Below are 121,896 nucleotides of genomic sequence, written 5' to 3' on the forward strand. Positions count from 1 at the left end.
AAAATGGATTTTTAATAGCTATTCCTCGAAGTGCTAAGGAGCAGCTTAAAATATTGAAGCTGATGCTATGTACTAACAGGGAAAATTCCTCAAGACATATTACCAAGTGAAGAAGCAAGCTGTGGAATGGCACAGCCATTTCATAGCAGTTACATTAAACATACTTTAACATGCTCTCTATTTTCTGAAGGAAATATATATGCAAACAGCAGTTATCTGGAAGGATATACACTAAGCAGACAGCAGTGCTCATACCACCTGGGAAGGAGACCTAAATTCTAGATGCTAATAAAGGACTTGATCCATATCATTAGAGTTTTAATTTTTACCAAGAGAATGTATCCATTTATTGCTTGTATAATTAAATTTTAAATATTTTAAAAACAATTTTAAAATTAAAAGGACTAAAGGAACATATTTATGAGTCTAGATATTCATTCTAAATTTAAATATTCTTTTAATAGATTGAACTTAACTTTAAATATGTTAACACCTTTAAAGTAAATTATGAAGGACACTGACATGCCAGTTGGATTTTTAAATCTATAATGAATAAACAAAAGTATTTAATAAATAAGAATAGCAATGAAAAGGGATGTGTTTAATATTATTAAATTATCTTGAAATACTGTTTCATAAAGTTATTCTCCTAGGTCTCATTTTCATATTTCTTAATATTTCCTAAAAGAATATTTACAACCTAAAAGGTCTTTGATCACAAAGTATCAACTACTGTGGACTAAATTCTTGTTGCAGCATGAAATAAGTAGGACATTGAATACTAGTCCCCTTTTAGCTTTAAGAAAAAGCAATGAACAGAAGAAGATGCCATAATATGCAATTCAGTGCGGGTTAAGAATTGTACTTAGTTTATATAAGGCCTATGGCTTGACAAGACTATATTAAAATACAATTTTAATGGGATTTTTAAAGCTATTTTATTTCCTTCCTCTTGATAATCAAGAATACGACTGCAAATGTCTTCTTCCTAATAAAAATATTTGACTCAAAAATCCTGTGAGAGTTTCTGCTCACTTCAGCACCATTTCTCAAAGTATGAGTTTTACCTACAGTCTTATCTGCGTGAGATCATCTTAACTCTAGCCTTAAGAATGTTGCATTTACAATTCTGAGACAGTAATCTCCATAAATTACCTGTCACTGAGGAACCTGGTGATGCGAGACCAGGTCAAGCCTGTTGAGACTCGCACTTGTTTTTCCAGGAAAATCAGATCTGAACTTAACAGTGATCCACATGAGGAAATGGGAGCAGCCAAAAGTCATTTCTATTTTAATGCAGGAGGCATTAGATAATTTCTGAAGTAAGTTTGCCTCCTTAATTATATTTGTTTACACTGACTGTAAAATGAGTGTGGTTTGCATTCCCAGGCATATGGGTCGATTCTCAGAGAAGGCACTCAGAAGTGAGACAGGAATACACGTGGTTTTAATACCAACTTTGGATACCCTACAAAGTATATAATCCATGTAAGGATAATAAAAGACCTTTTAGTTCATCAATTATCTAGTTAGATAAATATAAACTCTAGCCCGTTTCCCTTGTCCACTTAGCACACTTCTGGGGGGCCTCTTCCAGGTCAGTGGGTATGGGCTCCAGAAACACATACTCATTGTGATTCTAGGTAAAACATGTTTTGCAACCGGTGAATCGTTAAACCCAGTGAAGGTCACTCATGCTGTTAACATCTTATGGCAGAATGTTCTTACACAAGACGCTGGTAGCTAGGCAGGCAAGAACTTTGTCTATGTGAGTTATGGAAAATTACAAATACTCAGAACCAAAGCTTCTCTACCCCCATGCCTTTGCTGAGGTCCCTTCTTCCTTCTTTTATCCAGGCCTCAAGTATTTCCCACAAGGAGCCCTGTCAGATCCCTGCTCTCCTAGCACATGACAGGGTTTCCCAAGGAAAGACCCTCTGAAGTTCTTTTAAAGCCAAAAAAACGAGAGAGGGGTAGGGAGGGAGAGGTAGAATGAGAATAAAATCAAAAACATTGAGAGACTACCTTCTCCTTCCCACATTAAATCAAATTCAATTATTCACAGAGACTCAAAGCCAAATAAAGTCACATAGCGCTAGAAGTAGAAGAGAATCGGCAGCCATCCAGTTTAGCACTAATTTATAGATGGCAAGTGGCGTCCCAGAGGGAAGGAGTGATTTGCCTAAATGCACATTATGAGTTGATGGCCAAGTTTAGACTAGAACCCTGGTCATCTGGAGTAGAGGCCTTATGACTTCCATGGAAACCTTGACAAAAAAAGTAAAATTAAGAAGTTAAATCTCCTTTAGGAAATATTACATATTTCAATATAAACCCCAAGACATTAGCTTGAGAACTGTGTCTGATTTGGATTTTTCTGTAATGCAACTCTCTTCCATAGTAAAACAAAAAGACAATTTGGGGTCTACAGTATTTCAAATTTTCTTTTCTACTCATGAGCGTCTACTTATTTGGGTGACCTCATTTCTTCTTTTTCCAGTATATTTAAACTGAGTGTGTGAATCTTTGCAGAAGTATTCTTTCTTGAACTATTTTTCTGGGCCCTGTGAGAGGTCCCACTGTGAGAACTATATGAGCTAGATAGAATATGATAATAAGGAATGGAACTCTCTCCACTGGTAATATGGTTTCCATTAGAACACAGTCTATATTTATAGTTGAAAACCTTATTAGTTGAGTAACTATTGTATGATCAAAACTTCTTCACATTTACAAAAATAAAAACATCGCGTAAGGTCAGTTTGACAAAAGTGTGATATTTGCAGGGAGAGCCAAGGATTATCCATTCAAAAGGCCAAGTTAAATAAGACACAATTAGATCTCATTTGGCCTCCCACCTCTCAGGATTTATAAACTCACTTTTTCAGCGATCTTGGAGGAATGAATTTCGCCTTAATTGTATCTTGTTTCCCTTGGCCCATCTACATCACCCAGACTCTTCTGACAGGCGCTTTCAGCAAATATCACACATCCTTGTGTCTTGCTGACCTTTTTTTCAAACTGGCTTTTCCTTTTCCTTATTCAGTGCTTTTGAACAGATATCATATTTTATTTTGTTTAGAAATATAAAGGCTGAGATTTATTCATCTGCATGGCTATGCGAAGAAAATCGATACCAACCACAGAATTTTTAGAAAAACATACTCTCAACCAATTCTGAAGAGGCAGACTTTTCTACCAAGATGTACCAAACCCATGGTACACAATGTGATCTCAGAGAAAGAAGAAAAAATTCAGAGGAAGATATCTAAAGAGCCACAACACTCCCTGAACAATGTAAAAATTTAGACCTAAGGTGTACATTTTAAAGGCACTAAGTGTAAACTGACTGAAGTGGCATAGGACATTTCTACACTTCAAGAGGACTCCAAGCTGCCAGGACTCTCCTCAGCATTTCTCACCCACCTAGTCCTTACCTCATATCAGTCCCCAACTCTGGGGGCCTCTCATCACCCATTTTTCCTACTCGCAAGTTGCTGAGACTCATGTAGGAAAGGCAGAAAGGGTGCCAATGGGGCTTACTACAGGCTCATTCTACTCTACCGTTGAGTAGTAGAAACTCATGGGCTTTGGTGAGAGACAGTCTCTCATCTCCACCCTCTCCACAGTCTCCCCATTCTCACACCTCAAATATCATCTCTTGATGCCCTTGTCACAGCTACCTGTGCTGGGCTGGAAAGTCCTCCAAAGTTTGTAACACCCGAATTTGAGTGTAAGTTCCACCACTTACTAGCTGAGTAACCCTGAGCAAAATACGCACATTCTCTGCTTCTCATGTTTCTACTCAGTTAAATCAAGGTAATAATCTTTACCATGCAAGGCTACTGTGAAGACAGGTATATAATGTGCATAGTATACTGTCTGGGATAGAACTGGGCCATAATTGGGCCATAATAATAATATTTTAATGTGACCCGGCAATATTTTCCTTTCTTTCGGTTTGACTCCTTGTTGCATTCCTCACAGATGCTCCTCCAGACAGCTTCCACAGCTCTAAGAACCCTGTCTCCCTTCTCACTCAGCTGTATGATCTCTGAGCAACAAGAAATCAAAGTCATTCTGCCAGTGGTTCCCAGCCTCACGATTATGAATGGTTCAGTGTCTCAGAATTTCCCAGAGCTTCACTCAGACCTTTCCCTCCCTCACCCAGGCTGACATCCTTCCTGTGGTCTTGTCTCCTGCCTGCTTTTTCTATCACCTCCTGTTCCCCTTTTCGGGTGCACTAGTGATTGAGTAAATGTTTATTAAAGATTGGTTTTCTTCTCGTTCCACCAGTTCCTTCTCTTCCTTTACAGTTGTTCAGATATCCTTAATCTGAAATGAAATCCCTGGTCCTGCTCTCCTCTGATCTTTCACCAGGTCCTCACCCACCACAGCAGCACGCGGGGTTTTAGGAGCCATGCTGCCTCTTGCACTTACTAGCTGTTTGTTGTGCTTGGACAAATAACTTAACCAGTCTGAACTTCACTTTTTGATTCTGCAAGTGGCGGGGGGGGATAAATGGAGTCATTTTGAGGATTAAATGAGTCAATTCATCTAAAGCACTTACAACAGTACTTGGTACATAGTAAGTATTCAATAAATGTGAGGTGCTAAACTTCCTCACCCACCATGCACACCCCTTGCCCTCTTCTTTCATCCCCAGACTACCGAATGCTTGAAATGTATTTCTTAAAGATCATAATGGCCTCCTAATTTCCAAATGAAAGCCTGTTTCTCATTTTTCCCTTCATTCTTCTTAAACTTTGTGCTGCTTTATAAGGCTAACACCCACCTATTGGGATATCCCTTGTCTTGGGACAAAGGAGGAATTAACTATTTTTTCTGTGACTCTCTCCTACCCACACCATAAGACTTGACACTGCTCCAAAGGGACAGGATGAAGTATCTGGAAGAAACTAGGGATAGCCACTTTAGTTTTGGGTCTTCAGTCAAAAGTCTTGGCAGAGAGGCTTGTGATTCCCCACCCCTTGCCTGGATTAAGTTCTCAGAGTTGGGGAGAGGGGGAGATCTAGAGGGATGATTGGGTGCAGCAGCCCTTTGAGAGGAGATGTGGATCACATGCCCCTCCTATAGCCATCAAAGCTGAATCTACAGCCAGCAGCGAGATGGAAATGAACCATGGGAGACTGACACAGGCCCCTGGCAAAGTATCCTTTGAGCCCCACAGTGGCACAATAAAGCAACAGGAAGTTTCCCATGCTCACTACTCGCTTGCCCCCAGAGAGATGAGGAAGTACTGAGAGAAGACCCTAAGATTCAAAGGGGTCTCATGGCTGTGTTGAAAGGACTCAACTGTGGAGGGCAGCATGGACCATGCAACTGGAAACCCAATGGGATCACAAACATCTCTGAGGATGCGAGTGAGGATGGGAGCCAGCACCTAAAACCATGATGAGGATAACACAGCCCCCATAGACTGTCAGCTCCGTGGGGACAGGTTGTCCTGTAGTTCTTTAAGTTAATTATGTACACACCCTGATTAACAAATTTCTGTTGAATTGAGTTGATGGGTTACCTTATTTTCTTTTGTGCTAAATTGAAATGGCACAAAAAATAACCCTCCATCTCTTTTGTCACCCTCTTAAATGATGTATTAGAAAGCAATAATGCTTCTGGATAGACAAAGAAAGGCTGTGGTACAAAAAATTTAAGCATTGGTTCAGTACAGCTAGAAACTAAGTTGGTCTGGAATGTTCAACAAATACTTTACATAGCTTAAACCACTAGAGGGAGTGTGTCCAGGTAGTATTGAAATAGGATAAAAATTACATTATGATGTTTAATTGGCAACCATGAATCTTATGAGCAAGCATAAGCCTCTCTCTATTAAAAAAAAAGTAAATATTTTTAAAAGATAAAGGCTACATAGAATATTTTCGTATTTGCTACTTATCACAAAAAAGTAAAGTTTAAATGCTAATTTATACAGACACTGTGAATTTTTTAAAAAAGAAATGTAGGAATTTGCAGCAATTCTGTGCTATTCAGTCTTAAATATGAGTTAACTCAACAGTCCAATCCTGTATATGTTAGAATTATCCAATCAAAAAGTATATATTAAATATATCTTATTTCTCATTTTAAAATTACAGTGGTCTTCGTTTCACAGTTGAAGAAAAACAGTACAGAGTAATTCATCAATTATCCAAGGTCACATATCAAGCCAACAGATAAACCCCTGCTACAAACTTTGTTTCTAAGTGAATAGGAAAACCTTTTAACAATCTGAAAGGAGAGCTACTCAGCAGATTTCCTATGAAGGATTCCAACTAACAAGATTTTTTTAAAATTCAGTGCATCCAAAGAAAGGCAAAATAAAATAATAATTCCATTCCTTGCCACTCAAGCTAAAAAAAGATTTGGAATTTTGTAAATGCTAATATCTAGTATTGGCAAAGATACAGGGAAATGGTCTTTCTTATTTATTTTGGTAGAAGTATACACTGGCATAATATTTTTGGAATACAATTTAACCAATAGAATTTTTAAATTTTAAATATGCAGATTCACATAAAGATTTATGTTCAATCGTCTTCATTGCTATCTTATATATAATAATGAAGTAATAGAAATAAGTCTGAACATCCAACAGTCCAACAGTCAGGGAATATTTAAAATATAGTGTCTGTCCAAATGATGTCATGAAAAGTAATCATTCTGAAACTATTTAATAACATAATGATATACCTTCAGTAAAAAAATATATTACTTATATAGAAATACAAAAGAGAGAGAGAGAGAGAGAGAGAGAGAGTGTGTGTGTGTGTGTGTGTGTGTGTGTGTGTGTGTGTGTGTAAAATGTGTGTGTGTGTAAAATGAGAGTTATTTTTAGCAATGGATCTTTGAGTAATTTTCTCTTTGTAATTCTTAGTGTTCTGGGGACTGAGCAAACTACTTAAAAATCTTTGATTCTTAGTTACCAAAGGTGACGGGAGTGACTGCCACCTGACTACTTCCTACTAATCTCACTGAAACCTTTAACAACCTCCCTTAAGCTTTATTACCATTTTCTTCCTTTTTAAAAGTTTTTATCTATAATAATAAAAGCATAATATGCTAATTAGACCGGACAGCTGAACAACCTTCCGGATGACCTTCTGGACAAAGCTGGGGCTGTGAGAGCCGAGGCAAGCTGCCACGACTGCAAAGGCCAAGCCCCTTGCATGAATTTCATGCATTGGGCCTCTAGTTTTGAAATAATTTCAGACTTCGAAAAAAATTTTAAAAGAGTACAAAGACTTCATGTATACTCCCGCCCAACTGTTAATATACTACATAATCATAGTATAATTATCAAAATATGGAAATTAATACTGGTTTTATGCTATTAACTAATCTATAGTATTTATTCAAATTTCACCAATTCTCCCACTAATATTTTTTCTGGATCCAAGCCAATATCTCACATTGCATTAGTTGCCATATTTCCTTTATCTCCTCTAATCTGGACAATTCCATACCTTATCTTTTTTGAGCTTGACATTTTTTGAACTGTATTGGCTAGTTATATGTACAATGTCTCTTAATTTTGGTTTGCCTGATGTTTTCTCATGATGAAATTCAGTTTATGAAGTTTTGGCAAGAATACTACAGAAGTTATGTTGTGACCTTCCAATGCAGCTTATCTGGAGAAACATGATGTAATATGGCTCATTACTGATGAGTTTCACTTTGATCTCTTTGTTGAGATCAGGTCTACCAAGTTCTGCCAATGTATTAATTCCTCACTATAATTAATAAGTATTCCATGGAGAGATACTTTGAGCCTCTATAAATATCCTGTTTCTCATCAACATTTTACCCACTAATTTTAGCATCCATTAATGACTCTTGCCCATAATAGCTATTACTGAGGCGTTTGTCAAATGGTGATTCCCCATTTACCCCATCACTTCTACACTTATTAATTACAATTGTACTATAAGGAAGAATTGCCCACTCTCTCCAATTTATTTATTTTATTATTTATGCTATATGGACTAATGAATATTCATTTTATCTTATGGGTTATAATTAATTATGTTATAATATTTGGTTCAGTTGTACCAGATTTGGCCATTAGGTACTCCTTCCAGTTGGTCCCTATGCCCTTTGACATGGCTGCACATCACCTTTTGACCACTTTTACTTTCTGTCACCACAAGGTGCTTCAAGTTGATCTTGTACATCCCTTGCCCTGGGCCTGGAAGCAGTCACTTCTCTAAATAACCATCCTCTGTGCAAAAAGGGAAAGAGTTAAACAAAATATTTCTAACTCATGTGAGTCCTGGACTTTTTCTTATATTTAAGTCTTTCTGAATATAATACTTAGAGATTGTAATGATTAATTTTATGAGTCAACTTGAAAGAGCTAAGGGATGACCAGATGGCTGAAAAATATATTCTTTTTGGATGTGTCTTTGAGGGCCAGACTAAAGAAGATCATACACACCATTGTGAGTAGGCATCATGCAATCTGTTGAGAGCCCGAATAAAACCAAAAGGCAGAGGAAGGGTGAATTTGCTCTCTCTCCTTGAACTGAGACATCCCTCTTTTCCTGCCCTTGGATATCAGCACTGCTAATTTTCAGGCCTTTGGACTTGGGCCAAATTATACCATTGGCCTTCCTGGTTCTCCAACTCGCAGATGGCAGTGTGTAGGACTTCTCCATCTCCATAATTATGTGAGCCAATTCCTTATTTTATATTTTATGCATATGGTTGGTTCTGTTTCTCTGGAGAACTCTGACTAATACAGAAATACTTGCCAGAGAGTAAATTATTTGGGGGAAAATTTTAAGTCTTGCAAGACCATTTTAAAATTTGGCTGAGGCAAACTTGGTTGTAATTTCCCCAGCTCACTTCTGGACTCCTTGTTATTATGGTTCCTCATACATCAAGAAATAAAATTCCCTTGGATGTTGGAGGATTCCATCTACCATGTCAACAAAATATTGAGTTATGTGATTCTTGGTAGAGAGTAACAGAAGCCCTCTATGTAAGGAATTATTTTCAACATTCAGAGAGTTCTACAGGGCTATTAGATCTCTGGTCTGAGTATTTTTGGAGATAAAATATTTGAGGCCCACTGAAGAAAACTGAGGAACCAACATAACTCGTTATTATAGGGTTTCAGACATCATATTTTTAAAAGGAACATGATTTAGATTTAAGTAATGTGGGGAAAATTTCTAGCTCTTTCCAACATTTATTCTCCTTTCTTAATTGGTGGGGCCTCACAAGTTTAGGCAGGCACATAGCCACCCAAGGTAAAGCGATACTTTCTAAGCTCCTTTAAAGCTCTGTGATACAGTGATCAAGTTCTGGCCAATGGGTTCTGAGTAAAAGTAACATTTACAACTCCCTGGCAATATTAAAAAAAGAAATGGGGCCCTGTCCAGGTAGCTCAGTTGGTAGAAAGCATTATTCCAATATGCCAAGGTTGTGGGCTTGGTCTCTGGTCAGGGCAGATATAAGAATCAACCAATGAATGCATAAATAAGTGAAACCAACAAATCTCTCTCCACTCCCTCCATCCCCTTTCCTTTCTTTTTCTAAAATCAAATTTTAAAAATTGGTCATGCTCTTCACTTCCCTTTTTCTTCTTAATGTCTTGATGGCTGGGGCATGGATATTCAAGTTAGAGCTGGAGAAGCCGTCTTGGGCAAAAACATGGAAGCCACATGTTAAAGAAGTCACATCTTAAAGGCAACAAGATAGAAGTCACCTAGGCCTTTTTTTTCTTTAGATTGTCAATATTTTGCATTATAATAATTAATGTTTAAATGTTGACTTGCCTTGCATTCTTGAGATAAATCCCTGTTGCTTCTGGGGTTTTTATATATTGCTAAGTTCAATTTATATTATTTGGTTGAAGATTTTTGTTGTTGTTGAGGACTTTTGTATCTGTGTTCATGAGGTATATTGTTTGTTTTTGTACTGTCTTTGTCTAGTTTCGGTATCAGGAGCTTAATGGCCTTGTAAAATGAGTTGAAAGGTATTCTTTTGTATTTTCTGGTACAGATTTGTAGAATTATGTTATTCTAACATCTTTTCTATCTAACATCTTTTCTATTGCTGTTCCTTCATGTGTAATGTTTCAGGTTTCCCACTGGAATCATTTCCCTTCTTTTTGAATAACTTTCTTTAGCAATTCTTTTAAAACATATATGCTAGCTATAGATTTCTCTTAGCTTTCTTTGATTTCTGAAAAATATATATTTTCAATATAGAATTCTGGGCTTACAGTTTCTTCTTTCTTCAGATAAGACTTTAAAAATGTTATTCCACTGTTTTCTTGCCTTTATAGCTTCTGATGAGAAATCCATAGTAACTCCATAGTAAATCCATGTCATTGTTCCCTCTAGCAGGAGCTGGCAAACTATGGCATGTGGGCTGTGTTTCTTTTTTAAAAGAAATTTTAACAATGCCACACCTATTTGTCTACATATTGTCTGCATGCCCTTTTATGCTACAATGGCAATGTTGAGTAGTTGTTTCAGATATCATATGGCCTGCAAACTGAAAATCTTTACTATTTATGCCTTTAAGAGAAAATTTGCTGATCCCTGCCCTATGGCTTCTTTTAAGATGAATGGATATTATATACAATGTAATGTTACTCAGCTCTTCTTTCTCTTTGAGCCAGAACTAGAGGGCTCTGAGGTATTCTCTGTGTGTATACCTAAGTGCTAGGTTTGGGGGTTCACACTCAGTGCAGGTTTGATTCCCAGTCAGGGCACAAGGGCACATACAAGAATCAGCCAATGGATGCATAAATGGGTGAAACAGCAAATCTATGTTTCTCTCTTTCTTTCCTTCTTTCTCTCTTCTTTTCTCTTCTCTCTTCTTCTTCTCTCTTCTCTTTCTCTCTCTCTCTTTCTCTCTCTCTCTTTCTCTCTCTCTCTCTCTCTCTCTCTCTCTCTCTCTCTCTCTCTCTCTCTCTCTCTCTCTCCAGTTAACAAATACTTAAACAAGAACATAACCAGAGAGAAGAACAGGAAATGCAGTCATGCTAGAGAGAGCCAAGAAAAAAGAACCTACTCATAAGTTTAGAGACCACTATGCTGTCTCTCATACCCACACCCAGAATAATCTCTGAGTTCATACCCCTTTGAAGGAAAATTGAAAATATATATGGATTGCAGAATCCTAGGCATTTCCTCATTGTGACTGTACATGGAAAGTACCCATCTGATACTAAGTCCAGATACTTAGCATTCTTTCATGTGCTTCCAAGCTGAGGTGGCTCTGTGTACTAAAAGGATCCAACACGGCCCTAAAATCAAGAATTATGTGGGCCAAGGTTGCAGGTTCGATCCCCAGTCAGGGCACAAGGGCACATACAAGAATCAACCAGTGAATGCATAAGTAGGTGAAACAGTAAATCTATGTTTCTCTCTTTTTCTTTTTCTCTTTTTCTCTCCTTCCTTCCCTCTCCTCTCTCTCTCTCTCTCTCTCTCTCTCTCTCTCTCTCTCTCTCTCTCTCTCTCTCATCAATCCACAAATAAATTTTAAAAAGAATTACTTAGGCCAGGGGTCCTCAAACTTTTTAAACAGGGGGCCAGTTCACTGTCCCTCAGAACATTGGAGGGCCGGACTATAGTTTAAAAAAAAAAACTATGAACAAAGTCCTATGCACACTGCACATATCTTATTTTGAAGTAAAAAAACAAAACGGGAACAAATACAATATTTGTATTTGCATGTGGCCCACGGGCCGTAGTTTGAGGACCCCTGACTTAGGCAATGGGGTGATACCAACAAGATGACAAAGTAGGAGACTGCAGGCTCCATCTCTGCACAAAGAGCAACAATATGACAGCTATCCACCAACAGAAACTACTTTGAGAGAGTTCAGGAGTCCACTTTAGAATTCCAGCAACACAGTGTGTGTGTGTGGGGGGGGGGGGGGGCGGTAATATAAGTATAATCTCTCAGAAAGGGAAGGAAGAACAGCTTCATTTTGCCTGCATCACCCCATGCCCCAGGCCAGCACTACTCTGTGCCAGGAGGGAACTCAACTAGAAAGAGTTCCCCTCACCAGAAAAGGAATGAGCTACCAGCTTTCTCTGCCTTTCGAAACACTGCACAAAGTACCCTGACTCAGCTTCACCTCACCCAGAGACCTACAAAGCTTGGAACAGGAAGAAGAGCCGGAGATAACAAAATCAGCCATGCAGTGGAAGCCACCACAGTCCCAGTGAAATACTCTACAGACAAACCCAGCACTTTTCACCACTGAAGAAACCAACAACCTGCACAACCACCTCGGACCCCTGCAGATTGCACTGCTTTTCAAACTATAGGAATTCTGTTTACTTTATGAGGCCAGCAGTACCCTGATACCAAAGCCAGATAAGTATACTACAGGGAAAGAAAACTACAGGCCAATCACCCTAATGAATGTAAATGCAAAAATTCTCAGCAAAATACTAGCAAAATGAATTTAACAGCATATTAAAAAGATTATACACCACGGTCAAGTAGGATTTATCCCTGGGATACAAGGAATATGCAAATCGGTCAATGTGATACACCACATTAATAGAATGAAAGACAAAAATCATATGTACCATCTCAATAGATGTAATAAAAGCATTTGACAAAATTCAACATCTTTTTATGATAAAAATCTGTCAACAAATTGGTTACAGAAGGAATATACCTTACCAAAGCTTACATCATACTCAATGACAAAAGCTTTTCCTCTAAAATCAGGAATAAGACATGGGTGCCCACTTTTACCACTTCTGTTCAATGCAGTGTTAGATGTCCTAGCCAATGCAATTATGCAAAAATGAATAAATAGCATCCAAATCTGAAAAAAAGAAGTAAAATTGTCTTTGTTTGCTGATGACATGATCTTTTAGAGTCATGCACCACTTAAGATGGGGTACTTTCTGAGAAATGCATCTTTAGACAATCTATTCATTGTGTGAACATGATAGTGTGTACTTACCCAAACCAAAATGCTATAGGCCACTACTGTAACTATATATGCCATACTTTATATGACTGGCAGTGCAATATATTTGTTTACACCAGCATCACCACAAACTCATGAGAAATATGTTGTGCTTTGACATTATAATGGATATGATGTAACTTGGTAATAGGAATTTTTCAGCTCCATTATAATCTTATTAGAGGCCCAATGCACAAAATTCGTGCAAGAGTAGGCCTTCGCAGCCACGGCGGCGGCCTGGATCCCTCCCTCGCAGCCGAAGGCGGTGGCCAGGGTCCCTCCTTTGCGGCCGTGGTGGCTTCCTCAATACCACAGCTCCAGCCCCAGCTTCATCCAGATTGACGTCCAATCTAATTAGCATATTATGCTTTTATTATTATAGATGTGACCAGCATAGTCTATGCAGTCTGTCATTATGCAGCACATGACTGTATATATAAAATCCTAAAGACTCAGCCATAAGAAAAGATGAAATATTGCCATTTGCAATAACTTGGATAGACCTTGAGAATATCATGCTAAGTGAAATAAGTCAGACAGAAAAAATTAAGGACCACAGACAAAAACTCAGACATAGACAATAGTATGGTGATTATCAGAGGGAAAGGAGGGTGGGTGGTAGTAAAGGGTAAAGGGGGCCAAATATATGGTGATGGGAGATGATTTGACTTTGGATGGTCAGCACACAATGCAATATACACTAGATCAGCCCTGGGCAAACTACGGCCCACGGGCCGGATCCGGCCCATTTGAAATGAATAAAACTATTGAAAAAAAAAGACCGTACCCTTTTATGTAATGATGTTTACTTTGAATTTATATTAGTTCACACAAACACTCCATCCATGCTTTTGTTCCGGCCCTCCAGTCCAGTTTAAGAACCCATTGTGGCCCTTGAGTCAAAAAGTTTGCCCACCCCTGCACTAGATCATGTATCATAGAAATTTATACTTGATACCTATATAATCTTATAAACCAATGTCTCCCCAATAAATTTAACTTTAAAAGTTAAAAAAAATACTTCACCCAAAACGGTTGAACTAATAACTGAATTCAGTAGAGTTCTAGTATACAACATCAACATACAAAAATCAGTTGTTTCTAAACACTAACAATGAACTATCTGAAAAAAGTTTTTATAATATAATTTACAATAGCATCACAACAATAAAACACTTAGGAATAAATTTAACAGAGGAGGTTAAAAATCTGTACACTAAAAATTGTAAGACTTTGATGAAAGAAATGAAAAATAAATGGAGAGATATTCCATGTTCATGGGTTGGAATAATTAATATTGTTAAAAGGTCCAAAGTACCCAAAGCCATCTATAGATTCAATGCAAATCCCTGTCAAAATCCTAATGGCATTTTTCACAGAAATAGAAAAAGCAACATATAAATAATAGAAATAGAATAATAAATAAATGAAACAAATAATAAATAAAATGATAACATAGAATAATAATAGAAAAATTTGTATGAAACCACAAAAGACTAAATAGTCAAAATAGTCTTAAGGCCAAACAAACCTAGAAGCCTCACACTTCTTGATTTCAAACTGTATCACAAAATTATAATAAAGCAATGTGGTACTGGCATAAAAACAGACACATAGATGAATACAACAGAATCAAGAGCCCAGAAATAAATCCACAAATATGTTCAATTAATATTTCACAAGGGGAGGACATGGTGTTAGGAAATCTGGATATGCACATAGAAAAGAATTAAATTAGACCCCAAACCTACATGACTCACAAAATTAACTCTAAATGGATTAAGTACTTAAACATAAGACCTGAAATCGTTAACTCCTAGAAGAATGATAGGAGAGAAGCCTTGACATCAGTCTTAGCAATTATATTTTGAACATGACATCAAAAGCACAATCAACAAAAGCAAACATCAACAAGTGAGACTACATCAAGTTAAAAAGCTTCTGCACAGCCAAAGAAACAATCAACAGAATGAAGGGGAACCTATGGAGTGGGAGGAAATAGTTATGTAATAAGTAGTTAATATTAAATATATATGAGGAACCCATACAACTCAATAGCAAAAAAAAATCCAATAAAAAAAAAATGGGCAGATGACTTGAACAGACATTTTTTCAAATGGCCAACAAGTAAATGAGAAGGTGCTCAGCATCACCACTCATCAGGGTGATGAGGTTGAGCAAATTAAAACCACAAGAAAATGTTTCCCTCACCTGTTAGCATGATTATTATCAAAAAGATAAGAGATAACAAATGTTGGGGAGGATATGAAGAAAAGGGAATGCTGGTACACTATTGGTGGGGATGTAAATTGAGGCAACAACAATGGAAAACTGTGTGGAATTTCCTCAAAAAATAGAACTACCATATGATCTAGCATCCCACTTCTGGGTATATATCCAAAGGAAAGGAAATCACTACCCTGAAGAGATATCTGCACTCACATGTTTATCGCACTATATTCCACAAGAGCCAAGACAGAAACAACCTGAGTATCCCTCAATGGATGAATGGGTATTATATACAATGTAATGTTACTCAGCCATAAACAAAGGACATCCTGCATTGGCAACAACGTGGATGGACCTTGGCATCGTTCTAAGTCAGATAAAGGAAGACAAATAGTATTGCATTGAACTCACTTATGTGTGAAATCTCAAATCATTACACTCATAGAAACATAGAATAGAAGGTGGTTGCCAGGGGTTAGGGGGTGGGAAAAATAGGTAGATATTTATCCAAAAGCACATTTCATTCATTCAGAGAATCTGATGTACAGCATGGTGACTATACTTTAAAGTTGCTAGGAGACTAGTGCTTTCATGTTCTCACCATAACAACAACTAAATGGTAACTAGGTAAGGTGAAGGGTGTGTTAACTAATCGTATTGTGGTAAACATTTTGCAATACATACCAGCATCTAATCATTACACTGTATACCTTAAACATATATGTGTCATATGTCAGTAAAGCTGGAGTAAAAAAAAAAAAAAAAATGATTAGTTGAGACAAAAGGTACAAACCAAAACTTCTTTATGGTATAAGAAGAGCACAGAGGTAGGAAAACATTTACATGGAAATAAGAAAGAATACTTGATAAGATTAGAGAAAATATTGTACAACCTGGTTCAAGGAAACAATCTGTAAAATGACTGCTGCTGAGGAGAAGGGGGAATGGAGGAAAAAGAGTGAGACTGTTATTGAGAGAGAATCGTGGTGAGAGCTGATTGAGAGAGCTGAGCCAAATACATAATTGAAAGCAGAAGTGGTTGGGACAAAAGTAGAAGTTTAAAAAGTGAGATCATAAAGCCAATTCTGAATAGGCACAGTATTTATACATAGAGATGGAATAGGTCCTGAGAGACTTCGAGATCTATCTCTTGCCTGTTTTCTAAGCAAGCCTCAGTTGTAATACCCAGAAGGGTGTGGACCCTGAGAAAGAACATACCTACTAAGAAGGGTTTCTGGTGGCTAACTGGGCTCAAATTCTTAAAAAAAAAAAAAAAAGCACAGCCTAATAGCCATTTTGACACAGGCCTCTCACGCAAACTGCACTTCAGGGAGAAGTCTGCACTGAGCTGCCTTCCTGCCTTATGTTTCTGCCATCTGAGTCAGGCCTTGTAAAGGAGTTCTTGAATCCCATTTCAAACAGTATGACTGAGGCTATCCATCAACATCATTTCTGACCAATCAGGACAGTGCCTTTTGGACCAATCAAAATGTGAGGAGTTGGAGTTCTCATTTGCATAAAGATAGACCAATCAGGAAGGGGCAGGGACTTCTGTCTATATAAGCCAGTTCCCCTCTGACTCAGAGAGCACACTTTCCCTTTCCAAGGAAGGCTCTGTTTCCTTGGCTAAGCTGAAACACAGAGAGGTCTCACCAGAGCAGTGTGGAGCAGGCCAGCTTGGAGCAGAGCTGAGCTGTGTAGCTGGAGAGGAACCTGCCTCATAGCTGTGCTGTATCACATTTGAGCTTCTTTGCACTGAATAATGCTTCCTTTTTTCACTGCACCCCAAATTGGGGATTCCTGTTGGTGTTGAAGTGACACCAAGGACCATGTGTTGACACGGGACACATTCCCGTTTGATAGTTCTATTCAATGGGAAATTCCTGTGGCTTTATACATGTTGAAGCTTTCTTTTGAACTGCAACAATGGACCTGAAATTAAGGTGAGAGAAAACTATTAAAAGTCTTGCAATAGAAACATTAAGTTCTACTTGACTAGGGACTTTGTTTAGATAATGTGATTTGTATTTAACTTAAATACTCATAAAGGTGGTCTCCTCATGGATTAAAGGCCTATCAACTCTTCACAAACTGAACTAAAACTAAATATTCATTGTATTAGCAAATATTCCTTTCCTCTTGTTCCTTTGACAACTCTTTGCGTGCTTAACTGAGTCCATTACTCATTTTAAAGGATACTTTTATTGTTGGTCTCCTTAATATAATATTATTTAAAAATGAAGAATCCTATGTAATAAACCCTAATATGTAAATCAACTGAGTGGCAGAACAACACACACTGATCACCAGGGGGCAGACACTCAACACAGGAGCTGCCCCCTGGTGGTCAGGGCCCTCCCACAGGGGGAGCACTGCTCAGCCAGAAGCCGGGCTCACAGCTGTTGAGCACAGTGGCAGTGGCAGTGGCAGGAGCCTCTCCCGTCTCCGCAGCAGCGCTAAGGACCCCTGGGGGCTGTCTGACTGCCACAGGGAGCGGGCCTAAGCCAGCAGACAGACATCCCCCAAGAGGTCCCTGACTGTGAGAGGGCACAGGCTGAGCTGAGGGACCCCACCCCCACCCCCACCCCCACCCTAGTGAACGAATGTCGTGCACTGGGCCTCTAGTCAATAAATAAAAAGAATGGTTAGAAAATAACATTTTAATTGAATTTTAAGAATGTAACATGGAATAGTCTATGCAAATATTGTATATTGATTTCTAAAAAATATCTTCCAAATTTGTGCTTCTCAATTAAGAGTTTCAGGGTCCTTTTCTCTATTTATATTAACTGGAAAATTAATACAGTGGATTTAAGTAATCCAATATGAATTATGAAATGACCACCATAATTAGGTCAGAAGGCCTGGTTTTGCTAATTGCTAACCAAGAAATTAATTCTCTCTAACACTCTTCCTATCTGTATGACCTCTACAAGTCACTCAACCTCTTTCTTTTATCACCTTTAAAATGAAAATAAAAGTATGTTTTTTATTTACACAAGGAATTGGGGAAGCACAAGTGAAAGAGCATTTGTGAACTGTACCATAAACTATCAAGTGTGACTGGACTCCAGGCTTTCAGGTCAGGCACAGCTGCTTCCAGAGCTCAGCTCTCTAACTCTTCTTCTTGCTCAGTCCAGTCCTAATAATGCCAGGCTCCCTTCTTGCCTTTTGTTAAAGAACAAAATTCAGGTGTTAAATTTGAAGATCTCATTGGCTTTATTAAGCAAATCATGAATCGAGCTGTATCCCATCGAGCAACTAGAAGGGTGCACTGAGGGGTTTACAAAATGGAAGGTTTTTATAGGAAGAAGGATGGGGCAAGGGAACTATTAACAAAAGAAACAAAAGGATTATTTTTAGACCAGGACATTATCTTTTTTTAATTTTATGTTTCAATTACAGTTTACACTAAATATTATTTGTTTTAGTTTCTGATGTATAGCATAGTGGTTAGATAAGCACATACTTTACAAAGTGGTCCCCTGATATTTCCAGTACCCACCTGGCACCATACATAGTTATTACAATACTAGTGCCCCAATGCACAGATTCATGCACGTTGAAAGGAAATTAATTACAAGGTGGCCAGAGGGGCAGGACTTGGCAAGAAGGGCCGGATATGCCCTGGAGCCAACCTACTATGGTCCCTCCCCCGGCCGGCTGCACCTGGGGCAGCACTGCTGCTCAAAGGGTGTCTGCAGAGTGAGCGGGGTCCCTCTGGCAGGTGGGGTCCCTCGGCCTGGCCTGTGGGGATCAGGCCAAAATCGGCTCTCTGACATCCCCCAAGGGGTCCTGGATTGCAAGAGGGTGGTTCTCAGGTGATACACCCTGGAATTGGGCTTCTTCCTTTCTGGTTTCGGGGTGTGTCACCCAAGAACTGCTGCTGCCAAGTCACCTCAGCTCGATAGCTCCTGCGTTGAGCATCTGACCCTTGATGGTCAGTGCGTGTCATGGCTACAGGTTGGTTTGAATATTAGCCCTTTATTATATAGATAGATTATTGACTATATTCCCTATGCTGTACTTTACATCCCCGTGTCTATTTTGTAACTACCAATTGTTACTTCTTATTTCCTTTACCTTCACCCAGACCGCCCCCCCCACACACACACACACACTACCCCCCGCAATCATCAGTCTGTTCTCTATATCTATGAGTCTATTTCTGTTATGTTTGTTCATTTATATTGTTCTTTAGACTCCACATACCCTCTCCAATCTGGGACCCCTTGAGGGATGTCTGACTGCCCATTTAGGCCCGATCCCACCAGGACTACTGGCTCCCAACAATCCAGGACTGCTGGCTCCCAACTGCTCACCTGCCTGCCAGCCTGACCACCCCTAACCACTCCCCTGCCAGCCTGATCAATTCCTAACTGCTCCCCTGCTGGCCCAATTGCCCCTAACTGCCCTTCCCTGCTGGCCTGATCGCTCACAACTGCCCTCCCCTGCCGGCCATCTTGTGGTGGCCTTCTTGTGTCCACTTTGGGGTGGCCATCTTATGTGTTGGAGTGATGGTCAATTTGCATATTACCTCTTTATTATATAGTATTGCCTCCTTTTTCTATGGAGGGATGGAGAGGGCCCATGTAACAGGTTACCTCTGTTAATTGGTGTTGACAAGAAAATTCCAGCCCAGTTACTTAAGATTATATTTCTGGGAAAGGTTGAAACAGTAATTAGGTCAGGTATTAAATATAGGTTTGGTATCCTGGGCTTTAGTACAAGTGACACCATTTGGGGGCCTGTGGTTTTCTTTTTAACACTTCTGAGTTATTACATTCTCCCACTCCCATTCTCTCTGTGTGAAAAAATGGGGATTATATTATCTACCTTTTAGAATTGGTATAAAGCAGCGGTTCTCAACCTGTGGGTCGCCAACCTGTGGGTCGCAACCCCTTTGGGGGTAAAACGACCCTTTCATAGGGATCTCCTAAGACCATCGGAAAACACATATATAATTACATATTGTTTTTGTGATTAATCACTATGCTTTAATTATGTTCAATTTGTAACAATGAAAATACATCCTGCATATCAGATATTTACATTACGATTCATAACAGTAGCAAAATTACAGTTATGAAGTAGCAACAAAAATAATTTTATGGTTGCGGGTCACCACAACATGAGGAACTGTATTAAAGGGTCGCGGCATTAGAAAGGTTGAGAACCACTGGTATAAAGACAACCTGGAAAGCCCCTGGTGTGATGCTTAGCTCATTATAGATTCAGGAAACCCGAGTAGAGATGGCCAAGAGCCTCAGATGCCATCTAACTCACTTATCTCTTTTGCACATAAGGAAACTGGAATCCAGAGAAGTAAGGAAATTTCCCAGAATTACTGTTAACCACTGCCCCACTCCCTCCGCCCCCCCCCCCCCCCCGCAAAGTTTAGGCTGTAATAAAGAATAAAAAGAGCCCTAGCCGGTGTGGCTCGGTGGATAGATTGGCATCCTGTGGACTAAAGGGTTCCAGGTTTGATTCCAGTCAAGGGCATGTACCTTGGTTGCAGGTTCCTCCCCTGCCCAGGGCCTGGTTCAGGGCTCGTGTAGGAGTCAATCAATTGATGTGTTTCTCTCACATCGATGTTTCTCTCTGTCTTCCCTCTCTTTTCCACTCCCTAAAAATCAATGGAAAATGCCCTTGGAAAATCCTTTAGTTAAGGATTAACAAAAATAAAATAAAAATAAAAAGAATTTATGTGAGCAAAGGAGGGAATGCAATCCAGGGCACATTCTGGTAGCAACCTAAATTGTGTTCCAAAGGGACCCAAAAAGCAGGGTTTATAAAAGGCAAACCCATAGGAGTTGTCCCCTGTAGGTTCTCCATGTAAATGAAGGATGTTGGCTAGATCAGTTGGAATTTGGTTAGGTCTATTATGTAAATAGAGGATTCTGGTATTCAAGATGAAGAATGCAGATAATCTGGTCACTACTATGAGGAGGAAGTAAAGTCCACATATATCCATGTAGCAATCATGCATCCAGAATGTTTGTTCTTTGGCCTTGAACTGCATTTAGCAACAGGTCAGCAACTTAACAACAGTTCCAAGAAGTGGGATAGGAGATATGCATTGTCCTCACTTCTGGTTTGTTTTAAGTGACTCTCTTAGCCATGCTTTTTCCAATGTATCTTATTACCATTACACTGAGCTTGGGATTTAGATTCAATCCCAGGTCTCTAGACTCTCAGAGCTCTTTCTATAGCAGCAAGCCCCTGTGGGCTGTGGCAGAATGAAAAAAAAAAAAAAAAATGACAAGGGAGCAATACTCAAGACAGATTTCTTAGGATGTTACAGAAGACCAAAGAAATACCAAGCACGCTTCCTAGAGAAAGGGAGGGACCCCGTTTATTAACACTAATGGACTCCGGGAATAATTTCCAAATCAGAGTGAAGTAACACACAGAGGCTTGATTTTTATAACCTTCTGGGGTCTTTGTCTTGCAGATATGGTTCTGCCCCCTTTCGTGGGCTTACAGGAACGCCCCCAGGTATTGATGATCTGTCCTGGGGCCAGCGATAACGACCCCACCCCCCACCCCCCTCACTCCAGAGCAGTGCATTGTTCACTGTTTTTATGGCCTGACACTTGCAAGACCAGTTTCCTCCTCAAGGAGAGTCTTCTTGTAAAACTAGTATAAGGATAAATTGGGGGGGGGCGGGGAGGGGGGGGGAGAAGGACATAATATAATCTCCTTTTCCAGTGTGTTCAGTGAATTATTAAAAATCTTCTAATTAAGGTGTGTTGTGTTTTTTGGGTTTTTTTTGGTAACATATATTCTAATACATCCACACAATGGAATATTATCCAGCCATTAAAAAGAGTGATGTCTGTATTGTTTAAATTCTCATGATCTATCTATGACTTTAATGATCTATCTATTACTTTATCAGGAAAAATAAACCTATTTTAAATTTTAAAAAAAATACTATTGAAGCAATTAATGATTAAGTAGCATAAAAGTGCAATTATCCATGTATACAGGAAGCCAGAGTAGAAATATATTAGTAAAAAAGATAAAAGAAATATAAAAAAGATAAATGTAAAAAACAGTGAAAGATTAAGAGCTCTGACAAGAATAATGGAAATATTCAGCCCCTTTCTTTCTTAAAGATGATTACTATCTAGTAGCATTTCCTTTATATGAGCAAGAAAAAAAACATTTTTTTCAGAACATTTTTTCCTTACATCTCTTATTTAACAAGAAGAAAACAAAGCAGACATCTTGGAAACTCTCCCTGGCCCCAGTCTAAAAAGGAAATAAATCCAAATCATGCCCCACAGCACATGCACAAACTCCCTGCAGTGTTTTCATTTACTGTCACTCTATGTCTTAGTGCTAAGAATGCACAGGGGTTCAGAACAGGCTCCCCAAAATGTGCCATTTGGGCCTGTGAATTGTTTTGAAGTGAAAGCAATGAAAACCCTGCAGGCTCATGAGGAACTTTTACCTCTCCTTTAAAGAATTTAAATTAGGGGCTTTGCCCATAATGGTAGTTATCACCAGAAACAACTTTTTTAATATTTTTTATTGATTTTTTACAGAGAGGAAGGAAGAGGGATAGAGAGTTAGAAACATCGATGAGAGAAACATCGACCAGCTGCCTCCTGCACACCCCCCACTGGGGATGTGCCCGCAACCAAGGTACATGCCCCCGACCGACCGGAATCAAACCTGGGACCCTTCAGTCCGCAGGCCGACGCTCTATCCACTGAGCCAAACCGGTTTGGCCAGAAACAACTTTTTAAATCTATTTGTAGTCAGGGAAAACTACTAATTAATAAATATCTTCTCTTCTTAGTGTCCTGCAAATGACCTTCCTACCTTCTGAAGCCCCCAGACACTTTACCTTATCTATAGCTCAGAATGTCATATATCCCTCATCTTACCTTTCTGTATTTGAACCTCTCATCTATGTGGGGTCTCTGACTCTCTCACATATGTGGGGTTCTCATTCATATATTTATAATTAAATTTGGTTATTTTCTCTTATTAATCTGTCTCATGTCAACTTAATTATTAGACCAGCCAAAAGAAAACCTGGGAGGATAGCAGACAGTTTCTTCTTCCCACACAGATCTTTAGGTACAGCAGCTAGTATTACCTAGAGCTGTGGTTGGCAAACCGCGGCTCGCGAGCCACTTGCGGCTCTTTGGCCCCTTGAGTGTGGCTCTTCCACAAAATACCACGTGCGGGCGTGCGTGTATAGTGCAATTGAAACTTCGTGGCCCATGCACAGAAGTTGGTATTTTGTGGAAGAGCCACACTCAAGGGGCCAAAGAGCTGCATGTGGCTCGCGAGCCGCGGTTTGCCGAGCCACACTTTGCCGACCACTGAAGTGGTACCCAAAGAGACACTGCAGGATTTTTAGCTGAGTGGGATGATGAGGGTGGGTCTGTAGTTACAGTCCTACACTTCTGTGACCTGTGGTCTGTGGCAGGAGGGGAGATGGACTGGGATTCACGGGAAAGTTAGGGGAGGCAAGGAACTCAATTTGGAGTCAATGTGAAAGCCTGCACTTACTGGTGCTAATGGTTTCTTCTAGGAAAGTGACAGTAAGACCGGAAAGAAAGGAAAAATCTTGTACTGGTGGGTGGCCACATCCTCTGATAATCTGCAGCTGCTTCCTGTCCAATAGCCACTATTTCCTGTGTAACTTCTCTCCCTGGGGAAACCCTTTATTTTTGCCTAAAGTAAATCTCTTATCACTTAAACTCAAATTTCCCTAACCTTTGTGAAAGTTTTTGTTTTGTTTGCAGTTTAAGACTTGTTTTCAAGTTGAGAAGATAATATTTGCTTTTACTCTTCTTTCAACCGATATCTCTCATAGGAATAGTGTGACAATATTTTGTAAGTGTGTGATCCATATAGAGAAACTTGGAAAAAAACACTATGTAAATATCAAGTGCTAATTATCATGAGGATAAATTGGGTGTCACAAAAGAAAACTATGGAAGACTTTAATTTCTTAAAAGTATTTTTAATCCTCACATTGTAAAAAAAATTGTATTTGACTTGAATGAAAGGTCTCAGTTAGGGCCAGTTTTAGAAAATTGTTTATATCTTTTGCAGTCTTCCATGGATGAAAACATAAGCAGTTAGAAAATTTCTAATTCATGAGAAAGAAAAAAGCCTGGTCCAAGGGAGTGGAAAGCCTTAGACTCAAATCATCAGAAATGGTTTTATCAAAACCTTGCTACTGAAAGATTGTATTTTATTCCAAAGCTAGAGGCCCAGTGCACGAATTCATGCACGGGTGGGGTCCCTTGGCCTGGCCGGCAATTGGGGCCAATCAGGACTGTCTTGCCTAGTCCTGATCAGGGGCGATCAGGGCCAGCTGGCCAGGGAGAGGGACTGGCCAGGGGAGGGACCGTGGGAGGTTGGCCAGCTGTGGAAGGTTGGCTGTGGGTACCCACAGACCACCAGGGGGAAGCTCCTGCGTTGAGCGTCTGCCCCCTGGTGTTTAGTGCATTGTCATAGCTACCAGTTGACTGGTCGTAATGGTCACTTAGGCTTTTATATATATAAATAGAATCGAGTTCCCTAGCTATTTGTGGCTCAGAAAAAAAAAAAAAATCTTGTTGGTCAGCCTCAGATATGATTTGTCATTGAAAGTGGTGATTAATAAAGAGGAAGGGTAGTCAATTATATCTCAATAAATCTGGGGTGAAGGGGGCAGGGAGAGGAAAGGTAGCAAGGTTCAGTTTTCAAAACTGAAATAAAATTAATTTCATGACCGACTCTTCAGAACTTCTAAAAACACTTCATTGTGTATAGAATGCTTTTGTTTAGGGAATTTGTTTAATTACTTTCTATACCCTCTACATAGGACTGTCACAGTGATTTCAAATAAAGGAGTCAAAACCTGAACCTCTAATGAAAAACAAACACATTAGTTGTGAATTTTAAAATTCTGTCACACTGATCACTTGGGGTTATATAGAGCCATAAAACCCGATTTAATTAAAATATGGTGTTCAATAAAAAATAACTCAGTGAAGGAACACATTTCCTTACCAAAGGGGCCCTGTTTCCTAAGCCATTAGTGAGCTTGAAAGTGTGTTCATATAAGACCACTGTCTTTATCTGAGTTTTCTCTGGCCTGGAGGGTGGAGCCACCACATGAAAGAAATATTGCATCTGCTCTTCAGCCTCTTGCTATTTCCAGTGTGGTCCCTGGACCAGCACCAACTGAGCAGCTTGTTAGACATGCAGACTTTTAGGCCCCATTCCATATCTACTGAATCAGAAACTATTTTAACAGGATCCCCAGGTGATTTATATGCATGGTATGAATTTTTTTAATCTTTATTGTTGAAAGTATTACATGTGTCCCCCTTTTCCTCCCATTGACCTCCTCTAGCCCTCCCCCTCCCCGCCCCCAGGCCTTCACCACCCTATTGTCTGTGTCCATGGGTTTTGCATATATGCATACAAATTCTTTGGTTGATTTCTTCCCACCCACCCACCTGCCCCCACCTTCCCTTTGAAGTTCAACAGTCTGTTCCATGATTTTGTATCTCTGGATCTATTTTGTTCATTAGAAGACAAAGAGACTTATGAAAAAATGCTCAAAGTCACTAATCATCCAAGAGATGCAAATCAAAACAACAATGAGGTATCACCTCACACCTGTCAGAATGGCTATCATCAACAAATCAACAAAATACAAATGTTGGTGAGGATGTGGGAAAAGGGAACCCTCGTTCACTGCTGGTAGGAATGCACACTGGTGCACAGTATATTTTGAGAAGTACTGCTCTAGAGCACATAAGAATGTTTCAGATTTTTATTTTTACCTTTCACTCCACATCTTACCATTGTGTTTCCATCTCAGTCTCTGGGATGTTTCCTTCCCATATCTGGTTCCAGACTCTAGCACCTCAAGTTGTAAGCCCCTTGGAGGCAGGGAGCAAGTAAAAACGTATGTCTACATCCATTTTATTTCCTGCCTTTTTGTAGAAACTCAAGTACCATTAGAAGAATGAATAAAATGGATAGCTGACATGGCTTTTGGTATCAGACAGAAATCAGTATGAAGCCTGACTCCTCCACTTACTGGCTGCGTAATCTTTAATAGGTTACTTAATTTCTCCAAGCCTCACTAAAACAAGAAGGAAGTTCCTGACTCAGAGAATTCTTCTGATGAGTAAATGAAACAAAATGTATCCGGCATAGTGTACACATTCCAATCTAATGGTTCTGGGTTGTTGTTGTTTTTCATGTATTAATAAAATTTTACTATGTTTTTTAAAACTTTTAACTGTTTTGCCCTTAGTCAGCTCAGGCTACCATAACAAAATACCTTAGACTGGATGGCTTAAACAACAGACATTTATTTTCTCAGAGTTCTGGAGTCTGAAAAGTTCAAGATCAAGGTTCCAGCAGGGTTTGGTTTCTAGTAAGGATGCTCTTCCTGGCTTGCAGACAGCTGCCTTCTCCCTGTGTCCTCACGAGGTGCAGAGAGAGAGTGCTCGGGTGTCTTTTCCTCCTTTTATAAGAATACCAATCCCATCAGATAAGGCGCCCACCCATAGGACCTCATTTAACCTTAATTACCTCTTAACGGCCCCTATCTCCAAACGTAGTCACTTTAGGGTGTGGGGATTCAACATATGAATTTGAGGAAGGGGACAGAGTTCAGTCCATGGCATCCCCAATACATGGTACGCAGTTCACACAGTTATAACAAATATTTTCTGCTAAACACATCTACATTGATTATAGCAAAACTATTTCTATTTGTTTGGCCCTGTGATGTCTTAATGTTCCCTCATTCTAATTTCTGTGTTTCCTTGGTGTTCTCTATCTACTTTATGTATAGAGTCTCATTTGGATCACATCTCTAATAATTACAATTTTTCTAGATTTCTCAGACTTCTAATACCATAGTTCAGCTATTTTATGCTTTTTAAATTTTGAAAACTTGGCTAAATAAATAACCTACCATAAATGCAAGTAATGTTTGTAAGTATTTGCCTAAACTACATTAAGATAAAAATAAGTTTAAATATATAATTTTAAAAATCTAAAAGTTTACTTTCAAAAAATTATACAAACTGACAACCCTCCTTACTTTCTGAATCCAACTCTGAATATTCTTCTGCTCCTTTATTTCAATCTCCAAAAAGCATATAATTCTTTTTAAAAGAGCCATTGCCTACTTTCCACATGTGACCTATAACATTTATATTTAAAATGGACAGGATTTCCATCTAATCCCTCGATGCTGATGTGTTCTTTGGCTGCTGTGATGATAAGAAAACCATGCCAGCTGAACCCTTCAATACCCCCAAGAACTGCATAGAAATAGACAAAGCATTTAACTCAGAGAAACACTTCATAAAAGATGTTCAGAATGATGAGAAAAACAAATTCTTTACTCTGGGAGCTGGTTGGCTAGCTGGAAAGACACACTGGTGGACAAAATTTAAATAAAATTCATCATTGATTCTCTAATGGGGGTGTCTATAAGATACAAATGATTGGTGGTGTTTTAAGTATACTTTGACTATGGTTGCAAATCAATGTTGATGACAGAAAAACTCCTCCAGAGCATTGCCTAGATTTGCTGTCTTCAATTCCTCTTCTCCCAATATTTCTTGAATATGTACCAGCTAGGCTTAGATCCCATGACTCCACTGAAACAGCCCTTGTACGGTCACCAGCTCCCTAAGTAATCTCAGTCTTGTCCATGGTTTAACTCCATTGTACATCTCACAGATTTATTTCTCCAGCCTGGATCTTTCTTCATCTGAACTCTGAACCATCCACTTGAATGCAAAATAGGTGTTTCAAAATGATCATATCTATAGTTGAATCCTCAATTTTCTTGCACACACTCTCCTCCATGACCATTCCCTCATCTTACTGTTCATGTAGTTCTGAGGCCCCAAACACTAAATTATCCTTAAGTCTTCTCTTTACCTTACATTCTTCATAAAACTAACCTGCAAATCCTGCTGACTGTACCTTAAAATACTATCCAAACTCCAACACTTCTAGCACTGCCAATGTTTGCACTGCTATAAACCATCAGTGTTGTGTGCCTGAGTCATTCAAGGGCCTCTTAACTGGTCTCCGGGCTTCCATCCTTCCTCCCTTACAGCTGATGTTCGCACAGCAGCCAGAGGTGTCCTGCTAAAATTCAGCCAAATCATCTCACTCCTCTGCTCCAAAACCCTCCAATAGTTCTCTATCTCACTCAATGCACTCAATGGCCTACAAGACCCTACAGTCTAGCATTGCATCCCACTTTCACCTTAACCTCTGAGCTCCTTTCCAACTCCTCTCCCCAACCCTTACTGTGCTCCCACTCACTGGCTTCCTTGCTGTTCCTCAATCACACCAGCATGCTCCTGCTTCAGGGCCTTTGCCGTTGCTGTTCTCTCTGCCTGAAGTACTCTTGCTCCAGATGTCTGTCTGCATAGCTTGCTTTCTCACCTCCTGTAGGTCTTTGCTCAGATATCACCTTTTCAGTTAGACCTTCTGTTTTGGACAGGGTTCAATCAAAGGGGCAAAAACACTTGGATAGATGATAGATGACACACATATTGCACCAAGTCAAATCCTGTAAGAAATCAATTTATATAGAGATATATCTATCTACCTATAGATAGATATAATTGATCTATATATAATATATAATTTATATATAAATTTATTCTTTCTCAATATCTCTGATTTCTTACAGAGCTTTGACTCCATATAATTGTGGGAGCTTGGTAAGCAGTCTCTGTGAGGCTGTTTTCTTTACATCTGAAGCTGGAGCTTGAAGTCCACAGATCAGAAGGTGGGAAGGAAAGATGGATATAAAATTGGGGAGGACGTGCTGGACTCCAGCAGGACACATTAAAACCCACGTCAGTTCTCACTGCCCCCACCCTGTCGATGTGGGTGTCCTACAGGAGAAGCTGGCCTTCTCTGTCACAGAGCTGAGCACACACCTGGCCCAGGCGTCAGAGAAGCTGAAGCAGAACGCAGGGGAAGGGAAAGTGGCTGCAGGCCTGGCCTCTGCCCCGCATGAATGAACTGAGCCAGCAGGCAAGCTACCACGTACATGAGTTACAGTAACACCTGTCCCAACCTTTCAAGCTCAGAAAAACAAAATGATGGCTGCTTTACTTCTTCCCTCCAAACACTACACAAGAAACATACTGGGAAGGCAAACATAATTTAGCCTCATCAAGTTACACTTGACAAAGCCACCCCCCTTTCATGATCACTCACTCCGAAATCATGATCCTGCCTCCAAAAAAAAAAAATCACTCTCCTTCTCCCCTGAATTATTTTCCTCTATGACACTAACATTCTATGTATTTTATGTATTTGCTTATTTACTGTCAGTCTTGCCCCACTTAAATATGAGATTCACGGACCAAATGTTTTTTTATTATTCGCTGTTCCATGTCTAGGGACCCAGAGAAGTGCTTGGTGCATAGTAGGTCCTATGTAAATTTTCATTGAACAAATGAATTATGTAAGCATTCTGATAAACATTTTAATAGATGTGTACTTGTTTGTTTCTACGACAATCACTTACAGATTTTCTAACTGAAGCAAAAAGAATTAGAGGTACAGGTGATGAATTCACAACCTGCAAAATAGAGACCTAAAGAACTAATGAGTTATAACTTATTCATATTCCTCATCCCTTAGGACCAGGGGACAATTTTAGAGGAAATAGTTAAGAAGCAAGAAGATGGTTTATAGCATCTTTCATGTAACATATGGAAAAGGGAAGAGAAGAGTTTGTTAATGTAAAGAGGAGTGCTTATCATCAGATTTTGTACTTGATATATAAACTTGGCTGCTACTGATGACTATCTTTAAACTTTTGTCTTATCTTGTACTCTTTTTTCAAAATGTGCACAGTGGACAGAAACCTGTGCCCAAACCTGGTATGAGAACTTGAGATCAGTACTTCATTTTCCCTGCACCTTGTTCAAACCCTCCTCCTCAAAGAAAGCTCCTCCATCACCCAAGGATAGCATGAACTGCTCCGTTTCGTGGAATCCTTTCATACTGGTTTATTGTGATATAATTTATCTCTTTGTGAGTACCTGTATGCATTTCTTACATGCCCAATATAACAGTCAGGGTCCCAACACTAAACAGATGGCACACACACATTGGAAAAATTCACAGTGAACTTGTTACATGGGTCTGAGCAAGATGTACAGAAACCACAAGAGAGAGTCTAGAAATCCAGGCCATGTAAGGCATGCCATCACCACCTTAGGCACAAAAGGAGGAAGGTTCCAGAAGGAGAGAAAGTTGTGGACAGTGGGCCTCCCTGAGAGGAGCTGAGACTTTCTATAACAGCCAACTGAGAGTGACTTCACTGGGGGTAATCCAACCATAAAACCCTGACCTCATTCTCCTCCTTTCCTCTAACTTCTTGTCAAGACAAGCCAGTGGCTGACCCCAACCAGAAGCCAGGAACCACAGGAACTCACTGATGACTACCAGTCAACTTCCTGGGGCAGACAGCGGGTTGGAAGGAAATGTGGAAGCTACCCAGCTTCCCAGTGAAAGCAGGGACTGGGTCCCTCCTTTTGTTTTTATTCCCCAGAGCACCTTTCACAAATTACTTGGTGTGTGCATTCTATACTCGTCCTGTGCCTGTGAATACCTGTGGGGATTACTAAACTATCTCAAAACAGCGGAGCAGGGCATACGGTAGATCTCAGTCACATCTATAGAAGAAATCATAGTTTTATAGTCATGCACCATTTAATGGCGGGGGTTTGTTCTGAGAAATGCGTTGCTAGGTGATTCTGTCATCATGTGAACATCATAGGGTGCACTTACACAAACCTGGGTAGGATGGCCTACTGCACACCTAGTCCATATGGTAGAGGCTGTTGCTCCTAGACTACAAGCCTACACACCATGTTACTGTACTGAACACTGTAAGCAATTGTAACACCACGGTAAATATTTGTGTACATAAACACATCTAAACATAGAAAAGGCACAGTAACAATAGGGTCTAAAATATAAAAAATGCTACACCATGAATGGAGCTTGCAGGACTGGGAGTGGCTGTGGGCGAGTCGGGAAGTGAGTGGTGAGTGACTGGGAAGACCCAGGACATTTCTGTGCACTACTGTAGACTTTATAGACACTGTACACTTGGGCTACTAAAATTATAAAACATCATGAGATCAGATCAAGTGCAAGAGAAAATGATGCAATCAAGAGATGCAGCGAACAAGAGATACATGAGGCGGCTGCTGCTGGTAAAACGCGGCATCCTGTTTACAGCAAACATTTTTATAAGTAGAAAGAGTATACTCTAAAATAATGATAAGCATTATCCTATATAATAAAAGGGTAATATGCAAATATACTGAATGGCAGAACAACCGAACAACCAAAGAGTAATATGCTAATGATATGCTAAGGCTGCTCAACTGCTTGCTATGACGTGCACTGACCACCAGGGGGCAGATGCTCCAACCAGTAGGTTAGCTTGCTGCTGGCATCTGGGAGGTTGGGATTGAGCAAGATGGGCCATACACACCCTGGAGCCCTCCTGCGGTCCCTCCCTGTCCCAATCGTGCACCGGTGGGGTCTCTCAGCCTGGCCTGTGCCCTCTTGCAATCAAGGACCCCTCAGCGGATGTTGGAGAGCTGATTTCAGCCCGATCCCACAAGCCACTCCCCTTGGGAGTCACCAGACGAAGGGCTCATGGCTGGCAAGCACTTCCATGGCAGCATGAGCCTCTCCTGATTGGGACTTATTGGGCGTGAGCCCGCAGCAGGCACAGTGGGGCCAGAATGAGTGGAACAGCAGGTAGGAGCTGCAGGCGGTGTTGGACTGTGGGTTTCGGTCCGATCCCTGCAGGCCACCCAGAGGGACCCCACCCATGCACGAATTCGTGCACCAGGCCTCTAATAGAATAATAAGTCCATAAACAGGTAACATAGTCATTTATTATTATCAAGTGCGATGTGCTATATTTTAATATGACTAACAGCACAGTAGGTCTGTTTACACCAGCATCACCACAAACATGTGAGTGATGCATTGCAGTAAGATGTTACAATGGCTGCAGTGTTACTAGGTAATAGGAATTTTTCAGCTCCTTTATAATCTCATGGGACAACTGTCGTACTTGTGGTCCATTGTTGACTGCAGCATCATTACGTGGCACATGACTACTATAATGACTGCAGTGAATCCTGAGGGTATCTCTGAAGGAGCAGGAATCAGCTTAAAAGGCAAGAATATTCCATTGAGAGTTACTTGTGACATCATCAGAGGCAAGACTGAAGCCTAGGGCCCTGAAAGACCTGCTAAAATATTTTTGGTCAGTTGGTAAGGTGCCCTGAAGGTACCAACAGGGTCCCCTGAGCAAGAGATACAGGAATTGCACAATGAACTCTAAGAGAAATAAGCCACTCAGTTGCTACAATAGCATGCATTGTGGAACAATGCTAGAGGGCATGAATTCCAGGACTGGGCCTCACAGCATGGCACTGGTCATTGGAAAACAACTCCCTCCTATAAAAAAGGGTTTTAACTGGGTCTCACACGTTTATCTTATTACTTGATATATTACTCTTTTAGCCTTATAACTTTATATGCCTGATTTATGGGTTGTGTTTAAGTGTCGGTCAATGACAGATATAAAGAAAGATCAATAAAGGAAAGAGAAAGGTGCCTGAGAACTTTGGGACTTAATTTTTTAGATGTCAAGTTAAGGAACTCAGAGAGGGCAACTAGGAACATGGCATATATCTTAAAAACCAATTAGCATTCTACATGCTTTTTATTAAATAGATAGGTTCTTTAACTAGCTATATTGCTTTCACTCAACATCCTAATAACCTAGAAAGTAGTAAAACTAAATGAATACCTTATTGATTAGCTATCAAAAATATTATAATATTTCATCTTTCTCATAAAATATGTGCTAAAAATTTATTAGGACATTAATTTACAAATTCACCTTTCTAGTGGGATGAGCTATAAATCCAAAATAACATGCTTTCTTTGGTCTTTTCAAAGGTAGCATTCTTGTACAGAACTACACATTATATATAGCAATTTTCATAAATAAGGGTTTGTCCTTGCGCCTTTCACTTATGTTCTTAGTTCTCTTTCCAGTGTTTTAAAATAGCATAATTTCATACAAGTCCAGAAAAAAATATATGTAGCATAATTTCTTTAGGCCCACTTATAAAATCTTAAAGAAAAAATAAACTGCATAAACAAATATTGTTAAAAAAGCTCATTTTTTTCATTCCTGGAAACATGATAAAAATTATTTGGGAACATCATGTTTTTCTACCAAATAGAAAGGACCCTGTTTTATGTTCCTTTGGGTTCCCATTTATAAAACTCTTATAACTTAAAATTCAAAGTTATAAGAGTTTATAAATGTTGTAACCAACTACATAGCATATATACTAAATATATAGGTGTGTACATGTATTGTCATTAAAACCCATGCTCTAAGAATTATCAAATGAATGTAAGTGTACGACACACATGGCTTACTCCAAAGTATTTGGAATGATGCCTGCAGTAAACTTTATTTATTAGAACGCTTTCAGCTTCTGGGAATAGAAACAATAGGAAAACTGAGCCTCACGGGATAAGAAGTCATGAGGTAGTGTGGGTTCCTGCGTGGTCAAGTTGGCAGCTTGGTGACATTTCCAAGGACCCTGGTTCTTTCCATCTTTCTCTTTTGCCTCTTCAGTGCATCAGCCTCATCCTCAGACTAATTTCCCCCATGGATAATTCCAGAAATGAATACAATGTTCAGAGAGACAGGAGGGAAAAAGACCTTTTTCTTCCCTGAGTCTCTTTTTAAAATCAAGGAAAAGATTCCCAGAATCCACTCCTTTCACATATAGCAGGCTTCTCCTGAAGTCTCATGGGCCAGAATTGTGTGTGTGTGTGTGTGTGTGTTTTAAGGAGACTAAATTTTAATTATTTCACAAATACTTGTCCTCCTACATTCTAATAACTGCCATTTGACCCAGAGGTCCCATGTCTAGGAATATATCCTAAGAAGCCTGAAACACCAACCAGAAAGAATATATGTACCTCTATGTTCATAGCAGCATTATTTACAATAGCTTAGATCTGGAAACAGCCCAAGTGCCCATCAGTAGATTAGTGGATAAAAATGGATACCTTTACACAATGGAATACTATGCAACTGTACAAAAAAAAAAAAGGAAAAAAAAAGAATCTATTACCCTTTTTGAGACAGCATGGTGGGACCTGGATATTATTATGCTGAGTGAAATAAGCCAATTAGAGAAAGACAAATATCACATGATCTCACTTATATTTGGAATCTAATGAACAAAATAAACTAACAAAATAGATCCAGAGACATAGAAACATGCAACAGACTGAAGAATCTCAAAGGGAAGGGGAGGAGGAGGCAAAAAGAGATTAACCAAAGAATTTATATGCATATATGCATAACCCATGGACACAGACAATAGTGCAGTAAAGGCCTGGGGAGGGGGTGAAAGCCAGAAGGATGGGATCAGTGGAGGTGGGGGGAAGTGACATCTGTAATACTTTCAACACTAAAGTTAATTTAAAAAAATTTTTTTTAAGAATATTGCTACAAATTCCTGTAAGTAACCTGTTGATTATAATTCAAAATTTAGGAAAGCTGTGTTTTTACTTGTGTAGCAGACAGCATTGACTACTTACCCAAGAGCAAGAAACTATCTCCTTCTCTAAAAGAATACCCTGAAAAAGGACAAAATTATGTACACAGGAAATAATATATCTTTAAGAAAACTGGAAGACAAGATTAATTGCTAGCAGTAAAATATTTAGAATTCTTCATAAGAAAGAGAGCAGACAGTGTAAAATTCAACGTATGTCCCTCCAGAAATACATGCCAAAGTGGACTACTCAGAAAAATGGGTTTGGCCAACGGCGGCATTGGCAGGAGATCAGTGGGAAGGAGCAAAAGAAAAGTGGACAGTTCTTCCTTAACTCCTGCCTGGCTTCAGTGGAAGGTCCTGGGGAAGGCTCTGTCCCTGTACAGCTACAGCTCCTATGCGGCAACCCTTCTTGCTTGACTCCAAAACCTACCAGGCCATTTCCTCCTCTGGCCAGAATACCAAGTGCTCAAGTGTAGGGCCCTGGACACCGACGGGAAGTAATAGTTTTCAACTGTGGCTGGTCCTGGTGCCTCCACGTTCTTTGTTGGTTCCCTTAGCCCTGCCTACACCTCTGTGTATTTCCCTTCCTTTCAATTCTCTTCAAACTCCTAGCTGAGCTTGCCTTCTGTTTTCTGCCAGAACCCTTCTGACATAATTACATTTACTGAGATTCTTATCTAAGAGCTAAGAAGCTGCCTCTTGTGTAAGAACAGTAGAGGCAAAAAGAACACAGGTAGTAAAATGGCATAGTTCAATGAATAATGAGGTCTATGACAGAAATGTGAAAAAAAAAATAAATTAGGTTGAAGAAAACATATCAAGAAAAAGGTCTTGAGCTAACAAATATAAATCAAAAGTTTGATAGGAAAATGAGAAAAAGATAATATTCTACTTATTTTTCAAACTCAAGATTCAATTACAAGACTGGTGACAATACATCTAAGGCATACCCAGCTTTATTTGTTGCTTTTTATATTTAACAATTAACAGGTACTTTATCCATTTAAACAGTTTCCAAATATAGTCATAGAAAGAGATACAGTGGGCCAGCCATGTTATTTACTTTAACAAAATGTGTGTCAGCAATTTGCATGTTTAATAAAATGGTCGTGAACAATGACTTCAAGTCTGAATACTGTTAGCTCAGGGCACTTGATTTAGGAGAGCCATGTTAGATAAATGAGCTTCTAGGAAACACTAACTATGGGCCAGGCCCAGTACTGGCGTGTTCACGGATGTCATCTCCATTTATGTTCTTAAAAACTGTGCTGGAGCCAAAATCGGTTTGGCTCAGTGGATAGAGTGTCGGCCTGCGGACTGAAAGTTCCCAGGTTTGATTCCAGTCAAGGGCATGTACCTTGGTTGCAGGCACATCCCCAGTGGGATGTGTGCAGGAGGCAGCTGATTGATGTTTCTCTCTCATCGATGTTTCTATCTCTCTCTCTTCCTCTCTGTAAAAACTTAATAAAAATATATTAAAAAAAAAACTGTGCTGAAATGTGTGATTGTCAACTTGACTTATTTGATTGAGAGTTCCCTTCCTCAGAATCACCTTCTCGCTATTGTTCCAACTTAGAGTTGAGCAAAGAAGAACCTCTTGGTGTTGTGGACCAACGCTCGCGAGAGTAAGACCACTGACTCCAATTAGGTCTAAAACAGCAAGCGAGGATTTATTGAAACTGGCCAGTGACTGCCTCGGACTTCTCCACGTAGGGAGCAAGCCCAAACAGCAGCAGCAGCCTTGGGGTCAAGCAAGCTTTTATTTGCACAAACCAAAAATATCCATCATAACTGTTACAATGCTCTACAAGCCACAAACATCCTTTTACAATATTCTATTCAGGGTTCTCAGGCACAGGTGTGCTGACCAGGAACTTCCAGGGCCATGCATGGCCACCCATCCTTAGCCATATCCTGGGTCTTGTCAATTCTCAGAACTCGGAACAGGTCACCCAACCTCTGCTAAGTCTAAAATTTTCCCACTGCTACTTTAAGTTTGCTTTAAGCCTAATGCACAACATTGGGAGCTGGCCAGATACAGGAAGAGACGGAGGCAGAGGAGCTGGGCCAGTCTCAGCTCGTCCTCACTGTTCTCCCTGCTGAGTCCAATGATCATTCTGACTGTTGACCAGCTGTGGTGCCGGGATCACCGCATGATGCTTGGCTATGGACTGACACTACCCATATTTTGTGTGAGAAAACATTTTTCCTTCTTCCATCTGCTCACTCAAGAATCACATTCCCGCCAAAACTGGTTTGGCTCAGTGGATAGAGCGTCGGCCTGAGGACTGAAGGGTCCCGGGTTCGATTCCGGTCAAGGGCATGTACCTGGGTTGCGGGCAAATCCCCAGTAGAGATGTGCAGGAAGCAGCTGGTCGATGTTTCTCTCTCATCGATGTTTCTAACTCTCTATTCCTCTCCCTTCCTCTCTGTAAAAAATCAATAAAATATATTTAAAAAAAAAAAGAATCACATTCCCGAGAGAACCAAGATGGCGGCATAGGTTAACGCCGGAGATTGCTGCCTTGAACAACCAAATCAAAACACACCTAAAAGACGGAAGGGACATCATCCAGAACCACAGGAATGCTGGCTGAGTGGAAATTCTACAACTAGGAGGAAAGAGAATATCATACCCAGACTCAGAGGAGGCGCAGTGCTGAAGTGAAATACTCGGGTACAGAGTGCACGCGGAGCGGGCTGGCGGCGGAGGGCACAGTTGGTGCTTTCAATCGGGAGGGAGTCTCAGATTCTGAGCTCCAGATCCGGGCGAGTCTCTAGGGACCCAGACTCAAACGGGAGAAGCGAGACTGTCTGGCTTCAGTCGGAACTCGAAGGCAGCTTTCTCTCCGAGGTTTGCAGTGGTTGCTGGGACTCTGTGAGGCAGAGCCCCTAGGGACGGAACTGAGAGCCGCCATAACTGCTCCCTCTGGCCCACCCTGTTGATCCCAAGCCCAAGCGACCCACCCGCCCCGCCCAAGCCCTGCTCAGAGCCATTTGCCAGATAGCCTCAGGCAAAGGCTAGATTAGCACCTCCCTAGAGGACAGAAGTTTTCCCACTGCAGACACAGCTGATTCTCACAGCCAGCTGGCCTGGAGGTCAAATCCCCCTAGTATTAACTACAACAATCAAGGCTTAACTACAGGAGGACTGCAAACAAAGACCACTAGAGGGTGCACTAAGAAAGCATAAAAAATGCGGAGACAAAGAAACAGGACAAAACTGTCAATGGAGGATATTGAGTTCAGAACCACACTTTTAAGGTCTCTTAAGAACTGTCTAGAAGTCGTCGATAAATGTAGTGAGATCTTCAAGAAATCTAATGAGACCCTCGATGTTATGATAAAGAACCAACTAGAAATTAAGCATACACGGACTGAAATAACGAATACTATACAGACTCCCAACAGCAGACCAGAGGAGCGCAAGAATCAAGGCAAAGATTTGAAATGCGAAGAAGCCAAAAACACCCAACCAGAAAAGCAAAATGAAAAAAGAATCCGAAAATACGAAGATAGTGTAAGGAGCCTCTGGGACAGCTTCAAGCATACCAACATCAGAATTATAGGGGTGCCAGAAGATGAGAGAGAGCAAGATATTGAAAACCTATTTGAAGAAATAATGACAGAAAACTTCCCCCACCTGGTGAAAGAAATAGACTTATAGGTCCAGGAAGCGCAGAGAACCCCAAACAAAAGGAACCCAAAGAGGACCACACCAAGCCACATAATTAATCATAATCATAATTAAAATGCCAAGAGCAAAAGACAAAGAGAGAATCTTAAAAGCAGCAAGAGAAAGAAACTCAGTTACCTACAAGGGAATACCCATACGACTGTCAGCTGATTTCTCAACAGAAACTTTGCAGGCCAGAAGGGAATGGCAAGAAATATTCAAAGTGATGAATACCAAGAACCTACAACCAAGATTACTTTATCCAGCAAAGCTATCATTCAGAACTGAAGGTCAGATAAAGAGCTTCACAGATAAGGAAAAGCTAAAGGAGTTCATCACCACCAAACCAGTATTATATGAAATGCTGAAAGGTATCCTTTAAGAAGAGGAAGAAGAAGAAAAAGGTAAAGATACAAATTATGAACAACAAACATGCATCTATCAACAAGTGAATCTAAGAATCAAGTGAATAATTAATCTGGTGATCATAATAGAATCAGGACATAGAAAGGGAATGGACTGACTATTCTTGGGGGGGGAAAGGGTGTGGGAGATGCGGGAAGAGACTGGATAAATATTGTGCACCTATGGATGAGAGCGGAGGGTGGGGCGGGAACTGGGAGGAGGAGAGTTATGGGGGGAAAAAAGAGGAACAAATGTAATAATCTGAACAATAAAGATTTAATTAAAAAAAATAAAAAAAAATAAAAACACCCAACCGGAAAAGCAAAATGAAAAAAGAATCCAAAAATACGAAGATAGTGTAAGGAGCCTCTGGGACAGCTTCAAGCATACCAGCATCAGAATTATAGGGGTGCCAGAAGATGAGAGAGAGCAAGATATTGAAAACCTATTTGAAGAAATAATGACAGAAAACTTCCCCTACCTGGTGAAAGAAATAGACTTACAAGTCCAGGAAGCACGGAGAACCCCAAACAAAAGGAATCCAAAGAGGACCACACCAAGACACATCATAATTAAAATGCCAAGAGCAAAAGACAAAGAGAGACTCTTAAGAGCAGCAAGAGAAAGAAACTCAGTTACCTACAAAGGAGTACCCATACGACTGTCAGCTGATTTCTCAACAGAAACTTTGCAGGCCAGAAGGGAATGGCAAGAAATATTCAAAGTGATGAATACCAAGAACCTACAACCAAGATTACTTTATCCAGCAAAGCTATCATTCAGAACTGAAGGTCAGATAAAGAGCTTCACAGATAAGGAAAAGCTAAAGGAGTTCATCACCACCAAACCAGTATTATATGAAATGCTGAAAGGTATCCTTTAAGAAGAGGAAGAAGAAGAAAAAGGTAAAGATACAAATTATGAACAACAAACGTGCATCTATCAACAAGTGAATCTAAGAATCAAGTGAATAAATAATCTGGTGATCATAATATAATCAGGGACATAGAAAGGGAATGGACTGACTATTCTTGGGGGGGAAAGGGGTGTGGGAGATTCGGGAAGAGACTGGACAAAAATCGTGCACCTATGGATGAGGACAGTGGGTGGGGAATGAGGGCGGATGGTGGGGCGGGAACTGGGAGGAGGGGAGTTATGGGGGGAAAAAAGAGGAACAAATGTAATAATCTGAACAATAAAGATTTAATTAAGAAAAGAAAAAGAAAAAAGAATCACATTCCCCAGAGGTAGAGGTCAGGGATCCTGTCAGTTTGGCTTGGACAAGCACCTAAATAGTTCCACCAGCACTACTACTGCACATTGGGAAGTAGGTAGCTTCTTGAGAAGGAAATCAATGATTGGGAAGGGAGCATGGACATTAAGTGACCAAAAATACCAACAAGGACATCAGATGTCCACTCCATGCATTTACCCAAGATGTTCTATCATTGACCAGCCAGTAATAATAGATAACATTTATTCAGCACTTTCTCTGTGCCAATAACTCAGCCATTTACATGTACTATCTTTTTTAAACCTCACTGCAGTCTAGGAGGAAGACACTTTTCTTTATTTTACATTGAAGAAAACAGATAAAGTTGACATTTTGCTATCTTTCATCCTGTAAAATGTAACTGGCCCGAGCTGGAGTTGATTAAAGATGTCAACTCTAGCTTCAGAACTACTAGATTTTCAACACCAATATTGCTGGACCTTTTGTTGATCCATTGTACAGTGATCTCAGTGCTGCTAATTTATATTTTAATGGCTATGTCATATAAATCTCACCCTCATCATTCTACACATGCACGAGGTCTATTTTTTTATTATTCAGTTTATTAAGATTAAGTTTTAAAAACCTACTTTTGCCTTAAGCTTCAACTATAATTTACAAATGCTATTATTCTACTTAGCAAATTTTAATAATCACTTTTAAGGAAGCTTTTATAATTCCATTACTCTAATGCCTTTAAATATTCTTACACTGGACTTATGTGTACTATATTTAATTTTTCAATATTACAGTGGACTCACAAACAAACCTTCTCAAGAACTCGAATGACATTTTAGCAGTTTTATTGAAATATGATTCATATGCCATTAACTCACCCATTTAAAGCAAACAATTTAAAGTTTGTACAGATGATTCCTGACTTAGGATTTTTTATTTTTATTTTATGATGGTGCAAAAGCAATATGCATTCAGTAGAAACTGTACATCAAATTTTGAATGTTGATCTTTTCCAGGGCTAGCGAAAGAAATGTGGTACAGTACTCTCTTGTGGTGCTGGGCAGTGGCATCGAGATCATTTTGCCCAACTGAAGGCTCATGTAAGTGTTCTGAGCACACGTAAGGTAGGCTAGGCTATGCTATGATGTCTGGTAAGTCATGAGTATTAGATGTCTTTTTGACTTACGATAATTTTCAACTTATAAAGGGTTTGTGGGGATGTAATCCCACTGTAAGTTGAGAAACATCTGTAATTCAGTATATCACACAGCTGCAATTAGTATATCACACAGCTGTGCAGCTGTCATCACAATCATTTTAGAACAGTTGTGTCACCCTTAAAAATTCTTACAAATCAAGTAAGTTAAATTGTATAGACAAGATCAATTTTGTTTTTTAATTGTTCTAATTGTACTGTTTTTGTTTGTTTTTATCTTTTTTTTCTAATTGTACTCTTTATTAACTTAGCAAGAGTTTAAAATCACAAATATAAGACAGTTATCCAATTACTCACTTTAAATTGGAATCAGGAGGTCCTTCTAACAGGTCAAATTATCTAAACAGACTGGCCGATGTGGCTCAATGGTTGAGCATCAACCTATAAACCAGGAGATCATAGTTTGATTCCCAGTCAGGGCACATGCCTGGGTTGGGGGCTCGATCCCCAGTGGGGGGCTTGCAAGAGGCAAATGATCAATGTTTCTCATCATTGATGTTTCTATCTCTCTCTCCTTCTCCCTTCCCCTCTAAAATCAATAAAAATATATTTTAAAAAGAAAAGAAAAAATATCTGAACATTACATATCTAAATCCAGATTGTTCAATAATAAAGGTATATTAGTAGCATCTACTGTTTACTTCATTATTTCTATATTTAATTGCAAATCTTCCCAGAGCTAAAGAAAAATTGTCATACAAACATAATTTGGTGTTTGCTTTCTAGAACAAGCTTGGGAAAATACTTTTTCAGCTAGATGAAGTTGCATATCAAGAGATTAGAGTGAGGGTTTGAGATCTAGAATCAGAGACTCCCAAACCACTTTTCCCATAACTATGAGTGACAAGCTAAGCCTACTTTTATAGACACTACTAGAGGCCTGGCGCACAAAATTCATGCATGGGCACCATCCCTAGGCCTGGCCTGTGATCAGGACCATCTTCCCCAGCTGCCCACAGCCAGCCCTGCCCCCCGCCGCCATCCACCTCTGGTTCCCTGTTCACCATCGAGTGGTTGAAGCCTGCTGGCTGGGAAAAGGGACCGAGAGGTGGTCAGTGTGCCTCATAGTAACTGGTTGAGTGGTTGTTCTGGTCATTCCACCGTTAGGGTCAATTTTCCTATTACCCTTTTATTATATAGGATATCAAAAGGATTGACTGTTGGCACCTTAGTGGCAGCTGAAGGAGGGGAGTGCAGGGTAGTCTAGGAGAGAGAAGGGCCTGGTGGCATGCAGAGGCCTGAGATAAACTGGTATGAGAAGAGAGTTTAGTCCTGACTGGTGTGGTTCAGTTGGTTGAGCAGTTCAATTCCCAGTCAGGGTACAATAGTTCTTTCTCATCAATGCTTCTCTCTCTGTCCCCCTCCCTTTTTCTTTCTCTAAAAATCTCTAGAAAGGTTTTGTTTTGTCTTTAAAGAAGAGATTTTATGCAGTGAAGGTAGCTGGGGAATTTTAGGAGAGGAATGTTTACTATCCTGAGCTGTAATTACCCTCTGCTTCTCCCAGCCTTCAGCAGAAGTCTGATAGTCTTTTTTTTTTAATAATTTTTCTTTCTTGAAGTATTACAAAGAGTATTACATATGTCTCCTCCCCCCCCCCACCCCCACCCCTTGACATTCCCCCGGCCTCCCCTACCCCCTAGTGCAGGGGTGGGCAAACTTTTTGACTCGAGGGCCACAATGGGTTCTTAAACTGGACCAGAGGGCCGGAACAAAAGCATGGATGGAGTGTTTGTGTGAACTAATATAAATTCAAAGTAAACATCATTACATAAAAGGGTACGGTCTTTTTTTTTTTTTTAGTTTTATTCATTTCAAACAGGCCGGATCCGGCCCACGGGCCGTAGTTTGCCCACAGCTGCCCTAGTGTCTTGTGTCCATTGGTTATTCTTATATGCATGCATATTGTTATGCCCAGATTTAAAAATCCCCCAAGACAGACCACTAGGAAGCCAAGTCCAATGCAAAAGCATAGAGTCTTTTATTCAAGCCCAGGACTTGGTCCCTCTGCCTCCCCTACCGATGCAGCGATAGGGTGCGAGAGGGCCCCGAGTTCCAAGAGAACAAAGAATTTATAGGGCTTGGGGTCGGGGGGTGGGGGCACACTCTGACCACTGATTTGGCCGATTCCAGTTGGTTGAGTGAGGGCCAGGGGCTAGTGACGCAAGGGCAGGGTGCAGCTAGGGTCTGGTTACACAAAGACAGGGGGGTGGCTAGCATACTCTTGGCCCTGGGCTAGTTTCCCCCACTTTCCCATTGGCCGAGATAAGGGCAGGCTGAGTAACTGATACATTCTGCGGTTTTTTCTTGGAAGAGGGGTTAAGGACACAGCTATCAGTCCTGTTCTGTCCTTTCACATATAAGTCCTTCGGTTGATCTCTTAACCTCCCCCCAAACCCTCCCCAGGCTTCCCACTGTAGTTTGACAGTCTGTTCAATGCTGCTCTGCCTCTGTATCTACCCCTGTTCATCAGTCTATACTGGTCCCCATTATCTCTCCCAACCTCACTGGAGCCGTCCCAACCTCACCGGGGCCGTCTTGACCTCACCGGGGCTGTCCCGACCTCACTGGGGTCATCCCCACCTCACCGGGGCTATCCCTACCTCACCGGGGCTGTTTCAACCTCACCAGGGCCATCTCAATCTCACCGGGGCCGTCTCGACCTCACCAGGGCCGCTGATAGTCTTATATTTGAAATATTGAAGTAGGGCAACTTGGAATACCAAGAGTGATGTAGGGGACAGACAACCAGGAGGCACTATAGAAGCAGAGAATAGTGGGGGTAGAAGCAGAAGCAGCCAGGAGGGTTTACTAGGGGGGCTCTGGACTGTGCCAATTGTGATGGGCTTGGGCCACAGTGCTTGGATCTTAAAGGAAAAGGTGATCCCAGAAGGACAGAAAGACCGGGAAGCCCCAGGCAGCCAGGGCTTCATTAAAGGAGGATGTAGCCACATGCTTTTCAAGGAAAACTCCACTCAGGAAAAGAGATGATGGATTATTTCCTGTCCTTGTTCCTAAGAAGACAAAGTCATGAAGTATCTCATCTGTGCTGATTTGCAGAATTCTACAGTTATATTCAGCTGCTCAGCACCTCAGCAGCCAGCGAAGGCGTCCAGACTCTTTCTCAAGCAGTGCTCACGAAAGAAGGTGTCAGCTCCTTGCGCCATCAGGGAGGAAATGAGTCATTTCCCTGCCCTGGCAGCGAGTGCTGTTGAATTGTCTCAGTAACTCCAAACATTTTCAATTTTGGTCTTTCTAAGCAAGCAGAATGTTTTGCCAATTTTTTCATCAGGGTTGTTTATCTTCATAACCCTCTGATTTGACTTTATGTAAAATTTAAAAATAGTGTTTTATGTGGGTCTGTGTTTATGTGTCTCTAAACAACTGATCGGGTTGGTGAAGTTAGTCAAATCACCAGCATATAGAAAAAAAGGAAGTAAACTGGCTACTGCCATCATGAAGGCTCAAAAACGGGGCCTTATTTCCCACTTTTAATAACAAGTCGTTAGCCCTTTGTATCTAAATCAGGCCATCTGGTTTTGGTGCTTTGAACCCCCAAGTGTACATACACAGAGTCTTGAGAATTGGTGTTTCTGAACTGCCTTTTCCCCTTGCCCAGGAATATAATTAGTAAAGGGGTGCGAGAGAGAAAGGGTGTGTCTTGCTTCATGCCCTTGTGCCCTGGCTGCTGGGAGCTCTTTCATTCAAAACACCAGGGCCTGTCCTGGCTGTCCTTGGCAAGTGTCCCCACCAGAAAGGTCCCCACGACCCCTCAGAGATGTCAGCAAAGTCTTTGGTGAGAGAAGTTGAAAAGAAAAATGTGAATGACAGCTAGAACACTTCCATTTAAACCTCAGTAAAGAGTTAAATTTAGCACAACGTGAACTCAGACGTTTTCTAGCTTGCTCTGGGGCGATACCCGTTTCTGGCAGACTGGGTGGCTCCATTGTTGTAATGTACCCCGCGAATTACAAAAGGATGCCTCAAGAAGTCGAATTAAAGAGTCACATTTATTGCAATCTGGGACTATGGGGGGCCATTTTGCTTTCCCAAATCTCATAGTGATAAGATGGTGGCAAAACCAGACTTATATAGGCAAAGATCACAAAGGTATTGATTACATCTCAATGTTTGGAATGAGGAACCTAGTTTGCAAAAAAGCCAGTTGACAGAAGCAGAAGCAGCATGTTAATTATTTTTTTGGGTCTCTGGCTCACAGAGTTGCCAGGAACACATTATCTAGAGCCCTCGGGTCTGGAATGAGGAACCTGGTCAGACTTAAACATGTTATCTCAATTACAGTTTTTGTTTTGGGTCTCCGGAACACTGAGTCAACAGGGACATGTTAACTGGAGCCCTCTGACCTTGGGATAATTGTGCTGTCCTTCCCAGGTAAGGGAAAATGTGCTTTCTAAGACTAGTATAACCACAACCCATGCGATATTCACATAATCAATAGGGTATTTAATCGAATGGGATGATTTATATAATTCAGAAAATCAAAATAACCTGTCTATTGTTAAACAAAGCAAATAGGTACAGAAGCCAAACAGCAGGGTTAAAGGTAAACTATAGTTTCTACCTGAGATGATTGCTACTATTCTTCACCATGAATATGTGCGTAGCTTCACAACTGCTTTGGGGACAGAGAATGTGGGTGGACGAGTCCATGAAAGGAAGCTTATTGTTCTGCCTGCGAGAGAAGAAAAGTTCATGCAAGATTGAGCAGAACTCTAGTGCTAAGTGCTCCTTTCGTTTGTCAAGGAACCCACCATCCTCTGCATTGCCCCTTCTCATATGAAAAAGCCATTCCCCACAGGATGGAGAACTCCCTCTGGGCCTCAGTACAGACCATGTCAACTGCACAGTGAAAACCAAGAACATGTTAATCTTTGCAAAGAAAGCAAATTCATTTGAATATTGCATCTCAACTCTCCTGTAAGCTATGCCCAGGTTTCTTTCCAAAACAATGTCAAGTTTTCTACTTGAACAACATTTGATTATTTTCCTATCTTTATTTAATTGTGAAATGCATGTGAAACCAAGTAAATATGGGTTAAATCTTGTGTGCCCTCAAAATTCATATGTTGAAATCCAATTTCTCTGAATCTGATTTTATTTGGACATCAGGTCTTTACAGAGGTAATCAAGTTAAAGTCAGCTTATCAAGAGAGGCCCTAACTCAATGACTGATGTCCTTATAAAAGGGGACAGTTTGGGCACAGAGACACACACACAGAGAATGCCATGGGACATGAAGATGGCCATCTACCCTCAGGAGAGACCAGCCCTGCCAATACCCGAATTTGAGACTTCTAGCTCTTCTAACTTACCTAGTTTGTGGTACTTTGTTACAGAGCAACAATACGTGTGGCAAAACAATAAGCTTTCCTTCACCCCAGCCAAGACAGGCCATAATTTGGGTTTCTGCTCCAGAGTCACAAACTCAAATGCCCACGGAGCCCACGCAGGTATTCCAAAGCAGTGAGCCTGGCTGAGGGACTAATTGGGATTGTTAAAGGGGGGCGAGGTGAACTGGAAAGCAGGCAGAATCCAGCTCCTGCCAGCTCTTACCATCAGATATATAGGCCTAGCATTGACAGACAATCTGACTTTTTAAAGGTAAAAATCTCCCAACTTTTAAATATTGATAACTGAGAAAGATTTAAGTGCTGTCCTGGCCAGTACTACATGAAATCTGTGTGAGGACAAATTCAGCCCCCAATCTACCGGCATTTTGAGAGATTACACAGGACAATCACAAAACATGAGAGAAAGAAGCCGGGCACTTCACTTTAGCCAAGGACATCATTCCCAAGCCTCCTTGCACATAGGTGGGGTTGCATAACCAGTTCTGACCAATAGAATGTGATCAGTGGAGTTGAGGAATGCCATTGCTATGCTGAGATTAGCAACTATCTAAATTTCCTTCCTTTTGTTGTCATCCCCTCCCAGAACCTTGGAGATACATACTTATCTTGCCAATTTAAGAGGTCAGATTTAATCTGATAAGCACAAGGAGTGTGAAGAAAATGACAAGGTATACATATACGGGCGACTCCTCCCTAGCGCTGACACTAAAAGAAAGAGAAAAGAGACAGGAAGAAAGTTGCCTTGTATTAAAATAGAATCAGGGTGCACAGTTTTAACCTCCTCTCCTCAATCTTGAGGAACAGGACAAAAATGAGTTAAGGTCAAATTCCCAGCTCCATCTGGGAATGTGCACACAGTAAGCAAGGAGTGGGAGATAGCAATTATTCCTCACCCAAGAACATCTAAGCAGATTTTGCTACCCTTCCCGTATTCATTCCCCACAAGAGATCCACTCAGAAACACAGAGCACATATACTGATGGCTAACATGTGCCTTTGCCTTTTCTGTTGTTGTTCATTTCTTATTCCCACTAAAGATGGTACAGACAATGGCTAAGTAAAATTTGCACTTGTTTTTTTACTCCAAAATGACAGCATCAATATAATCATTGTAAAATTCTGATGGAATATTTCTTATCAGACATAGTTGACTTCTAGCACCTAGTTGGTTATAGAACTTAATGAAGTGGTGACATTATTAGAAATGTAACCTTTTTCTGGATAGTAGAGAATGCCACAGAAAGGCTGGGCCCTTTCTTTGGGTCTTGCAACTTGATCTTTGAGCTCTTTCAAAATTCCTATTCTTGCCTCAATAGAAACCCCTGGGTCTTGTGACTCTTAGATGAATACATACTAATCTGCCTTTGCCTGCTTATCTACCATCATTTACTGCTCACATGGGATTATGTCCATCACTCACCTCTCTGTCAACCTAAAGGCTTTTGCTGACTACTCCCTCCCATGCCCCACCATCATTTCTTCTCCCCTAACTACCCTGGATGAGCCCTCATCTTGGTAAGTTGACTTCCCAGCATTTCCAACATTTTTGTTCTTCAGTTTAAGTCTTCTTATACTGTAAATTTCTCATTGTAAATTCCTTGAGGGCAAGAACCATATATTTTACTTATTGATTTATCCCAAGTACCTACTACACACTATATCATTTTAAATTAATTATATGTTAATATAATGATTTATCATGTTACTTTCTACAGTTCTGCATGTCAAAAATAAACCTTTTGTTAGGTAATACACAAGTTCATTTAGTTAAGGACTAACATATATAGAGAGACTAGCATGTATATATAAACTGGTTCTATCTTTTGTGTCAATATCTGTTGGTTGATTTTGATTTTTTTTTTTAAATATATTTTATTGATTTTTTACAGAGAGGAAGGGAGAGAGATAGAGAGTTAGAAACATCGATGAGAGAGAAACATTGATCAGCTGCCTCCTGCACACCTCCCACTGGGGATGTGCCCGCAACCCAGGTACATGCCCTTGACCGGAATCGAACCTGGGACCCCCCAGTCCGCAGGCCGACACTCCATCCACTGAGCCAAACCGGTTTCGGCTGATTTTGATTTTTTATTATAACATTTGACAAACCTAATGGCATTAGGGGATTATATTGTTCAGATCTTTAACCACGTGAATGCTTATCCCCTGTTTACACTTGAGAACTAATCTCTGTTTTAAAGTTAAATAAACAAGTAATGCAGATATTATCTATAGAAAGCCTCCACCTAGAATACAGGCTGTTATAGAAACTGAAGGTGAGTACATATTATAGTTGTAGATTTTCCTCACTCAGCTGGAAATTTTTCTTTGTCATTTAAACATTAACTTGAATAGAACTGAATTTTACATAAATGTAAACATGTTAATCTTCCTCTCTGATGCAACTCAGGAACATGTGTTCCACAGGTCACTGCACTGTTCCCAGTAATTCTGAATGGGGTCCCTGGTTAAAAACTGAAGGTAGTGACATAGTAACCCCGTGGCTTCCACTTGTTGGGGGACAGTGGCTTCCACTTGTTGGGGGATGCTTCACTGATCTGTCTCCTGTTTTTGCTCTTCTTTGTACTTTTGTTTCTAAATAATCCCATTAGGGGATGTTTTCTAATGGGTATTTGTCAGCAGTTTAGGCACAGTCTCTTGATGCATTTAGCAAAATGTCCGGGAGCGTTTGGGGAGTGGCAGAAGAGATCTGAAGACAGGGCAGTAATGGGGCAGCTAATGGAAGGGTAGGGAGCAGAGTGTCTGATCTAGTATCAGATAAGAGGAACACCTTCAGGGGTTTGCAGTGGGGATGCTGGAAGGTCAGACAGAATCAGGAAAGTTGGTGAAAAAGTTTACTAAGTGGAAGAGATAGATCAAGGGTCAATCGCCAGGAAATGGCTGCTTGCAAGAATGACACCGAAAGCTGGCTGGCGGGTGTTCAGGTGAGTTTCCCCTCTGGGGAAGGGGGAAGGGGAAACATGAGCCCTATAGTCCTGGGCAAAAGGAGGCCAAGCAATCTTCCTACCAACTTCCCAGAAGTCATTAAGGGGCCTGACAGCAGGGCTGACAGCCAGGAACAGCACAGCCGAAGTGTTCAGGATTTCAAAACTCCATTAAGTAGCAACTGGAGCAACTTTTCAAATTCCTTATTAACAGGGAAGGTTCTACCGCCTAAGCACCAACATTTACTAGTAATGGACAAAGCAATCCACAAATGACGGTGTACTTAGAGCACAGAGCTAGGATGGAGTAAGAAGCAGGAAAGAGAACTGGTATTTCTCATACAAGTACTTATCTGGGTATAAATGTGTAGCATGCTTTCCTACTCAGTAAGACTTCTTTTTAAATCTTTTAATTGATTTATTTTAGAAAGGAAGAGAGAGAGAAGGGGGAAAGAGAGAAAAGGAGAAACATCAATTTGTTGTTCCGCTCACGTATGCATTCAGTAGAGGCCTGGTGCGTGACATTTGTGCACTGGGGAGGGAGGGGATCCCTCAGCCTGGCCTGTGCCTTCTCACAGTCTGGGACCCCTCGGGGGATGTTCGCCTAAGCCAGCAGGCAAACATCCCCCAAGGGGTCCTTAACGCTGCCACGGAGGTGGCGGGAGAGGTTCCTGCCACTGACACTGCACTCACAAGCCATGAGCCCAGCTTCTGGTGGTCAGTGCCCTGTGAGAACAGACTGACCACCAGGGGGCAGCTCCCACCACCGCTGCTGCATCTGCCCCCTGGTGGTCAGTGAGCATCATAGCGACCAGTCATTCCGCCGTGCGGTCGATTTGCATATTAGCTTTTTATTATATAGGATCGGTTGACTCCTATATATGCCCTGACCAGGGATTGAACCTGCAACCTTGGGGTCTGGGGATGATGCTCTCACCAAGTGAGCTACCTGGTCAGGGCTCCCACTCAGTAAGACTTTAACACAAATTCATTAAAATTAGAAAACATTATTTTAAAATAGGAATTTATTAAAATGCTATACATGATGAAATTCCTAGATACCATTAGATGTTTCACTCACTATAACCGACCTAAGTAAGTGCTTTCTTTAAATCCAGTTTAATTTCCAGGTTTCAGTAGGACACACTTTTAAAAAAATAGATGACTCCCAAACTCTGGGTTAGGTTTATTCACTAAATTCCATTCAAGCTGTTGCCATTTGTCCTTTGAACTTAACCTCAAAGGAGATTTGACTACTTTCTGCTTTTTTAAATCATTATTAAAATATACTTGACATATAAATTTAAGGTGTATAACATGTTAGTTTGATACATTTATATATTGCAATATGCTTGCCATTGTAACAATAATTAGTACTATCAAGTTACATAATCATCGTTTCTTTATAGCAGTTGGAATAATTAATGTCTAGTCTCTTAGCAACTTTGATGATTATAATGCAATATTGTTGTCTATATTCACTATACTGTACATTAGATCTTGAGGGCTTTTTTTATTCATTGTAAATGTGTACCCTTAAACAACATCTGTCCTATCCCCACACCCCAGAACCACCTCTTTTTGTTTTTCTAAGTTTGGCTTTTTGAGATTTCACATATAAGTGATATATACAGTGCTTGTCTTTGTCTGACTTATTTTACTTAGCTTAATGTGCTCAAGGTCCATTCATGTTATTAAAAATGGCTGAATAATATTGCATTGTATATGTATACCATATCTTCTTTATCCATTCATCCGCTGGTGGGCACTTAGGTTGTTCCCATATCTTGGCTGTTGTGAATAATGCTGCAATAAACATGGGAGGGCAGATATCTCTTGATATCATATTTCATTTCCTTTGCATATATACTCAGAGGTGGGATTGCTAGATCATATGTTAGGTATATCTTTAATTTTTTGAGGAACCTCCATATTGTTTTCCATAGTGGCTATACCAAACTACTTTCTTCCTTCAAGTCACCAAAGGAAGATCTGTTTGCCAGTGGTACATACTTCTTGCCTCATGAAAAACACAATCATATTTATATAAAACATCTGCACATATCCTTTCTTCCTGCCAAAGTGGAAGGAATGTTTTTCCTCCTACATTACTTCAGTTCCTCCCCTGTATGTTCCATCCCCTTACATTTGCTCAAAATTTTTTTTTGACAGTACATCTATTTACAACATGTTCACTTGCTCAAATTTATGTAATTGTGGTAGAGCCTTAGGATAGAAAACTAGAGATACAGGAAATGTTTACAATATATTTTAAGTGAAAAAAGGCTTTACAACTCTATGTATATTTGAATATCTATTTGAATACCACTTAAAGTTGATAAATAGATAATACATAGATGACGAATAGAGAGACAGACAGATAAAAATTAAGAAATTGTAGTGAGGTCAGGACAGCCCCGGTGAGGTCGGGACGGCCCCGGTGAGGTTGAAACGGCCCCGGTGAGGTTGCGACAGCCCCGGTGAGGTTGAAACAGCCCTGGTGAGGTCGGGATGGCCCCGGTGAGGCTGGGACGGCCCCTGTGAGGCTGAAATGGCCCCAGTGAAGTCGGAATGGCCCTGGTGAGGTTGAAACAGCCCCGGTGAGGCCCAGACGGCCCCGGTGAGGTCGGGACAGCCCCGGTGAGGTTGAAACAGCCCTGGTGAGGTTGGGACAGCCCCGGTGAGGCCGAAACGACCCTGGCGATGTACAGCACCAGCAAGGTCGAGATGGCCCCGGTGAGGTCGGGACGGCCCCGGTGAGGTTGAAACAGCCCAGTGAGGTAGGGATGGCCCCAGTGAGGTCAGGACGGCCCCGGTGAGGTCAAGACGGCCCTGGTGAGGACGAAACGGCCCCAGTGAGGTTGGGATGGCCCCGGTGAGGTTGAAACAGATAATGGGGACCAGTATAGACTGATGAACAGGGGTAGATGCAGAGGCAGAGCAGCATTGAACAGACTGTCAAACTACAACGGGAAGCCTGCGGAGGGTTTGGGGGGTGGGGGTTAAGAGATCAACCGAAGGACTTATATGCATGCATATAAGAATAACCAATGGACACAAGACACTAGGGGGTAGGGGCCGGGGGAATGTCAAGGGGGGGGGGGGAGGAGACATATGTAATACTCTTTGTAATACTTCAAGAAATAAAAATTATTTTTTTAAAAAAATGTATAAGCCTGGCTGGAATGGTTCAGTGGTTGGGCATCAACCTATGAACCAGGAGGTCACAATTCAAATCCCAGTCAAGGCACATGCCCCGGTTGGCACTTGATCCCCAGTGCAGAAGGCAGCTGATCAATGATTCTCTCTTGTCATTGATGTTTCTATCTCTCTCTCCTCTCTCCCTCTCTGAAATCAATAAAAATATTTTTTTTTTTAAAAAGAAACTGTATACAGTTGACCCTTAAACAACATGGGCTTGAACTGAACTGGTCCACTTATAAATGAATTCTTTTCTCTCTTTTTTTAAATTTTAAAATCATTATTATTTTTCAATTACAGTTGACATATATTATTATATTAGTTTCAGGTGTACTTTCCAGTGATTAGGCATTACATAACTAAGTGATCACCCCAATAAATCTTGCACCTATCTGCCACCATACATAGTTACTAGAATAGTATCAACTATATTCCCTATACTGTACTTTACATCCCCATGACTATTCTATAACAACCAATTTTTACTTCTTAATTCCTTCACCTTTTTCACTCATTCCTCAAACCCTTTCTCACCTTAAAAGCAGCAAGAGAAAGGCAGTTAGCAACCATCAAAATGTTCTCTGTTTCTATGAGTCTGTTTCTGTTCTGGTTGTTCGTTTATTTTGGGTTTTTTTTTTTACATTCAATTATTGGTAGATATGTATTTATTGTCATTTTATTGTTCTTATTTTTTATCTTTTTTCTTCTTCTTAAAGAAGACCCTCTAATATTTCATATAATACTGGTTTGGTGGTGAGGACTCCTGTAGCTTTTTCTTGAGTAGGAAGCTCTTTATTGGTCCTTCAATTCTAAATGATAGCTTTTCAGGGTAGAATAATCTTGGTTGTAGCCCCTTGCCTTTCACCACTTTGAATGTTTTGTGCTAATCTCTTCTGTCTTACAAAGTCTTTGCTGAGAAATCAGCGGACTTTTTTTGGGAGCTCCCTTGTAAGTAACTAACTGCCTCTCTCTTGCTGCTTTTAAGATTCTCTATTTGTCTTGAATCTTTTGCATTTTAATTATGATGTGTTTTGGTGTGTGGGCCTCTTTGGGACTCCATACTTCCTGAATTTATGTCTATTTTTTCAGCAGGTTGGGGAAGTTTTCTGTCATTATTTTTTTCAAATAGGTTTTCAATGTCTTGCTCTCTTTCTTCTCCTGGCATCCCATGATACAAATGTTGGTACCCTTGAAGTTGTCCCAGAGGCTTCTTACACTATCCTCAAGTTTTTGGATTCTTTTTTCTTTTTCCTGTTCTAATTGGGTGTTTTTTGTTTCCTTATATTCCAAATCACTGATGTGATACTCAGCTTAATCTACTCTGTTGATTCCCTGATTTTTTTGTGCTGTCGAAGTTCTCACTAAGTTCAGTGAGCATCCTTCTATCCAGTGTTTTGAACTCTGCATCTAGTAGATTGCTTGTCTCCATTTTGTTTAGTTCTGTTTCTGAAGTTTTGTTCTGTTCCTTCATGTGGAACATGTTTCTTTGCCTCCTCATTTTGGTAGTAGCCTCCCTGTGTTTCTTTCTACAATTAGGTGGAGCTGCTACATCTCCCAGGCTTGGTAGAGTGGCCTAATGCTGCAGGTGTTCTGCTGAGCCCAGTGGCACAGCCTCTCCAGTCACCCAAACTGGGCAGTTGAGGTGCACTCCTCCACTCCCTGAACCCCACCTCCATGTGGGTGTGGGCTGGGTATACCCTCCTCTTGTAATTGAGCCTTGATTGCTATTGACATGTCAGTGGGAAGCATTTACCCCCGGGCCAATCAGCTGCAAGGACTGGCTGCCACCTCCTTTGATCACTGTGGAGGATCAGCTGTGCAGGGGCCCACCCTCCAGAGCAGCACTTACTTCAGCAATGTCCTGGTGCCTGCTGACTCCAACCCTTGAGTTTGTTGCATGTGGAGATGTTAGGGTGGTGGTGCTTTGATGTGGTTTGAATCATTCCACTGGATGTGCTGGCTCTGGAGCCTCCCAGGAGATGCAGGCCAAGGTCAGCTGCCATCTGTTTTCTGCCTGGGGCCACCCAGTATGAACTATAAGTGATCTGCAGATGATACTAGTTGTGCTGGGCTTGGAAGTACCCAGGCAAGGCCAAGCTGTGAACCAAGGCCTGTTGCTGCTAGTGTCAGGGCTGAGGCCACTTAGCAAGAGGTACAGGGCTTGCTGAAGCCAGATGCTGACTATTTGAGAGACTTTAGAAAAATCTGAAGCATGAGCCAAGGCAGGCCATTCATACGGAAAAGCCACTAGAAGCAACTTTGGTTGGCCTGAAAGTTGGATGGGATGGGGCCTCAGGGAATCACCAGGGTGGGGTGAACAGTGGTAGCCAAGTTGATGGGAACTCAGATATGACTTCTGCCTTCTGGCTCTGTGGGAAAAACTCAGAAAAGGAACAGAGGCCTCTGCCATTCACTTCTGTCTGAAAGAAAGCTGTCCCTCCAGCTCTCACCCTGAGGCCAGACACTTCAGTTCCTCCCTGTGTGTTCCTGGTGCCTTTCGAGCTGCTGCCCTACCTCTGGAACACAGGGAGTGAGGCTGAGTAAGTCTTTGCATGGGCACTTTAAGAGGAACTGCCAGGGACTCCAGCAGCCCTCTGTCACCCTCAGCCTCAATCTTAGCTGGTTTTTACATCCAGTTATGGAGACTTCTCTTCTTGGCACTGGAACCCTGGGATGGGAGGCCTGGTCCGGGGACCCCTTGCTTCTCATGAGGGACCTCTGCAGTCAAGATATCCCTCCCAATTTTTGTCCACCACCCATGGGTGTGGGACCAGCTTGTTCCACTTATCCTACTGGTCTTAATGTGGCTTCATCTTTAATTCCCTAGTTGTAGGAGTTCCATTCAGTCAGATTTCAGGTGGTTCTGAATGATGGTTGTTCTGTAGTTTAGTTGTCATTTTAATGTGGTTGTGGGAGGATGTGAGTACCACATTTACCTACACAGTCATCTTGCCTGGAAGTTCAGTTCTTTCATTTAACACCTTAGTAAATGTATTTTATCTTCCTTATGATTTTCTTAATAACATTTTTTTCTCTAGCTTACTTTGTTGTAAGGATACAGTATATAATACGTATAAGATACAAAATATGTGTTAATTGACTGTTTTTGTTGTAGGTAAATCTTCTGGTCAACAATAGGTTATTAGTATTTATGTTTTGAGGAAGTCAAAAGTTTCATGCAGATGTTCAACTGCACAGAGGGAGAGGGGGGGTGGAGAGTTCGGCACCCCTAATCCCTGTGTTGCTCCAAGGTCAAGGGTATATCATATGATTATTCTTCAGTGGATGAGTGAGGGCAATATGTATTTTCTAATTTGTATGCACAGCATTGAATTATATTTGTAAATTAATTTTTAAGTTATTTTCAGTTAAGTCTATGGAAAAATGCTGCAAAGAAAAATTGAGTAGTACAGAGAAGATATGCCATAAGATCCAGTACATTTTGTAAAGAGGGCTACCAATTAACCTCTGAGCTTTCTACAAACCAGCACAGAGGAAACTCAATTAATTACTGAGTCATAAGTTCCATAAGATAAAAACAACTCAATGTACTTGTGTATTATTAATCCCATTTTTCAAGTAGAGAAACAGAGGCATTAATTTGCTCAAAGTTGGCTTGTGTGTGGCAAAAATGAGAATGATACCCTATCCAAACACATTCATCTCTTCATTTTTGTGACTGTTCAAAAGACAATGAGGTGAGAACAGAAAATATGGAGGAGGTGTTACTGAGTTTGACCAGAAGAAAGGCCAGAATTTCAGCTACGCAAGAAAGGAACAGAAAAGCAGAAACAAAACCACAGCAGTAGAAAAGCAAGATCAGGGAACAGAAAAAACAGGGTACCAGCTTATATGAAATGTAAACACTGCTTACCCTTTGGTATAATATATTGAAATTTTTACATTAAAATTTCAGTAAGATCTGGTTCTAATTATGACTCATTATCACAAAAAACATTTTCAATAGGGATAATAGTAGTAAGTACTTCATAGGAATTTTGTAAAGATTAAATGGTATTAGCATATAAGACATTTAGCAGTTACTTGGTATAAGTAAGCAGTCAATAAAAATTAGTTGCTATTAGCATTTTAATTACAATTAAGTCAATACAATTCCTTCCAGGCGGTCTCTAAATGCATATTTTAAAAACATCTTTTTAGAAATCACTAAAGCTTTCTTCCTTTCCTCCCTCCTTTCTCCCTTCCTTCCTTCTCTCCTTTCATCCTTCTTTCCTTCATTCATTCCTTTTCTTTCTTCCTTTCTTTTTAAACTTATGCTTCAGAAGACAATGCTCCTGGCTTTGTTATTTAAACTAGAAAGTGGCTGAAGAAATTTCAGGTCACATTGCTGGTCAGGCAACCAAAGGAGAAGCCAATGAAGACAGAAGGTAAGTCATGAGGATGGGGTTAGCTCCCACCACCCGTAAACTAGCTGCAGGTTTTGAACTTGATCAAAGAACACTTATTTGAATAACACAAAGGAATCCATTTGATGTGTCTTTTGACAACAAACAATATGATATTTAAACACCCCCAAATCTGGAAGATTACACATCAGCTGATTAAAGAACTTTCCAGTTCCAGAGACAGAGTCAAATAATGGGCTCTTTTTTTCCTCTGGATCAGTGATTCTCAAAGTGTAATACTCCAACCAATAGCATCAACTTTACGAACTTTTTGGAAAAGCAAATTAGTAACCCTACCTCAGGCCCTTTAAATCAGAAGTTCTGGGGGGGAGCGCAGAAATCTGTGATAGGTTAAGGCTTCCAGGGGATTCTGGTGCATGCTAAAGTTTGAGAATCACTGTTTCCCATAAGTCGACTTTTACACAAAGACACAGTCCCACAGAATGTGGGGAAAGCATAAACAAATTGATTGTCATCACCCCCATGCTCTCATGACCAAATGGGGGAAAGAGGAAGGAACTTTAGCCAAGATGTAGCTAAGGGTTAGTTTCTCTAGCTATTGCAGGCAAGTGAAAGAGATGGGTGGGTGGAGGCATACATATAGTCAACAAGTCTTCAGGGAAATTGAGTCTGACTTTGCTTCAAGGCTGTGACATTGGCAGCATGAACTGGGTGTGTGCTTTATGCATGCTACTGTCCAGAGAGATGGCCCTGGGGCCCTCCCTCCCCTTGGGCTGGCTGGATTTAGTGCTCATTAACAATGGCAGGGCTGCCCGTTTATATCAAGGGAAGCCAGGCACTCAAGGAAGTAGCTGAAAGGCAAAAGAAACTCTCTAAGTCTTTTAAAACATATATCCAAAAGTCAATCACACTCTAACATTTCAAATGGAACATTGGTATCCACACTTAAACTGCTATATTTAATCAAGTTCCGTCAGCCTGTTTCATATTGAAAGGTCTCAAATACTTTGCAAATTTGGCATCAAAGATAGAAAGCCTATTTGTAATTGATATTTATCTGGAGGGCGTTGGCCCTATACAAAGTGATTATCCTAGAGAATTCTCACAAAAACAAACTGAGGACTATAATTTTAAAGTGTCCCCACAATCACATCTTCATAGAGTCTAAAAATTTGTTGGAAAAATATTACTAGCATAATCTCTATCAATTACAATACGAATTCTCAGATCATTGTTAGGGCCATTTTGTATAATTTATTCCTGAAGCATCATGTCATAATTAAATATAAGGAAGACTTAAATTTTTTTATTTAATTAAAATATTCCTGTAAATCTGGACACGTCGTGTAAGTCATACAAGTGAATGATATATAAAGGCTGCTTCTTCATTCATAAATGACTAATACATAAAAACACACTGAAGAATAAGATGTTCTCAGTACAGACACTGAGTATGACCAAAAATGTCACAATCAAATTCTATGTAAATAACATACTGAGTTTATGTCTAACTAGAGGCCCGATACACAAAATTCATGCAAGGGGCTCGGCCCTCACAGCCCCGGCTTCCTCTGGAAGGTTGTCCGGAAGGACGCCCAGTCTAATTAGGATATTACACTTTTATTATTATAGATGTTCTTTTTCCATCTATGCCAATATTTTCCACTTATGTTCTATTTGCCTAGTAAAAAACCATTTTTAAATAACTTCCTTAAAATGATGCCATCTTCTTTATTTCTTCTAACCCCACATTTACTTTCAACCAAAGATATTTTTAAAGTTTTAGGCTTCTCTGGAGATAATTTTAGGAAAGGGTTAGATAATGGCTTAAGGAAAAACATTTTAATTTTATAAAAATGACCAAATAGATGGAATTTCTTCTGATTCTAATTTTCTGGCACAATTGGTTTCCCCAAAAAAAGCAAACATATGGAAGTTGTTCTATTTACAGAAGGAGAAATGTCTACGTTTTGCATTGTTCTTATTTTATGGAAACTATTCTGATTCACTCCAACAGCAAGAATTAAGTTTCTTAATAAACTCAGGGCTCTTTTGAGAATCTGCTAGTGTAATAATGGTACTTTGAAAGAAAATGTAATTCTCATTCAACTGTCATCAGATTCACTGCTTTTAAGAGATGATTTAAATGAGATAGAAAAACATTAAGATTTGAGATTCCCTCATTAGTCTTAACTGCAAATATGATGGCTTGAAGTAATAACATACTGGGCTCTTTCATCTTCTGGTGCAAACTTTTTCACTATTACTCCCACACTTTTTAATACTTCTTAATGTGGGAAGAACAGAGTAAGCACAAAATGAAATGTGCCTCTCTTTAATTCCACATGCCTTCCCACCTCCAGGCCACCATTCTGTCTCATCTGCCTAGAATTTAAGGAATGAGACTTTTCTGTTTAGGTATGTGCATTGTGCATTATTTAATCTAAACTTATTGTGGGCAGTGGGAACAGCACCAGGTGTTAGACTGATGGGGTTGGACCGGACCTGGATTCAGCAACCTCAGTACCTGAGTTCTGATAAGGAAAGAATTCAGGACCAAGATTCAAACTATGAGAATATCTATATATATAAAAGCCTAAGCGACCGGCTGACCTGCTAACCGTTTGACCACCGACTGGTAGCTATGACACGCATTGACCACCAGGGGGCAGATGCTCAACACAGGAGCTGCTGAGCTGCAGTGACTTGGCAGCTGTGGTTCTTGGGTGACCCACCTGGGACCAGAGAGGAGGGAGCCCAATTCTGGGGTGTGTCACCCAAGAACCGCCCTCTTGCAATCTGGGATCCCTCAGGGGATGTCAGAGAGCTGGTTTTGGCCCAATCCCCGTAGGCCAGGCCGAGGGAGCCACTGGTGCACGAATCTGTGCACCAGGCCTCTAGTCTATATAGGCTAATATGCAAAATGTCCCCTTGGGAGTTAGACCAGGAGACCAGGAGTTCAATTGCTCGCTATGATGTGCACTGACCACCAGGGGGCGATGCAGAACGAAGGAAGGTCCTAGCTGGCAGCCGGAAGGAAGGCCCCAGCCAGCAGTTGGAAGGCCCTGATTGGCCCTGATAGCTAGCCAGGCCTAGGGACCCTACCCATGCAAAAATTTCGTGCACCAGGCCTCTAGTTTATTTATAAAATCACAGAGGTGGAAGAATGCCGGGAGCTGGTCCATCCTTGCTGTTTCAAGGGACCTGGCATATATGGCATATTGTTCTTAATATGTTTGCTCACCTTCTTGGCACTATGTGTTTTAACCAAGGTCACCTCTCTGAGAAAGGTTGTTTCCCCAGGTAGGGATTTTCCCCTGAAGTTAGGGAGGGAATAAAACCCCTTAACTAAGTGCCAGGCGGGTAATTAATCACTTTAACTACGAACAATCATGCTTAAGCTACATAATCTTTACTCCCTGGAATGGAGATAAGAAACGCCCTAACCTTTGGAATAGAGATTGATAGGATTGGAATCAACTGGTATAAATACAGATGTAACAAGACAACAGGACACAGAACCTAGACACAGAACCTACACAGAACCTAGAGACAGAAGAACTTCGCTGGAGAGAACATGGCAAAAGATCCTGGACAGAAACTGGCCACAGAACCTAGCGACAGAACCTAGTGAGAGAACCTGGCTGAAGAACCTAGAGACAGAACCTGGCTACAAAACCTGGATAGAACATGGCAAGAGAACCTGACTAGAACCTGGTGACTGAACCTGGCTGGAGAACCTGGACAGAACCTGGCTGGAGAACCTAGCAAGAGAACATGGACACAGAACCTGGCTGGAGATCCTAACCAGAACTTCACTGGAGATCCTGACCAGAACTTGGCTAGAGATCCTGGCTAGGCTGCTGATCAACTGAACGCTGTCTCCGTGTCATTCCTTCTTCGCCGACTCCATCCACACCTTTGGGGACCCCTGGACCTGCTGGGGTTGGGCCCCAGCAGAAGAAGTAATTCATAAAAGAGATGAGCATAGGAAACAATATATAGAGGCAAAGGAAGTATCCTAAGAGCTTGGAGTGAGGAAGGTAATGGTAAAGCACCTGGGGAAGGGGAAGAGAGCACTGCTAGGCCCTCCTCCTAAGGTTTTTAAGGGTAGAGAGGTTTTAGGGGAAGTCCCAGGAGGAGATCTCAATAGAATGTTGAGCAGCTTCCAGGTGTGTCCTTTCAGGCTGCTCTAGTTTTGCTGCTTTTCTGGGCCTGGACATGAAGTACAACTGAGGCCTAAATGTTATCTCCAGGGAGGAAAGGTTGGAGGTGCAAACCATATGACCAGTAATACGCTAGGGGTGGAAAGATCACCTTGAGGGCCAGGCCCCACCCTACATTTGTCCTTTGCTAGGCACCCAGGGCTTTCCACCCTGGTGACCTTACTGTACCTGACCCATTATCCTTGCTCTGTTCATGTCTGTCTAACTGCCTACCACAAACTTTCTAAGAAGCCATTAAGGATATTACTATTTTTCTTATCTCATCTTACAGATGAGGAAATTGAAGCATAGGGATATCCAGAAACTCCAAAGCCTGCATGCTTTACCACCGCACAATATAACCAAAGATAGAGGAGGCTTAACCAGTTTATATTCATGGAGCACAGCTAGCACTCCCAAACTATGGCATCTCCTGCATATATCCTACTTCCCAAAGACCAGGATTTCTCATAGTATTTACCATTTAACGATAATAGTCATGTTAAAGAAGAAAAATCTTGCTTATCAGAGATGATTTGTAGTTGTATTTTTTAGGATTAGGTTTGGCTGTATGTGACAGAAATTCCAAAAACGATGGAGGCTTAAACAAGATAGAAACTGTTTAAGCCTGGAGGTAGGCATCCCTGGGCTGATGTGGCAGATTCTCAGTGCCAGAGACGCAGGCCCTCTCTACTTGCTTGCTGTACCAGCCCCAAGTTTACCTCATGGTCCAAAAAGGCTGTTGAAGCACCTGCAATTACTTCTGAACTCCAGCCTGTGGAAGGAGAAAGTGGAGAAAGGGCACGTCTTCTCCTTTTAAAGTCATTCCCTAGAAGTTGTCCATAAAACTTGGTTTACATTTAATAGGCTGGCCAGCATCCGACCGAGAGTCACCACTGGCTATAAGGGAGGAGGAAAGTTCTCTTTATTCTGGTTGCCAAGATGTCTGCTGAAGCCTGATACTTACTGTTAAGGAAGAATAGAACAGGGGTGGATTTGGAGGACTAGTTCACAGGGGATGGTAATGCATTTGTGTTGGGAGGACAGTACTGTAAACTGGGGACTACGGAGAGCTGGAGAGCATATGCCCCTATGTAGCCAGATCTTTTAATTTTTTTAAAAAGGAGCCAGAAATCTGGATTTTTGTGTGGCATTTACTGATTTTTAAATATTTCCAGTTAATCAGAATATTAAAAAAAAAAAAAAGTGTGGGTCAAATAAAACCCATCTGTGTCAGCCTGCAGGCTGATAGCTTGCTTCCTTTGATCTACAACATTTTCTTTTTTAGATTTATTTTCCATCAAACAGCAAATATCGATTGAGTAGTAAAAGGTGTAAGCTATCATGTAAAGGGCAATGAAGGACAAAAAGATATAATTTCATTGGAACAAGAAAGTCTCTGATGTAAGACACAGGGATCATGACTAGAATTGGAAAAAATAAAAAGGTTGCTGGGTTGCTGTAACTTTTTTAGGGTTTTTTTTGTGTTGTGTGTTTGTTTTTAAATTTTTGTGTCCGTTTGGCTCCAGTGTCTTTACCTGACCCCCAACACTCTATCTTATTTCCCTAGGTCTTTCCTCAATGTTTAATAGTTTCCACTCCTCTTTTAGCTCACTCAAGTGAATAACTCTGTTCCTAGAATTCTATTTCATAAAGTTATCTTTTGGAAATATCAAATATTCTCTTACTTATTTGGTTGCCAATGTTCTATTTTACTAAAATAAATGTCTTTAAGCCTTTCTTTGCATGTGCTAATTCTTGTAAAGTTAATCATACACACATACACATTATAGTTTATGTCTGAACTTGACCTTTTGTCCTCAAAAGCAGGTGACAGGACAAAAGTTATTAATATGTAAGTGTTGACAACATTCATGCCTGCTCCTCTCAGAAGTAGAGAGCTGGGAGTCAAGGTGAAGCCACCAGCACCACTCAGTCCACGCTCACGGGAGAAGCCGTGAGAGTGGAGCACGGGCTGGTCCTACACACAACTTCCCACTGCCCCCTGGAACCGTCCTAACTGGCAGACTGGAGGCAGGACCAGCTACAGAGTTTGCAGGGCCCTTACTCAAAATTGTTAAGCATTTGAAGACAATGACAGCAGAGCATTAAATTAAGCACAGGTGCTTCTGTTGCTGCAGGGTCTCATGGCCATGACGCTGGCTGTGGTAACGGACCCACGGACACTGTGACCAGGGAAGTGGGCAGCAGGAAAACATGGTCCAGAGACCTGGGCTGAGGGATTTTGCAGGGGCATTTTGAAGCGAGACAGGCACAGGGACAGTTTGCAAGTATGAGAGGGGAAGAAAAATAGGAGGGGGGAGAATAAAGGTTTTTGTTTATTTGTCTGTTTAAGTCTCACCATGATCTGCATGTCTCCCCTTATGGTGTTCAAGAAATACAAGTGAAGAAACAGTGATCTTGAAAGGATGGCCAGTCTGTGGGACCTGGCTGCCACTGAGGGGCTGAAACCTGGGGGTCACAACTGTAAACCATTTCACAGCTTTATGTCATGGCACTGACTTGACTGACACTTTTGGAGGAATGGTGGTTTGTTTGCATTTATGACCTGTGAGAAAGAGGACCCCATTCTTGACTGACTTCCTTCCTTCCTGTAACAAATGTGAAGTCCTTCCTTATCTTTCAGAAACAAGCTTAAATATTTTTTACTTAACTACTGTTAAAATTAAGCAAACAAATGATTATTTGGTTAAGCAACCAAATATGTATTTTCCAATATAATTGCAAAGAAGATCATAATGAATCTTGTTTGATCATGGCTCCTACCTTGTATGCCACTTCACTCAGCAGAAGCTACATTCAGGAAAAGGTCTGTCTCTTCAGGGTCTTTTTGACCTGTTCCCTTCATCTCTTACATGCCCTTTAATCCACAGCTGAGTTTCCTCTTCACTTTTTTTTTCACTAGGCCTCCTAGAGCCCCAATGCCCATGCAAACGAATGTTCCTATAGCATACATTTTCTCCCAGAACGTTCCTTTGGCCTCCTTGCCTTGAGTAGTATGTCACTTTTCACCAAAAATTTGGCTCATATTGGGTTCTAAATATTACTTTCATACTATCACTTTTTAATACCCTTGGGAAAAATGTCTCCTTCTTTGAGATACATGCCACCTGTTATCCCTCCTTGTTATTGAAAACCACCTATTTCTGGTCACTCCTCCCTGTTGATCAAAATCCTCAGCCCCCTTGTTCCTCCACCAAGCTTATCCTCAAAATGCCTAAGCTTGAATCAGTCTAACCGTCCACCTCCTCTCCTACACCTCCAAAGCTAGGCTATCGGAGAAAATCACACACATGTTCCAGTTATTGCCACCAGAAACATATGGTCTCCACCTCATTTAGGCTTCCAGTACTATTTGCCAGCTCCTTGTATGTCCTTGGTGAATGTTTTCTCTAAATCTTCACAAGATCTACTGAAAATACTGTACTCTTCAATTTCCTCATGCCTCCTGTGCTGCTATGACCTATTTTGTTTTTTTTTAGAAATTAACCTTTCTTACCCCATAGGAAAAATATATGTATTGCTATTAGGAGTGGACTTTTTCCATTTCCTGCCCCATATTTACAAATAAGACTATAAATGCATCCACCCTTTGGTAAACTGATTACATTAAAGGCCCACATTAATGGCCTCCCTTTTCCATACTGTTTGCCCTGCAATTTTTTAATGCCTTCCCATTCCGACCCAGGGCTTTGCTATAAGACTTTCTTTTGTGAAGGCTTGAAAAAGCACTTGTGTGTCTCCACCTTTTTTTTTTTTTTGGAACCCTTTTATAGCCTTGAAAAGAAGCCCAGTCTAGCAGGATGAGGGCACGTGGAACAAGCTGCATTGTCCTAGACAAGACCAGCCTTGTCCAGCCAGCCCCCAGTCAATTCCTCAGCTGACCACAGACAAGCCCTGAGACAGGATTTGCCAACTCTCATCCAGTAGAACTGCCTTGCTGACCTGCAGACTCATGAGAAATAATAAATGATTGTTGTTTTCAACAATGAAGTTTTTGGATGGTTTGTTATGAAAAGTAGTAATGCAAACTTTAACCTCCCTCTCTCTATTCTCAGAGGAAAAAGTATACCTTTTCTTTTTAAAGGCCCATTTTCCCCTTGTTCTTTTTTTAAAAAAATATATATATATTATTGATTTTTTACAGAGAGGAAGGGACAGGGATAGAGAGTTAGAAACATTGATGAGAGAGAAACATCAATCAGCTGCCTCCTGCACACCCCCTACTGGGAATGTGCCCGAAACCAAGGTACATGCCCTTGACTGAAATCGAACCTGGGACCCTTCAGTCCACAGGCCGACGCTCTATCCACTGAGCCAAACCAGTTAGGGCTCCCCTTGCTCTTTATCCCATTCCTGCTGGTATGCTTTTAGCTCTCATCCCTTGTGATTATATATCTCTACTAGAGGCCCAATGCATGAAATTCATGCAAGAGTAGGCCTTCCTTACCCAGCTGCCAGCACCAGCTTCCCTCTGTTGTCCTTTCTTGGTGCTGTCTCATTCTGTCTTTCTTGGACTCGCTGTCATGTTACGGGCAAAGCCTTAGGGGAGGCTCATGTGGCAAGGAGCTCAGTCTCGAATCAAGTCAGCAAGGACGTGAGGCTTGCCACAGTCACAGGAGTGAGCTCGGAAGCAGATCTCCCAGTAGAGTCTTGAATGGACTGTAGCTCTGGCAGATACTTTGATTGCAGCCTTGTAAAGTCCCTGCGTGAGATGCATTCCATTAACTTGCACCTGGATTTCTGACAGACAGAAATCATGAGAAAATCTATATTTGTGTTTTTAAGGTGCTAAATTTGGGGTAATTTGTTTTACAGCAATAGATAACTAATATAGGGTTACCCAGGATCCAAAGCCAAATAAGAACTAGCCCCTGAACTCCATAATCCTCCAGATTATTATGGGTGATAGAAAAGTAGCCATGATTGCAGTGCAATATGACAGATGTTACAGAAACATACATAGCAAGGGAAGGAAGCACAGTCATGGTTGAAGGATGAAGGATTCACTGAGCAGATTTTATTTTGTCATTGAAAATGAGAAGAAAAGATGATGGAATCCTTGAGGGGCAAATGAATTTTTAGAACCTCTACTGGAAAGAATAGTTGAAGGATTTGGAAAAGAAACAAAAAAATGGTACCTAGGCAGTGTAGATTTGGGTTTGGAGATAATGGACTTACAGGATCTTCAGCTATAGTTGACATTGATTTTTCAAATGCTCTTAGCAATATGGATATAATAGAAAAGTTGATGGTTGAGTTTTGGAGTCAGAGAAGATAAAATAAAGCAAAGGACCAAGGAAGGGAAGAAAGGCTGAGAAAAATAACAAGATAATTCTTACAATTCTGGTTTATGGAATTTAGGTTAAGTAGGAAAAAAAAACAAAGCTGCGAGAGTTTGGGGAAAATGCAGTTGTTTCTGACCTCCCTCCAATCACTAGGGTAACTGAGTCAGTGCTATGTTTGGTTTAAATCTAGGTCATGTGCTCCATTCCTGAGTTGGAAGAGACTTCCAATCAAGGGTGAGAAAGAAATGGTTACCCAGAAGGAAATCCAGGTATGCTATCATGACGTGAATGGATGTTTTAAAACAGAGGCTGCTGATTCCTTTCAATAGTCTCCATTCCTTCCAGAGTAAAGAACCCCTGATTTTTAAGGGGTGGAATAATAGCTGCATTTCCTAGTCTCCCATAGCTAAGCTGATCAAAGAGATGTGGACAGAAGTGTGTGCAACTTCTGGTCTGTGCCCTTCAAGTGAAGGAGATATTCCATGTTCCTTTTACTCCTTTTCTGACAGCTGGAATGTAGTTGTGGTTGTGAGTCAACTTAGGCCATGAGGAAGAGATTACATCCTATGGGTGGCAGAACAACAGAAGGAAGGTGTAATTCCTGAATGATCTCATAGAGCCTTTATGATACTACATGAGGGATAATTAAACTATATCTTTAAGCCACTTTTAATGTGGTTCTCTGTTTTAAGCAGCTGGACCTATATTTCAATTAATTCATATATCCAGTAAAAAAAAGATAAGCTAAGAATAGTAGCAAGTGATAAATAAAGGTATGCATAAAAATTGAGGATACAGAGAAGAATCACCTCAAGCCAGGCTGTGAGCTTTCTAAAGAGGTTGAAGTTTCTGCTCAGTAATAGACTATAGACTGTCCATATAGACTGTCCACAGGTGGTGGAGTTTGAGTCAGGCAATGTGCCTTCACAGTTCATTCTTCCAGCAGTGACACTAGACAGCACTGGTGATGGCAGCATGGCAGTGACAATTGGCCCATGCATCAAACACATCCAAGGAACATTGAGACTTTGGTGTACTTTCTTAAATGAGTCAGGGTATGGGTTCATGGTTCTTGAAAAGAATCATAGAAATTTTAAATTTTAGGGGTAGAAGAAATCTTAATGATTAGCAAAACCTTCTGCTCCAATGCACCCACAAAAATAGAAGTTCCAGAGATGCTAAGTTTTGCACATAGCCAGTGGAACCCAGGGGTCCCAGCCCAGTGAGGGCTCGGGGTTTGTACTTTATTTGTAAAGAATCGCTTTTTTTCCCCTCTAGCAAAATTATAACCTCAAGTTGCTATTTGCAATGTTCCCTTTTATTTTTCCACAAACGTACCTTGCATTGGCATAGCATTCTAGCTTTCAGAATATTTTCACTTATTTTCTCATTCCATCCTGACAGTAATCTTGTGCAATGTGGTGAGTGGAGGCTTAAGTAACATTCCCATTTACTGATAAGGAAACTGAAGTCTTCAAGTGACTTTCCCACGATGAGGAACAGCTAGTAATTGATTGAGGGAATTGAGTATGAAGCTCTTTACCAATCATCCACTTATTTCCCTAATTGTCATTTTTTTTCCAGCTTTCTATTTATTGAGGGAAAATACAGCGTTGGCAAAAGTAGGTGTACAGTCATGAGTACAAAAAGCACTGAGTTAATTCTTGTATTATTATTTATTAATTATTGTACTGTTTTCCACATGAACAACTGTTAACCTACTTTTTGCCAACCCCGGTAATGTGTGGCTCATGAGGACATTGGCATAACCTTCTGACGACAAATTATTCGGGATCTTTTTATTTTATTTTATGTTTTAATGGACTTTTTAAGAGAGAGAGAAACGTCTCACGGCTGCCTCCTGCATGCCTCCCATGCAGGCTCGAGCCCTGCAACCAGGAATCAGACCAGCAACCCATTTAGGGTCTTTTTGTTACCTTGAACTGCAATATCCAGTAGGCAGCCTCTAACCACCTGTGGCTATTTATATTTAAACTAGAGGCCTGATGCCTGGATTCATCCACCGGTGGGATCCTTTCAAGGGATCCCAGGTTGTGAGAGGGCACAGGCCAGGCCAAGGGACTCCACCAATGCACAATTGGGGCCAGGGAGGGACCACGGGAGGGCTCCAGAGTGTGTCCGGCCCATCTAGCCAAGTCCCGATTGGCTGGACCCCAGCAGCAAGCTAACCTACCGGTCAGAGTGTCTACCCCCTGGTGGTCAGTGCGCGTTATAGTTACCCGTCAAATGGTCACTTAGGCTTTTATATATATAGATTAATTAAAATTCAATAAGATCACATACTCAGTCCCTCAATCACACTAGTCACATTTCAAGTGATCAGTGGTCACACACAGCCAGTGGCTATTCGGTTGGACTGAGCTGATACGGAACGTTTCCTTAGCATCAGACAGTTCGCTCGGACACCCTGGGACAGTTATTGGCAAACCGTGGCTTGCGAGCCACATGCGGCTCTGTGGCCCCTTGAGTGTGGCTCTTCCACAAAATACCATGAGCGGGCGCGCACGTACAGGGAACGTTGTGGAGTGAAAGAAGATGTAGTGTCGAGGATTGAGAAAGGTATGCTGCGATGGTTTGGACATATAGAGAGGTTGAACGAAAGGAGAGAGACGAAACAAGTATACAAGACGAGTGTGGATGGGAGAGTTGGAAGGGGTCGACCTCAGCGAACGTACCTCAATCAGATTGAGGATGTTTTTAGCAAAGGCCAGCTTAGGAGTACCCTAATTAAGTTAATAACAATGTACCTACCTATATAGTTTAAGTTTAAAAAATGTGGCTCTCAAAAGAAATTTCAATCGTTTGTATTGCTATTTGGCTCTGTTGACTAATGAGTTTGCCGACCACTGCCCTGGAAGATTTGTGAGCCATGTCTCCCTTCCATCAGTCCCCAATCTTGCCCTCCGTCTGGGTCTAATCCCAGCGGCACCCAAGCACCGCCACTTCCTAAAGGAGACTTTGAAGCTGGGGACGCCAACAGCAGTCCTTGGGCCTCCTCCTGCTAAGAAGATGGGGTAACCCAAGTCCCCGCTTCTTCCACAAAAGTCAGCACAGCCAGTGGGCGGCGAAGGACAGCGAAGCTCAGCGCCAAAGCGGGAAAGAGGCGAGTGGGCGGGGCTGAGCGCGGGCGCCGCGGGGAGGCCGGGAGCGGGGCGCGCGCGGCTGGGCGGGGCCAGGAGGGGCGGGCCCGGGAGCCGGCCGCGCCAGCCCCGCCGTGCGTGCTCACGTGACCGGCCCGCGCGGCCCCTCGCGCAGTCCTGGGGCGAGCGAAGATGGCGGCGGAGAGGGAGCCTCCTCCGCTGGGGGACGGGAAGCCCGCCGACTTTGAGGAGCAGGAGGATGGAGAGGACCTTTTCACCAGCACTGTCACCACCCTCGAGGTGAGACCGCGTCACCGGCGGCGCTGCGCCGCGTCGCTCATCTCACCTTCAGGAGCCTTTTCCCTGCATGAACTTGTCCCTGCCCGCCCCCGCCCCCCCACCCTCCTCCGGAGCTTGCCAGGACCTGGTCGGGAGGACGCCGGTGCCGGGGGCCCCACATCAGGCACCTGTCAGTGCGCTGGAGTTGGCGGGGCCGGTTAGGCCTTCTCGGACCCGCCGACCGGCTGGGGGTCCGACCTGATCCCCGGAGGGGCAGGGACTGCGCGGAGCATCACGGCGCCCTTTTCCTGTTCTGCTGGTCTTCCCAGGTGTTCCGTGCACCTCGTCCTCCGGAGCGGAGAAGGTCTTCCCCTGGGTCCCAGTGCACCCCGCCGCTCTCCTCTCCGGGGCGACCTCCGCAGCCCCTTCGGGGAGGTGCTTGCTTTCCCCTCCCGGGGGACGGGGCGCCCCCGAAAGGGGAGAGCAGTGAGGGGAGCGCCGAGCCACCCAGCCGCCCCGGGGAGCGAGTGTGTGGGTGCACTTTCCCCGGTCACGGCCCGACAGGAGCCCTGAAGGTGGTGCCTTTTTTTTTTTTTTTTTTTCAAACTACCTGGTAGGTTAAATGCATTTGACCGGTTTTGTCTTCTTTAGTTCCAGTATTTTTTTAAGGATCATAGTGTTGGTGAAATATAAAGTTGAAGGGAGGGAGTAGTCCAGGAAACTTTGTCTGTGTGTGTTCTAAGTTGCCGAGGAAGAAATAAAAACAGATCCTCACTCCCTTTTCCTCTTTTCTCGCACGGTCAGCGATCTGTGAAACCAAGTGTTCCTGTTTTCTGTCAGAGGAAACACCCTCTATGAACTGAACTGTATTGGGTCCCTTTTGTTAAGTTCACGTTTGAATTTGCTTTGCGTTTGATGAGAGCACACACACCTCCGAGCCCAGTGTTAAGTGTGCATATGTGTATTCAAATGTAAGCACATTTCCAGAGCATTGTTACCTCAGGCTGTACTTTCTGATAAACTGGGTTTTGGCTTTTTTTAGTAAGCTTTCTTGTCTTGTTCAGTTCTGCACCAAAGCAATTGGAAATGACTGTCAAATAGTCTGTTATCTGAAATTCAGTTCACCGGGAACTTCCGGGAACAGTGTCAGCATTGACCACGCTCTGCTCATTGTATTTGTAGGAACCAGCCAAAACTTACCTCCCCTCAGATTATATGCTTCTTGGGGCCAAAGGCAGTGAGTGCCTTGATCATCTAAGTGTTCCGCACAACATCTTGAACATCTGCATTTAGTAAATGTTTGCTGGATTGCCAAAATCGGCATCTCCGAAGAATTAGTAAAAAATGATCTTACGAAACCGGTTTGGCTCAGTGGATAGAGCGTCGGCCTGCGGACTGAAGGGTCCCAGGTTCGATTCCGGTCAAGGGCATGTACCTGGGTTGCAGGCACATCCCCAGTAGGAGATGTGCAGGAGGCAGCTGATCGATGTTTCTCTCTCATCGATGTTTCTAACTCTCTCTCTCTCTCCCTTCCTCTCTGTAAAAAATCAATAAAATATATTTTAAAAAAAATGATCTTGCCAAACAACCTTTTGTGGTTAGTATCCTTTTAGACCTTTATGCATAACTGTACAGCTAGCTACCTTATATGTATGTTAATGTCTCGGCTGGAGGATCCTGTCTTTCCTTTGAGGGCAACAAAGGATCCACTAGAAAGGATCAGGAGAAAGTTCACTGAAGTAAACTAGGATACTGTGAGCACTATTCATTCTGTTTAATTGACATCTTTAGACTTGAGTAAAGAATTGTAAGCTGTGTTTCCTTTGGGGGACTTAAAGCGCTCTAATTTTTTGCAAATAAAAAAAGGAGAGAAGGAAATTGATGCAACAGCAGATTAAAAGGTAGACATTTTAGGATTTTAATCCTTCTCATCAGGTGACTTTTAGAAGATATTATGAGTTTATTTCACTTGGCGATAAGATACACCAATGAAGATAACATTAGATAGCCAGAAATGGTTTATGGGCTAGAGATGTAGATTTGGGAGTCTCATAAACTTATTGAATGAGAACACTAACCCAGACTCTGTGTTGAAATATAGTCCCTGCCCTCATGGAGTGTTTGAGCCAACAGGAGTAAATATTAATAAACATAGCTGTGTGACCAAAACCCTGCAGTACCGGGTGATACATGTGTAAATGAAACATGCATATAGTATGGAGATACTGTAGAAGACGAGTGACTTAATTGCATAGAAATTATCTTTGGAACCCGGAAAGTGGGTGACATTAAGAGTAAGTAGAGACTTTTTTTTTTTAATCCTCCCCCAAGGATATTCTTATTGATTTTTTTAGAGAGAGGGGAAGCGAGAGAGAAACATTGGTCAGTTGCCTTCTGTACACGCCCCAACCAGGAATGGAACCACAACCTAGGGTATGTGCCCTGACCGGTATTGAACCCGCAAACTTTTTGATGTAGGGGATGGGACAATGCTTCAACCAACTGAGCCACACAAGCCGGGGCATTAGAGACTCTTGATAAAGAGGAACTAAAGTTTATATCTCTTGTCCCAGCGCAACAGGGTGGTAACAGTGTGTAATTTATTTTTTCCTCTTTTGTAATCTTAGATAGGTCTTCAACCTTTTTTTTTTTTTTTTTAAAATATATTTTATTGATTTTTTACAGAGAGGAAGGGAGAGAGATAGAGAGTTAGAAACATCGATGAGAGAGAATCATCGATCAGCTGCCTCCTGCACATCTCCCACTGGGGATATGCCCACAACCCAGGCACATGCCCCTGACCGGAATTGAACCCAGGACCTCTCAGTCCGCAGGCCAACGCTCTATCCACTGAGCCAAACCGGTTTTGGCAGGTCTTCAACTTTAAATGTATTATTTTTTGAAAACTTTATTATGAATTATGTGTGTTTCAGAGAAAAAACATTTTATTACCACGTATTTAAAGGCAACAGCATGGAAAATTATGAAGAGGTACAACTAGTTGACCACTTTCCCTTGAAGCCATTAAATTTAAGGATTTTAGAATGAACTAGAGGCCCAGCACATGAAATCATGCACGGGCAGGGTCCCTAGGCCTACCCTGCGATCAGGGCCATTTCCTGCCACCACCCACCCCGGGTCCCCATGGTTCCCCGTTCGCCATTCGGTGATTGGAGCCTGCAGGCCTGGGGTGGGCAGGGACTGAGAGGTGGTCAATGCACCTCATAGCAATTGGTCGAGCAGTCGTTCTGGTTATGGTTGCTGGGCTTTTATTATATAGGATTGTTTTTAGTACCTATAAATATGTTATTCTCTGAAGTTGCTTGAGGCAAAGATGCTCAGTTTGTTGTTTTTTTTTGCAGACTTTTCTTAAAAAGATAAAATTATTCTTTAATGTTAATTTTACAAATGCACACTTTCCTATGAAATTGAATTCTTGTGTTTTTTCTCCCATGATGATAGTTTTTAGTTGAGATGACATTTATCTCAATTTAATAAAGTTCACTATCACCTCAGTCAAGATATAGAACACTTCCATCACCTCCCAAAAATTCACCCATGTAGTTAACCCTTTCCACTGGCAACCACTAATCTGTTCTCTGCTTTCTTCTATAGTTTTGTCTTTTCCAGAATGCTATATAAATGGAATCATACAGCCATGCAACTTCTTTTTTTCAATCCTCACTGAAGGATATTTTTTTCCCATTGATTTTCAGAGACGGTGGAAGGGGGTAAGGGGAGAGAGAGAAACATCTATATGAGAGAGACACATCAATTGGTTGCCTCCCGCAATGCGCCAAACTGGCCGAGAATAAAATCTTCAGCCCTCTAGGAATATATCCCAAGAACTCAGAAATACCAATCAGAAAGGACATATGCACCCCTATATTTATAGCAGCACAATTTACAATAGCTAAGATTTGGAAACAGCCTAAGTGCCCATCAGCAGATGAGTGGATTAAAAAAATATGGTACCTCTACACAGTGGAATACTACACTGCTGTAAAAAAGAAGGAACTCTTACCATTTGCAACAGCATGAATGGACCTGGAAAGCATTAAGCTAAGAGAAATAAGCCAGTCAGAGAAGGATAAGTTATCACATGATCTCACTCATTTGTGGAATATAATTAACAATGTAAACTGATGAACAAAAATAGATCCAGAGACATAGAAATTGAACAGACCATCAAACCTCAGAGGGAAGGCAGGAGGTGGGGGGGAGGGGGGCAGTAAGAGATCAACCAAAGGACTTGTATGCATGCATGTACGTATAACCAATGTACACAGATGGTAGGGCATTGAGGGCATGTGTTGGGGGGAGGGAGCAGCCGGGGAGAGGTCAATGGGGGGAAAAAAGGAGACATGTAATACTTTTAACAATAAAGAATTTAAGTTAAAAAAAAAAGTTGGTGCTTAGTAAAAAATAAAAATAAAAAAACCTGCGACCCTTCCATGTGAGGGCCAACACTAATCACTGCTCAGTGGGGCCAGTATGAAACTTTTTTAGTCTAGCTTCTTTAACTTAGCGTAAAGCATCTGAGATTTATCAGTGTTGTTGCATGTACCAATAATTCATTCTTTCTTATTGCTGAATTTATTGTATAAAACACAGTTTGCTGTTGAAGGACATTTCTGTTGTTTCCAGTTTTTGGCATTAAAGAGTAAAGCCAATATACACATTTATGTACGTGTTTTTCTATGAACACAGTTTTCATTTCTTTTGTATAAATACTGAGAGTAGGATTGCTGAGTTGTGTGGTTAATATATGACTAACTTTGTAAGAAACTGCCAAACTTTCTCCCAAAAAGGTTCAATGGAGATAAGGTACAGGGAGGTGAAGTTATTTGCTTTTTAGTCTCATGAGTTAATGGCTGTAGTATAATATAACTCGAGACCAAATTCAATAGGACATTATTTTGAAAATCAATTATCTGTGTGGGTTCATTAAAACAAATGCATGATGCTTCAAGAAAAAAGCATATTGCTGTATTTCCTGGTATCATAAAAGTTATTTTCATATTAAATTTTACCCCTAATCAGAGAGTCATGCTTTGAATATATTTTTGAGTATTTGAATCCTGAAGACTAGCCCCATGGAACCTTTGATGAAGTTGGATATATCAATTTCATTCTCTGGTCAGGTTTCTTTCATTTGATCTCTGAAATCTTATAAAATTGTAAGAGATTCTAAGAGAGAAAGCTGCCAAACTGTTTTCCGGTACAAACAGCTATATCATTTTGCTTTCCCATCAACAGTGAATAAGAATTCCAGTTGTTCACATCCTTGTCAGCACTTGGTAGTGTAAGTTTTTATTTTAGGCAGTGGCGAGCTTGAGGCTAGTTTATACTGGCTCGAAAGATGATTGTTCAATTTTCAGTAATTTTGTAGGCTGGTTAATTCATACTGCTGTTGTTAAAAATTAAATTATATAAATGAATGCTTAAATTGAAAACAAAGGTAAATATTTTAAACTTAATTACTTCCTAATTCCTTTACTACATTTTACTTTTTTCTGTGTTCTTGAGGTTGTATGTCTATTCTATCTGTCTGTATGGTGAAAGTACATATTTTCCCAACTTTACAGTTTTGTGAGGGGTAATCAGACACAGTGGGGGGCATATTTATACCACAGAAATCCACAAAAGCTAAAAATCAGGGTCTTCTCTCCCTAAGACTCGTTTGCCAAACGTTTACCAGCATACCACTGATTTTTTTTTAGCCATTCTAATAGGTGTGGTGTTATCTCATTGTGGTTTCAATATACATTCTCTGATTATTAATGATGCTGAGTATCTTTTCACCATCTGAAAATTATCTTTGGTGAAGTGTTTTTTCACATACTTGGCATATTTTAAAAATTGGGTTTCCTTATTGAGTTTTAAGAGTTCTTCATATTTTAAATATAAATCCGTTGGCAGATATATTCTTTCTAATCTGTGGCTTGTCTTTTTTTTTTTTTTTTTAATTCTTACAGGAGGAATTGTTTTTCTTCACTAATTTCTAGAGAGAACGGGAGGGATGGTGCGTGGGAAACATTGACTTGAGAGAGATACATTGATTGGTTGCCACCCACATGCATCCCTGTTGGGGCTGAGAAACCTGCAACTGAGATATGTGCCCTTGACTGGGAATTGAACCTTCAACCCTTGGTTCCCCGGGCCGAAACGCTAACCACTGAGCAAAACCAGCCAGGGCTGTGGCTTGTCTTTTTATGGTATTAATAATATCTTTCACAGAACAAAAGTTTGTTATTTTGATGAAGTTCAAGTTTATCCTTTCTTTTTTATTGATAGATCCTTATATGTCACCTATGAAATTCTTTGCTAATGTTAACTCAAGGTCACAAAGGTTTTGCTTATATTTTTTTCTAGAAATTTTATAGTTTTACATTTAGGCCTGGCATTCATTTTGAGTTAATTTTTGTATTAGTTGAGGTTCATTGTTTTTGCTTATAGATATCCAGTTTTTCCACCACCATTTATTGAGAAGTAATAATGTTATTAAGGTTTGTTTTATGACTCAGAATATGTTCTGTCATGGTAAATATTATGTGTGCACTAGAAAAAAATACATAGTCTGACGTTGGGTAGAATGTTCTATAAATGTTAGGTCAAGTTGGTTGATAGTATTTTTCAGTAAACACAACATTTTTGAATCTCAGGTGCTTTATGCTAAGTTAAAGAAGCTCTTAGACTCAGAAAGTTTCTCCATTGGGTTGTCTTTGCATCTTTGTCCAAAATCAGTTGAGCATATATGTGTGGGTCTATTTCTGGACTCTGTTCTGTTCATTGATCTGTTGACTATCCTTTTGCCAGTTTTATGCTACCTTGATTACTGTAACTCGAGTCTTGAAATCAGGTAATATGAATCCACTTTGATTTTTCTTAAATTGTTTTGATTATTATAGTTCTTTTCTCATTCCACATAATTTTATAATCAGTTTATTGATTTCTACAATAGAGAATTAACATTAAAAATATTGAGCCTTTAAGCCATAAGTATACTGTTTCTCTCCATTTATTTAGGTCTTATTTGATTTTTCTCATCAGTGTTTATAGTTTTCTGCATACAGATCTAGCACATATTTTGTTAGTTTATACCTAAGTATTTAATGCACATATGGTATTTTTATTTCTTTTTTAAAAAAGATATTTTCATTGATCTCAGAGAGGAAGGGAGAGGGAGAGAGAGACTAAAACATCAATGATGAGAGAGAATCATGGGTCAGCTGTCTCCTGCACACCCCACACTGGGGATCCAGCCTGCAACCCGAGCATGTGCCCTTGACCGGAATTGAACCTGAGACCTTTTGGTCCGCAGGCTGACGCTCTGTCCACTGAGCCAAACCAGCTTGGTACTTTTATTTCTTTTTATATTTATTAATTGGTGGCATATTGACCCTGTATCTTACAACACTGCTGAACATTATTTTTTATTTTTTGTGGAGTCCTTGAAATTTCCTATGTAGGTCAGGGGTGGGGAACGTCCAGCCCATGGGCTGTATAAGACCCTCAAAATCATTTGGTCTGGCCCTACCAAGGCATTAGGGGTGAGTTAGTTAAATGTTTGACTAAATATAGCAGGCTAACTTTTAAGTTGATAATTTTGTATGGGCTGAAAATGATGTTATAAATATCCAAATGGCCCTTGGCAGAAAAAAGGTTTCCCACCCCTGAAATTGTGTTGTCTGTGATTAGAGCCTTCCTTCCTTCTTTTCTTCTTCCCATTCCTTATGCCTTTTTAAAATTTTGCATTAATGCACTAGCTAGGGCCACCAGTCTTATATTGAATAGAAACTTTTAAGAGTTTTAGCTTTTCCCATTTCATGGTTGTGGAAGAAAAAAAAATTGTTTTTTTTGCTATAAATATTAAGTTAACTGTAAGGTTTTTTGTAGGTGACCTTCAACTTTACTGAAGTCATTATTCTAATAATTTTCTGGTGGAGCCTACAGTTTTCTATATATAGCATCATGTCATCTGCAAATAATGAGAGTTTTATTTCTTTCCAATTTGAATGCCTTTTATTTCTTTTTTTATATTTGATGGTATTCATTTATTTTTATTGTTATAACAATTAAAATATGTCAAAAATAAAGATGCAGTGCTGTCTTCCAAATGCATTTCTGAAATATATTAATTCAGAGTAGATGCAGAGGTAGCAAAGTGCTTATTTCTTGGACTTGTCTGAATGTTATGGCTAGGACTTCCAACACCATGTTGAATAGAAATGGTGATAGTGGGCATTCTTTTCTTCACAATCTTAGGAAAGACTTTCAGCTTTTTCTGGGGATGGTACCAATGGCAGAACTACACTAGGTTTGTTAACTGATTTACAGATGTTGGACCTTCCTTGCATCATTTGGTTATGATGTTGGTGAGAAGAAAAAAATCAGTTCCCAGTTGGGGCCATTGTCTGTGGGGATTTTCTTGTACATCCCAGAGATGTGCACTGTTGGGTTAATTGGCATGTCTAAATTATCCCAGTCTGAATGAGAGAGAGAGAGAGAGAGAGAGAGAGAGAGAGAGAGAGAGAGAGAGAGAGAGAGAGCGAGAGCGCGAGAGCGCACGCTCACCTTGTGATGGAAGGGCTTGTGATGGAACCCTTGAGGAAGGATTGGTTCCAGGGAAGTTCCCACCTTAAGCCCTGAGTTGCTGGAACTGGCTCAGGCCAACCAACCAGAGTCCTGTTCTAGAACAAATGGGTTGGAAAATTATCTTACTTTTTAAATTAATTTTTCTTAAATGTATGTGTATAATTTACATTTATTAGAAATAGTTTGAGTAAAGTTTGGCTGGAAGTTTTCCTGTAGGAAATTAACTCTTATTTATATCAGTTAGCTTGTGTATATTAACCTTGTATTGTGAAACTTTACTTGTCCTGGAGGGGTTTTTTGTTGATTCTTTTGGATTTTCTACTTGGATGATCATGTCATCTGTGAACAAAGAGTTTTATTCTTTCTTCCCAATATGTATACCACTTATTTCCTTTTCTTGTCCTACTACTTTAGGTAGGACTTCCAGTATAGTGTTGAAAAGCAGTTGTAAAAGGGACATCCTTTCCTTGTTCCTGATCTTAGTGGTAAGCTTCAACTTCCTCATTATTAGGTATAGCTATAGGTTTTTTTAAAGATAGTCTTTCTTAAGTTGAGGAAGGTCTCCTGTCTTTCTAGTTTACTGAGAATTTTATAAATGTGTGTTGAGCCACCACTACATTTTCATGTAGTTGTGCTGTAGGCTATCTCAAAGTATTCAGTATTATAGACAATCTGATAGACAAACTTGTGGCCAGTTCTTAGGCATATTCATAATTATTTTCTTAGAATTCATTTGACAGTCACTGAGTGTTTGCTACCAGGAACTAAATAAAAATCATTAAATAGCAAAAGATACTTTTCTTACAGAGTTTATAGTCTATAAGCAGGTGATAATTATATTGTAACTAGAGGCCCGGTGCACAGATTCATGCACTGGTGGGGTCCCTTGGGCTGGCCTGGGGTGATTGGGCCAAAACTGGCTCTCTGACATCCCCCGAGGGATCCTGGATAGCGAGAGGGTGCAGGCCAGGCTGAGGGACCCCACCGGTGCACAATTGGGGCCGGGGAGGGACCACAGGAGGGCTCCAGAGTGTGGCTAGCCCATCTCACCCAGTCCCGATTAGGGCTGATCGGAGCCAGGGAGAGACTGGGGGAGGGCTCCAGGTCGTGTCTGGCCCATCTCACCCAGTACTGATTAGGGCTGGCCAGGGAGGGCCGGCCAGGGAGGGGCTGCGGGAGGGCTCCAGGGTGTGTCCAGCCTGTCTCGCCCAGTCCTGATCGGCCAGACCCCAGCAGCAAGCTAACCTACCAGTTGGAGCGTCTGCCCCCTGATGGTCAGTGTGTGTCAAAGCAACTAGTTGAACGGTCAAACACAACACTTAGCATATTAGGCTTTTATTATACAGGATGTGATAAGACAAGTAGATATTCCGTGGGAGCATATAGGCCAATCACCTTCCCAGACATAGCTAGAATTGAGGTTGTCTGAACATCTTTCAGAAGTAATGTTTTAGTTTATTTGTTTTTAAATTCCTTCAAGTGAAAATGGCTAGGTAAAGGAGGCCCACCTTTGTGAGAGTTTGAGTGTGTAAGAATAAGCTCCTGAAAGCAAAGAAAGCCTCTCCTTTCAATTTTCCAATAAAGAATTGAAATTTTTAAAGCTCTGAAGAAATGCTCTCATGTCATAGAGGACAATTTACTTTAGAAGCTGATGATAAAATAGTATGACTTAGGAGTGGTGGGCTCAAAAGATTATTCATTGTATAAAAGGTTTACTAATTATAAAGAAAAAAATAGATAATTTACCCTTACTAAAATTAAGATCTTCTATTCCTTAAAATCTACCATTAAGAAAGTGACATATACTGGGGAAAAAATATTTGCAGTATATGTCTGACATGACTAAGAACTTTTATCCAGAACATATAAAGAATGCCTACAAATCAGTAAGAACAATGGGCAAAATACTTGAAGAGACCCTTCAAAAGAGGATATTCAAATGACCATTAAACATATGAAAAATGGCTGAGCATCATTATTCATCGGGGAAATGAAAATTCAAACCACAGTAAAATACACTTTGCACCTGGCATAATAGCTAAAATGAAAAAGATGGACTATGTCAAAGCATTGACAAGGAGTAACTGAAATTTTCATATTTTGCTTGTGGGAATATAAATTATATAACCATGTTAGAAGATTGTTTAATGATTCAGCTATTCCGTAACTCCTAGGTACATACTAAACAGAAATTTGTTCCCATGTTTGCTAAAAGATAGATGTGTGTGTGGTTGTGGGTGTGTGTATGTATTAGAAAGTTCATACATTATTGATAGTTATAAAAACTGATAGCCATTCAAAGGCCCATCAATAGTAGAATGGATTAATTGTATATTCATACCATTGAATATTTTACAGCAACAAGAATGAGTAATCTATTACTACATACAACAGTGTAGAAGAATCTCATATACATAACATTAAGAACAAAACCAAACACAAAAGAATATATTCTGTACGGTTACATTTTATGAAGAGCAGAAACAGGAAAAACTAATCCATGCTGGTAGAAACCTATGTAGGGAAAGGGTGAAGAGTGGAAGGGAGTATGAGCAGAGCTTCTGGGTTTGATGATAATGTTCTCTTTCTTGATGTAGGTGCTGGTTACACAGGGACGTTGGGCTTGTGAAAATACCTAGCTGTGCACTTTTTTTTAACCCTTCACCCGAGGACATGCTTTTACTGATTTTAGAGGGGGAGGGGGAAAGAGAGAGAAACATCTATTGGTTGCCTCTCGCATGCACCCCAAACAGGGATTGAACCCACAACCTGGGTATGTGGAACCAGGAATGGAACCCATGACCTTTTTGATGTATGTGATGATGCTCCAAACAAGTGAGCCATACATGCCAGGGCTAGCTGTGCACTTTTGACATGTTATGTTGTTATGTTATGTTATGTTATGTTATGTTATGTTATGTTATGTTATGTTATGTTATTTTTGAAGAGTATTGCTTTTAAATGTTATAAGAAAACTATAATAAAGCTGAAAGCTTTACAATCTAGATTCCATTATATTGGTCATTATACTTTAAGGTTAAGAAGTATAGAAATAGTCCCTTAGCTGAATTAAAATTTAAATTTTTTGGGAGAGGACATAATTTTAGACTAATAGTAATCTTAATTCAACTAGTATTAAATCTTCATCTTATAATAAAGCAGCATTTTGAACTTCTTACAATTATAACATGTTTTCAAGATTTGGTTTTGACTATTACATACTAATCAATTTTATTATATATGACCAAAGCATTAAATTTTGTTTTTGTTAATTATAATACAACATGAAAAATTTGTATCTCAAAAGGGGTAACTAGAAAAGATTTTCGTTTTTCAATTTTAAGTGACTTTTTATTAGAAAAAGAGAGAAGATGAGTAAGAATGTGTTTTGGGTTCATTCTTACCCTCAGAGGAGGAACTATAAATAACTGTGCTTGTTCTTGCTCCCCTTTCTATCAAGGGAGTGTCCTAGTTCTATAATGTATAGAGACATAATTATAACAGATAAACATGCCAATCCATTATGTATTACTGGTTGTTTTTTCTTTTTTTTCACAGTCGATTCCATCTTCTCCAGAACCAATTAGTCTTCTTACAGAAGATGTTAGTACAAACTCCAATGGTCCAAAACCTGCAGAAGTTGTGCTAGAGGATGACACAGAAGATCTTTTTGCAGGTAATTGTGACTATCTTTGTTTATTTTAATAATAGGCAATTGTAGTGTGTATCCTGTTAGAATGTATTCTATAAAGCAAAATTAAAATTTTGTGTAAAATGTTAGCGGTAGCTTTTCTTATTAACTACTAGATGGATAAGAAATTTCTAGTTAGATAACTTTGTGAAAAATATAAACTGTTGAGAAGCAAAATTGTGATATTTTTCTGGTTTTAATAAATCCCATTGTAATTTCATTGTTTTGATCAAAGTTCAGAGTAAAAACTAATAGTTGTGTCATTCATATTTTGAGAAATAGTGGTGATTATACTTTTTATTAATTACATGTTGTCACAAACCAACATTAAACTCTGGATTTAAAAATTACTTAATTTACAGTATATATATATATATATACTTAAAATCTGTTTTAATACATCAGTATTTACCACCTCTTGCATTTTGATTCAATTTTAGATGAGTAAGTTGATGTTTGAAGAATTGAATTTTGATACGAGGTCAGGATTTGGTGTAGTTCATTCTACCTTTAAAAAAATTGGACTCTCTTCAAAACAATGTTGTGCTTAAAAATTAAAATTTAAGTACAATTTAATGTTTGGATATTAAAAAGCCAAATCCTTAGAAGAATGACACAACATTTTAAAATAGTAACTATGTGTGTTGAACAGTTTAATTTACTTGAACTGGCCTTCATTGAGTTAAAATTTAATATTATGTCCTTAACTTTTATAGTATTTGAATATTCAAACCATTCTGAATTTTTTAAAAAAATATATTTTATTGATTTTTTACAGAGAGGAATAGAGAGTTAGAAACATCAATGAGAGAGAAACACTGATCAGCTGCCTCCTGCACACTCCCCACCCGGGTTGTGCCCGCAACCAAGTACATGCCCTTGACCGGAATCGAACCCGGGACCCTTAAGTCCGCAGGCCGATGCTCTATCCACTGAGCCAAACCGGCTAGGGCCATTCTGAATTTTTTATACAATTATGTTGAAGATAGAGTCCTCAATCACAAAGATCTATATAAGTTCTTGATTGGTTAGCTCCATGAAAAGTTTTCTCTGTAGCCCTAGCTGGTTTGGTTCAGTGGATAGAGCGTTGATCTACGGACTGATGGGTCCCAGGTTCTATGCCGGTCAAGGGCACATGCCTAGGTTGAGGGCTTGATCCCCAGTGGGGGGCATGCAGGAGGTAGCCGATCAATGATTCTCTCTCATTGATGTTTCCATCTCTCCTCCCTTCTCTGTAATCAATACAAATGCATTTTTTTAAAAAAGAAAGAAAGAAAGAAGCCAGTTGCAGTGCAAATTCTGCATGATTCCACTTATATGAAGTATCCAAGATAGTGAAAAAAATAAAAAAAAGTGTTCACTGTAAATGAATTTATGTATTTTAGCATGTCAGAAAATTTAAAATATTATACCAAACTAGAGGTCCAGTGCACAAAATTCATGCACTCGGGGGCGGGGGTCCCTTAGCATGGCCTGCGCCCTTTCACAATCCAGGCACCCTCGGGGGATGTCTGACTGATGGCTTTGGCCTGCTCCCCATGGGGAGAAGACATAAGCTGGCAGTCAGACATCCTTAGCGCTGCTGCAGAGGTAGGAGAGGCTCCCACCACCACCGCTGTGCTCGCCAGCAGTGATCCTGGCTTCTGGCTGAGTGGCACTCCCCCTGTGGGAACACAGACCATCAGGGGCAGCTCCTGCATTGAGCGTCTGCCCCCTGGTGGTCAGTGCGCATCATAGCGACTGGTCATTCTGCCATTCAGTTGATTTGCATATTAGCCTTTTATTACCTAAGATACCAATCATATCCCTCCCTTTTTATAGCTACCTAACAACTTAGAGAAAAATCATAGTTAAATAAAGTTGTAATGTTCTTTTGTTTCTTTCCTTTCATAGACTTTTCCCAGGGAGTCCTTAAAAGCTTTTTCATAGCATTTGTTTTGTTCTAAAAGTTGACTCCTTTCTCTACTAAAATAGGTAGTATTAATCTAAAATTGAGTGTATTCCTTTTCTAATATTGGGCCATGTATAGAAGTTTTGTATTACCCATTTTGTTAAAGACTCTTTTACCTTAAAGTCACATAAAATGCTGAAACTAGAACAACAGAACTGTGTGTGTGTGTGTGTGTGTGTGTGTGTGTGTGTACACGCGCATACACATGAGCACAAGGAACGAGGATTTTGGATTTTTTGGAGTGTGCAGTTTGCCACATGAGGACTAAACAGTGATATTTATTTGCCCACTTAACTTTATTAGAAAAATCTTTTTTTATGTTTTAGTCTGTCTAGCAAGTCTATCCTATATAATAAAGAGCTAGTATGCAAATGGTTGTCACATCATCACACCGTAACGGCTCAGACACTCAACACTAGGGAGAGAGGAATGGGGACCAGCCAGGCACAAATGAGCTCACAAGAGAGGAATGGGAACCAGCGAGGCTGCGGCCTGGGAGAGGGACAAGCCGCCTGCTCCCCGGTCCCAGGTGCCAGCGGCTGCACTTGCAGCCTGGGAGAGGGACAAGCTGCCCGCCCCACGGTCCCGGGCGCCAATGTTTGTACCTGCAGCTGTGGCTCAGGCAAAGCCGCCCGCCCTCAGTCCCCTGTGACTGTGGCCGGCCCAGGTCCTGGGTACCTGCGGCAAGCCAGAGGGAGGGAAGCCCGTTTCCAGGTGCCTGCAACCAGCCAGAGGAGGGAATCCTGGGTCCCGGGTGCAGGGCGAGGCAGAGGCCGTTAGGGGCGATCAGGCAGGCAGGCAGAGGTGGTTAGGGGTGACCAGGCAGGCAAGCAGGTGAGTGGTTAGGAGCCTGCGGTCCCGGATTGCGAGAGGCAGTCAAACATCCCCTGAGGAGTCCTGGATAGGAGAGAGTGCAGGCCGGGCTGAGAGGAACACCCCCCTCCCGTGCACGAATTTTGTGCACCAGGCCTCTAGTACTAAATATTGTGATACAAATATGGTCAATACCCATGTTTGTTTTAAAAGAAAAGAGAGAAATAGGGACTAAACACTAAACATAGTTATGTTTCCTTTGTTATTTGCAAACACTTTTTATGCTTTATCTTTTTTCTTAAACTCAGCTGCATGTCATAATCTGATCATTTTTATATGAATGAGTTAATACTACACTTGCATCTTATTTGTGAAGACTTTAAGTAGATATATCATTCATTTCCCCCTTCTATAGAGGAGTTTGGTTCTAGGAAACGATAATAGAGAGTAGCAATGTTACCAGAATGGTGAAAACTATTGTTCAGTAATAAGACCATGTACTTAATTTATTTCTCCTATATCAGAGGAGAGAATATAGATATTGTTGTAGTGATTTAGCCATTTTGATTTTTAAACCATAAGGGGATTAGATTATATTGGTATGTATGCTGATGCATTTTATGTAGCATTTCAAATATTAGTTATGTCAGAAGTGGTATCAGTAAAAGTTCAAATGTGTATGTTACTATTGTTAACTTAGAGAGTGCTCACCAAATAAGGTTGGCTTCAGAGCCCCTCTCCACCATTTGTTACATCCTGCACTGTACTTCACTGAGCATACATACTCCTAGAGGAGTAAGTGAGGGTGTGCATATTGGAATTGTCTTAGACTTTTAGAACTTGTTTCTGCCAGATTACTTAGCTTATTTCTTTTCTTTCTTTCTTTTTTTTTTTTTTTTATCAAATAATACCAATTGTAAGTTTAATGAGTATTCCTTTGTTTAAAAATTCTCTGGTGTCAATCATATGTTTAAACTGTTACTTAGCTGATATTTGTGGTTGTCCTCAAAGTATCTCTTCCAAAGAAAAGTTAATCTTTATACTTAGTACCTATGGGGCATCTTCTGGAACCTTTAGGTCTGTTTTAAATTAAATTAAACTTCATGAATATATAGCATGTTACTTTACTTTTAATTAAAAAAAAAAACTCATGAAGGAATTTAAGGTAGACTATGTATTAGCATGCTAAACCTAGGTTTGTATCTATTTCTATTTTCCCCCTCCATTTTAGTTACTTAGATCATATTTAGTTTTTATTTTGTTTATGAAACAGCTTATCAGAGTCTGTACAAAAAATACAAAAACCTGATTTATCAGTGAAGTAAAATATGATTGGAAAGTTAAAATGACTTTGAATTACCTGCACTGATATCTTAATAAAGTTACAATGTCTTTCACAGTTTTTTGTCTATGGGTTTGTTGCTGGTAACAGTACCTCCTTCAGAGAATTTTGATTTTTTTATTTTGTTTTGTTTGCTGCTTGTTGTTTTACTTGTTTGATTATTAAAGCTCTTACACCTCTTATCTTTGATATTGCTTCCTTTCTTTCTTATATTTACTACTTATTAGTTTCATTTAAAAAAAAAAGAATAAATATTAGCAATCTTAACAGCCTGAAGTTGCATGTAAGATTTTAATTTGTTATGTTAGGGTCATCTATAGTGTATTCAACATCTATAGTCTATTTTCTTCCTCTGGTTACCATAGTTTGAAGGATTTTGATTATTATTATTTTTTTAAAAAAATATATTTTATTGATTTTTCACAGAGAGGAAGGGAGAGAGATAGAGAGAGTTAGAAACATCGATGAGAGAGAAACACCGATCAGCTGCCTCTTGCACATCCCCCATTGGGGATGTGCCCGCAACCCAGGTACATGCCCTTGACCGGAATCGAACCCGGGACCTCTCAGTCCGCAGGCTGACGCTCTATCCACTGAGCCAAACTGGTTTCGGCATATTATTTTTATTTTTAATATAAAAAATAAAGAGAGCAATGCTAAATAAAGATCTCATCAACATGAGATAACCAGTAAGAGTAGATTGATAAAATGCAAGTTGTTTACATTTAAATGTTAACACATATACCTTATTTCTAGTATGCTTTTTGAGGTGTTCAAATTAAAATGGCTCACAGATTGCCATTATTACCTTCTCAAACCTCTAGGAATCTAAGAACCTACAGTTAGAAACAAGTGGTCTGATCTTATTTTCCTTGCAGTCCTGGCCACTAATTGTAATTTTCATTTTTATGGCTTTGCTTTTTACTTATGCTATTCATTTTTATGGAGCACTACCCATCCAAATCTTCTCTGATCAGTTTTGTAAACTGTTCCTGATTTTCCATACCCTAAAGTATTGTCTCCCATCTCAGCTCAGATTTTAGTCTTTGTTCTATAATTCATATAGCAATTAAATGTCTTGTAACATTCTTTTTTTATTCACTTTTATTACTTTTTATTATTATTTAACATTCCACATGCTTATGTTTTATTTTCCCAACTAGATTATAAACTCCCTGAGGGCAGGTATGATATTTTACATTTTTTTGCGTTTCTACATTGCATCTAGCACAGTGTTACATAGCTTATAGGTCATTTGTTGATTTGGCTTTAAATACATTTAATTTCAGATTTTTTAAGTGAACATTTTAAATTAAAATCTAAACACCTATTTGCTTTGTGTCATATTTATGTATTCTAATATCCAGTAATCTTTAGCAGTTAATTGCTTTAGATTACTATCTGTAAAGAATTTTCTGTAACAAATTTTTTTTTTTTTTTTTTTTTTTTTTTTTTTTTTTACTATGCAGCCACACAATGGAAAACTTTATTTTTTTTTTTAATTAAATCTTTATTGTTCAGATTATTACATTTGTTCCTCCTTTTTCCCCCCATAACTCCCCTCCTCCCAGTTCCCGCCCCACCCTCCGCCCTCACTCCCCACCCACTGTCCTCATCCATAGGTGCACGATTTTTGTCCAGTCTCTTCCCGCATCTCCCACACCCCTTTCCCCCCCAGGAATAGTCAGTCCATTCCCTTTCTATGTCCCTGATTCTATTATGATCACCAGATTATTTGTTCACTTGATTCTTAGATTCACTTGTTGATAGATGCATATTTGTTGTTCATAATTTGTATCTTTACTATTGTTCAGATTATTACATTTGTTCCTCTTTTTTTTCCCCCCATAACTCCCCTCCTCCCAGTTCCCGCCCCACCCTCCGCCCTCACTCCCCACCCACTGTCCTCATCCATAGGTGCACGATTTTTGTCCAGTCTCTTCCCGCATCTCCCACACCCCTTTCCCCCCCAGGAATAGTCAGTCCATTCCCTTTCTATGTCCCTGATTCTATTATAATCAACAGTTCATTCTGTTCATCAGATTATTTATTCACTTGATTCTTAGATTCACTTGTTGATAGATGCATATTTGTTGTTCATAATTTGTATGTTTACCTTTTTCTTCCTCTTCCTCTTCTTAAAGGATACCTTTCAGCATTTCATATAATCCTGGTTTGGTGGTGATGAACTCCTTTAGCTTTTCCTTATCTGTGAAGCTCTTTATCTGACCTTCAATTCTGAATGATAGCTTTGCTGGATAAAGTAATCTTGGTTGTAGGTTGTTGGTATTCATCACTTTGAATATTTCTTGCCACTCCCTTCTGGCCTGCAAAGTTTCTGTTGAGAAATCAGCTGACAGTCGTATGGGTATTCCCTTGTAGGTAACTGAGTTTCTTTCTCTTGCTGTTTTTAAGATTCTCTCTTTATCTTTTGCTCTTGGCATTTTAATGATGATGTGTCTTGGTGTGGTCCTCTTTGGATTCCTTTTGTTTGGGGTTCTCCGCGCTTCTTGGACCTGTAAGTCCATTTCTTTCACCAGGCGGGGGAAGTTTTCTGTCATTATTTCTTCAAATAGGTTTTCAATATCTTGCTCTCTCTCATCTTCTGGCACCCCTATAATTCTGATGTTGGTACGCTTGAAGCTGTCCCAGAGGCTCCTTACACTATCCTCGCATTTTTGGATTCTTTTTTCATTTTGCTTTTCCGGTTGGGTGTTTTTTGCTTCCTCGCATTTCAAATCATTGACTTGATTCTTGCGCTCCTCTGGTCTGCTGTCGGGAGTCTGTATAATATTCGTTATTTCAGTCCTTGTATGCTTAATTTCTAGTTGGTTCCCCAATATAAGATCGAGGGTCTTATTAGTTTTCTTGTAGATCTCATTAAGTTTATCGGCGGCTTCTAAACAGTTCTTGAGAGACCTTAAAAGTGTGGTTCTGAACTCTATATCTTCCATTGACAATTTTGTCCTGTTTCTTTGTCTCCGCATTTTGTTATGCTTCCTTGGTGCACCCCCTAGTGGTCTTTGTTCGCAGTCTTATAGTTAAATCTTGATTGTTGTAGCTAATTCCAGGGAGGGTTTGACCTCCAGGCCAAGTGGCTATGAGAATCGGCTGTGTCAGCAGTGAGAGAACTTCTGTCCTCTAGGGAGGTGCTAATCTGGCGTTTGCCTGAGGCTATCCGGCAAATGCCTGTGTGCAGGGCTTGGGCGGGGCGGGTCACACAGGATCAACAGGGTGGGCCGGAGAGAGCAGTTATGGCGGCTCTCAGTCCTGTCCCCAGGGGCTCTGCCTCTCTGAGTCCCAGCACCCGCTGCAAAGCTCAGAGAGAAAGCTGCACTCGCTCTGACCGAAGCCAGACAGTCCCGCTTCTCCCGTTTGAGTCTGGGTCCCTAAAGACTCGCCTGTATCTGGAGCTCAGAGTCTGGGACTCCCTCCCGATTGAAAACGCCAACTGCGCCCTCCGCCGCCAGCCCGCTCCGCGCACTCCGCACCTCAGAATTTGACTTCAGCACTGCGCCTCCTCTGAGTGTCCGTATGCATTTCTCTTTCCTCCTAGTTGTAGGACTTCCACTCAGCCAGCGTTCCTGTGGTTCTGGGTGATGTCCCTTCCGTTTTTTGGTTTCACTTTTGAAGTAGTTGTTCAAAGCAGCAAACTCCGGCGTTAACCTATGCCGCCATCTTGGTTCTCCCTGTAACAAATTTTTAATCCCAGTTGGGATATTTCTGGGCAGCTTTCTGCCATAAAGTTTGTGTTTATATATGTATATAAAATAATCAATGTTAGTCTGAATAAAAGATTTTGGAAGGTAAATTACCACAAGTATAAGATATATTACAAATCTAAACACAAATGATGGTGGAATTATCCACATCATTTGCTTTCCTACTAGCTTTATTCCTACCACTAGATGATTATGTATAGATATTTAAGCTCACTTTGCTGGAATTGTTCCTAAAATCAACAAAGTCACTGTTGGTTTTAGAGTTTTGATAGACAACTAAAGAAGGATTCATGAAATTATAACAATTATTTATAAATTACATTTTGGTATTTATTTGTGGGAAGTATAAAATACTAGAGGCCCGGTGCACAACATTTGTGCACTGGGGGGGGGGGGTCCCCTTACCCGGCCTGCACCCTCTTGGGACCTCCTCGGGGAATGTCCGACAGCCCAGGGAGTGGGCCTAAGCAGGCAGTCGGACATACTCCAAGGGGTCCTTAGCGCTGCCACAGAGGTGGGAGAGGCTCCCACCACCGCTACGCTCCCCAGCCATGAGCCCGGCTTCTGGCTGAGTGGTACTCCCCCTGTGGGAGTGCACTGACCACCAGGGGGCAGCTCCTGCATTGAGCATCTGTCCCCTGGTGGTCAGTGCACATCATAACGACCGGTCGTTCCGCCGTTCAGTCGATTTGCACATTACCCTTTTATTATTTTGGATTTTTCATAATTCATTAACTGCTATCTAGACTATTGGGGTTTTGTTACCAGTGTCCTTAACTGACTTGTTTAATTTGTATCTAGAAGCCACAGAAGAAGTTTCTCTGGACAGTCCGGAAAGGGAACCTATCATCTCCTCTGAACCTTCTCCTGCAGTCACACCTGTGACCCCTACTACACTCATTGCTCCCAGAATTGAATCAAAGAGTATGTCTGCTCCTGTGATCTTTGATAGATCTAGGGAAGAGGTATGGAAAGATTTTGTATTCTAAATTAATATGTAACTATTAAGTTTTTTGTTCTCCACCCAACATCACTCTCCTGTTAGTCATTTCTAATAAAGCTGTATAGACATTTTGGGAAAAGAACATTGGACTAAAGAGTCTAGTGACTTAGCTTTTTAATCCAGTAACTTGGGCAAATCACTTTCCTTATTTTTTATTTTTTATTTTTTAATCCTCACCTGAGGATATCTTTTGAAGAGAGAGAGAGAAACATTAATGTGAGAGAGAAACATCCATCAGTTGCCTTCCATATGCAACCGACTGGAGATCGAACCCACAACCTGGGTTTGTGCCCTGACCAGGAATTGAACCTGCAACCTTTTTGGTGCATGGAACAATGCTCTAACCGACCCGGGCAAAACCACTTTCCTTCTTAAGGCAAGGAGTTTGTAATTTGGGATCGTGTGATGATCTGTGCCTCTCAAGGTTCCTGTGTTAATCAAGTAAGATAATGTATGAAAGTGCTTTGAAACTTAATTAAAACAAAGTGATATTTTGAGCAATTTTATTTGATAAAAGCATGCAATTAATATTAGTTACGTTGGCAGGTTGGAGGATAGGTTCTGACTGGAGAGGAAGCATAAGAGGGCCATTGGTGTATAATGATACTGTTTGTTTCTTGATCTAGGTTTACTTTGTGAAAGTTATTGAACTGTACACTTAGGAGTTATATACTTCATATATACTACATTTCAAATACAGCTTTTAAAACTATAAGAGTACAACCTTGAAATAAAAAGATTATAGTTAAAATACTTTTCTTTTAGATGGTCTTAGACTTTAATATTGCTTTAAAAATTAGCAATATTTAACAATAATAAAACTTTCCTGCAGAGTTGCTATTAGGATTTTTTATTTTAAATGCCATTAAAAAGTACTTCTGTAGTCTCATAGTATTATCATTTTTCTTACTGTTTTTTTTCAGTGAGCTTATAGTGCTTTCATTGGCTTTAAGAACATGTGTTTACTATGTAATTAAAGAAACCAGATGCTAAAGTTGCTTATTAGTATAATAATTTCTGTAAATATCTAATAATCTACTGGCAAAAGTAATGGCTACTTGCTGCTTATTAAAGAATAGATACAACTGAAAAATACTATTACAAATAATGAAGAACCTAAATTTAATAACCTGAGTCTGAAGATTTGATATATAGAAAAAAAACCCACAGTATCCCTACAGAAGACTAAAATGGTTTTTCTTCATGTAAGGAGTTACAAGAACACAAGATTTTGTTTTACTTTTCCAAATGATCCTTTTTCTATTTCTTTGTGTGTATGTGTTTTTACATAGTCAGGAAATACGAAAGCTTTTATTTTTTATAAATGGAGTGCTGAATGGCTTTTTAATTTTTTAAATTTTTTTTTTAATTGATTTCAGAGAGGAAAGAAGAGGGAGAGGGAGATAGAAACATCAATGCTGAGAGAGAATCATTGACTGGCTGCCTCCTGCATGCCCCCTTCGTAGATTGAGCCCCCAACCCTGGTATGTGTCCTTGACCAGAATGAAACCAGGGACTCTTCAGGCCACAGGCCGACGCTCTATCCCACGGGTGGGCAAACTTTTTGACTCGAGGGCCACAATGGGTTCTTAAACTGGAGTCAGAAGAAGGAGCTGTGGCCGTGTTTCCTGATGTTGCCATGTTAACACTGCTGCTGGTGAAGGAGCGGAGGGGAGAGCAAGAGAACCCTCTGCTCTTTCGGCTCAGCGGGCCGGATAGAACAGCTGAACGGGCCGGATCCGGCCTGCGGGCCGTAGTTTGCCCACGGCTGCTCTATCCGCTGAGCCAAACCAACTCTGAATGGCTTTTTAAATTGATTGGTGAGACAGTGACCTTAGTAAAAGATGATAAAAATTATAGTGATTAGTGTTATGACAATAATATAAATTGGAATCTTTAACACCAAAAAAAAAATCTTTTCTAGATTGAAGAAGAAGCAAATGGAGATATTTTTGATATAGAAATTGGTGTATCAGATCCAGAGAAAGTTGGTGAGTCAGTATTTATTATATTTTTTACTTGCTTCTTTTTTGAAAATTAGCTTGGTTAATAAATACATTGTTACAGTGTTAAATGGTACTTTCATTTTTAAGCTTTGGGGGACTTTTGCTTCTTATTTTTATTTATTTATTTTTTTCTTAGCTTCATTGAGGTCTAATTAATAAATAAAAATAGTGTATATTTAGGATGATGATGATTTAATGTATATATACATTATGAAATTAGCACAGTGAAGTTAATCACATTATCTCACACATTTAGTTACATTTGTGTGTGTGTGCTTAAGTTCATGTTTTTTTAATAGTATTATTTGGCTTTTCTTATAGGTGATGGCATGAATGCTTACATGGCATATAGAGTAACAACAAAGGTGAGTCTTTTGCTTCTTTAAAAAATAATAGTCCTCTAAGTATAGTACAAGGGTGATTAAGGTGTAAGTGATCCTCCTTTTTTTTTTTACCAAGGTGACCATCCAGTAAAGATTGCAAATAGGTTGTTACATTGAGTTGTGAGTGGTTTGGTAGATTCTATGAAAATATGCAGGAAGGGACCTAATTAGACAAAGATAGGAGGAAGAAATGAGAATAGCATGTTCCAGGCAAAGGAATTTGCTTGTGTAAAAGCCAGAAGTCAAGAAAGCATTGTATCTTCTAGGATCTGCAAGAAGTGGTACCTGATTGAATTGTGTAGCAATAAGCCTCCCTATATTATAAACAGCCACCGTAAGGAATTTGAACTTCATCCTGAGGATAATGGAGAGCCATTGAAGAGATTGAAATAAGAGTATAGCACAATTAGATTTTTGATTTAGAAAGAACTCTGAGACTCAGTATGAATTGGGAGTGTCAAAGCAGAGGTCAGGATTTCTAATTAAGAGACCATTGCAATTTTTAAAAAAATATATTTTGATTGACTTCAGAGAGGAAGAGAGATAGAAACATCAGTGATGAGAGAGAATCATTGATCGCTGCCTCCTGCACACCCCTACTGGGGATCCAGCCCACAACTAGGGCATGTGCCCTTGACTGGAATGGAACCCAGGACCCTTCAGTGCGCAGGCTGATGCTCTATCCACTGAGCCAAACCAGCTAGGGTGCCATTGCAATTTTAAAAAGGATTGTAGGTCTTTAAGTCTTAAAAAGAAGAGAGATGGTCTGTAGGAATCCTAGCCATGAGAAGTAACACTTTACATAAGGAATTGGTTCGGGGGGTGAGTGAAATAAAAGGTTTCTTGAGTTGTGTAGGAGGTAGAATCTATAGGGCTTGGATGTAAGGCATGAGGGAGGGATCCTGAAGAAAAGACAGCACAAGTGGAGGAACACTGTGTGGACAGGGGTGAGATTTGTTAATTCATTGAACAGATATTTATTAAACACCATAGGGTCAGGCTATTTTCCAAACACTAAGGTATAATAGTAAACAAGTTCCAGGAGGGGAAAATATGGTGAATTTGAGGTAGCAGTGAGATTTAAGTGGAGGTGTTCCTTGAGCGTTCCAATATGTTGGACTGAAGCTCAGAGGAGATCTAGGTAAGGTTAAAGATTTAAGAATTATTAGCATAAATATAAGTAGAGTCAATGAGATGAATAAAGCAAATATTTTCTGTTCCCTTGAGATTCTATAAAAAACACCTATGATTTAGGTTTTTTTCGTTTGTTAGCAATTTGTATGCCAAATTAGCTACTCTGGATTCTTTTATAAAGTAGACCAGTGGATGTATACACATGCATGTTCACAATTATATATGACATTGACTTCTGAATAATTGCTCAGTATTTAGAATTTGAAATACCTCTTTTTCACTTGTAGACTTCTCTTTCCATGTTCAGTAAGAATGAATTTTCAGTTAAAAGAAGATTTAGTGACTTTCTTGGTTTGCATAGCAAGTTAGCAAACAAGTATTTACATGTCGGTTATATTGTACCACCAGCTCCAGAAAAGAGTATAGTAGGTAAGTGTGAATTAAAAAAAATAACTTTTATTTGTTACTGTTACTATTTTAATTATAACTATAAATTTGTAGATTCCATGATCATTCGCTATCATGACATCTCATAATATGTAAAAATACTGAATTTAAATATTCCATTTATGACAATTATTCATCAACCAAAGATTGTATAAGCTAATACAATGATGTTAATATTGGGTCAGAATTTGCCAAGTTGAAAACAATTTAAAACCCCTTTTAGGGTCATTGGAGTTCCATATTACTGAGTAACACTCAGTTTACTGTTACTAGCATATCAATAATGTTTTCTAAGGGATGTTTGGCTCTCAGCTATATATTGTTCAAAAAGATTTGATCTAGCCTCGCTATTTAAACGCAGTTTATTTCATAACCTCAATATAATGTTTAAAAACATTGTTATTTATACAAAATAATAAATTAAGAATATGCAGAAAATTACAAAAGAGGAGAACCTCTATTGTCTCACCATTAAGACATGTCATCTCTCAAAATTTTGTAGTATTTTTTTTCAATCCTTTCAGTCATAGGTTTTATGCACCTTACTTTATATTTCTTTATACATAAGATTATTTTTCTGAAAAATATTCTAAACTGAATTTTTCTAATCTTTAAATTATTATTTTACTTTTTTCTAGCATTTGAAGGACAATTTTATCTTTTATGATTTTGAAATCTGATATATTTGAATGGATTTGTTATATTTTTTCTCTCTTTTTTTTTTTAAATTCAAAAATCTAGTTGTGCCCTGGCCGGTTTGGCTCAGTGGATAGAGAGAGCATTGTCCTGGGGACAAAGGGGTTCTGGGTTTGATTCCAATCAAGGGCTTGTACCTTGGTTGCAGGCTCCTCCTGGACCCGGGCCCTAGGCAGGGCATGTGTAGGAGGCAATCAGTTGATGTGCTTCTCTCACATCTGTAGTTCTCTGTCTTTCCCTCTCTCTTCCACTCTCTCTAAAAAATCAATGGAAAAATATCCTCAGGTGAGGATTAAACTAAATAAAAAAAATTAAAATCAATAAAAACATTTTTAAAAAAATCTAGTGCAGTTCTTCAACTTCTTAACCTCAAAGCTTAATATTCTTCAAATTTATTGAGAACTCTTAAAGAGCTTTTACTTTTGTGGGATATATTGATATTTATTATATGGGAATGTTTTAAAATTGTATCTATTACTTCATTAAAAATAACAATAAACTTCATTACCTGTTAACAAGTAAAATTTTTGTGAAAAATAATTTTTGTAACACAAAAATGAATAAGAGCAGCTTGCTTTTTTGTTTTTGTTCAACACCTTTGCAAATTTCTTTAATTTCTGGCTTAATAGAAGATAGTGATATTCTCATATCTGCTTCTGTACTCAACCTGTTGTGATATAACACATATAATCTTTGTAAAACTTACGAAGCTTTCATGAAAGAATGAGAGTAAGAAAGACAAATAACAGTTTAGTATTTTTATAAAAATAGGCTTTTGTGCACTACCTTCTTTCCCCTAAAAAAGTATCTCTGAAACCTTCCAGGTATTCTGACTACACTTTGAGAACTTTTGATCTAATTACTAATCTTATTTTCCTCTTCTCTAAAATACCACAGTGGTATCTTCTGGCATTCTGCTATCTACGTAGGGAACTTAAGTTTTATCCATCATAAATTACTTATTATTAATATTGGGTTTTTTCTTTGACTTTTAAGTTGTACAACTATTTTTATACAGCAAAAGAGGAAAAACAAATTATTTCTCTCATTTTGGTGGCTAGATATGCTAGTGTAGTCTTTAAACATTGACCAAAAGGAAAGATTTAAAAACTAAATTTTCATATTCAAGTTATTGTGTTTCAAACTAATATTTTGCCTCAATAATCTTCAACCTTCCACAAATGATTGCAGTATAATAAATAGCACATATAAATTCAAAATAGAATTAAGAAATTATATCCTTAGAGCATTCTTTTCTGACATTGATTTTGATAGCTTTCAAAGGGTACTAGGGGATAGTGACACAGTTATGTTCATATTATTCATAGATAGTCTATTAAATTGTAAGACTATCAGTTAAATTATAGAAATAATTAACAGTCATTGAATGTTTACTGTGCTAAAGCACTGTGCTAAATAATTTATGTGCATTTTCATTTGATCTTCACAACAACTTTAGGTTAACTTATTATTGTGCTTATTGAATAGGTAAGGAAGCTAAGGTTCATCAAGGCTAGGTAACATGCCTCATGTCATACAGCTACCAAGAGGCAGAGCTGAGTTTTAAATGCCAGATGGCCATCTTACTCCAGGGTTTATATTCTTAACCGTTATTCTGTTCTGCTTCTAATTTTATTTAGTATGTTGTGTTTTTTTCAGTACAATTATGGTTTGCCTTTATTTTTTACCTAAAATAGAAAACCTTCTGGTTTAAAAAAAAAATCTAATGCTATGTGATTGTAGAATGGTCCAATATACATTTGAGGGTTTATTTTTAAAAAGATATAAAGAAAGAGCTTAGTAAGAAAAATATTTTTCAAATAGTAAGATGAAGCCAATATATAAAGTTCCCTCAAAATGTGTGCAAAAGTCTGAATAGTTATTAAAGGTGGGTTAGAAATTGATCTCTGAGCTTCCTGGCAGCCAACCAAGTAGAAGAAAAATGTTCATTTTATAATTTCATATTGTTTATAATTTTTTTTAAAGTAAAAATGAATACATTGCCTAAGAAAAATTTAAGGTATGGAGATTCTTTAATTACATACTAAGACTAAGTGGTTTTCAAATAACAAACTGATAGTGGGGTAGTGGAGTAAGAGTAGTAACTTCTTTGCTGGGAAGGTAGAACTGCCACAGAAAGAAGAGGAGTCTTTTAGCACACGGCAGTTACTGCACTTTTATAAAACCTTAGTTGACTTAAAAACAGCATTTCAGTAAGCTTTTAGAAAACAGCAACAAAGTTGAAAAGTTTTAAAAGGTAACTGGTTAGAGTAAGGCTTTTTTTTTGGTCTCCTCACAATGGCTTATAGAGATTACCCGTAGGAAATTGCTTGAGCAGATGATTCTTGAAGGAAATAAAAGAAGAACTGTATCTTTGTAAGGTTTTTTTTCAGGGAAACAATATGTGAAATAATTAACATCCCATATCATGTAGTCCATTCAGGATAGATGTTTGAGTGTTCTTTTCAAACTATTATATTTCAGAGGAATTAAGTTAAATAGAACATTCATAGGTGATATGTTTATTTACCAGATATGCCAACCTGAGTAAGAATTACATGATTTTAATGACTTTACTGAGATATAATTCATATGCTATACAGTTATTCATTTAAATATGTAATTTAATGGCTTTTAGTATATTCAGAGTTGTCCATACATCGCCACATCAATTTTAAAGTAGTTTTATTACCCCTTAACCATCATCCTCTAACTTCCTCATCCCTCCAGCCATAGGCAATCACAAATTTATTTTCTTTCTCTATAAATTTGCCTATTTGCCTATTCCTTTATATAAAGGGAATCATACAATATTTGCTCCTTTGTGACAAGCTTCTTTCACTTAGCATAATATTTTCGAGGTTCATCCATGTTGTAGCATGTATCAGTTCTTTATTTCTACAGAATTGATTTTTGAAAGGAAAAAGAACAGGAAAAGAAATAAAATCTGATCTTCTATATTAGTGTTAAAATTGAAATTGCCAATAGAGAAATTGTTAACATGATTTTTACTTTTTAAATTTGAAGAGTTCTAAATATCTCTATGAAAGAGCTGTTATTTCGATTATTATAAAACAGCCATGGTAAATATACAAGAACATGTTCTTAGAATCTGCAAGAGATAATATTTAGCAAATTCATGGGTTACACTTTTGTTTTTCTTGTCCACACGGTAAAGAACCTTAATTATTACTAATAAGAAATGAAAATATTAATTGAACTTAAATTTGCTAATTTGAATCCTATTGAAATGTAAACACATTTTAGTTTAGCAGGAGTGTAATATATAACAGATAAGGAATCCAGAGGTTATAGTCAGAAAACTACAGACACAGCTCAACCCATGCTTTATTTATAAATACTTACAGAGTAGAATTACTGTATCATGAGTTTTAATTTCTCAAAGTATGATACTAATTATAAATTTAGTTCAAGTTCAGATTTAGAGTATATTTTAAGTTAGGCAGAAATGATTATAAAAGACTGTTTTTATAATAACATAAAATCATGAGTCTCATTCAATTTTTTTCAAAGGCATGACCAAGGTCAAAGTGGGTAAAGAAGATTTATCATCCACTGAATTTGTAGAAAAACGAAGAGCAGCTCTTGAAAGGTAATTCTAGACGGTTCTGCTTTATTACATTCATGTTTTTGCTTCAGTAATATGTCTAATCCCACTATATGGTGTAACTTAGTTCAGTTATTAATTGATGACTCATCAAAAGTGCTTTAAACTTTATTAAGAAAATTGCTTCTTTGAACAATACTGCTTATTCTGCTTTTATTAAATAGACCTATTCTTGTATCATTGTTACAAACAGCAATATATAAAGGCATGAGTTACTTGAGGATAGAATTATTATGTCATAGCTGTGGTCAACAAGAGAAGTAAGAAAAAAAGAATTCATGAATCTTTTGAAAGTGGGGAAAGGGTTAATAAAATTATTTGGATAAAAATAGTATCTCTTTAGTATTATTTATATTCTTTTTTAAAAAATGTATTTTGATCTTTTACAGAGAGGAAGGGAGAGGGATAGAGAGTTAGAAACATCGATGAGAGAGAAACATCGACCAGCTGCCTCCTGCACACCCCCTATTGGGAATGTGCCCACAACCAAGGTACATGCCCTTGACTGGAATCGAACCTGGGACCCTTCAGTCCACAGGCCGACGCTCTATCCACTGAGCCAAACTGGCTAGGGCATTATTTATATTCTTAGGAAGTTATACTCACATTCATGTTCTGTGTTGGATAATTTGGCTAATTATAGTTCATCTAAATTTTTTTAATTATTACTGAATAAGATTATTAGATACACTGAATAATTATGTTTTTGCTCTCTCCTTTAATTTTGTATAATTGATTTTGACTTGAGTGTACAAAAGTATGTGACTTCTTGAGTTGACTGGATGTTTAACGGCTAATATGCTCTACCTTCCTTTAAGTACTTGACTCAGCACATTTCCTATAGCTTTGAAGACTTGTCATTATTGTGGCTGACTAAAAGTGGAGTGGAGTGGAATGGATGGCAGGATTCCCACTTCGAGAATCTTAACATTTATTCTTTTCTTGCTATGTTGAAAATGTGATAAAACAATTTTGAAATTATCTTAAAACCCAAGCTTTAGAACCTAACTACACAACATTACCTTAAGTTAAAACATTTTCTAATTTCACAGGTTTTTAAAATTTTCGTGGAATTTTGTTTATTTCAGTTGGATTTGCTTATTTGTTCTTTGTTTTATTTTGTTGGGGCTTAAAATAAGTGGCTGGGGTGGCGGGGGTAGGAGAGATTTTAGTGAGTAGTATGTGTATTATCTCCAGGCCACAAATTATTTTTAAAAACTATTTTTAAGGCGGCTTATTTCTGGGTTTTAGTAATAAGTTATTTAAATTAAAAGAAAATGCCACAGTAAAGTCAGGTTTGAATAATTGCTGTAAGAAAAGCTAAAGGATATGCTATTTAAAATCTTATATAAGACTTAAAAGATGAGATTATGTTTAGACCTACAGTCAAGAAAGCAGCATAGGTAAACATGGTACTTGCTTCCACATCAAAATTACAACTAAATTCAGAACCGCCTGAAATTCAGCTGAATGGGAAGTTTTACATCTGGGGAATTAAAAAAGAAGCCAAATCAAGACTGATTGGAGGGACAGAGACAAGAAAAGGGGTGATCCCACACCCATATGTGGCGGATAAAAATCGGGAGGGATATCTTGGCTACGGAGGTCAGACCCCTGAGGAATAAGGTCTTCCAGGTCCCCCAGCCCAGGGTTCCAGTGCAGGAAGAGAAGTCCCCATAAATTCTGGCTGTAAAATCCTCAGCGGGGATTGAAGCTGAGGGAGATAGGGTTGCTGGAGTCCCAGGCAGTTCTTAAAGGGTCCACTCAGGTTCTAATTCTGGATTCACTCCCTCTAAGCTCCAGCATTGGACAGCAGCTTGAAAGGTACCAGAGACATATGAAGAGGGACTGAAGTGTTGGGCATCAGGGCAGGAGTTGGGAGTGAGGGGGCGTTTCTCTCAGACAGAAGTGCTAGCAAAGGCCCTTGTTCCTTTTCTGAGCCCAACACAGCTGGCAGGTGGGCACTATATTGAGATTCCATCAACCTAGCTCACACTGTTTGCTTCACCCTGGTGATTCCCTGAGGCCCTGCCCCACCCAACTTTCAGGGCCACTGAAGCTGTTTCCTGTGGCTTTTAAATACACATGCCCTATCTTGGCTCATGTTTCAGATTTTTCTAAGATCTCTCGAGCAGCTTCTGGCCTCTGTGAGCCCTGTACCTCTCTCTCTCTAAGTGGTCTAGGCTTGGCACTAGCAGCAGCCAGCCTTGGTTCACAGCTTGGCCTTGTCTGAGAACCTCCAAGCCCGTGACAACTAGCAGTCATCTGCAGATCACTTTGTAGCTCATGCCAGGTGGCCCTGGGCAGAAAACTGACAGTGACTGACCTTGGCCTACACCTCCTAGGAGGCACTCAGTGGACAGCTTCAGACCATGTCAGGCACCACCACCCAACCACTTGCATAAGCTGCCGGAAGCCGGTCCACCCTTGCTGCTTGACACAGTTGCTGCAGGGAAGAAACATCTGCACAGCATATGTTTCAAGGGACCTAGCGTATATGGCATACTGTTCTTAATATGTTTGCTCCCCTTCTTAGCGCTATGTGTTTTAACCAAGGTCACCTCTCCAAGAAAGGTTGTTTCCCCAGGTGGGGATTTTTCCCTGGAGTTAGGGATTAACAGGACTAAGGAAGGGAATAAATCAGTAAAACCCCTTAACTAAGTGCCAGGCGGGTAGTTAATCACCTTAACTACGAACAATCACGCTTAAGCTACATAATCTTTACTTAGGATAATCTCCTTCAGTTACTTCCTTGTAGTTTAACAGAACAGTAGAGCAGTGACCTTGGAATGGAGATAACAAACACCCTAACCTTTGAAATAGAATGGATAGGATTAAAATCAAATGGTATAAATACAGATGTAACAGGAGAATAAAGAGAGAACCTGGCGAGAGAACCTGGTGGGAGAACCTGGCTGGAGAATCTGGCTAGAGAACCTGGCTAGGCTGATCAACTGAATGCTGTCTCCGTGTCATTCCTTCTTCGCCGACTCTGTCCATACCTTTGGGAACCCCTGGACCTGCTAAGGTTGAACCCCAACAATAAGCCACACATTCAAGGGATTAGATTCAGCAGGTACCAGAGCCCTGCTAAAGTAAGTCCTACTCTGTGGGGTGGGCCCCCTTTACAACTGATCCTCCATGGTGGTTAGAGGTTGGTGGTTAGTGGTCACAGCCGGTCCTTGCGGCTGATCAGCATGGCAGTAAATCCCTCCCATTAACATGCCAACAGCAACAAGGCTCAGCCACAAGGGTAGGGTGTATGCAGCCCAAAACGGGGGAGCGCATCTCAAGTACCCAGCTTGAGTGATTGGAAGGCTGTGCCACTGGACCCCACAGGATACTTACTACATTAGGCCACTCTGCCAAGCCTGGGAGATTTAGCAGCTCTACTTAATCATAGAAGGAAACATAGGTTGGCTATTATCAAAATGAGGAGAGAAAGAAATATATTCCAAATGAAAGAATAGAACAAAACTCCAGAAAAAGAACTAAACAAATTTGAGAAGCAATCTAGTAGATGCAGAGTTCAAAACACTTGATATAAGGATGCTCAGTAGACAGTGAGAACTTCAACAGCATAAAAAAGGAACAGTCAGAAATGAGGGCTACACTAACTGAAATGAAGAATAATTTACAGGGAATCAACAGTAGAGTAGATTAAGCCGAGAACCAAATCAGCAATTTGGAATGTAAGGAAGCAAAAAACACCCAATCGGAACAGCAAAAAAGAATCCCCAAAAATGAGGATAGTGTAAGGAGCCCTCTGGGACAACTTCAAGTATACCAACATTTATTTGCATCATGGGGTTGCCGGAAAGAAAAGAAAGAGAGCAAGAAATTGAAAACCTGTTTGACAAGATGATGATGAATAACTTCACTAACATGGTGAAGGAAATAGACATATAAGTCCAGCAAACACAGAGAGTCCCAGGCAAGATGAATCCAAAGAGGCCACACACCAAGACACATCATAATTAAAATGGAAAGGTTAAAGTCAAAGAGAGAATCTTAAAAGCAGTTAGTTATCTACAAGGGAACTCCCAGAAGACTATCAGCTGATTTCCCAACAGAAATTTTGCAGGCCAGAAGGGATTGGCAACAAATATTCAAAGTGATGAAAGTCAAGGACCTACAACCAAGATTAACCAGCAAAGCTATCATTTAGAATTGAAGGACAGATAAAGAGCTTCCCAGACAAGAAAATGCAAAAGGAGTTCATCACCACTAGACTAGTATTATATGAAATGTTAAAGGCTCTTCTCTAAAGAAGAAGGAAAAAAAAGATTAAAAATATGAACAACAAAATGGCAATAAATACATACTTATCAACAATTAAATCTAAAAAACAAAACAAAATAAATGCACAAGCAGAACAGAAACAGACTCATACAGATACAGAGAACATTTTGATGGTTGCCAGATGGGGGAGTCTAGGGAGGATGAGTGAAAAAGATGAAGAGAAAAAAGAAGTACAAATTGGTTGTTACAGAACGGTCATGGGGATGTAAAGTACAGCTTAGGGAATACAGTCAATAATAACTGCATGTTTTCTGATGGGTATGAAATTTATTGGGATGATCACTTAGTAAGTTATATTATACCTAATCATTGGGGTGTACATCTGAAACTAATATAATAATGTATGTCAACTTTAATTGCAAATTAAAAAATGCAAAAAAAGGTGAGATTAGTCTGTGACAATCAATTACTCAAGAAAGGATTTAAATCGCATCAAGAGATGTTTAGGTTAGACATTAGAATTGTTTCTGTTATGAAAGATGTCATAGGCTGAATTTTTTTAAGATTAAAGGTAGATACTGCTCTACCTTATTTTTGCTTAGTCCCTGGAAGTATAACCATGACCCTTCGAGAAATCTTTCAAGTCCTATTTTTCTATGAGTAAATTTGAAATATTTCAGATGGCATGCTTGATAAGGAACTTAATGAAGATTTATTGTACCAAGCTCATATAATTTGATTCTACATTCACCTTTCTTGTAACTTGAATGCATTCAGCAGTATGAAACATTGAGGAGAGTTTTAAGGAAATACTGAAATCTAACCTAGTGTATACGTGAAGACAGTTTCTTTACTGACAAATGTTACTTGTTAAATACCACTTTAGTGGAATTTGCAGTAGTGAAAGAAAGGAAACTGTACTACTGAGGGGAAAGTTTAGTTTGCACTAGAAAGATGACTAAAGAAAATATAGGTGTTAAGGTATGGAAACAAAAGAATTGGAATAAATTTTCTAAAGTAATTGTTCTGTGGCATTTCTTAAAATTGATTTGTTAGGATAGGTATATCTGTGAGACATCCAGCCACATCGAATCTTGTAGGTCAGAGAAGTACTTCTCTTTGTATGTACATTTACACATTTATTTGTTTGTTCAATTTAGAGAATCCAGATTACTCTCTTGAAAGAAAGGAGTGGCTAAGAACTCAAGTACTTCCCTGCCACACTCAGTGAATTAAGCAGAAACTACTATTAAGAGTATTTCTTAGATCACTGTCTTGATTTTCTTGGGAGTACTTCACATCTTAAGAGCATATTCAGTCCATATTGTAAGTAAGGATACACTTCTGCAAATAAAAACAGAAATATAGAGTAGCATGATAATAGTGTGCACATTTAGAATCCTTTTCTCTTTAGAAGCCTGCACTTCATTACGTACTGCACACTCTGTGTGACCTTAGGCAAGTTATTTAACTTCAATTCATTCTTTATCTACGTATCATTTAGGAATGTGGTCATGCCAAGTGTCCAAAAGTCCACTGGAAAGGCCTGAACAGTCAGTGTAGATTGATAAATCCACTATTTCACATCAAGAAGTTTGGAGTGTAGGCAGATATTTAGGATTGTCTAATTCATCAGGAAATCCTATTGCTTCCTTCTAGCACCTGGAATATAACCATTTCTCACCAGTCCTCTTCTAGTCCAAATGCCCCGAAATAACTGCTGTCGGCTCCTAATTCTTCCGGTTTCCATCCTTGCACCTCTACTCCTTTTTTTTTTTCTTTTAAATAATTGTTTCTTTTTAAATTACAGTTGGCATATAATATTATATTAATTTCAGGTGTACTGTACTCTTTTTCAATATAGCAGCCAGAGTCATACTTTTAAACCATGAATCAGATCATATCAATACCTCCTCCCCATTTCATTCAATAAAAGCCAGAGTCTTTATAATGGCCCACATGATGTGTGCACTGGTCACTGTTACCTATTCCATTTCCTATCCTCCTCGATCATTCTCTCGAGGCCACACTGATCTTTTTGCTGCCCTTCAAAGATTGCAATTTTCCACCTTAAGGTTTTTTCATGGGCTGCTCCCACTGCCTAGAAAGCTTTTGTTCTCAGGTGTCTGCATGGTTAATTCCCTTACCTCTTTTAAATTCAAATATCACCTGTCAGTAAAACGTGTTCTGATCATTGGGCTTCATTCAGACCTTTTTTAAATCACCACCAACAAAACCTTACACACTTGATCTCATTTGTTCTACTTTCTGTCCTTCCTTCTTAACATGGCATTTACTACCTTGTCACATACACATAATTTACGAAACTTAGACAGTTAATTGTCTATATTATTAAAATATAACCTCCCCTAGGGAAGTTGATCTTGTTTGCTTTTGTTCAGTGATACATTCTGAGTCCTCAGAACAATAACTGGTAATGAAGTAAATGCTTGGTAAATATTTGTTGAATGAACAACTATATGTCATGAAAGAATCAGGTTCTTTTTGCCCTTTTAAATTCTCATTATTAGCACATGTGTTTGAATCTCGCACGGACATATTTTTGACTTTGTTCCTCTTAAGCATTTTGTATAACCTACTTCATATTTTGTTTTGTTTGGGGTAAGTAAATAGTAACTTGAAAGCCCTAAGTAATTCTTCTAAAGTTATGAATAACCTTTTCTTACAGCAAATATGAAGAACAACTACTGACCACCTCTTGTTGAGTCTGGTACTTACTTTTCATTGATTGCATTGCATCTTTCATTTGTTTTCCTTGTGTGTTCCTCTTTCTTCCCATACCCCTTTTCATTGTTATTCCTTCATGCTTTTTTTTAATATATCAACAATCCTCCTCACTTTAATTCTGAATTGGTATATATTTACCAATATTAATTTTAAAATTAATTTTATGTTCTTAATTTTAACATTATGTAAGCTTAATATTTTTGTTTTTAATGGTTAGTTGCTGTTTACTTTCATGTAACCCTTAAGAAGAAAAATTTTACTGTCTTTTTTTAGAATATCATTTTCTATAATCAATTCCTCAACAATGCTAGTATGTGATAGGTGAATAAAGGAAATCTATGGTAGGTTGAGTTTTGTTAACAAAACCCTAGGCAGTTTATTTCCTGCAGTACTCCTCATAGCACGTAATATGCTGCTGTTCATTATAAATCTTAAAGAAAAGAATATGTTATGTAATATGAATTCACTTTGGAAAGCTATTTTAGAATATAAGTAGTAGTAGGTATTTTCATGTAGTTTTGAAATATTGGACTATTTCTTCAAGGTTGTGTACTAGATGTTTTGTCTTCCTTCTTCTTCATTTCACATACGTCTGAGTGCTAGCTTTTTACCAGTTGTTGTGTGCACTCAGATGAACAACTTATGCAAACTTCCTTAAGCAGTAAGCAGTCTAAATTATGAAATAACTTACTTTAATAGTACTGGATAAATTCAGAATTAAAATTGTAAGTAAAATTCCAGTGGGAAAATACCAACATTTCTTAAATTTACTGGATTAGTGTTCCTGCTGCATTTCTTTTTTGGCTTGATTATATAGACAGCAAATGCTATTTTAAGCTGCAGTGTAGATTGTCTTGCATATATCTACCAAGTGCTCTATTTATATTATAAAGACTTCTTATGTGGCCTAATGACTTAAAATGAAGTTTAATATGGTATATATTTTACTTAAATACACAAAAAACCCCATGATAAAGTAGTAATTTTAACCACTGTGTAGAATTTCACTTTAGAAAAAGTATTCATTTTTTTTTCCAGAAAGTTTTCCTTAGCATATTTTATAATCTTGTAAAAAGGTAGAAACAATTACTGACTACGTTTATTCTACAGAAATAGAATAACCATATATTAACTGTGAGGTAAAATATAATTGAAATATTTATGTAATCTTTAATCTGAGGAAAGAGCAATTTTTTAATATTTTTTAATTTTTTTTTTATAGAGAAAGAGGAAGGGAGAGGGAGATAGAAACATTGATGATGGGTTGGCTGCCTCCTGCCCAACCCCTACTGGGGATCAAGTTCACAATTGGGGCATGTGCCCTGACCAGGAATTAAGTCAGCAACCTCTTAGTTCATGGGTCGAGGCTCAACCACTAAGCTATAACAACCAGTTGGGCAGGAAAGAGCAATTTTTAAAAAATAGGATTAGATCTGTAAGTAATCAAGAATCATCAATAGTGGACCTTTTGGTAATTTATTATAGATGACAGGGAAATGTGGAGGGGGTTAGTACAGAAAATGTCTAAATTTGGGCTAATAGTGATTTAATAATGATGTTTCTCTTTACTTTTCATTTTTATTTTATGTAATTTCATATAAGGAAGGCATCCTATATAATAAAAGGGTAATATGCAAATTGACCCTAACAGCAGAATGACCAGAATGACCACTCGACCAGTCACTGTGAGGTGCACTGACCACCTCTTGGTCCCTTTCCCCGGCTGGCAGGCTCCGATCACCTGATGGCAAACAAGGAACCAGGGGTGGGTGGCAGGGGATTCGGGTGGTGCCAGGCGAGGGCCCCTGCCCCACCAGTCGCCCCACACACAGAGGGTAACTCAGCGGGAGTGGGGCTGGCAAGCGGGCGGGAACGGCCAACCTCTTGGTCCCTTCCCCCGTCCGTCAGGCTCCGATTGCCTGATGGTGAACGGGGAACTGGGGGTGGGTGGCGGCTGGGGGGGCGGAGCCGGCTCTGGGCAGCTGGGGAAGATGGCCCTGATTGCAGGCCAGTCCTAGGGACTGTACCCGCGCATGAATTTCATGCTCCAGGCCTCTAGTTTATCAATAATAGCAAAACCTTTAAAGTAGAAATACTGAAGAAAATGTAGTTCTTGTCAAATAAGTACAAAAGCTGATTTTATAATTTAAATCTGCTGATAAGGAAATAATTTGGTAAGCTATTCTCCATTTTGGAAGTACATAGTAAGAAATATATACAGACAGTCCTCGGATTACATCTGACTCCATGTGTGTAATTTTGTTGTTATGTCCCCATCTCCCATTTACCTATATATATAAAAGCCTAAGTGAACATTACGGCCGAAGGACCGGAACGACTGGTCGACCATTTGCTATGACGCACACTGACCACCATGGGGCAAACACTGAACGCAGGAGCTGCCCCCTGGTGGTCAGTGTGCTCCCACAGCGGGAGTGCCGCTCAACCAGAAGCTGGGCTCATGGCTGGCAAGTGCAGCTGCTGCAGCGCTCCTTTCCCGCCTCCAGCAGCACTACTAAGCGGTGGTGGCGGCAGTGTCAAGTGTAGCTAGCCAGGATAAGTGGCAGGGGAGCTGTGCCCGGCCCCGGCTGGGGATCCTCCCTGACTGCCTGCCACTTTGGCACTGCTACATCCCTCAGGGGAATGTTGGACTGCTGGGTTTCGGCCCCTCGAGGGGTCCTGGATTGCAGGAGGGTGCAGGCCAGGCTGAGGGACCCCACCTGTGCACGAATCCGTGCACCGGGCCTCTACTTTGTAATAAAGAAAATAAAGCTCCGTCATTCGATGTATTTACATACAGTATGTGTATTATGTTTTTTATTATCTATTTACCACAAGTAAAGGTCAGGAATTGTTACCTTTCTTTTAAATTTTTTTTACTGTTTCACTTCATTACTGCTGTGTATGTGCTTCATGTGAGTGATGTAGGTGCTTATGTAGGTGGGTTCCGACTTCAGGCGAAAATCATGTTACGTCGTGCCGTAGGAACAGATCTCCGACATAACCCAAAGACCTACTGTATCTATAATAATAAAAGCATAATATGCTAATTAGACCAGACAGCCTTCCAGAAGAAGCTGGGGCTGTGAGGGAAGCCTGGGTCCTGGATGCCAGAGGGAAGCCAGTGCCGGCAGCCGGGGGAAGGAAGGCCTACTCTTTTTTTTTTTTTTTTTTTAATATATTTTTATTGATTTCAGAGAGGAAGGGAGAGGGATAGATAGAAACATCAATGATAAGAGAGAATCATTGATTGGCTGCCCCCTGCACGCCCCCTACTGGGGATCGAACCCACAACCTGGGCTTGTGCCCTTGGCCAGAATCGAACCTGGGACCCTTCAGTCTGCAGACCAACGCTGTATCCACTGAGCCAAACCAACTAGGGCAGGAAGGCCTACTCTTGCACGAATTTCGTGCATTGGGTCTCTAGTATATATATAGTTGATTGGTATTTGTATAGTGATGTGTTTCTTAGGACTCTGAAGTAATAACTGGGAGCATAGTTAACTATCGAAAATTAAAATTATTTGATAAACTCATAAAGAGTTTTATACTTTGCAGTGAGAAGTTTGGTATATTACTTAACCTCTCTCCACTCCCACCTCATTCTTTGCCATATCTCTTTTTACATAAATTCAAATTTTCAAATGAACAAAAAACTTTTGAATCATTAAATTTCTCTATGATTCTAAATAGAGTGAGGCAGACTGACGTGAAAGGAGGTAGACTGAGGACATCTTTTTACCTATTTATTCTTTTGTTGAAATAAAATTTAAAATAAGGTGCTTCTGATAAGTAAAGGAGCAATTTTATTCTTAAATCTAGGTATCTTCAAAGAACAGTAAAGCATCCCACTTTACTACAGGATCCTGATTTAAGGCAGTTCTTGGAAAGTTCAGAGGTATTCTATTTTAAAAATTTGTATATAAATGTTATCAGTATTTATATTTTTCAGTGTAATAATTTATATAAGAATAGAGATGTCCAGTAAATAAGTGGATTAACAGATGAAATAAAGCATTAATTTTTTTTTTTTTTTTTTTTTTGCTTAGTGCTTTAATTAGCTTTACTCTAAATTACTAGCAAAATGTCTTCTTTGCATGGATAAATATAGGATTATCAGTGCCAACCAGATTTAAAAGAATGACTTATATAGTCTAATTTTCAGTGTACTAAATTGTTACTTAGGCATCGTACTGAAATAAATTTATTCAGAGCACATATTTAGAGATAGCTGTTGAATGTATTTATGTGTACATTCTAATGTTCTGATTAAGGTTTTGAAATGCAAATTTGTAACTTGAAAGACCTTAAATTATAATAACCTTGCTGCTCTTTATATTTGAGTTGTTTGGCACAATTGCTACCTTTTAAGATCTTCTAAAAATATATTGAATCCCAGAATTTTTTAAAAATTAAAAATCATACAGTTTTAACTGGGCATAAAGAGATTTTTCTCAAGACTTTCTTCTTTTCTATGAACAGTTTATTTCTGTTAGCAAACAGGTGGCCAGTGTTAAGGTGCTTGGCAATTACTTAATATATTTTGACAAACATACTGTTGTTCCATCTAAATGTAAACGTGCAGAAGAAAAACAAATGGAAAGTCTATTTTTTAAGTTTTCCTTTGAGAATGTACAAGTAGTATATTTGAGAAATTAGATCTCACTATTGAAATGTATGAGAGTGAAGAAAATACAACCTCCTTTTTATCTTCCTTTTGGGGGGGCAAAGAAGGGGGGACAATCCCTTTTGTGGCCAGTTAAACCTCCAGGCTTTTAACCGGTTTGTTTGCCCTTATTTGTCATTCAATTCCAGCTGCCTAGAGCAGTTAATACACAGGCTCTGAGTGGAGCAGGAATATTGAGGATGGTGAACAAGGCTGCCGACGCTGTCAACAAAATGACAATCAAGATGAATGAATCGGATGCAGTAAGAGCTGATTTTTCGACTTGAATAATGAGATGAATTAATGAGCCCAACAATTGCATTTTAAAGCTGTACAAGTAGAAAATAGGATATTAATTTGCTTATTGAGTTTAGTTCTCAGCAACATCAGTTGACTACTATGGTTACCCATGGTTAATTTGTTGCTTTAAAACAAGGAATGGTGTTTGCTATTGGTAACCTAATTTACAGTGGTTTGTTCTGGCTAAATTAGCTCCATTTTTCTTTTTTGTTGTTGTTAGTGGTTTGAAGAAAAGCAGCAGCAATTTGAAAATCTGGATCAGCAACTTAGGAAACTTCATGCCAATGTTGAAGCCTTGGTCTGTCATAGAAAAGGTTTGTTTGCTTTATTATTTATCTGTTTAGCACCATGAGTTAGTTGAAACATTTTATTTAAATTTTATTAGGATGAGTATTTTGAAGTTATTATGGAAGAGAGAAAACAATAATTTAAGCAAATGTTTTTCTATTTCAACTTTGTTATCTAATATATTTTTGTTCTATTTTAATTTAACTTCTAGTTTAGAAGTAGAAAAATATGGAGCTTATAAAATATGTTTTGAATTATGGATTAAAATTGTTCACTTGATTAACTCTTTGTTAAATGTATTTATTATTCAATGAGTAAAGATGTCTTAGTAACTGATTATAATAAGAAATATGAGATTCAAAAATAGGTATTTGAGCTTTTTCTTTAAAATATTTGTTTTGTGCCTGCCTGTATTTTCTAGAAAACTCTGAAATATTTTCTTCATTTTTGAACCATTTTATTTAAAAATCTGGGTTTTTTGTTAAAAATTTATAGAAAAGTTGAGTTACAAGTTTTAAATTTCATGGTTTTATTTTTAATTTTTAAAGAAGGCTTTTTTGTGTTCGATTTCTAAAATTCTTGATAAGTAATTTAGTATGTGTCATTACCAGCAATACATTTTAATCAAATAATTACAGAAATCTAATTTTTGAAAGCAGTTTATAATAGCTTTTGCCATTTGTATATATCTTAGCAAATGGGCTTTCAGGTTCTTTTAGAGCACCTTACATAATGCAGAGCGACAGAGCAATTTTCAGCCATGTAATTGTTAGTCATTGACTAGCCTATAGACATCTATTTTTATTTGAAGTATCTAAAATGATCATGTTCAAAATCTCTAGAAATTCTTAAAAGTTCACTAAACACTATTGTACACAAAGAAAAAAGAGTAAGATCTATGAGAATTGTATGTACAGTTGGCTAAATATTCTCATTCAGAATTACGGACATTGTTTTTTATGACAAATAAATGTTTAAAGGTAAAGTAGTATAAATCAATTGTGTGTTCTCAATGCTTTTCATATTAAATATAAATATATATATATATACATTTTAAGGAATAGACAGAGTAAGCACTTCAGTAGAAAAGGGGGAGGCAGATTATTAAATTATTAAGCATAGTTCATATTCTGGGAAGATAGGCAGTGGTTCTTAACTTTTAGTAGAGCTTTGAGCAGTTAGCATTTATGCTTTTATGTTAATTATTTTAAAATATTTGAGCAATTCGTGAATAGATAAAACTTAGAGAGAAGGTAAAAAATGCAATATTTTAAAACTTTACTAGTGAACATTAAAAGTGAATACTTTTCTATTTCAGAACTTTCAGCCAACACAGCTGCCTTTGCTAAAAGTGCTGCCATGTTAGGTAATTCTGAGGATCATACTGCTTTATCTAGAGCTTTGTCTCAGCTTGCAGAGGTTGAGGAGAAGATAGACCAGTTACATCAAGAACAAGCTTTTGCTGACTTTTATATGTTTTCAGAACTACTTAGTGACTACATTCGTCTTATTGCTGCAGTGAAAGTAAGCCTTGTTTTGCAGTCTTCCTTGAATTCTTCTCACTTCAGTGGTTTGCTTATAAAGGAATTTGGCATGTATTTAAGTGTGGAAATACTATAGTAGTACATCTAAAATGGCTTCACAATGATTATTCGTAGCTTAAATTTTTTTCTCTATGAGTTGGACAGTACAGTAGACAGAATTGATGTTTTTAAGAGGTCTGAGAAATGGCAAATACGAATGTACATTTACTTACATATACACCTTTGGAACTAACTGGTAGCATTTGTTTGCTCATTGTAGCACACACTGAAACTACCCACTGGATTTTACTATCATTAGTAAAGCTATATTGAGAAGAAGGACAGAATCAGAATTTTTCCTCAAATATGTTTAATGGTGGCTTTAGCTTCAGTTATTTAGTGGCAATGTTTAAGGATGAACAGTCTTCAATTTCTGAATAGTTGAAAAATAATCCAGTTAACTAATAAAAATCAATATTCTACAGTTATCTCCAATTTTCAAACAATTAAACTAAATATTATTTATCTTATGTTTCAGAAGATACTTTAAGATCTTGTTTTTGGATTGGTATTATGAACATTAGTTATCATGGAACGGGGAACTGAGAATTTACCTTTTAACTTGTTCCTTGCTTTCTAATGCAAAATTTTTTCAGCTGATGTCTGTGATTAAATTAGTATTCATCTACAGTCAAACAGTAATACATTGTACATTTCTTGATGATTAAGTTCTAAAGCTAATGGTGACAGTTTACTAAAAGGTTCTTAGCTTTCTTAAGAATGGTGCTTTCTGAAGGGAGAGGGAGAGGGACAGAGAAACACTGATAAGCAAGAAACAAGGATTGGTTACAGCCTTCACAACCCCTATTGTGGATCTAGCCTACAACCAAGGCATGTGACTTCACCAGTGCATGGGTCTATACCAGTGATGGTGAACCTTTTGAGCTCAGCGTGTCAGCATTTTGAAAAACCCTAATTTAACTCTGCTGCCATGTCACATATAGAAATTTTTTGGTATTTGCAACCATAGTAAAACAAAGATTTATATATTTTTTTCTTTTTTTAATAAATCTTTATTGTTCAGATTAAAAAAAAAAAAAAAAAAAAGAATGGTGCTTTCTTAGGTTTGGTAAAATTACCAATTTTGCTTAAATTTACTCTTAGATGTACTCTATATTCCTGGTGGTTAATTTTTTCTTTTCAGTTATTTAAAGATGTTAATATAGATAGCAGTTATCAGAGTATACTTTATATATAGGTAACTTGAGATATACAGAAATCCAGTTTATAGATAATGGTTCCTTTTTATATTTCACCTCTCACCTCATTCCAGAGCTCCCACTAGCATGAGAGCTGTTGTAAAAAAGTATAACACATGTAAAAAATCTGTGAGTACAAAAGGGAAGCTGGGCAGTGTCTGTGAGGAGGGACCTGCAGAGAAGAGCTAACGTGGGAAAAAAAATACTACCTGGCAGGGATGGCCTATCTGTGTAATCGATGTTAATCCCTCAAAAAGAGTTTGCCTCATACTGCTTACATCTTGCTGTATTTTTACGTTTTGTGGAATTACAGTTATATGCATGTTTCCTACAGTATATTCTACAGAACACTGACACCAAAAGATATACCACAATAAACTGAGTTTGGGAAATAATGTATACAATATCCCTGTCTTATACACTCAGAGTGCATGTAAAAAGCTCAGAAATATCTAGTATTAAAAAATTAAATATTTAACTTTATTTAATCTAGAGACTTCCAATTCATATGAACAGTAATCATTTTCCATTTAATATATTTTTACATATATGGAACACTTTTTGGGAAATATGAATTAGTGATTCATTGACTAAAAGAATTTAAGAGCTATGGTCAAGTTATACCTTGAAGTAAACTAAGCTCTTTCAGATTGGTTTTCTAATGAAACCTAGCACAGGTCAACTACTCCAAAGTTGAGAAATTACAGAAGAGGGTGACAGGGAATATTTGTGGTCTTTATTTTTTTTAAATTTATTTTAAACTAATTTATTTGTATTTGAATAAAAAATACATGCCCATAATAATTCTAATAGACCAAAAAAGTAAATTTCTTTTCTACCTAAGACCTCTAGTCTTTCTTCCCTCAATCAAATGCTCTTAGATTCTTGTGTATTTTTACAGAATTAGCTATGCATATATGTGAAGCTAATTTATTTTCTTAATTTTTTGTCTCTCTCATTCTCTCCTTCCATTTCTTTCTTCGTCCTTAAAAAATGAGCATACTCTATGCAGTTCTTTGCCTGCTTTTTTCACTTACTGTTTTAGAGAAGTCTCTATGTCAGCATGTTACATTTTTAATGGTTGCATAGTATTCCATCATATAGCATATAGGTGTACCTTGAATTATTTAACTAACCCAATCATAAATTAAGTATTTTGATAATAACTCTTTGGGCATAAAATTCTTAAAAGTAGAATTGGTTGGCCAAAGGGTATATGCATTTCATTAATTAGTGCCATATTACTATCTGAAGAGGTTATACTTCTTTGTACTCTCATCAACATTTATATCCTTCTCCCACCCAGTAATAAAGGTATTTTTTGTATACATTTTGATTTCTTTAGTTAGTGTGAATTTAAGCATCTTTACAAATGGTAAACCATTGCATTTCTTTCTTTATATATAATAAAATCTTCTAATAGCTATTTAATATTCCTTAGCCTTTTGTTTTATCCATACTAAGACTACTTTTCTGATGATAATTTTGAAACTAGGGAATTAGAATATAGAGCCAAAATGGAAGCTAAGAACATCAGAAATTGGCGCCCAAAAGAAAGATAAATTGTACATATTCAAAATATTGCATAGGGCTGGCCTCATATTCCAGGGAACTCTAGTTTTTCTCTCTTGTACAGTACAGCGTCTCTGACATCTAAGACATTATATTTTGACTAGTACTGTTAGCAAGCATTTATGAAGTGGTAAACTTTCTGCATGCATTCTTATGTATTCGCCCTCTGTGAACCACTAGAGTAGGGTCAGGGATTGAGGGTGGTAATGGGTATCGTTTTTAGCATTAGAACTCTTTATTAAGAATTCTTACAGGGAATCCAAATTTATAAAATTATATATATTAAATATTAATAAATATTAAAATGTATTATATATTTAAAAATCAATAGATGGGTTCCCCAAGGAGTTTAAAAGCTTCATTGTTTGGTGGTAACTAATCAGCTTCCTTTCAGGACTCCAGGAAGCTGGGCAGCATATTTTTAGGTTTACTGAATTAGAATATGGTATTAATTAATTAAAATTATGCATCAGATTTCATGGTGGGCCAGGAAAACTCAACTGCAACCTTGTCCAACCTAGACGAGCTTGCATGCAAATGTCTATCATAAATATTTGGGGGGGATGGAGGTTTAGAGTGGATCATCAGTGTAAATCTATCCCTCTTATGGAGCAGGCTATAGAGTGGATTATCTTCACATACAAAGATAAACATTGTTATGACTGAACTAGAGGCCCAATGTACAAAATCGTGCAAGAGTAGGCCTGCTGCCTTGTGGCCCCATCCCCCGCCTACTGATTGTTCTGGAAGGTCATCCGGAAGGTCGTTCCACCATCTGGTCTAATTAGCATATTAGCTCTTTATTATATAGGATTGCTCTTTAAGGTAGCATTTTAAGAAGAGCAAGTATGGTTCTGGATCTTTTATTTTTTAGTGTTACAAGGGTAGAAAAACAAATGGAGAAAAAGTTTTAATTCTTATACAGTTAAGACTAATTTTTTTCCCCCTGAAATAACCTGACTTTAGTAGTTTTACCTTTGCCATAACTCCTACATCTATTGTAGCTTTTAGAATTCTTTCTGTGTCTTTAACTTTTTCTATTTTAATTATGATGTGTCCTAGTGTGGCCTCTTTGGGTCCATCTTGTTTGGGACTCTGTACTTCCTGGACTTATATGTCTATTTCCTTCACCAGGTTAGGAAAGTTTTCAGTCATTATTTCTTCAGTTAGGTTCTCAATCCCTTTCTCTTTCTCTTCTTCTGGTTCTCCTATGACCTACATGTTGTTATGCTTCATGTTGTCCCAAAGTCCCTTAAACTATCCTCTGCTCTGATTGGGTGTTTTTTTCCTACCTTGTCTTCCAAATCACTGATTCGACCCTCTGCTTCAGCAATGCTGTTTATTCTGAACTCTTACATTTTTATCCAGTCACAGGGATTTCTGTTTTTAAGCAAGTGAATATGGAAATTTATATATTCTTTTTATTTATTTTCAGTACTTCAGTATATTAGAATAAAATTTAAATACTAGGTTTTATTGCTTTTAGTATTGCAGCACTTCTAGTATAAAAGTATTTTAATGTTAACTGTCACTTAATAGTATTATGTCATTCACTTATAGGGTGTGTTTGACCATCGAATGAAGTGCTGGCAGAAATGGGAAGATGCTCAAATTACTTTGCTCAAAAAACGTGAAACTGAGGCAAAAATGATGGTTGCTAACAAACCAGATAAAATTCAGCAAGCTAAAAATGAAATAAGAGAGGTGATTAATACAAAATGCTTTATTTATCTCTTTACTAAAATTTTCCGTGAATCATTCATATATGCATAATTTTTTTTTCTGAACCATTCTACACCTAGCTATTTTTCTGTAATTTTATGAACTGTGTTATATTTTAATTACCTTAACATTTTGATTTTCACTAAAATCGTCAGAGCCCTTTTTTTACATTGACATGATCATGAAATGAATAAAGAAACACAAGGAAAAGATTTACATTTATATTTAATTTTTCATTTCAGATAATTACTTACTTTGTATCTAAAAATAGATTTAGAGGTGGATTTGTCCCTCATTTAGTTGTACAGGCAACATTATCCCCATATATATGTATTATATATGGTATTTTAATAAATTTGTAGAAGTTTATTATAATTTATACACTTTTTTTGCCATGCTTCAATAAGGAAATTGAAGAGGTAGGACAACCTTTATATTACTCAAAGTAAATGTACCTGCTCTTGGAAGAGTATGTACCAGTGTTTTGGTTACATAGTGGGAAAATATCATTTCATAGCTTAAGTCTTCAGTCATTTTATTTTAGCTGTTTCATTCACTATCACATTTTATTATTGCTATACTGATTTTAATGTTTATCAGTAGACCATAATTCCACAAATTTTTTTTAATCTGGACATTTTACTATTACAAAAATGTTTTTTAAATGTTTGTCATACAATTTTCCTAATTTAAAGTATTTCCATGGGCATATAAATTGTGATAAACATGTAGTCTTGAAATTAGCATAATGTAGTTGATATATTTTGAAATAATTGATGATATAAAAAAGATGAGAAAATTAAAATCTAACATTGTTAAATTATTTGATAGCGAATTTTATACTTAGAATTATTTCATAACATTGTAGTTATAGTTAATTCAGCAATGGATATTGTAATTCAGTAAGTCCTAAAATATCCTGGTTTTGAGTAAATCTGACAATGAAATATTTTAATGGAAATTAAGCTAATATGCTTCTCTACTACTGGAAAGTTAGGTATAAATTTGAATGATGCTCAACTGGGCTTTGCCAATATTGAGCTTTCTCAGGATTTTCAGGTATTACATTAAATTGAGTGATCATGACAGCTAGTTCTGTAATTTTTTTCCAGAATAAAATAATTGTGCATTTTTGTTTGTTTTTATTAGTGGGAGGCAAAAGTACAACAAGGAGAAAGAGATTTTGAACAGATCTCTAAAACAATTCGAAAAGAAGTAGGAAGATTTGAGGCAAGTATAATAATTTTACACTTTTCTTAATGTCATATTTGCTGCAACTTTATGATAAAATCAAATTTAGTTTTATACTAATGGACCTTTTTTCATGTATTATACTTTAACAGAAAGAACGAGTGAAAGATTTTAAAACTGTTATTATCAAGTACTTAGAATCATTAGTACAAACACAACAACAGGTAAGCCAATTTTTTTATAACAAACTTTTTCTAGAATTTATTTTTGGTATACTTTTCATTTTAAAGATGGTAATCAATGAAAGGAGCTTTTAAACTTAAAGAGGAATAAGAAATGAAGTAGAGAAAATGAATAACAGCAACGGAAAAAATGGTAGCTAAAGGAATTGGAAACTCTCGACTCCTTTTTGCCTCTACTCTTTCTAACCACTAGCTGAGATAGACTTTTTTCAATTTTAGGTTATGAAAAATATACTGAGCTACTTTTCCCTTTTCTTAGCTTCCTAATTTTATTTTCCTATTGATCGTACCTGTTTGAGTAAATTCTTATTATAATTCTTCTCTTCCATGAAAGACAGAACTTAAACTAAAAATAATATTCTTTAGATTTTTAAAAATACTGTTTTGATTTTTGTTTTATTTTATGTGGTTGGTGGTGATTGTATGCCACAAGTAGTGGTATTTGTCTCCTTAACCCGCAGAGACAATGGTATTCATGTTAGATTAAATCAAAGACTTTGACAAGATAATAGCAGAGGTGGGTTTTTTTCTGTTTTTATATAAATTTGAATAATAGATCAAATTATTTAATGTCTTGAGTAAAAGGGTTTCTTTCTCCAGTTAAATATGTGGATTAGAAGCTTGCCTATATAATTTTTTTAATTAGGTGATAACATTGTATCTTCAAAATATGTATTTTCATTTTAAATACTTAATTCATAAAATAAGACTTTTTAAATATGATTATAAATAGGTTATGTAAGTTTGTTTTTAAAGGAATTATTTAAATGTAACGTTAGTTTTTACTTCAATCTATTCTCTGGAGTATCCAGGAAAGACTGGCAGCTCATTCTTCCCAGGCTCTTTTCCCATTCTTGTTCAGTCTTTTTCTCCCTCTTTTTTTCTCATTCTTTTTGGCTAGCAATAACATAACATATGAATATTCTCTGATTTAGATGTTATCGTTTTATATTGGAAAAGCTCATTGTAGTTTTATTATTTAAGGTAATCTGTTTTATACTAACAATCTGTTTTTATTTACAGTTTTGCATAAAATAAAAATATCTTGTTTTGGATATTTTTAAAATTATATTGCTTACATAAAAAAACAAATTAGCCAGAAGTAATTAATAAGTTAAATAATTCATACATGAATTATATTGATAAACTTCAGATAATGGAATTAAAATGATTTTAATAACCAGACTTTAGTAAAATGTTAATCACTGCTAGCTATTTGTATAGGGTTTTTTTAATGCTCTACAAGATATATGCATATAAATGACAAAAAGGTAATGAGACTATCTTTTATCTTTATTATTATTCACAGCTAATAAAATACTGGGAGGCATTCCTACCTGAAGCCAAAGCCATTGCCTAGCAGGAAGATTGCTCCTTTTAAGATCTTGGAAGTTTGTTCCAGTTATGCTGATTCCACAGTGAAATCATTTAAAACCATCTAAATAAACCACTATATATTTTATGAATTACATGTGGTTTTTATATATATATATGTGTGTGTGTGTGTGTGTATATATATGTGTGTACATATATATATATACATATACATATATATATATATGTGTGTGTGTGTGTGTGTGTATATATATATATATATATATACACACACACACACACAGTCTGACATTTTATTACAAGCTGCATGTCCTGACCCTCTGAATTAACTGGACTGTGGCATGACATTCTGCAGTACTTTGCTGAATTGAACACTATTGTGTCTTAAATACTTGCACTAAAAAGTGCACTTCAAGGTCAGAAATTTGACAAAATTTTTTCTTTATATGTTCCATAGTGTGTTCACCCTCTTTATGAAATGAATTATCAATGCATTGATTATTGTTCATTTATACATTCCTGTACAGAAATTATGATATTGTGATTATAGTAATAAAATGATATTCCTTGTGAAGTATTAGTAACAAATTATTTGGGTATATAAACATATTAGGGATCCTTTAAAAGCATTTTTAATAGGAAGAAACTTTTCCTTCTAGAGATACAGATATACATATATACACATACTAGAGGCCCGGTGCACAAAAATTTGTGCACCCGGGAGGGTCCCTCAGCCTGGCCTGTGCCCTCTTGCAGTCTGGGACCCCTCAGGGGATCACCACCTGCTGGCTTAGGCCCGCTTCCCGGGGGGATTGGGCCTAAGCTGGCAGTCAGACATCCCCCTGGCAGCCCGGGAGCCCTCGAGGGATGTCAACTTGCCAGCGGGGAGCAGGCCTAGCTGCAGTCGGACATCCTTAGCACTGCTGAGGAGGCGGGAGAGGCTCCCACCACCACCGCTGTACTGGCAGCTGGCAGCCTGGCCAGTGGCTGAGCAGAGCTCCCCCTGTGGGAGTGCACTGACCACCAGGGGGCAGCTCCTGCATTGAGCGTCTGCCCCCTGGTGTTCAGTGTGTGTCATAGTGACCAGTAATTCCCAGTCACTCTGCTGTTAGGGTCAATTTGCATATTACCCTTTTATTATATAGGATAGAGGCCTGGAGCATTGGTGGGGGCCGGCTGGTTTGCCCTGAAGGGTGTCCCGGATCAGGGTGGGGGTCCCGCTGGGGTGCCTGG

General features: G+C 39.0%; 1 protein-coding gene across 4 annotated transcripts; it reads left to right on the top strand.

Annotated features, from left to right (window-relative positions):
• Window positions 1–70,023: 70,023 nt before the first annotated feature.
• On the top strand, window positions 70,024–121,237 carry SNX2 (sorting nexin 2). 4 transcript variants are annotated; one of them, XM_036308441.1, is made up of 16 exons: window positions 70,053–70,182; window positions 79,174–79,244; window positions 82,318–82,435; window positions 91,080–91,243; window positions 93,206–93,272; window positions 93,609–93,652; window positions 95,092–95,233; window positions 99,482–99,560; window positions 110,388–110,463; window positions 111,381–111,494; window positions 111,752–111,845; window positions 113,138–113,343; window positions 117,734–117,877; window positions 119,045–119,125; window positions 119,239–119,310; window positions 120,638–121,237. In XM_036308441.1, exons 4-16 carry the CDS (start codon window positions 91,205–91,207, stop codon window positions 120,686–120,688), a joined length of 1,209 nt encoding a protein of 402 aa, XP_036164334.1. In that variant the 5' UTR covers window positions 70,053–70,182; window positions 79,174–79,244; window positions 82,318–82,435; window positions 91,080–91,204; the 3' UTR covers window positions 120,689–121,237. The 4 variants fall into 4 exon arrangements, with proteins under 4 accessions (XP_036164331.1, XP_036164332.1, XP_036164333.1 ...); XM_036308438.1 differs by lacking the exon at window positions 79,174–79,244 and having other exon boundaries at window positions 70,024–70,182; XM_036308439.1 differs by lacking the exons at window positions 79,174–79,244; window positions 117,734–117,877 and having other exon boundaries at window positions 70,024–70,182.
• The last annotated feature ends 659 nt before the right edge of the window (window positions 121,238–121,896 follow it).

Source organism: Myotis myotis, unplaced genomic scaffold (assembly GCF_014108235.1).
Source record: "Myotis myotis isolate mMyoMyo1 unplaced genomic scaffold, mMyoMyo1.p scaffold_m19_p_5, whole genome shotgun sequence".
Classification (NCBI taxonomy): Eukaryota; Metazoa; Chordata; class Mammalia; order Chiroptera; family Vespertilionidae; genus Myotis; species Myotis myotis.

Bases quoted from the DNA above. Each gene is read 5' to 3' on its own strand.
- SNX2 (XM_036308438.1), top strand. From the start codon at position 70,075: ATGGCGGCGGAGAGGGAGCCTCCTCCGCTGGGGGACGGGAAGCCCGCC. The intron at 93,653-95,091 runs GTGAGTCTTTTG...TTTCACTTGTAG, and splicing joins CATATAGAGTAACAACAAAG to ACTTCTCTTTCCATGTTCAG. The intron at 111,495-111,751 runs GTAAGAGCTGAT...TGTTGTTGTTAG, and splicing joins AGATGAATGAATCGGATGCA to TGGTTTGAAGAAAAGCAGCA.